The sequence below is a fragment of the Anastrepha obliqua genome, chromosome 4, assembly GCF_027943255.1.
Source record: "Anastrepha obliqua isolate idAnaObli1 chromosome 4, idAnaObli1_1.0, whole genome shotgun sequence".
Taxonomy (NCBI): domain Eukaryota; kingdom Metazoa; phylum Arthropoda; class Insecta; order Diptera; family Tephritidae; genus Anastrepha; species Anastrepha obliqua.
Genome location: NC_072895.1, coordinates 31,488,574 through 31,632,752, shown reverse-complemented (window position 1 = coordinate 31,632,752; position 144,179 = coordinate 31,488,574). Strand labels below are relative to the sequence as shown.

General features: G+C 38.5%; 2 protein-coding genes across 3 annotated transcripts; one reads left to right on the top strand and one right to left on the bottom strand.

Annotated features, from left to right (window-relative positions):
* Nucleotides 1–28,287: 28,287 nt before the first annotated feature.
* LOC129245729 (5-hydroxytryptamine receptor 2B) lies at nucleotides 28,288–122,302 on the bottom strand. 2 transcript variants are annotated; one of them, XM_054884070.1, is made up of 10 exons: nucleotides 121,671–122,302; nucleotides 94,154–94,244; nucleotides 93,382–93,911; nucleotides 61,218–61,351; nucleotides 57,190–57,299; nucleotides 45,803–45,992; nucleotides 45,522–45,662; nucleotides 30,836–31,054; nucleotides 28,973–29,561; nucleotides 28,288–28,772 (listed from the first exon to the last, which is right to left on the bottom strand). In XM_054884070.1, exons 3-9 carry the CDS (start codon nucleotides 93,905–93,907, stop codon nucleotides 29,040–29,042), a joined length of 1,842 nt encoding a protein of 613 aa, XP_054740045.1. In that variant the 5' UTR covers nucleotides 93,908–93,911; nucleotides 94,154–94,244; nucleotides 121,671–122,302; the 3' UTR covers nucleotides 28,288–28,772; nucleotides 28,973–29,039. The 2 variants fall into 2 exon arrangements, with proteins under 2 accessions (XP_054740045.1, XP_054740046.1); XM_054884071.1 differs by lacking the exons at nucleotides 94,154–94,244; nucleotides 121,671–122,302 and having other exon boundaries at nucleotides 93,382–94,048.
* On the top strand, nucleotides 95,404–98,417 carry LOC129244071 (uncharacterized). The gene is made up of 2 exons (XM_054881686.1): nucleotides 95,404–97,469; nucleotides 97,529–98,417. Exons 1-2 carry the CDS (start codon nucleotides 95,404–95,406, stop codon nucleotides 97,530–97,532), a joined length of 2,070 nt encoding a protein of 689 aa, XP_054737661.1. The 3' UTR covers nucleotides 97,533–98,417.
* Nucleotides 122,303–144,179: the final 21,877 nt, after the last annotated feature.

The window sequence follows — 144,179 nt, the reverse complement described above, 5'->3', positions numbered from 1 at the left end:
AAACCTTCGAAGGCGCTGAATTGGAGACATGGCTCAATGAGGATCCGTGTCAAACGCAAGAAGAGCTTGCTTCAGTACTAGGAGTTACCCGCGAATCCATTTCCAAGCGTTTGCTTGCTTTGGGAATGTTTCGGAAAGAGGGGACATGGGGTCCTTATGAGTTAAAACCAAGGGGTGTTGAACGTCGGTTTTTCGACGTTTCGCCTATGAACAGCTGCTCCAGCGGCAAAAAAGGAATCTTCAGCGCATCGTGACGGGTGATGAACAATGGATTTGTTACAGCAATCCAAAGAAAAAAAAGTCATGAGGACTGCCTGGTCATGCTTCTATGTTGGCGCCTCGGCCGAATACTCACGCTGCGAAGGTCATGCTATGTATTTGGTGGGACCAAGTTGGTGTTATTTATTATGAACTATTAAAACCAAGCGAAACCGTCACTGGGGATTGGTATCGACTTCAATTGATGCGATTGAGCCGAGCACCGCGCAAGAAGCGGCTGCAATACGCGGAGAGGCATGAAAAAGTGATTCTAAAAATAATAAATCCCGGGATTCTTGATAAATAATCTTTGAATTTGCGGAATTTTAAAATACTGAAGTCTCGAGATCGCGGGATTGACATACCTGATATGTATGCCGAATGCGCTTTTTTGCTATAAAAGGAGATTTTTCTAACTCCGCATCTTAAATTAAAAATCCCGAAATTTTAAATCCCGGATTGTAGGCAAGTACTGCCGGATTTTTCGAAAATGTTCATCTATTTTCCGAAAATCCGAAGTTCTTTGTAAGTAGTCCCGAAATTTTATATATCGCACCCTAAATACAAAAGGGTCACAACTCAAAATTTTCCACACTCGAGCTTGACTTGTTTACAGTAGCACAGAAAACAAACTATGTAACATATCACGCTGAAATTTGTCATGTAAGCTTATAACAGTCCTACCAAAAAATAAAAAATTTATTTTTGCCATATGTCATCCGCGGACCGTTTTATTGATAACGTCTCCTTCATATTTGAGCAGAAGTACATTTTGAGTTGTGACACTTTTGTATTTAGGGTGCGATATATTTATTTATTTTATTTTATTATTATTAAATAAAAAAAAATCACAAGAAAAAAATGACTGTATGGCTAATTTTAGTCGGAAAAATTTTGCCAAGCCCGTGCAATCAAAAAAAAAACAAACAAAAAAAATTTCGATAATTTTTGTATCGCCCTTTAAGTTACGATTACAAAATAACCGTTAAGTAAAAAAATGTTTGTTCAAAGATCTTAAAACTGGAAGTTTAAGGCTTCAAATTACGTTTTATCCGAACTCCGTGCGACCATTTTTCACCGAGATACAGCTTTTCAAAAATCACTAAGAATTCCTACTGGAAATTTTCCTGTTTCCTTAATTTCTGTGAGAAGTGTAGGTATTTATATACTCGACTAGAATTACACTGAGGCATGCCGAAGAATCAGTAAGGCCCGAATTAGGCAGGCACGCCTCACTGTTACCTTACCAGGCCCACGTTAGGCAAGGCACAGATTGGCATGCCAGAACAATACCAAATTTCGTTGTGGTTACGAAAATCTGTGGCAGTGTCTCACTTAGGCATAAAATGGAATCCCTAACTGATTTGTAGAAGGGCATCCAAAGTATTACCGAAGTTCGGTTTTTCGAACCTGCGTCTAATGAGGCAAATATGTGGCGATACCTTTCGGGACTTGGGCCTAGTTTGGCTGCCTTATGATGCGCAAATTTGGAATGCGGTCTGCCTTATTTGCGCCTAATCACCGCCTAACCAAAATTTCTAGTCGGGTGAATGGCGCTTACACTCTTTCTGGGTGTTCGGCCGAACTCCTCCTCCTATCTGTGGCGTACGTGTGTCTTGATGTTGTTCCACAAATGGGGGGACCTACAATTTCAAGCCGACTCCGAACGGCAGATATTTTTTATGAGCAACTTTTCATTGCCTGCCGAGGGGCCACCGCTATTAGAAAAAAACTTTTTCTTCATTTTGGTCTTTCACCGAGATTCGAAGCTACGTTCTCTCTGTGAATTCCGAATGCTAGTCATGTACCAACCCACTCGGCTACGGCGGCCGCCCGAAATTTTAGCGAATTAATATATATTGCATTCTCGAGATTTCGGTATTGACATCCCTAATATGTACAATCCCTTAACAGTATTCCCGCGTACTTAGTTGAACGTTGTCTCTTCCTGTTGGCAGTTGCCAGTTGTTGCCACTCCAAGTGGTGCCTCTAATGCAATTATGTTATTTTGTATTTACTCAATGTGCTTGCAATAGTCCTCAAACAATATCACCGTAATATTATTACGGTTGCAATATTATTGCTGCTGTTGTGTAAAGTAGTTATCATCACTTTAAGACAATAATCGTTGTTTGTCCGCTTATGTTTGTTTTTGCTGTTTTTGATGCTGTTGCTGACGCTATTGCGCCTGTTGTGCATCAACTAGAATTTGAAACGTGCCAAGTGGAAGTCATTAAGTTGACAGTTACACTCGCACTCATACATGCATACATACATACAACGAAATACAGGTAAATATGAGGATTACACCCGCATCTGTGCACCACGACCACCACCACTACGTACAAACCCATTGGTAAACACACTTAGCATTGCCATTAACACTTTCACACTCACTCTCACTCTCTCACACATTCTCACACTTTCACTAGCGCGCAAACAGTTGTTCACTGTTTAACAGCCATAAGCACCTAAGCAGGCATTATTAAGCAAAGTTTGTATTCTAGTGAGGACAAACGAATGTGCATGCGTAGGTGTGTATGAATGTATGTATGTGTGTAAGCATTTATATTTGTTTGCCTGTATGTCTGTTTGTTTGTTTGTTTGTTTGTTTGTTTGTTTGTTTGTACGGTGCGTGTCGTATCTCTGCGCAGTTTTGTCACAATAAGTAGCCTCATCAACCCATGTAACGCATATTAAACGGATTATCTCGAGCTACGAGTTGGTCGACTTGTATTGTTGAACTTTCAACTTTGCACGCAGCCATGCCATGTCATGCCATCGAGAGTGAACACTTTCGGGTGGAGTATTTATTTAATTTGTACTCACTTTTCTGTTCGCTTTTTTTGAACTTTCTCATTGTTTGCAACTTACTTCAACTTTCGTACTTTTTTTTTAAATGCATTACAAGTGAAATGTTCGCCCGCCAAAGAGTCGAGACACAGGATTTTCCTAAGTAATTAATTCATTTGACCGCTTTCGGGGCAACAAACTAAGAACTTTCTTTAATTTTGTTATAAATGTGTCGTTCTTTAAAATTAGTAATTGTTTTTGGGGTGGCATAATTAAATTGTTATAAATGACATCTGTTTTGCAAATGGATTTACAGAAGTTAGAAATGAATTGTAATTGAAAAGTGTACGTCTGGTGGGTGTAAAGGTATTAAGTTGAGCGAAGAAAAAACTGCTGAATTACATTGACGTGCTTTTAAAATCAAAGGATAGTGTGCGAAATGTGATATGGTGTAGACTGGCTGCTTCGGCCAAGGATGGGTTAGATTCGGTTGAAGCGGTTGTACACTGTGGGACACACTCCAGCTCATAGCCGATTGTGATGCCACTTGTGGGAAACTTGCCTTATCTCGCCTAAAAGCAATGTGCGCTTTAAAATTTGCTAGAAAATAACTGATTTTCACAGAACTGAAATCTTTCAAACCCTTAAAAAATTGTCCACCTGAAATAGTAAGCTGCCAGGTCGTCTCTTCCTCTTTCTCATCTAGTCATCTTGGGAGAGGTCAAGTGTTTGCACACCCATCCTCTCGACTTCCTTTCCCAATAAGCAGTGCCCCGCTGTGATGCGTCCTAACACTGCGCTTATTTGGGCTTAGCAGAGATTCTGTGCGGAGGATGGTTCTATATTTAGAAGTCCACGCAAGTGGGGAAAGTTACTGATCGCCATTCACTTGGGAGTGGCCAGGACGATTCTTCTGCTTATGGTTCAAGCAGCTTACAACGCCCGGGATTAGCTTCGGAACACCCGTGAAAGGTGAAAATTCTACCAGAAAGTTCGGCGGCTTACAGAAGGTTTTAAGACCGGGGCATTTTCCTGTAAGAACAAAGACAGCGATCTGGTGACTGACATCTAGGGCATTCTTAAATTATGGGGGGAACGCTTCTCGAACCAATTAAATAGTGACAGCTGCGCATGTCACAGAGAATGTGAAGATCCCGATACCCCAATCGTTGACGACGGAATTGTCGCTTAAGCGGTTATCGCGCCAATTAAGAAGAAGATGAAGAGATTCTGTGCATTTTGAGACACTCACCTAGTAATATACTATCAACTTCATACGGGGCATGTGCTCAATGAGCACTAAGTGGGAGGCGTTTCGAGCGTTTGCTGGAAAAATAATGCTACGCCTTCAATTCATCGGATGGGAGCACAAGGCCTAGCAGCAGCAGTACAAGTAAAGCCATGAAAAATCTCTTCATAAAAATATCTGCATTAAAACTGTAGGTCACTGTGGAACAACATCAAGACGCACACCACATATAGAAGGGGGAGCTCGGCCAAACACTCAAAGAGGGTGTCCGCGTCAATTATTGTGCATATACGAGGTGTGTTCAAAAAGTATCGCGAATTTCGCAAATTACGTATATTCGAATCGATATGTTGAACTCATGTCTCTCACTCATCTCGACGAGTTTGGCCGCTTTGAATATTCAGTTAATTGTTGACAGCTGCTTTTCTTGCACGTTTTCGGCTCGTCCTCGATTTTTACCTGTTAAAAAAGATGGATCAAAGAACCTGTATAAAATTTTGTGTGAAACACGAAATTAAGTGCGCGGATGCATTGCGAATGTTGTCATACGGAGAAGCTGCGCTACTTTGAACCAAAGCAACGTTTATCGGCGGTACAAAATGTTCTCAGAAGGCCGAGAAGATGTGAACGACGAAAAGCGTGCCGGACGCCCGAGCACTTCACCGTTAGAGAAGTTGCTAAGTACCTAGACATATCCATTGGCTCGTGCCATTCGATTTTTGGCAATGATTTGGGCATGAGACGGGTCATCGCATAATTCGTACCAAAACTGCTCAATTTCGACCAAAAGCAGCATCGCATGAACATTGCTAATGAGATGTTGGACTCTGTCCGCGACAACCCAAATTTGCTCCAAAGGGTCATAACTGGTGACGAATCGTAATTTTAGGGTTATGACGTGGAAACCAAAGCTCAATCATCTCAATGGAAGCTGCCGCACGAACCAAGCCCGAAAAAAGCGCGCCAAGTTCGGTCGAATGTAAAAGTTTTGCATCATGAGTTCTTGCCACAAGGTAAAACGGTCAATAAGGAAATGCGAAATTTGCATGAAGCAATCCGCCAGAAACGCCGGGACTTGTGCAAGAACAGAAATTTGCTCTTGCATCACGATAGCCCCCTGCTCACACATCGTTACTTGTGCGTGGCCGAAAACAACACACTAATGATGCCACAGCCTCCGTATTCTCCAGATCTGACCACCTGCGATTCTTTCTTACTCCCTAAACTGAAGAGGCCCATGAAAGGATGACGCTACGCTACGATTGACGAGATAAAGACGGCATCGAAGGAGGAGCTGAATAAGATAAAAAAAAGATTTTGTGAAGTGCTTCGAAGATTGAAAAAAACGTTGGCACAAATGATCATCTCTGCGTACCTGGGTAAATGGGAGCTGCAGGCTCAGCAATTCCATATTCTTAATGATATCACTTTTTCTTTACCGGAACCTTCCGTAGTAATCATGTTTGCTGGATGACTATCTTGTCGCTCATTACACAAATGGAAGAAGTACTTGAAACCAACAAACTCTGTAATAGTCAACACCTACTAAGACTGCTTTCTTGTTACCGGTGGTACCATTTCCTTTGCACACCGAATCTGGCACATATCTGTGGCGTACTTTTGAATGGTGTTGCCTTTGGCGGTGTAGGTACTCGCTACTTTACTATACGATTTTATTGATCAATTCGCAATTTCAATTTGAAATTTTAGCCTGAATTAATATTTACTAAACACATTAACGTTCATATCAAAAACAATTTTTAGTATTATTCTTATAAAGGGAAAATAAAATCTTGAAGCTGGCTATACAATTTAAAGGAAACTAAATTTCGTAGTTGTATTAGTTCTAAGCGAAGGCTACTAACAAATGCCGCAATAAAATGATTGATGCCAAAGCTATTAACCATAGAAATGTCAGAATCGTTTGCAATTCTTTTGCACGGTAATCGAGCTGAGATTTCTCCATAAACATTGATGACTTCTGCTTTATGGAATTTTTGGTTTTGATTACCTGAATACCCATAAAGCCAAAGGTTTATGTTGTTGACCTTTATGTTAGCTGGTTGGCTATAAATCAAAAGCAGCAAAAAACATAAAGGGAACAACAGAAAATTGTGACCAGACGGCAACAAAACAATCAAATGCAGACAAATGGAAATATTTACAATACCTATGCGAGAAGGTTATCGCGAGCGCCGTCTGGCCTTTGTCCAAATACCTGACATACAAATACCAATGCATACATACACACGCATGTAAATGCATTTTAGTGCGATAATCGGTAATTTTGTTTATTTTGCGAGCAATTTAATGTGAGAATTTAGCCAGCTTTAGCCATCATAAAGCGCATAAAATACGAATAATGCGAATAGAATCGTGATTCGCCACCTGCCGCGATCTTATAGAACATTTTTGAACACATTTGAGAATCTAAAATTTAAAGCTAAACCGACCGACAAGATGAACAAGAACAACAAATTTTTGTTTCCTCAATTATAAATCTAAAGAGCGATCAATTTAGAGGTAACGCATATTAAACTGAAATAAAACAAGGAAAATTCAAGCTCAAGTTGTATAATCTTTAATATTTTTGTGCAGAACCATTCATGGCATTTGTTTTTTAAAGATAATCTCTTTGAAATATTGGTCGCAACTGCGCCGTAATTCGGTCGGTATCCCGTGAGAAGCTTTAGTAATGCTGGCTTTCAATGCCTTTCAAGACTTTACAGACCCCCACAAACCTGGTCCGAGATGAGAGATAAATTGCGACGACGTAGTAAATCCATTTATTCACGGGCTGGAATACATACCGTCAGAAAAATGTCGGCCACCGTTCATTTTCAAAGGACGCGTTACACATATGGCTAAATTCTTTTGCTGCAGTGTTGGTACAACTGTCCTCTATAGTGTCGCAGAGTTTGAGCGTGATCTGTCAATTAGCTTGTTTTTGGAATTGAATTATATCAGTCAACAGCAGGTGTGCCCTTCGATTTTACCTATAGATAAATAAATTTAAAATATTGAAATAAATTTTGTGTTTTGAACGGCATTTCGCGTGCCGAATCGTTGAAAATATTTCGTTTATCACCACAAACACGGGTGTACGAGCGGTATAAGGCTTTTGCAGAGGGCCGAGAAGTCGTGTTCGATTTGCCCCGATCTGTTCGCCGATCCACGTCTTCAACGAATGAAAACGTCGACAAAGTCAAGGAAATAGTGTTGGAAACCGATCATTCAAGTTTGAGGGAGATAGCTCGTGACCTTAACGTGTCTCACGAATCAATTTGCAACATTTCACACCATCAATTAGGCATGAAACACGTGGCTTCTCGGCTCGTACCAAAATACTTGAATTTCTTTAAAAAAATTCATCGGAAAAAGGTGGCTGTAGACATGTCGAAAGACAGAGCAAGTGAATTTGGACCCAACGTTTATCCAGCGCATCATAACAGGTGATGAGACATGGCCGTATAAGTTTGATATGCAAACGTTTGAGAGAGAATGTACGTAGGAAACGGCTCAATTTGTGGAAAGAAAACTCATGGATCTTGCACTATGATAACGCACCGTCTCACAAGACTCACTTTGTGAACGCTTTTGGACCAAAAACTCGGCAAATGTCATCGAACAGCCACCGTTTTCACCGGATTTAGCCCTCTGTGACTTTCTCCTTTTCCCAAAAACTTAAATATACACTCCGCGGGCGCTTGTTTGAGTTGATAGAGACCATTAAGGAGAATTCACTGAAGGAACTGAAGAAGATCTCTTCAAACGCGTTTAAAAGGTGCTTTGGTGACTGGACTAATCGTTGGCATATGTGTTTTGCCTCGAATGGAGCATATTTTGAAGGCGGTAAAATAAATTTTGAAGATTAAACAACTATTTTGCGTTTTATTGAACAATTCCCGGTACTTTTTTGACAGAATATACGCTTCTAGATCACCGCAATGCACTCCAGGCTGAGGTTTTCGCAGTTGGAAAAACAGCAGAGATTGCGATACTACTGGGACCAACTGCAATGTTATATATACCTATAATTGGCGCGTACACCCTTTTTCGATGTTTGGCCAAGCTTCTACTCCTATTTGTGGCGTGCGTCTTGATGTTGTTCCACAAATGAAGGGACCTACAGTTTCAAGCCGACTCCGAACGGCAGATATTTTTATGAGGAGCTTTTTCATGGCAGAAATACACTCGGAGGTTTGCCATTGCCTGCCGAGGGGCGACCGCTATTAAAAACATCTTTTTCTTAATTTTGGTGTTTCTTCGAGCTTCGAACCTACGTTCACTCTGAATTCTGAGTGGTAGGCACGCACCGACTCACTCCTCTACGGTGAGTTTATTTATTTAAAATAGTCCCCTCTGGTCTCGATACACTGCTTTGCGCGGTCTAAAAGCTTTCCATAAGACTGTTTCAGGTCATTGACCGGAATGTCTTTCAGGATGACCGTGCAAACCTTTTGGATGGCCTCTACGGATGCAAAACGTTTTCCTTTCATGGCCAAGAGCAAATTTTCCGAATAGGAATAGGTTTGACCCATTGGCACGAACTCCTTGTGGACAATTCCCTTGGAATCATAAAAAGAAATGAGCATCGACTTGATTTTTGACTTCTCCAAGCGCAATTTTTTGGGTGGTGGCTCGTCTGGAACATTCCATTCGGCACTTTAACGCTTAACTTCGGATTCATATTGAAAACGCCACATTTTGACACCAGTTACAAGGTTGTAAAGGAAGTACTCGTATTTTCGCGCCCCTATAAGGAGGCTTTTCGAATGTTGAATTTTAAGCAATTTTTGGTCCTCAGTTAACTTGTGCGGAGTGAAACGTGGACAGACCTTTCGTAAGCCCAAAAGATCAATTAAAATGCCATAAATCCATATGTTGGAGATATTCAACTTCGATTTCTTGGAATTTCAAAGATGATTTCGGTTCATTTTTGATAAATTTTCGAACAATTTCGATGGAGTTTTTGGTGATTACTGATTTTGGACGGCCCGTATGTTCATTGTCATTTATAGCCTCACAACCAACTCTGAAACGTGCAAAGGACTCATGAACTCTGGCACGAGATAGACAATCATCGCTATCATTTTTTATCATCAATTGAAATGTTTCGGTAAACGTTTTACGGATTTTGAAACAAACGAAACTCATTTTTGTAGCGATGCCAAAAACATACTAAGACTGTAGACGCATTAACTTCGCTTCCACTAAACCGAATATCACCAAACTCTTACTGGAAGTCAGAAATGTAACTTTTAACGCAGCAACTCATTAAAAAGATGGCGCCGTCAAAAACATTTTTATGACGCCAGTCTTGTTTATTTTGGACTTCACCTTGTAGGTGTCGCTGCTGTTACTATTTTAGTCTTCGCTCTAGTAATACACTGGTGATTTCAAGTGAGGTCTCGATCGCAGTAGTTGACATTCGCTTAAAGCGTAAATATCCTTTTTTATCGAACGTCAAAAATGTCTACATTCGTCCCGAAAAAACAGCATTTGCCGGGAGTTATGTTTCATTAATTCCCTTAAAGAAAAGTGCAGTTGAAACGTGTCGTATATTGATCACCATTTACGGTAATCACGCTCCATCAAATACAACGTGTAAAGAGTGGTTTCGACGCTTCCAAGTGACAATTTCGGCGTGAGTGATAAAAATCGCGAAGTGGCATTAAAAAAATTCGAAGATACTCAACTCCAACAATTATTGGATGAAGACGCATGTCGAACCTTTGATGATGAGTCTAAAGAGTTGGATGTTGACAGATCAACCATCAGAAAACGTTTGAACGCGATAGGAATGGTCCAGGAAGCAGGTAACTGGGTGCCACATCAATTGAAGGAGAGGAATATCAAGAGACGTTTGGTGACGTGTGGGATGCTCCTTGAACGGCAGAGGGGAAAAGGTTTTCTGCCTCGCATCGTCACTGGCGATGAAGAATGGTTCTATTATGACAACCCTAAGCGTCGAAAATGTTGTAGCCCGCCAGATGAACCAAGTGAACTAAGTCTATTGACAGCGAAAAAAATATTCCTGCTTCAAAGGTTATTTTGTGTATCTGGTCGGATCAGAAGGGTGTCATGTATTACGAACTTCTTAAACCATTTGAAACCATCACTGGCGATCCTTACCGACTGCAGCTAATGCGTTTGAATCGAGCTCTGAAGGAAAAACGGCCGGAACGGGATGGTAGTCGTAACAAACTGATATTACTGCATGATAACGCCAGGCCACACGTTGCTAAATCGGTCTGGAAATATTTCGAGGGACTGAATTGGAAAACCTTGCCCACTCGCTGTATTCCACAGACATTACACCTTCGGATTATGATCTGTTCCGATCAATTCAGTCAGCCCTTATTAGAGAGCGCTTCGGCTCTTACGAGAGCATCGCAAACTGGGTCAATGAGGGGATCAAGTCAAAAGAACTCGAATTTTTCGTCAAAGGAATCCGTATGCTGCCTGAAAGATGGAGCAAAGTTGTTGCTTCCAATGGCACATACTTCATATAATTTCATGTATTATTTAATTGTTTAAATAGTTCGTAACTTTGGCTAAAAGGACGAACACTTATTCTTCTTATTAATCGGATACAAAACAGCAGAGTTTTCCTAGAAACACTTATTAAGTGTCTGAAATTATGAAAATTTGGTGAATTTTTTAAAACTTTGTACTTAGTTTGAAACTTTGCTTTGATTTTTAATAATTTGTTTTTTTTTTTTTGAAAGTGTTATGCATTTTTTTCCATATGACGAATGAACCAAATTTTTTTTATGTAGAGAAAGCTCCCAAAATTACCGTCAAAAAAATTATCAAAAATCAACGCGATTTTTGAGTCATTTTAAACTTGTACTTTGTTGGACTAAAATTCTGTGGGATAAAAAAATGCATGCCTCGAATTTTTCCAAAGACTCTTATTACAAAGTCTGATACTTCTATAAAGAATCTTACAAAATTTTGTGAGAAATTTGAAACTTTAAGTTTATTTTTATAAAAAAGTAAGTAAATACTCCAACCTGTGCCGTATTTCGTGCTGCTACTGCTGCTAACACAAGTGAACAACTGCATATCTACAATGCGCACTAATAAAATACAGCTTTTCTTTTACTCAACGCGTTCTTAAATTCCTTAAATACTACACACACACATCAATACATACATACATACACATCCATGGGCATGCACTTATTCCAAGCACTCCAATATTCTACGCTCATTTAACGACGGCGAGCATTGAAACTAAGTGCATCTTCGTATGTATGTAGTAGGTGGCAGTAGTCTGTAGCAGTGTTTGTTGCACGCAGGTATGTAGGTATGTGTGCGTTGCTGGTTGAAAAATAGAAAATCAACAAAATCGCCGCTGTTGATGCTTTTTGAGCCAGCTCAATTTACTTCTGCGAATTTTTTTGCTGCCCGACTTTGCCAATGCCAAACTTTACACTTTTATTACGAGTGCAAACGATCAGCGAAGCACATCTTGTTTACTTCACGTAAAACGAGTTCTTTTTTTCTGGACTCTGTTTTGAGAGTACCAGTTTGCTACATCATCGTTGGAACGTCTTACCAAATTTTTAGATACGCACAATTCAATTTGACATTTGAGCTTTTCGAGGAAGAAAATAGGAAGCATATTTGAAGAGCTCATTTCAGTTAGTAAACCAAAGAAAGCTACACTAACAACATACTTACTTTTAAGCAGCAGGAAATACACACACACACACGCCGCTGCGTTTTTCCGCTAAGCATTTGGTAGCGCCTTAAAAACTTGATATCTTCATCGCCTTTTCTGCCGCGTCACTGAGAGCCTGTGGCTGTCTTTAAAGCTGCTTGTGCTAGCACTTGCTTGAGTTGTAGAACAAAATAACTAAGCATGGCAACACTTACGCCCAGAAAACATGCGAGATAAAACAAAAAGTGCAACGTAACTCGTATGCAAGGGGCACATTTGCTTACCGGATTTGCATGTACAGGAGCTGTGGCACTAATTGCGAAGTGCTGCGTTTTGTATTCTAAAATAGTATTTTTTTTCTTTTCATTTAAGAAATAAAAAAAAAATATCTGCGCAGGAATTCTATTCTGGAAAAATTGTCGATAAACAGGGACTTTTGTAGCTTATCCGCCGAAACAAAGTTGCCACATTACTGCAGTGATTGGAAGAGAAATGTTGGTTGAAATATAGGAAAGTTCTTGAATGAACAATCAGTTCAGACAATGAGACGAGACAAATAATTATGGGGGAAAAATTAAAAAAAAAATTTAAAAAAATATTGCTTTGGGGAAGAAGCTCATAGCGTTTTTAAATTTTCTTTTATTTTACAACGATTTGTTTGCTCTTTGGCAAAGTGGAGATATTCATTCGATAGAACTCTTTCTGCTCTTAAAAACCGTTATAATTGTATTTTTGAAATATTTAATGTTTTATTAGTTTCGAGGCTTAGAAATGGAAGCAAAATCAACATTTTCGGCACCTGCTCTTCTTTCGATACCTGCTTTTTATCGAGGTCAAAAAGCCACCGAAGCAGCCCGGGACATTTGCGACGTGTATGGAAAAAGTGTCATAGGCGAGTCTGCAAAATGGATATGGAAATGGAAAGTTCAAAAACAGCGACTCTGACGTCGATGAAACGTCCCGCAGCGGAAGGTCTTCTGAATTCGATGAAGAACGTCTCAAATCATTTTGAAAGGGAACGATCGCCAAAACAGTCATGAATTTATGGAAAAAATGGACTGCGATCATAAAGTGATTCTCAGTCAACTTAATTCAATGGGATTTACCGAAAAATTGGGAGCCTGGTTGCCTCACGAGCTCAACGAAAAAGCCAAAGAAAGTCGCCTTCAAATTGCTTCTCAGCATCTCGCTCACCATCGAGCAACACTCGGTCATAAATAGCGCTTTTTGTAACGAATCGTCACAGGAGATGGGAAGATGAGAAATGGTATCTATACGTCAAAGCTGAGAGTCGACCCGGATATTTATCCAAAGAAGATCATGATGTGTGTTTGGTGAGACTGGGAGGGCATGGTGCACTGAGAAATGCTCGAAAAGAGTGCCACGGTCAACAAGGAGCTCCAAGTTACCCCGCTACACCGCGTGAGTGAGGCTATTCGATTGAAAATACCTGATGGACATGGTCAAACAATGCAACTGTTAGCTCAAGCCGTCAAAACCGTACTCCAAGAGCTCAAATTGATGTCGTTCAGCATCCGCCGTATTCTCCGGACCTTGCATCGATCGATTATCATCTCGTCCACTCCCTGTCAAACCATATGAAGGGCGTTACCTTCGATAATAAAGAGGTCCTTACTTCAACGGTGAATTAGTTAAGAGGGTAGGGGTAATCAGAGGCCCGAAATAATGATTTTCAATAATTTTTTTGTTGCTAGTCAATTGCTTTATTTTACAAGAATAAAAACAAAGCATTAATACATCATTCTTCGACTTGACTTTAGCAAAATTTCAAAACAAAAAATTAATAATTGTAAAATTTATCGCTGTTTGTGTGGAGCCCGTTTCTCCAGAAGGCCCTTGCGGTGATCATCACAAGTCCTTGGAGATTCATCTAAAATCAAACGGACGAGAGAAATTAGTTTTATTAATACATAATCTTCAGCCTGATCAAAGCTCTTTTCATTTCAAAATTAACAATATGGCGGCCTCAGGAAATATTTTGCAGATTTTCGAGAAAAAAACCGACAATTAATTGTTAAAACAAATTGAAATTTTTGACAAAAAGTCCTTCAAACAGGCACGAGTTTATATGTTTTTCAAAAGCAGTATGCATTTTATTGAAATCTACCAAGCGGTTTTTAATTTACAGTGATCACCAGTTCAAAAAACATAGTTTTGAGAAAAATGCATTTAAAGTTTTGCTATCGATTTACGTAGAGTTCCAAAACCACCTCTCTCAAGACAGGAGGAGCGAAATTGCCTCCTGAAAAATTTTTGTCCCGGGGGGTAGTCTCTAATAGGAGTAATGCATCGGAATCGATGCGGAAGGCAGTAACCAAGGGAGACACCGAGGGAAAGTCGGAACCGAGTTCCAGTACTAATCCGGGGGTAAAGGGTGGGAATTCACCTTTGATAGGTAGTGGAGTACAGACGGAACCGTCTGCGATTCATAGAGTAGGGGCGCTGGATGGGAAAGCCAGCACCAGCAAGGGACTTTCCCCTAGTTTTCCGGGGACTTCGTGGGTATCTCTCCGGGGACCCTCCACTAGGCCTAAACGGCAGCAAGGGCAGAGCAAACGGTCCTTCTCTGATCTTCTTATGGCTACCAAGCTCCTGGAGCGCTACGGTGGGCAGAATTACTCTCAGTTATCTGAGAAGCATTCCTAGACGCTCGAGTGGGCCAGGAAGGGCATCAGAGGAGCAGAGGAGGGCAGCGAAAGGGAGTTAAAAGGCAACGCTGCCAGGAAGAGGAGTTGGTGGCCTGCCAAAATCATTAACGAAGTCGCTAAACAGGCGGGCCCGATCATTCTCGGAGTGATGGACAGCGGTAAGGAAGACGGCGCTATCTCTAGGGAGGAATGGAAGCGGGTTGCGTCTGCCATCTCCGCAGTCTTTATGAGGGTAGTGAGGGAAACGCTGGGAAAGGTATAGTTACGTTGAATTCAAACTTTAGACGCGTTTTTCTCAAAACTATATTTTTTGAATTGGCGTACACGATAACTCGAAAAGTTATTGACCGATCTCCCTGAAATTTTGCACTCATCGTTTTTATGATATTACTTTTTATGTGAATTTACCATTCGAAAATTTTTCGAAAAAATAATTTTTTCGAAGCAAAAGTAGTAGGAAAATTCGCCCGAAAATTCATTTTTTGTTTGAAGCATTTTATTCCGCGAATTTTTATTTTCATTTGTAATAATTCATATAGAAAGTATGGCAATAATAAACAAAAAAACGTTTGATTTTTTGTATTCAGGTCACTGACACCGTTCCTACAAGCCCGCCAATTGAGAAGCCCCGCTGCGACCTTCCTGGAAGAACTGAGTGTGCATCCGCCATTTTAAATGATAAAAAAAAAAATAAAAAAACTTATATTATTTTAATGTATAAAGAAACTGTATCTCAATTTTGAAAAAAATATACTGACTTCTTCATTTTAAATAATTTTAATGAAAATCAGGGAAAATATGGCCGTTTACAGGTATCTGTCTCTCCCTTTAAGAAAATTAAAAAAAAAATCCAATTTTTTGAAAATTCTGACTACTCCTAACCCCTGAACTGATTGATATAATTATAGGCTTTTTTGTTTAAATAAAAGGCTTCGTTAAAAACGCTACGAACTTATTCCTTAAGGGGGTATTCTAGTCTAGGAATTTAAAAGTATCGAATTTTGTTTTTCAAAATTCGATAGCTTAAGTATTCAAAAATATCTCCCTAAAAGGATTTTTCAAAATTCGAATTATTTTCGAAGTCACAACTATTTTAGTGACGCGACAGCTAGAGGCTAGCTGGGTTTGAGCGGATGGCGAACTTCAAACGTGTTTTTCTCGAAACTACTTCTTTCGATACGGTCGGCACGATATCTCTAGTTCTAATCAACCGATTTGCTTGAAGCTTATCACGAATATTCGTTAAATACTACTGTGGGCAAAAAGTAAGGTGAATTTATTTGTCAAACTTCGCGGGATTAAAATTTCGCTCTAGTTATTTTTTCATGGCTTGGCAGCACTGTTAATAACATCTGTGCCAACTTTCATGTGAATGTCATTATCAGTAATATATTTACGCTTGTGTTTACCAAACGACCAAGAGTGCATTTTTCGATTTTTACAATGTCTGATTTGATTGAGCAGAGAAGTGCCATCAGATTTTGTTTGCGGAATGAAATTTCGGCTGCGGAAACGTTTAGCATGTTACAGAAGGCATTGGGTGATTCGACCATGTCGCAGAAAAATGTATATAAGTGGTACAAAGACTTCAAAGAGGGTCGAGAACGTGTTGATGACTTGGAGCGCTCCGGACGACCATCGACGTCAACAGATGACCAACACGTCAATAAAGTGAAGGAGTTAGTGCTCAAAAATCGTCGGTTGACTGTTAAAGGTCTTACTGATATGATCGGAATATCAGAAGGATCTATGAAAACCATTTTTAAAGACCATTTGGGCCTACGAAAAGTCAAATCTCGTTTGGTACCGAAAACTCTCAATTTCTTGGAAAAAAGTCGTCGCGTTGATGTGTGTGAAACAATGCTTTCAGACTATCAGGACAAACTCAAATGCATCATTATGGGAGATGAGACTTGGATTTATGCTTACGACCCTGAAACAACTGACCAATCAAGCGAATATCGTGCTAAAGGCGAGGCCAGACCGAAAAGAGCACATTAAAGTCGTTCAAAAATAAAGGTCATGATGACGGTTTTTTTCGATTTTCGTGGTGTGGTGCACTATGAATTCCTTCCACCTGGCCAAACTGTTAATAAGGAATATTATTTGAGCGTTATGCGTCGTTTTCGTGAAGCAATTCGTCTAAAAAGACCAGAATTATGGGCCAACCACTCTTGGTTTTTGCATCACGATAACGCACCGTCTCACACTGCACTCGTTCTTCGTGACCATTTCGCCAAAAATTCCACGCATATCGTTCCGCAACCACCGTATTCGCGTGATTTGGCTCCGTGTGACTTCTGGCTATTCCCAAAACTTAAGAGACCACTCCGGGGAACACGTTTCGAGTCGATTGAGGAGATAAAAACTAAATCGAAGAAGGTGCTGATGGCTATATCGGAAATGGACTATTTGGCATGTTTCGGGGATTGGAAAAATCGTTGGCATAAGTGTATTTGATCGAGAGGGGATTATTTTGAAGGGGCTACATTTGATTTACAAGAATAAATAAGGATTTCTCATTTTACAACCAAATTCACCTTACTTTTTGCCCATAGTAGTATATGTCTATCGGTTGGCCCACGAAAAACTGGAAATTTGAATTTTTTAATATGTGTAAACAATTCGAGAAAGCTTAAAAATTAGGGAAAAATCGAGCTCAATTTTTGAGTAGCCGCCATTTTATGAAAAAAATTGTTTCCCCTTTTTTCTGCGTCATACGATAATAACATTCATATTAATTAAGAATTTGTCATCGTTTTTTTTTTCAGATGACCACAAGGGTAGAAATCGTGACGACGAGGACACTGCCTTTTGTTTTCCCCTTCCCTTTCAAGGGCGCATAATTCCATACAATTTTTTTTTAAATTCATTTTGTGTGCTCTTGGTTGGTTGGTTGGTTTAAGGGTGACCCCGCATCGGAATGCCACATAGACCGGAAGTTGGGTCCGTTGTGTTGCCCTAGAGCTCATTATATTATATGATTTCCCCACCTAACCGAGATTTTTATTGTAGATTTTGGTCAAAGATATTAATTCATTTCGAAAATTTGATGAGAGATTCGATTTTCAGGTTCGAGAGTACTGAAAGATTGTCAATTGTGGGAGAGCCCAGAAGAGCGAGTCGACTTCTGGCTAGACCGGGACAACTGCACAGCAAATGTCTGCTCGATACTTCCTCATCTTCGTCCTCGCAGTTTTTGCACAGGTCGTTTTGAGGAACCTCGAGCCGACGTGCGTGAGTGCAGTGGCCGGTGATAAGAGATATTATATGCCTTAGTTCGTGTTTCGAAAGACTTATAAGGGTTCTTGACTGTTTCAGATTGTAGGATGGCCAGATTTGTCTGGTCGTAACGCAAGTAGTTTCCACTCGCCACCTCCGATCAGCAATGCTGTGAAATTCTCGATCGATGAGCATTTTACATGTTGAGAGCGGAATGTGGATTGTGGGTAAGTTACTAATATTTGATTGCGTAGCTCTAGCTCTTGCGAGCTCATCAGCTTTGCAGTTACCTTCGAATCCACTGTGACCCAGTATCCAGATAACTTGGACAGAATTCTGAACACTTATCTCGTTAAGAGATAAGAAACAGGATCGAACCACATCTGAGTGGGTATAAGAGGAGCTGAGTGCTCGAACGGCCGCTTGACTGTCAGTGAAAAAGCGGATATCCTCTAGTGATATTCTATTTTCTAAGAGAGTTTTCGCAGCATACCAGATAGCGTATACTTCCGCTTGGAATACGCTACAGTAGTCGGGTAATCTAAATGATAGATTGATGTGAGGGGAATTGGAAAAGATTCCAAATCCCACTTTGCCGTCTTGTTTTGAACCATCTGTATATACATATAATCAGAGGGCCATCGATTTCGGTAAGATTTGTCTTCCATTCTTCCCTAGTTGGGAGTGAACAGGAGAATAGCAAGGGTATTGATGGAAGACTTACATGATAGTCTATGTCGGAAGAGATAACAGTATTCCTGTTCAGTATGCCACTCTCTTTCCATCTAAGGAAGAGTGGAATAAGGGATTCTCATTAAACAACTTCGACACTACAGTCTATACAGATGGTTCTAAAATGGATTGTGGTGTTGGAGCTGGTATATATTCTCAGAGACTTGGAATTGAAAAATCTGTGCGTCTCCCTAACTGGCAATTGGGGAAGCTTGTAGGCTACTAATCACAGACTTCTCTTTTAAGAGCAATATCGCTATTCTCTCGGATAGCCAAGCTGCAATCCAGGCACTGGATTCAGCGACTGCAACCTCAATGGTGGTGGAACAAAGTAGGAATAGCCTTTCCACCTTGAGCGAAAAACATAATGTTACCTTAATCTGGGTTCCAGGACATCGGAATATTGAAGGTAACGAAAAAGCAGATGAACTGGCAAGAGGGGGATCTGCCATGAATAACGCTCTTGCAGAACCGGTATTCAAACCATTAGGTGCAGTCAAGAGTACAATTTCCCTAAAATACCTCCGAATGGCAGAGTGTAGATGGAGGGGCCAGACGAAATGCAAAATCAGCAGAACGTTATGGCCCACCTACAACCTTAAACAATCATCAATATTGTTAAACATGAAACGACGGGATGCCTGGAGACTAACGGCAGTCATAACTGGCTTTTGGTCTGTCGGAGAACAGGCAGCTAAAATGGGCATCCCTCACAACACATACTGTCACAGTTGCAAACAACCGGAGAAAAAGGAAACAATCTTCCATTTCCTCTGTGAATGCCCTGCCCTATGGAAGGACAGAATGTTAACCCTGGGCAAACCGCTGTTCGAGGAGCTCGAACAACTGTCCGGCTTAGATGTCAACAACCTAATAAGGTTCCTGAACCGCACAGACTGGGTATAGTCATGCCGTAAATAACAAGTTGGTAACGAGGATGTGGCAACAAAATGGTGCGGAAGCGCTAGTTGGATTCAGGATGAATCACCACTCTAACCAACCAACCAACCAACCAACCAACCATGGCCGAATGGCCAAGATACTTATTCCATTTCGATATAGCATTCATGCGTGTCGCTGCTTTCGCTGCAATCGCTTTGTCAGCCAGATCGATAGGGAGCAAGTGAAGCAACGTATTTAGAGCCTTAGTAGGTGTTGTACTTAAGCATCCTGTTATCAGGAGGCAGGCTGTTCTTTGAACTCGATCAATTGTGGCTACTCTACACCGTTTTTCGAGTGCTGTCCACCATACAACCACACCGTAGAAGAGTATCGGTTTGATGATCGAGGTATATATCCAATAAATGATCCGAGGTGAAAAACCCCAGGTTTTGCCTATAGCTTTCTTACAAGTATAGAGAGCTATGAAAGCTCTTTTACATCTGTTTTCGATGTTCAATTTCCAACTCAACTTCCTATCTAGAATAACTCCTAGATATTTAACTGAATCAGATAGGAGTAATGATTCCCCTTTTAAAGATATTGTTTGCAGTGGAGGAGATTGTTGTTTCCAGACAAGATCTGTCTTTGCTGGATTCACATTTAGTCCGCATTCGGTGCACCATTTTGACAGAATATTGATTGAGCGTTGCATGAACTCAGTGAGGGTATTCAGGTGTTTGCCTGACACGCAGAGAGCAATGTCATCTGCATAGGCTACAACGTTGCAGCCTGCTTTCTCGAGATTTTGTGTGCTCTTAATATATAAATAAAAAAATGATAAAAAAATGGATGATAAAAATATCAATAGCTTTTTTTTTTATTCACCGTCAAAAAATGCTCGAAGTTCGGGCCTCTAGACTAGAATACCCCATTAACTTAGCACTTACATACTTACCTTGCGATTACGAAGATAAGTCTTGTACGATAAATGAAACGACCAAACGCATTTCAGTTTCGTTTTACTAGTTTATTTTCAAGTCTATACATTGTCAGTGTTTTAGTTTTAGTTTTAGTTATTCTTAGACGAGTTATTTGTTAGTTTCACAGTAAAATGATGCTTAAGGGTTGCCTAAAAAATGCCTTAAGCGTACTTAAGCGTAACTTAGCTGTACATTTATATAATATTTACAAGTACAAAATTGCAGTTAACAAGGCTCAAATGCTAACCTAATCAGCGCTTGGCTAGAAATAGGAAATTAGTAGATACAAAGTGGGAAAATAAACTGCTTACAAATATATTATTTAAGTCATTTACTTTGCGTAAATTGATGATAGCAATTCCGTTTATATAAATGTATGTAAGTGTGTGCATACAACACACACACTTGCGATGTCGGAGAGAAAATATTCTAATGACCTTTAAAGCGTAATTATGAATCCATTTTAGAAAGAAAAAAATACTCAAACATTTTTACACGAATCTACTTATTTATGTATGTAATACGCAAAACCACATTTATCTATGTACATTTATAGGCTGTAACAAATTAGAGTTTGTGTTTGTAGCGAAGTTCGCTTAATGCCTAACGCCGAAATAACTGAGAGTTCAAAACTTTTTTTTGATTTTTCGCTTATGCAAATACGAGTGAGTAACTCTACATACAGACATATAAAAGCGTCTAGTTCCATTTAAATAGTTTCTTAAATTACATAAATACACACCCACTATATTCAAATATATGTGTTTTCATGATCAAGTATCAGAAGACTTTTCAAGTTCTTAAAAAATTTAGTAAATCATTCTAAAGACTATTTAAAACTTTGTTTTTGTGTCTCTTCAAAAGCGTATCGTTTACTTTTTTACTTAACTTACACAACTACAGGCTACATACATGTAAACACAGTATGAATATATATGTAAATGTATATGTGACATAGAACTCATCTATACACACATACACACATCCATGTATATGTATGTATATACACAAAGTTGTATGTGCCAGGGTACGTTTAATGACAAAAATCTTTTAATTGGCTTTTGGAAGATAGCTGGGACCTACAACTTGTGTCCAGATTGTCAGCGCGCTGTAAGTAACAGTAGAGTCCAAGATGAGACGCATCGTGAGAGTGAGTGGGAGTGGGAGAGAACGAGAAAATGAGAGATAAAGAAACGGTAACCTTATTAACAACAAAATTTTCGCAGTGTTATTTACTTTTAGGTGACTGACAGCACGTACATACACACATACACACATACACAAACATACATGCATACATACATACATGCATACACATGCACTTGCACATAAAAGTGTAAGTAGAAAATTAAATGAAATCGTATGAAAAGAGTTCGTAAGTAAGAGAACTGAAAGCTTCTGTGTGTGCGCGTAATTGTGTGAATTTGCGCAAGTGTGTGTGAGTGTCGGTTTCTCACTTTCGTGCGGACAGAAAATGCAGTTTTAATTAACTTTATATGGCACCGCCGAGGAAGCCAACTTTTTAACACTCTCGCACACCCACACACTCACACACACACACTCAACCGCAAGCATAGCCACACTGTGTTGCTCATACATATGAACATTTGAGGAAGTGAAATTGTATTGCGTGCAGCAAAAGTATCATAAATAAAGTGGCAACTGTCACTGAAACTACGTAAGCATAAACGTATGTATGCATGTATTTTTGTATGTATGTATGTGTATTTGTATATATGCATGCATGTACGTGTGTATGCATGCATAACCATATGTTGACTTCTGTACCATTTCACTTTGCTGCAAAAGTTTATTTACGATAAAGTTCGATTCTCCGTGTTTCGTAGTCCTTTTTCACAGTTCTGTTCAAAGTTCGCAGTTCGGCGAGTAGGTATGGATGTAGTTTTTTGCAAAGCTTTTTGTTGCCATTTATTTGTATGTATGTTAATTTTCATGTATGGTTTCCTAAAAGCGAGCTGGGAGAAAAGAATGAAAGTAAAGGAAGTGCCATTAAAATGTGTAAATAAATATAAAATGTGATATAAATCATTGAATTATCGTCGAAGTGAGTAGCAAGAATACAAAAAATACTGTTTTTATTTTGCTTATTAAGATTTGCGACTAGTTACAAAATATTTCAAACTAACGAGCAATTTTTATACAAAAATTAGTAAGAGCATGAAAATAATACCTATTGATTGCTTTTGGTTTTTTCAGTAATTGCTGCCAATACATATACCTACTACGATTTCTCAGAGGCTTACGCTTAGAAAGCTAAAAGGTGGTTAAATTTCAAGGGCCGATGTTGAATGTGAACCACACCTAAACGACAACGACACCGTTGGACTTCTTTCTTTGGGGTTATTTGAAAGAAAAGGTGTACGTCGATACGCCAGCAACAATTCAAAAGCTAAAGGATGCGATAATTCGGCACATTAACGACATAAAACCTCAATTATGCCTCAGCGTCATCGAAAATTTGGACTATCGAATAGAGGTGTGCCACCGAGCCCGCGGCGGTCATTTGGCCGATATTTTGTTTTATACGTAATTGAGCTATACCAATATTATCATAATGAAGAGAAATGACAATTATTTCTCAAAAAAAATGTATTTTATTCAAAGTCAACACCGGCCCTTGAAACTTAACTACCCTTTACATACCTACATGGAGGAATGAGAATTTATTTTGGAAAATGTTTAAAATAGTATACCCTTGAATGGCTTACTTTACCTTAACTACCCAGTAATGTCTCACGCACAGGATTTTGATTTCTTGCCCTTATAAAAAGGAAAGTATTATATAGAGTTTTATAAATCTTAAAAAGCATTTAAAATATTTTTGAGAAATATATTGGGTATGGAAATAAGTTTTTGCCCTCGTAAAAGGGGTGTCGCTGCTGATACTATTTTTGTGTTCGCTCTAGTAATATACTGGTGATTTGAAGGTGTATATGTAAGGTCCCGATCGCAGCAGTTGACATTCGTATGAAGCGTAAAGATTCTTTTTTATTTGACGTCATAAACGTCTATGTTCGTTCCGAAAAAACGGGAAGAAAAGAGCAGCTGAAACGTGTCGTATATAGGTCAATATTTATAATAATATAATATAATATTTTATATTTATCAACTTGTAAAGAGTTCCCACTTCGACGACGCTCCCAAAGTGGCAATTTCGACCGATCGTGAAGAGGCACCGAAGATTACTCAGCTACAACAATTATTGGCTGAAGACCCATGTCGAACCACTGATGATGTTTCTAAAGAGTTGGATGTTGACAAATCAACCGTAGGTAAACGTTTGCACGCGATGGGCATGGTCCACGAAACAGGTAACTGGGTGCCACATCAATTGAAGGAGAGGAATATCCAGAGATGTTTTGTGACGTGTGGGATGCTTCTTGAAAAGCAGAAATGTGAAGGTTTTCCGCATCGCATCGTCATTGGCGATCTGGCGATGAAAAATGGATCTATTATGATAACCCTAAGCGTCGAAAATGTTCAAAGGTTACGTTGTGCATCTGGTGGGATCAGAAGGGCGTCATCTATTATGATCTCCTTAAACCATTTGAAACTATTACCGAGTGGCCGGAACGGGATGGTAGTCGTAACAAACTGATATTACTGCATAACAACGCTAGGCCAGACATTGCTAAATCGGTTCAGAAATATTTAGAGGAACTGCATTGGGAAATCTTGCCCCATCCGCGGTATTCCTCAGACATAACACCTTCGGATTATTATCTGTTCTGGTCAATGCAGTCAGCCCTTATTGGAGAGTGGTTCAGTTCTTGCGAGAGCATCGCAAAGTGGCTCAATGAATGGATGGGGTCAAAAGAACTCGAATTTTTTGTCAGAGGAATGCCGCCTGAAAGATGGACTAAAGTTATAGCTTCCAATGGCACATACGTCACATAATATCAAAGGCTTAATTGTTTAAATAATTCGTAACTTTGACTAAGAAAGACGGAAACTTATTTATTTCCATATCCAATACCCAAAAAACCTGTAATAAAAGCTTAGTACGAATATTAAGCCCTAAATACTTTTGTTGCATTCAAAAAAAATTTGTTTGTCTTCATATGCCCTAGACTTAGGTGATGTGTCTGCTGGACCCGACTTATCCGGTAGGTTACAAAAGCTTACAGGTTTAAATTAAGAATTAAAATTAGATCAGTGAAATGATGAAAGCACCAATCATGAAGTACTCTTTTTCGTCTGTTTGCAGCAAAAAATCTTTGTTTCGTCGCACTTCATTACAACTTTGTGACCCGCGACTAACACTATTGCCGCGCGAAACAGTTGTAGGGCCAGTTGTTGTCTTTAAAAGAATTGGGTGCTTCTCCACTCATATTTATATATATTTTATTTTAACACCTAAACATAGTCTCATTGAAAAATAGTAAAAGTTTAGTTTATTAGGGATTTATGTTGAACAGGGAGCGGAAAGGGAACACGGAAAAGTGCAGATTTATCATGAAAATGGGTAAATGTGAAATAGCTGAGAAAATAAGTAGGCACAAAAATATGGTGCTTCATCATTTAATATTAGGTAGTAATTATGGAAAGAGGAAAACTTCTGGCAGAAAACCAATACTTTCGCAACGAGACTTCTGAGAAATAGGCCGGCTTGTCCTGAATAAAATGCACAGCCTCTCAGGAATTCCGCGCTTATTTAACCTCAAAGGCTCTGTGAGACGTATTCAGCGAATTCTAAGAGCAGACAATCACCTTGAGTGAGTTAATGAATGCCGAAAAATATGTACGTATGGCTGTTGGATAAGGTCCTTATGGATTTCGGAGATCAAATAACTGACTCTGAATGGATATTTCAATACGATAACGCAGCAGTTCACAGTGCGAAAAGAAGTAACACATGGGTTGAAAAGTTCCGAGACTAGCACACAGATGGCATTCGTTTTATTGCATGCACCTCTTTTTCAGTTAGTACTGACATTAGAAAGGTAGCTACTAAAATTTCATGAAATTCTATCCATTAGGTCGTGAGTTATTGCGCCAAGACTGACGCTACTTTTGTAATTTTCAAAATAATGGATCGAAAAGAATTTAATTTTGGGTGTTTTAGTTCGAAACTGCTTCTTGATGGGAAAAAATCCCGTTCAAGCGAAGCAATGGCTTGGAAAGTGTGATGGGGACTCTGCGCCCTCAGAATCAACAAACAACAATAAAATGATGGTTTGCTGACTTCATACGTGGTCGTAGACATACCGATGATGCGCACCATAGTGGGCGTCCAAATGAGGCGGTAATACCAGAAAACATCAAAAAAATCCACAAAATCCACAAAATTGTTCTGAACGATCAAAAACTGAAGTTGCGTAAGTCAGCTCACATCGTAGGGATATCGAAATAGAAAACAGAGTTGGCTGTATACTTGTATTGCATGAAAATTTGACTACGAGAAAACTCCGTTCAAAGTGCGGCACCCACTTGCTCACAGTTGATCAAAGATCAATCAAAATGTTGACAAAACTACCAGAATTGGAGTTCGAATTGTTTCACGTATTCACCAGATTTCGACTACTCGCTGTTCCCAAACCTAAAAAAAAATGCTCCCGGGTAAGAAATTTCGAGCGAGTGCAGAGTTTATCGCTGAAACTGAAGCCTATTTTGAGGGAAAAGAAAAATCGTTCTATCAAAGTGGTATTGAAATGCGGGAGCGGTGCTGAAATGATTGCGTTGTTCTTGATGGAAATTACGTTGTTCGGTAAATCAAATTTTGAACAAACAAAAAAAGCGTTTTCTGGGCACGTTGTCCGGGACTTTTCAGCCTATGTGTTAGCTGCTCAATTTGCCTTGCATGGAGGGCTTGTGTGCTCAGGTGAAAATGCAATTAAGCGACTTTCTTTCGTATAAAGAGAGCAAAGCAAAATATACTGGATACTTATTTGGTGCGCAACTAAGTTCTCGCTGTTTGTCAATAGATGCCGGCAAGAGTGTGTCCTAGTCGATTCTAACATAACCTAAACGTCATAAATCAAGTCTGGACCTATGGTTAACAAACTGCCTCGACACATTAGTGATTTTGTTTTGGTATCATTTAATTTTGGTTTTGTGACAATCGTCATTTGCGGGAAGTGTTGATTTTCCTTTTAATATAATTTGAAAAAAAAAAAAAACGGCTGAAACGGCGGCTAAAGCGCATCGAGAGCTACAAAAAGTTTATGAAGATGCTGTTCTGAGTAAAACAACGTGCCGAGATTGGTTCCGTCGCTTCAGAGACGGTGAGTTTTATGTTGATGACCGTCCGCGTGAATTAAGGCCAAAAACCTTCGAAGACGCTGAATTGGAGGCACTACTCAATGGGGATCCGTGTCAAACGCAAGAAGAGTTTGCTTCAGTGTTAGGAGTTACCAGCCAATCCATTTCCAAGCGATTGCATGCTTTGGGAATGATTCAGAAACAGGGGACTTGGGTTCCTTATGAGTTCAAACCAAGGGATGTTGAACGTCGTTTTTTCGACGTTTCGCCTGTGAACAGCTGCCCCAGCGGCAAAAAAGGAAGGGTCTTCTTCATCGCATCGTGACGGGTAGGGGTGGATTCATTACAGCAATCCAAAAGAAAAAAAAACATGCAGACTGAACGGTCATGCTTCCACGTCGTCGCCTCGGCCGAATATTCACGCTGCGAAGGTTATGTACTTTGTGGGCCCAAGTTGGTGTTATTTATTATGAACTGTTAAAAGCAAGCGAAACTATCACTGGGGATCGGTATCGACTTCAATTGATGCGATTGCGCGGAGCACCGCGCGAGAAGCGGTCGCAATATGCGGAGAGGCATGCAAAGTGATTCTATAGCATGACAACGCTCGGTTTCAGGTTGCCAAACTCGTTAAAACCTACCTGGAAACACTGAAATGGGAAATCCTACTCCACCCGCCATATTCTCCAGATATTGCGCCGTCCGATTATCCCCTGCTCTGATCGATGGCACATGGTCTAGCTGACCAGCAGTTCCATTCATATGAAGACATCAAAAAATGGCTTGATTCGTGGATAGCCTCAAGAGATGAACAGTTTTACCGCGACGGTATACGAGATCTACCAGGAAGATGGGCAAATGTAGTAGCCAACGATGGGTATATTTTCAATGATTCACTTGTTACCATTTTTTTCAGAATAAAGTTGTATTTTCATCGAAAAAACAGCGAGAACTTAGTTGCGCACCTAATAAATCCATAAATTTATTTACATTGCGTCTACTATTTAAAGCGGAAGAGGCCCAAGCTAAATGCAGACAAATTTTTTAAAGGTTTTTTGAAAAATATTTGCATCTAAAGCAAATATTTTGTTAGCTGTTTAGTGGCATTGCATAACCACGCACAGGGATGTGGCATAACCGGTTAATTTGTAAACTTTTATTGAAGTACGCGTATTTACCTAATACATTTTTAAGGCAACTCATTTTTCAAATCACTGCTCTTGGGGGTTTCTTGAAAGTGCAACCAATGCTGTGTTTTTTTTTTTTTTCAATGCTAAATCTCTGCGTTACACCCAATTACCTCTGACTTTTTGTGATGTCACTAATGTCATTTCCAACTGACTTACTGATGCCACACACGATCCCACAAGGCACTTGACATTTTATTTTATTTATTTATTTGAAATCATTAACGCTTAGGGAATGGGAAAAAAATAACCTCAGCAACCAAAAATAGCAATTACTCACCACAAAATTTTTTTTATTTACTTACCAACGAAAATTGCTGCCAAATTTCCAGGCGAGTTCACTTCCATGAGCAAACACTCGGGTGAGTGTATGGTAATGTTGCTTTGTATGCGGAAGTACGCACACACACACACATACACTCACCGCTCACATATCCATCATCCACATATAGATATGTGTATATGTCGGCATTTACATTCAAGTCACATCACATTTTCAAGTATTTGTGTATCGCATATGCTGTTCAAAGTTCCTCCTTGGCTGATATTTGCATAAGGAGGGAATTACACTCGAACTCGCTGCATTGTGTGCGTGTGTATGTCTGCGTGTGTTGGTGAGTATGCGTGGCCACAGCGCCACAACGTAGAAGCCGCACACTATAAGTTGCCATAGGCGACTGCACCACTCCTTAGCGACTTTCATCTGTCTGTTCGTTTGTTTGTTTGTTTGCTTGCGTTCGCTACTTACTTTTGTGTGTACTTCTTGTAAATCAACTGGCGAGGAAGACGTGCAACATCAATGGAATCACTGGGCGCGGGGATTAGGTGCTTGCAGGTTACTATGCAGTTGTTCTTGTTGTCATGCTTACATACTGTGTATCTCGGTACGCTCTGCTTGGTTAAAATCTGCGAACACGAATGAGCGAACAAATAAAGTTTTATGTTTTTATTTTCTTTATTTTTTTTCTTGTTTTCATTATTTTTATTTCTATGTACATAAGAATGAATTTACGTAAGAGGGCAAAGGGCCTGTAATACACGCACTTGACGCGCCACTTCATGCACCACTCTGGCGGTGGTGCAGTGAGTATTAGCACTTGACTCACCTTGTTTGCATGTGTTGTAGCGTGACGATACAAAAGTAACGACCGCGCTACTCAGCTACTCTCAGAATCATATTTTCCCACTGCGGCTGTGCAGCGTACGTTTGCGACCGCACAGAATGCGTTGAAAGGCGCGTCGAAATTCCGGATTGAAGATGGTGTAAATGATTGGATTGAGCGTTGAGTTGAAGTAGCCCAGCCACAGGAAGAGCGATGCGAGTACGGCGTTGATGTGACATTCTTTGCAGAGCGACAACAGCAGCGCCATCACGAAGAAGGGTAGCCAGCAGACGGCGAAAGCGCCCGTAATGATGGCCAGTGTTTGTGCGGCTTTGCGTTCGCGTTTTGCCTCAAGCATTTGACGGCGTTTGGTCAGCTTGTGGTAGGGGTTTGGGATGCTGGCGAGCAGCTTGTTGGTCGGTGCGGTCGGTGTCGTCTGATTGCATGCGGTGGGATAGGCTCCGCCGGCGCCGGCAGCGGCCAATTGTTGTGCTGATTTCGTTATTGTAATGGCGATGGTGTGTTGCTGGTGCGCAGTGCTGGCCACCTCCTGTGAGACTGTTGAGATTTCACCGATTGCAGATATTTGGGACTACACAGCGGTGGATGGCATGAGCAGAGTGAGCATGAGAATATGCAGATGTGATTTTAGCGTTAATTATATACTAACATTAAAGTAAGTGCAACGTTATTCTTAGCGCTAAACTATAGTGGGAGCATTTGCTTAAGAGTTAAGATTTAAATTAGCGAGTTGCAGTTAAGGCAAGAAATATTTGAACTAACTATTTAGAGTTATTGATATGCATTCATAGAAAAGGAGAACGCTTGCTTTTGGAGGTATTGAAAATACTATTGGCTTAAATTCTATCTAAAGGGTGGTTAAATTTCAAGGGCTGATGTTGAATGTGAACCACGGCTAAACGTCAACGACGCCGTTGGACTTCTGTCTTTGGGGTTATTTGAAAGAAAAGGTATACGTCGATAAACCAGCAACAATTCAAGAGCTAAAGGATGAGATAATTCGGCACATTAACGGCATATAACCTCAATTATGCCTCAGCGTCATCGAAAGTTTGGACTATCGGATGGAGGTGTGCCGCCGAGGCCATGGCTGCTATTTGGCCAATATTTTATTTTGTGCGTAATCGAGCTACACCAATTTAATCATAATAAAGAAAAATGACAAAAATTGTTTAAAACAGTTGTATTTTATTCAAAATCAACACCGGCCCTTGAAACTTAACCACCCTTTATATCCAGCCAAGAACTGTTTTTCCAGCAGCGCTCCCTTGTACATGTACGGGGAATATTTTTTTTGCTACTACAGCAACAACAACAACAATGTTTCAATGGGGTCTTCAATTGCATATGAAATTAGTTTTAATGTTAAAGTATTGGCTGCTGGTCTATTTTATTTTGGACTAGAAATGGTGTTAATAGCGTTGGATAATTAAAATAACGACAGCCTTAACCAATTTTAAGCTTATTTTTAATTTTAGAAATGCTACGTAAGCGAAAAGGAGGAAATAACGAAAAATATGTATGCAATATTTGTTGATATAACAAAAATGTCTCATTTTTTTCGACACTTTGGAGGATTCACAGATCAATCAATCGGCAAACTTCACAAAAAAAAGAACTAAAAAAAATATAATTATATAAAATATTTACGTATAAAGTTGAGACTTCCACAATGGTATTTTGTTCGCATTTTATTTTTCCCCAGATTACATAAATTTTAATCTATTATGCGTGTACTTGTATAGGTATGTATGTGTGCGTACAGGTAATGCGAGAACTGCTATAGAATCTAATACGTTTCTGGTACTTCCGTTTAAGACTTTTATGTTTCGACTTTTCACTCACCTCTTCAGCATCGCCCGATGCTGTTGTCACTTCAGTCGCATGACTTTTGCTATCGAAATTGCTCGTGCTGTACTCTGTCTCCTCGCGCATGTTGCTGATGCTAAGTGAATTGCCTACATTTGTTTCCTTTTCGGTGGTGACAGCTGCACCCTGTTCCGCCTTGCCAAAGCATATTTTGAGGCGTTTACGCTTGCGCTGCATAGAAGCGGTAGCGCTTTTCTGAATTAAAAATAATGTTACAAAAAAAAAATGTTTTTAATAAAGTTGAAATAATTTTTTTTTTTAAGTTTCAAAATGTGCGTGTGTGCTGTAAGTATAACGAAAATACACAGAGGGACTTAAAAGGTGTTTGTAGGCAGTCTTAATATCCATTTGATTTCTTCTGTGGTTGTTCCGTTTGTGGTTGTTCCTATGGCAGAAGTTGCCGAATGTTCCCGAAATAAATTTTTGCCACCAAAATGAGAAAAATTTTTAGCCACAGTTGTTGTTGTAGCACTTGAATAAATAAATCAGTTACAGACAGACGCCGTAGCCGTAAGCAATTGACCTGCGACTAGAATTGGGTTGGTCTCTAGTTCGATGTTCATACAGGCCGTGACAAAACGAGAGTACTTCAGAGTTTTGTGATCAGTTTTGACAAATTTTCTTCTTTTTTTTTGTGAATGTTCATAATTTTTTATAATACAGCTCATTGTCTAAAAAAAACCACAGAAAGTCGAGTTTTGAAGTTTATACACAAATTAGAAATATTCCACAAACTTTTCATACAAATTCCATGGGTTTTAGTCAGAATTTTTAGGAAAGTTTCGATTATGCAATTTTATGGCTTATTCAACTCTGTTATGTCTATATACATAAGTGCAAGTTTGAAGTTGTTCAACATTCCGTTAATTAAAAAACAAAGTGCTTGCAGCGTAGTACACATAACAGACGTGAAACTTTCAAGGCAGAAAAAGAAAGAGGGAGAGACCCGAGAGAGAATGAGAGAGAGAGAGAGAGAGAGAGAGGAAGAGTATATATCTAGATAAATTCACAACATTTGCAGAGAATACAAACAGACAAAATTTACAAAAAACGGAGAAGGGTCGACCGGTGTTGGTAAACGCCGGACACAAACCGTGGCAACAACGCGCACTACTCCGAGCGCTTATCACCCGCACAAACGCAGTCCTCCAGGACCGCAGCAATGGCACAAATTACCGCATGGCAATACCAATAAATCCGACGCCGGAATGGATAGCCCTTTATAGTACGCAAAAGCAATAGCCAGGAAACGGAAATAAGCGCCAAAAAGTTGACACCAAAAATATATTTCCAATAAGCTGTGAACGAAGGTTTTGCAGGTGAATAGTCCAGCATCCCCCAACCTGCCAGGTTTTCCGCCATAAGGTCAATAGGTGGCATGCTGAGTGTTATTTCCAACGCCGCCGTTGGAGTGGTTTTCATCGCTCCTGTTATGCACAGAGCAGCGAGTCGTTGAATCCTTTCCAGTGGCATTAAGTATGCCAATTTTCTTGTCGCAGTTCACCATACTAAGGCCCCATACAGCAATATTGGTCTAACTACTGCCGTGTAGCACCAATGCATTAGAGATGGTGTTATACCCCAAGTAACGCCCAGCATTCTTTTACATGCGTACAACGCGTTACTGGCCTTTTTCACCCTTTCCTCAACATTGTGCTTCCACAGCAATTTACTGTCTAGTATTACATGCAAGGTACCATGATCTTTGAGAAGTAGTTCGTTGTTGTCTAGCTTCGGGACCTTGTACTTCCTGGAAAAAAAGTACCATGCCCTTTTTTTCGGCGTTTATCCCTAGCGCTGCGCGAGATGTCCATCGTAAGCAAAAATAATTGTAAAATTTTCACTTTTTATACTAAAACTGAACACTAAATAAAGTTTTCTAAAAGTTGAAACTTTGTAAAAGCAAAAATAATCGTAAAAAATCCACGCGATTTTTGACCGACTTCAAACTTTCAGTTTTTTGCACTAGAACTGAATTCACTTGACCCAGAAGGCTATACCCAGAAGTTTTCTAAAAGTTATACATTTCATTGATAATCTTTTCAAAATTGTTAAAATTTTGTGAATTTTTACAAACGATTGGCTGGATTTGTGGCTCAATATTACCACTTTGGCAAGGTTTTGAAGGAGGGCTACAGTTACTATTATAAGCAAAAAATACAGTGAAATCAACAAAAAAAAAGTATCTCTCTCTTTTTTTAACGCTAATATGCAAAATAAGAAAATCTCACTCTCTTCTTTTCGGTATTAAAAAACTACTTTTGCTGTGTATAAGAAATAAGTACTTATTTGCATGCCTTTGTATGCTCATGAGCGCAAAGACACTTGGTTGTTTGAGTGCAGACTCGAGCCTCCTAATGCATTCCGCTGAAGTGGCATCATTACTTCACTTAATGACACACTTGCCCAAAATAAGGAAAGCATACAAAAATATGTGCATTATTAATGCCCCGTTTAGTGGTGATTTCTTTGCACGGGATGTTGGGGTTTTTTGAATGTAATCCCGGTATCAAAAACCAACGCTAAACTTGACATGCTTAGGGCATTAGAACATATGAAATTTCAGATTTTCAGAGGAAGAAAATCCACAATCGACTAGAAATTCACAATACGCCATTTCTTGGAAAACGGTCCATGAAAGGAGAATCGGCACACACCATCTTTACGTCGACTTCAAAGCTGCATTCGACAGCACGAAAAGGAATTGCCTATATGCCTTGATGCCCGATTCCCGCAAAACTAATATGGCCATGCAGAATGACGTTGCTCAATACCTACAGCGCCGCCAGAATTGGGAAGGTCCCTTCCGAATGGTTCGATACCAAACGAGGTTTCAGACAGGGAGACTCGCAGTCACCTGATGCTGGAAAAGCAAGCCGCAGAACTTAATCGATTCGGCACAATTTTTTATAAGAGCGTGAGGCGTATGCAGTTATGATCCGAGGCTTTGTTGTCGTTTTTAGTGGCGAAGGGTTTTTACGTGGCGGGTCCCAAACGCAGCGTACAACCAGATATCCTTGTATGCTGCGCCTTCTCACAGTAGATACTTGGGCGAAGCCCGGAAGTTGTGAGAAGAAGAATCGTCTTGGCCACTCCCAAGTGAATGGCAATCAGGGACTTTCCACACTTGCGTGCCTTCTACGCACTGAACCATCCTCCAACACCGATAACAATGTCAGCATTCAAATCCAACGGAGGATCTCTCTTGCCAGCAAGTGCTACTTTGGACTAAGTAGGCAATTGAGTAGTTAAGTCTTCCCTCGACAATAACACTTTATAAGGCGCTCATCATGTCCGTCCTAACGTGTGGCGCAAAAGAGTGGAGCATAACAACGAGGCGTCCCTTAGAGTGTTTGAGAGAATGATTCTGCGAAAGATTTTCGGAACTTTGCTTGTTGGTCACGGTGAGTTTCGTTGGCGATATAACAGTGAGCTGCATGAGCTTTACGATGACATAGATATTGCGCAACGAATATAGATCCAGCTTCGTAGGCTGGGTCATGTCGTCCGAATGGATACAAACGCTCCGACTCTGAAAATATTCGATGCGGTACCAGCTGGTGGTAGCAGAGGAAGAGGAAGACCGCCTCTGTGTTGAAAAGATCCTTTTGCAACTGATCTTTCCAATACAGAGGACTTGGCTTCACTTGGTGTGTCCAACTGGCGGCGGTTAGCACGAGAAAGAAACGATTGGCGCGCTTTATTAAACTTGACCAAAATCGCTGAAGCGATTATCGCGCCAATCAAAAAGAAAAAGTTGCAAGCAACCGAAGAAAAAGGAAACTATCTTCGACTTCCTCTTTGAATGCTCTGCCCTGCCCCTCCTCTGCGCGATTTTGAACTCTTGCCAAAACGCCTTTTGAAAACAGCGAAGAGTTGGCTGGTATAGACGTAAACAACCTTATAAGGTTTCCCAATGGCACAGGCTGGATATAGGTGTGCAGGAATAGGTTAGGTTGGTATGGTTGCCCAAGGAAAAAGCACACTTCGACGAGGAAAAACGGTTTCGTCCTTTGCGGTGCCATTAAGAAGGAGGTGAGGTGAAAGAGGAAGACCGATGGGATGCAGGGAGAGGCTGGGAGTGGTGGTGCTGGAATGGTTAGGAGGGTGAGTTTAGAGTGTGTGGATTACGAACGATGACTGTGCAGCGTTTGCCTCACCCGCTTAGGGTTGGTGATGAAACTCATCAGATTTTTAATGTCAACGCCGGCTATATCAGCAGGCGTAGGAAAGAAGTAAGAGCCAAGATGCCTGGATCTTAGACCCGCCAGAGCAGGGCAGCTAAGGAGAAGGGGCTGAGATGATTCCCCCTCGTCCTCCATACATACGACGCAAAGAGGACTTGAGGTAATTCCAAGCCTCACAGCATGCATTCCTCGCGCATAGTGACTTGTGAGAAAACCCACCACATTCGAGAGGTGATATTTTGTCAACCTCAGAAGTTCGCCCGAGCGCCTCCGGTCCATACGTAGCCAGAAGGATTTCGCGACCTTAAAAGTTTGTGTACTTGCCCAACGTTCGCTGAGTTGGCGCAATGCCCATCTTTCCAGAAGCAGACCGCGGATAGTCAGGAGGATCCCCCATTCGCGGCGAGATCATCTTACATGTCCCTTGCCTGGCCAGCTCATCCGACTCACAGTTACCCGCAATGTCGCTGTGACCAGGAATCCAGATGAGGCTTATGTCAAAGAATTCGGACGCAGTCGAAAGTGAGGTCAGGCATTCCCTGACCAGTTTCGAGTGCACCGCCACCGACCCGAGAGCCCTTATTGCCGCTTGGCTATAAGAGTAAATATTTACTTTCCTAAGAGTTAGTACGCATGTGAGCAGCCAATCAGCTGTCTCCTTGATTGCGGCTACCTCTGCCTGGAACACACTGCAGTGGTCCGGTAACCTGAATTTGAGTCTAATGTGGAGCTCCTCGCAAAAAACTTTTCCGCCAACCTTTCCTTTCAACTTCGATCCATCCGTGAACAAGTTTACCGGACCCTGTCCGCTAGTATAGCCCCTCGTCCACTCCACCCTTGATGGAATACGCGTGGAGAAGGTTCCGGTTGGACTAAGCGAGGATATACACTGATCCGTTGACAGGGGGATGAACTCGAAGTTTCTAAGGATGCGTGAGTGCCCATAAGTGAGGTTGAGCTTATAGCCCGAGCCCCTCAAACTGATAGCGTTACGTGTAGCGGCAATTCTGCCTGCTGTGACTACGAGTACCACATTTAACATTGCGTTGAGCACCAGAGTAGGAGTCGTTCGAAGCGCCCCACTGATTCCAATGAGTGCCGACCTCTGAACTCTCTCCAGGTTCTTCACCAATGCCGTCCTCTCTAGTGAGTTCCACCAGACTATGACTCCAAGATAGGCTTGAAATAGTGTTATATAGCCAAAAAACAACTCTAGGCGAAAGGCCCCATCGTTTGCCAATTGCGCCCTTGCACCCATACAAGGCGATTGTTGCCTTGCTCACTCATTCCTCCACATTGTGCTTCCATGCAAGCTTGCTGTCAAGGATAATACCTAGGTACCTTGGTACCTTGTCAGAAAGCAACAGAGGAGCGCCCCCTAGTGAGGAACGTTGAGCTCTGGGTATTTTATCTTTCCTCGTAAATGGGACGAGCTCCGTCTTAAGAGGATTCACCGAGAGGCCGCAATCCGTTGTCCATCTAACAACTGCATTCAGATATCCCTGCATCAAGTTGTACAGCGTATTCACAAATTCTCCTCTAACAATTAATGCCACGTCATCCGCGTAGGCAACTACAAGGAAACCCCCTTTCACCAGCTTCTCCAGCAGGTCGCTTACAACAACAACCCAGGGGAATGGTGAAAGAACACCACCTTGCGGAGTGCCTTTACTCACCTGCCGGTGGATAGAGATGCCGTCCCACTCAGCCGCGACATTTCTGTCGCTAAGCATTTTGTAGATAGATAAATCTTATAAGATCGGTTCCGACCCCCAGTTTACCTAAAGACGTGGTAATTGCCTGCGGGAGGACGTTGTTAAAAGCCACCTAAATGTCGAGGAAGGCGCCCACCGCAAACTCCTTCTGAAAAAGAGACTCCTCAATCTCTTTCACAATTGTGTGCAGTGCAGAAGGAATAATTCATATGAGTTGTTTCTTATGAGCATCAGAAATACACTCGGAAGCTTGCCACTGCCTGCTGAGAGGCGAGCGCTATTACTTTTTTCTTTGTTTTCCTTTATTTGATGTTCATGAGCAAGGAGACGAATCTACGCACTTCCGCGCACTAGTAGGCGCGCACCAAGCCATTCGACGACCGAAAATGGATTACTCTATGAAAATTACAAAGTTTATTTTGTGGAATACGAAAATAATTTTGGCTGCCCTTGTATGCGAGGTATTCAGGATTTTGACGACCATCCAATTCGTTAATCAAGTCAACCCATTAAGTCAAAATTAGAAAATTTGTCGATTCGTGCTTCTGTGAGAATAATTGATATATTTTGCCTCTTTGTTGACTTCAAACAGGCATTTGACAGTATAAATAGAAAACAAATATAATACTGCTTTTAGAAAATTGGAATACCTTTCAAGTTAATTAATTTTATTCTCTGTACATTGTCGAACACAACAAGTAAAGTACTGGTGTAAGGAAGCCTATCAGACCCATTCGAAATCATATCCGGAGTAAAACAAAGAGACGCATTGTCGTGTTTAGTATTCTGTTTAATGCTACACACGACTGTTCAAGAAATAAACACGAATGGAACATTATTTAATAATGATTTTCAGATATGTGCCTACGATGATGATATTCTTATTATGGCTAAAGACAGAAACACTCTTACACGCGTCTTTAAATTTATTGATAAAAATGCAAAATCTCTGGGTCTACATGTAAATACCGAGAAAACCAAATACATGATTCGGTCAGCCAACAACACGACACGCGATGACTTAAGTATAACAACTTTGTTTTCGAAAATATCACTGAATTTGAATACTTGGGTTTTAAACTATCAGCAGATAAAGATTCGGGGGTAGCTATTAACGACAAGCTGCAAATAACGCCTATGATGTTAACATAAAACTATTTAAATCAAAAGATTTGTCCAGAGCACAGGAAATAAGAATGTACAAAGCACTGATACGACCCGTCCTTACATATGGCGCAGAAATATGGACGCTGAAAACAAATGATATTCATCAGCTGATGTGCTTCGAAAGGCGCATCATAAGGAAAATATATGGTCCGGTTGCAACAATAGATGGCAGCTACCGCATTCGCTACAACAATGAAATCGAAGAAATCGTTCAAAGACAAAATGTAATACGTTTTATCAAAACCCAACGAATTAGATGGATTGGCCATGCCGAAAGAGCGAAATGCTAGGAAAGCTATTATTTTAACACCCATTGGATGAAGAAAAAGAGGACGCCCACGAAAGTGATGGTTAGATGACGTCGAATCAGACCATAAGCAAATGAACGTACATAACTGGAGAAATGTAGCCATGGATAGAATAAAGTGGAGAAAAATTGTTGATGAAGCTATGGTTCACCACGGATTGTGAAGCTAAGAATAAGAAGAAGCTTCTGTGAGAATATGGACGGTTTGTGCTGAAATTGCAAACTCTCAACACCTAATTTTGTTTTTTACTGCTAAAAGCGACGTGCTTTCGATAGCATTTTATTCCAAATATTTCCTACATTTTATTACGGGATTTTTTATACCTTCATTGAAATTTTTATTTTTTTTTATGACGGGATGCCGGGATGCCATCTCTATTGCATTAGATGTATATTAAAAATTCAACAAGAAATAAAAAGAGAAAAGAAAAAAAGCATCCATACAATCACATATGCCCACTAACACACACCCACCCACCAGCGACGAAGAAAAGCGATAAAAAGCATCATTGAGCGCAAAACTGCACAAACAATAACCAGACAATTGTCTGCTGCTGTAGCGTAGCCCATCTGGAGATTGCTGGAAAAATGTTAAAAAATCGCTTTCGCTTTCGCCTTCTTTTCTTTGCTTCACTTTAACGGTAGCGTTTTTCTTTTTCGCATTTTCGGCTGGTGTTTTTTGGTTTTTGTTTTGTTTTGTGTTTTTTTTCGTTTCACGTTTTGGCAACGTGTCTGTACAGATGCTGAGTGCACTCTTACTAATTTATGAGATCTGTTTGCACTTTGCATGTGAATAGGCTTGTAAAGCATGCAAAATAACTTGTAGGAATAACAAAGGAAAAAATGCAAGGCGCCTCCTTGAACACTTTCGCAAATTTGGACAAGTGTGTGGAGACACTTGGGGAGGTCACAAAAACTGGAAAAAAAACAAAGAAAAAAAAACACAAAATAGAAGAAACACTATGTGGCAGATGGTGGCAAAGTACTATCACAGTTTCGAATTTCCTTATTCTATTCATTCTGGCTGCATTGTCAATCTTCCGATGTTGCCAAGTGTCTATTGTTTATATTTTGATTTTCATTCTTTTTAGTTTTTAACTTAGCAGCTGCTATAACGTTTTTTGTGCCGCTTGTCTATTTTCATGTATGCACATATATGTGGCACATGCAATCTTACTATGCCGGCCTACATAGAAGCTGAGTGATTTTTCGGTAAGCCTTCTTGCAATGATTGAAATGAATATGGAATGAGTAGGTGAAAACGAATTATTGACATCAAGTAGCATTAAGTGAAAGCAATTTTGAAGCAAATGATATAGAGACAAAAGAAATTCTGATTAAGTTTGATAAAGTTGGCTTTGGTGTCCACTGTAGGAAGCCAAAGGTAAGCCTTTCGGCTCGTCTCGTATTTCAGGTTGAAATTCTAGCCTTAATGAGGTTGCTGTTTGGTTAGGGAAAAATGTGACTACCTTTCGAGAAGTATATAAAGGGTTTTCCAATAAGAGGTGTTATTCCCGTAAAAGGTCAATGGTTTCGTTGCTTTTGTGGCACGTAGCGCCGTCTTGTTGAAAATAAACGTTGTCCAGATCAATACCATCCAATCCGGCCATAAAAAATTGTTAATCATCTCTCGATAGCGCAATCCATTCACCGTAACTGTTGCTCCAGCTTCATTTTCGACAAAGTAAGGTCTAATGACTCTACTGGACCATAAAACGCACCAAACAGTCACACGTTGAGGATAGAAAGACTTTTCAACAATAACTCTTAGATTTTCTGAGCCCCAGATCCGACAATTTTGCTTGTTGACGAAGCCTTCGAGGTGGAAATGGGCCTCATCACTCAAGATGATTTTTCGATGGAATTCCGGATAATTTTCATGCATTTCAACGACCTAATCAGGAAAGACGCGACGTTGTTGATGATCGGCCGACTTGAGTTCTTATGTTAACTGGACTTTATAAGCCTTAAGACCCAAATTTTTGTGCAAAATACGGTGTAATGACGTTTGTGGAAATGCCTAATTCCAAAGAACGACGAGGAGTGGACAAACCTGGGTTTTCTTCAACACTTTCGGCTACAACAGCAATATTTTCGACTGTTCTTGAGCGAGTTCAGTTTTTTCACCAATTTCTGTATTGCGGTCCGACAAGGTGCTTCACGATGATCCAAAAATGTTCGAGTTTTACAAACTGTCTCTGCCAAATTTTTACCATTGCTATAGTGAATTTTAAATACGCAAATTTTTTTCACAATTCAGTTTAAAAGGTGTGAACATTTTTTTATTTTTCTTATTTGCATTAAATTTAAGTCTCGGATTTATATAGTTTTTATAGCGAAATCAACTATATTTTTTCCAAAATAAACAAATAAAAATAATTTAAATTCAATAAGAAAGAATAAAGTAGTTATTAAACGCAGTGCATTGACTCGTCTTGCCTAATGACATCCCAATTTAAAGGCTACGATTGACACATTTGTGTGCTGGATAATTTTGTGGCCAGCAAATCATCTGGCCAAAGTAGCATTGCATTAGCGAAGCAATTATCGCACAAATCATCGGACGCCAGTAGACAGACAGAGCTAATTGGCTGCAGTGGCTGACCATCAATGCGCTGGGTTTGTGCGATGTGGGGCGCGTGTTGCTATGCGCTTATATGTACACTTATGTAAGTAAATGTTCGAGGAAATAACAAAATAGGTCAAAGACGAGTTCGCACTTTGGTGATGAGAAACATATGCAACTATATTAGCTCACTTCAATACATACATATATATATATATATATATATGTAGAGAACGGGTGTTTCAAGTTGACCTTCGAATTCAAAAGGCCAAATGTTTCCTTTTCAAGGTGATGCTATGGCGAATTACACGATCGAACCAAGCTGCTATAAAAATGTATTATTTTGGGGAAAAAGAAATCCATTATTTTCGCGTACAATTTTTGCGCAAATGACTTAAAACTATTTTATGGCCGATTTTTAGATACTGTGCGATAATACGACTACTAACATGCCGGTCAATTTCGAATTTTATCGATGATCTTATCGACATTATCGAGATTTCGTTTAACGTCAAAAATTCCTGAATGGAATCGATGAAATCAAAATTGCATGATTCACAATTCATTCATTCAGCGGCCTGACTTGCATTTTCGTTTTTATAAAAGAAAATCTGATAAAATGTACCGAATTTTCTCTATGTTGACTTCCATTGTGAATAGCCTGTAACTCACAACTGAAAGGAACAATCGAATTTAATACCGAAAGAAATTTTGAAGTTAAACTTCTTAGACGTCGATGGTCGAGCGAGAGTGGGGAGTAAAATTTCAAGGCCATGCAACGTTTTGGACATTTCCGTTCCGCGAGAGAGAAGAAAGATATAACGAAGAGGAAGAGGAGAGAGAGAACTATACCTTATATATATCTAAAATACACTGGATATTCTGGTGAGAAATAACACTGCCTACTTTTTGGCGCTTGTTTGTTGGTGCAAACTTGCAGGAAATATATTTTTGGTTCCTATGTTTTGGCGTTATATTTCCTTGGACCCTACTATTTGAGGTGCTTTTTGGTCCCAATTTCATAGTTAGTGTTTTTTGAGTGCATGGCATCGTTGGATTTGAAAAAGTCGGCAAAAAGGTTGACGGAGTCAGCCAAACTTTCTGAAAAAGTGGCATCAAATTTCACTCTGGTTGGAATATTAGAACATCCCTTTATCGAATTGATGTATTTCCAGCAAAGTTTTGGGTTGCCCTTAAATTCTACTTTACGCCGAGAAATGTTGAAGTGGGCCATAAAACCAATATATTTATCATTAAAGGCAATATTAGTAGTTTCCAGATTAAGGCACTTATTACTTGTGATAACATCGTCAATCACACACTTCAATCTGTTGAAGAACTCAAAGATCTAGGCATTTGTTGATGCGCGTTTTACATCTCTACGCCATATCGACTTTATTCCATCAAATGCTTACTCTGCCCTTGGCCTTTCAAGCTCGAACTAGCTGGAGCTTAACTGACCCTTTAGTAGCGATTTACTGCTTTTCTCCGATCTACATTAGAATATGTCGCCCGCAGATTTGAATTATTGATAAGAAAGTATATGAAGTATAAAAAAGATCGATGCTGAGCAAATATTGACAATCAAAAATTATTTGTTGGGCATGAAAGTCCACTCGTGAAACACTAAGTTGAATTTCCAGACATCGTTTTTGATCTTTTGCATTTCACACTGCATATTTTTCCACTAATCTTATCAAAGTATTTGAATGCAAATACCAAAGCCACTCGCTCTTATTACAACTCGGAGTTCTTCGCGTTTACAAACGATGAAAATATAAAGCTGTTCACGCCAACCTCCTATGGTGTTAAAAAAGCGAGCTAAGCTCGATCATCTGGAGTTTTTAAGTGTGTGGGCAACCCTTTGTATATTCTGCTTTTCTATGGATCACATCTGTGCTTAAAAATTATATGAACTAAAAATTATGGACTACATCGTAAAAGAACTCTTTCCAAGTCACGAATCAAGCGAAAGTATTGAGTGTCAAATAAACGTGACAGAAGAGCCTCCAATATGTACTAGTGAGGAACTCCAGTTAGCTGCCAGCAAGCTGAAAAGAAACAAGGCACCAGCACCGGATGGCGTAGCCTCGACTGGCCGCAGGCATAGATAACGCCGGAGGACTATCAGCAGGACAGCACGGCTTTGGCCGCGGAGTGTCTACAATAGGGACAATGTGAAACTGTCATAAATAGCGTAGGAGCAGCGCAATAGGGCAGGATACAATCCAGAAGTATAGATCACTTTAGATGTAAGGAACGCCCAATGGCGTAAGATGGGCGGACATATTGGCCGCCTCAGAGCTAATCATCAAAACTACGGCATACCAACAGCGCATAATGAGGAATTACTTACGTTACTTGTCAATCAAACATCAGAGAGTTCTCGTTGTATAGACGACACATCCGGGACGGCAGAAGGGTCAATTCACGGTCTCGATTTTTGGAACATTAGTTATGTCGAGATATTTAATATAGTGCCTTTCTAATCGAATACGCAGAGGATATCGCAGCAGTCATCACATCACGAAATCTTGAAGAAGTTCGTGGAACACTTAACCAAGTCAAATTACCCACATCAAGAAACACATCCCCTTAGAAATTAGCATGCATTTGATCAAATATGCAAACCACAAAAAAGGATAAGACTGGACTCAAGACTAACCTTCTAAGTCCAAATAAGCACAGAAGCAGAGACAGCCGCTAAGATGGCATCCCTACTCAGTAGACTGATGGCAAACATAGGCGGTCCAACCCAAAGGAAACAGAAAATAATTATGTCTACCAGGCTCTTCGTTCTCTTATACGAAGCTGAACTGGGAGAAAAGGTGCTAAAGGTAAAGCACCGATGCAAGCTTTCAGCATCGGCACAATGAACGGAAGCCCTGAGAGTTGTGTCCGCCTAACGCACAGTATAAGGCCAGCTGTAATAAGCGGCGTTTCAATATCGATACATTTACTAGCTTTTGAGAGGAAAAAGTTGTGGGCTTCAAAGAATGAGGGAATGGAAGAAAGGGTTAGCAAACCTGTAGCGCGCGAAATAAGGGATGAAACGCTAAGGCTATGTCAAGACCGCTGGATTAACGAAACATGTTTCAGATGGACGGCTAGGCTTATAAAAGACGCCGCCACATGGAACAGCAGGGACTTCGGCGAAGTCAGTTTTTATACAACCGAAATGCTTTCGCCGCACGGGTATTTCAAGAAATACCTGTTCAAAATAGGTAATGGCGAACACCTCACATGCATATACGGGGATGCCGCCGAAACGGACGCTGAACACACATTCTTCCGATGCATGCGTTGGGAATAGGAACGTCGAACGCTGGAAAAAACAGACGGCCACATAAACACTGAAAATGTAACCTACAAGATGCGAAGTAGCGAGGAAAGGTGGGAGATCATCAATGGTTTCGCCGAGAGAATTCTCCGTATACAAAAGCGGGACCTGGACGCAGGCACATCATCCTATGTAATGAGAAAGATGGAACGCCACTCTGATGTAATGCGCGAAAGCGGTTCCAGAGTGGGCTACGGTTCCAAATGAGGGGAGTTTCTTAGTCCTCGGACATGCATTAGGCATTTTCAACCCTCTATCCGAAAAAAATCAAAAATACCACAAAGGCCTTCAAAAGTATTTTTCAGTTTTGCTTTTTTGCTGTTAAAGCCGAGTTTTCTGTCTGCATTTCATATGGTTCGTAAGAAATTACGAGTTCCATAAACCTCGGGATCATTTTTCAACAATCCCGGAATTTCGGGACGAAAAGCAAGGAACTTCTCAGCTCTGCATTTCTGCTGTCAAAGCGGACTTTTCTGTCTGCATTTCATAAGAAACTACAAATCCCGACAAATTCGGGATCATTGCCCGACAATCCCGGAATTTCGGAACTAAAAATAAAGTGCTTTTCAGTTTTACTGTTAAAGCAGTCTTTTCTGTCTTTATTTCATATATTTCGTAAGAAATTGCGGATCCCGAAAATCCCGGCAGCATTTTCCTACAACGCCGATATTTCAGGAATATTTTCAGTTTTGCATTTTTGCTATAAAAGCGGACTTTTCTGTCTTTACTTCATATGTTTCGTAAGAAACTACAAATCCCGAAAATCACGGCAACATTTCACAACAATCCCGTAATTTCGGAAATAAAAAAAATTAATATCCCTTCTAGCCATTTGTATGGTGCAACATTGCTCCATTTGCCTAGAGTTCCATTCCTGCCTAGCACTACGTGTACATAATTTACATACGCCCGCTTACTCTCACACACGCGCCATTGAGCTGTAATAGCAACGATACATTTCGACAGTTGAACGCTTTCAATTTGCAGAAAATGGGTAAAATGAGTCAATGAGACTGGGTCACGGGTGATTTCATCACCGGCGAGTAGATCGAATGATGAATAGCTGTAGGCGCCGTCAATTGCTAAATGTACGAGTAGGTGTAGGTGGTCGCATTTGCTGCGCAACTCAATTGCGAACCATCCTCGAGGCTAATGATGTGGCACATGAATAGCAGCAGAAGCAGCGGTAGGGGCAGTGGCAATGACAGTGGCAACTTGTTTGTATGCTTGCAACATCATTAAAAGCTCTAAAACGATTGCATATTGACCACGATTCAACCGAGTGCCCCAAGCAACAAGCAACAGTATAGTTGTAGTAAAAAAAGTGCGACTGCTTGCAAAGGTGGCGGGGGATATTGGCCGTTGGCCAGAAGCACTTACTTGATTGTTATTAGGCGCCATTGAAAGTGGCCGTTGTTGGATGCGGCGTTGAATGCGTTTGCGTGCAATTTTATAAATTTTCCAGTAGAGAGCCAATATAACCAAAAGTGGCAGGTAAAATGTGCAACACGTTGCGAAAATCTGCAGAGAATAAAAAAAAACAAAGAAAAAAATTGAAATATAAAAAAATTGTTTAGCATAAAATAGCCATATTTTTTCTTTTTTTCACAAATTATTGTCTTTCGCATATGCGAGATGGTCTATTTTGCATTCACTCCTACCTGATATGCCACATCCTGTGAAACCATGCATTTTTGTTCTTCGATGCGCTGCATATACTCGGGATCCTTCCAGCCGAATTGTGGCGCCAACGAAATGATGAGCGCCGTAAACCAAACGCAAAAAATCATGCAGAAGACACGACTAGGCGTGCGCACATTGCTATAGTCAATGTTGGTGACGGTCCAGTATCTGAAAAGGAAATTCCGAGGGGATGTTATAGACACGTAATCAATATAAGCACAAACTATGTAGGTAAGTATTGCCAACAAACATTATGAAAATGCTGAGGAGGTTTTGTTTTATATGTTAGTGCACTTTGTTTAAAGAAAGAAATGTCTTTATATATAACGGGTGATTTTATAGCTAATATCTTTTTAAACAGTTGGTTTAAACAGCTGACGCACATTTCGTGTTTTGTTTCACTGTCAAACATCTTCTGTTTATATATATATATTATATAATTGGCACGTACACCCGTTTTGGGTGTTTGGCCGAGCTCCTCCTCGTATTTGTGGTGTGCGTCTTGATGTTGTTCCACAAATGGAGGGACCTACAGTTTCAAGCCGACTACGAACGGCAGATATTTTTATGAGGAACTTTTTCATGGCAGAAATACACTCGGAGGTTTGCCATTGCCTGCCGAGGGGCGACCGCTATTAGAAAACACTTTTTTTTCATTTAGGTGTTTCACCAAGATTCGATCCTACGTTCTCTCTGTGAATTCCGAATGGTAGTCACGCACCAACCCATTCGGCCACGGTGGTCGGCGAAGGAAGAAATGCCTTTGCAGAAACTAAATACAATTTCGGACGATGCTTCCTTCATTATTGCAGGTCTAGTCCCCGTAGACATTTTGACGAAAGAATGGCAGAGAGTGTATTCAAGGCTATCCAAGTCCGACGGTAGAGCAAGTCGTAAAAATATTGCAGAAGAAGAAAGGCGTCGTTCGATTGCCCACTGGCAAGACCGGTGGAACAGATCACCGAAAGGCAGATGAACGCATGGGCTAATACCTATTCTTACGACGTGGTTAGAAAGGAACCATGGGAAAACAAAATTCCATCTAACCCAATTCCTTTCAGGGCACGTGGCGTTTCGAAAATACCTTCATAGATTCGGCCATGATAGTTCACCAAACTACCCAATCTGCAAGGAGAGGGACTGATCACGTCTTGTTTCAATGCCCACGCTATGCTCCCGAAACCCGTAGCATATTGAGCGGAGAGAACATCATAGATTTTATGCTAAAATCGAATGCTAACTGGAAGCGCATCTGTGCGCATGTAAAACATATCCACACTGATTTAAGACGCGTGGAGGTTCGTAGACCAAATATTTAGCAGCCTATGAGCTAACCAGCCCGGTGAGATAATTCCTTTTTTGGACTGTTCCGCGGGGAGAGTGGTAGATACTGGAGAGGTGTTTAGTACGTAGGTGTAGCTGTAAGGCTACAAGTCGTGAATACTGCTATGCCGGTATAGCAGTACTCATAAGAGTTCTCTCTTCACGGGCGTCATCCCGGAAGAAAAAAAACAGCTTTTAATAAGCACACGTGAGGAGTTGTTAGATCTCCCATTGGGCGCGCCCCAGGTGGTGGATAGGAAAGCCCTGGCATCACACGAGTGGCCTTCCTTGATGGGGAAGATATTAAAAAAAATCTAAATTTTTCTCATCTACTCCATTTGTGTGTTTTAACCAAAAACTTAGATTTCTTTCTTTCGCAACCCAAGGTGTCGAAGGTCTCGAATAGCTTAAATACCGCTTCTGAACTTGTCATCAAGATGGAATGGCTCATTATTTAGATAACCTCATTTTGGCGTGCAATTTTTAAATTCAAGTAAATAAGTTCATGCATTTTCTACACATACAAACTGCTTTTGTGGTAATTGGATTTCATCTGCTGTTTCCTCTGAGCAAAATGTAACGTGAAATCACATTAGCGCAAAAATAAAGTGAAATAAATGTTCAATACTAAATGGGGAAATTACGCCTAATGCACAATTATTAATAATAAACACATTTAGCTACCTTTGCTCGTCAAACACATCCACCACCTATGCGTATTTATGACTACTTCAATGGCTATTTACAAACACAATTCGACTGCAGTGCAACAGAGGTGCGAGGAACATTTATTTGTTTATTTATGGATGCACAGCCGCTCGCTGATTACTAGCAATAAATCTATTTTGATTCCAATTTACCTTTTGGCTTTGCCAAATCAATGCCAAAAAACAATAAATCATAGCGCGCCTTGCCACTGACACAAAAACAATCCAATATTTACCTATCAAATCAGAATTATGGAATTAAAAAATATTGATTTATAGACAGGAATACTTTGCATGTGTATGTGTGTTTATTATAATACGCTGGTGAATTGGTGGTTTTATTTTGTTAGGAAATTTCTAAATTTCGGAAGAGAAATTTAGCAAATGGGCAAATCTGGCGATGCCTCAAACGAAAAACAAAGCCATGCTTTGCTTGGTTAGAGAAATTTGCCCTTAAGAACTTCAGCATTACTGACTGTTGAATTTCTTTTTATTAACACAATGTCGGTGGCTTCGGGTATATACATATATATATGTATGTATATTGTATTATATAAATTATTAGGTATTAGGCCGATCTCCACCTTTTATTTGTGGTGTGCGTCTTGATATTGTTCCACAAATGATGGGATCTACAGTTTTAAGCCGACACCGAATGGCGAAGGTTTTTCCTGTAGAGCTTTTCATTGTTCTTTTTGAAGTTTTCCACAGTTGAGGAACCTACAATTCTATGGCACTCCCGAATGGAGGATAGATTTGTATGAGAAGTTTTTCCGTAGCACAAATATTTACATGCATTCGGATGTTTGCCATTGCTTGCCGAAAGGCTGCCGATTTTTATACAAAAAAAAAATAAATTCTATCGTTTGGTGTTTCACGCCAAGTGTTTGCAACCTGTGCACGGTCGAATGATAGTCATGCACAAACCCACAAATCGACTATGGCTGCTGATATAAAATATATTGGGTATGGGAATATGTTTCCGCCCTCGTAAAAGAGGTGTCGCTGCTGATACTATTTTTGTCTCCGCTCTGGTAATATACAGGTGATTTAAAGGTGTATATGTGAGGCCTAAATCGCAGTAGGTGACATTCGTTTGAAGCGTAAAGATCCCTTTTTATCTGATGTGAAAAATGTCTACGTTCATCCCAAAAAAACAGCATTTGTGGGAAGTCATGCTTCATTATTACTTTTTAAAGAAAAGTGCAGCTGTAACGTGTTGTATATTGATCAATATTTATGGTAATCGTGCTCTATCAAATACAACTCGTAAAGAGTGGTTTGGACGCTTTCAAAGTGGCAATTTCGACGTGAGCGATAAAGATCCCGAAGGGACACAGAAAAAAATCCAAGATACTCAACCACAACAATTATGGGATAAATACGAATGTCCAACCCTTGATGATATGTCCAAAGAGTTGGATGTTGACAGATCAACCGTCGGTAAACGTTTGCATGCGATGGGAATGGTCTGGAAAGTTACCTGCCACATCAATTGAACAAGACGGATTTCGAGAGACGTTTGGTGACGTGTGAGAGGTTTCTTGAACGGCAGAAAAGAAAAGGTTTTCTGCATCGCATCGTCACTGGCGACGAAAAATAGACCTGTGCATATAATCTAAAGCGCTGAAAATGTTATAGCCTGCCAGGTGCACCAAGGAAACCAGGTTCATCGACAGCGAAAGGAAATGTCCCTGCTTCAAAGATTATGTTGTGCTTCTAGTGGGATAAGAAGGGTGTCATCTGTTATAAACTCCTTAAACCATCTGAAACCAACTGAAATCATCACTGGCGATCCTTACCGACTGCAGCTAATGCGTTTAAATCGAGCTCTCAAAGAAAAGTGGCCGGAACGGGATGGTAGTCGTAACAAACTGATATTACTGCATAACAACGCTAGGCCAGACATTGCTAAATCGGTTCAGAAATATTTAGAGGAACTACATTGGGAAATCTTGCCCCATCCGCGGTATTCCTCAGACATAACACCTTCGGATTATTATCTGTTCCGATCAATGCAGTCAGCCCTTATTGGAGAGTGGTTCAGTTCTTACGAGAGCATCGCAAAGTGGCTCAATGAATGGATGGGGTCAAAAGAACTCGAATTTTTCGTCAGAGAAATGCCGCCTGAAAGATGGACTAAAGTTATAACTTCCAATGGCACATACGTTACATAATTTCACATATTTTTTAATTGTTTAAATAATTCGTAACTTTGGCTAAGAAAGGACGGAAACTTTATCCCCTACACAATAATATTTAACTGAAATAAATTTAATGTATTTATACAGATAAATAAATGACATTACTTCCTTCTTTTTTTGTAAAATTTTTTTTCGAAATGTTTTTTTCGCCATTCTTCGTTTTCTAATTATTAGATTTTCCGACAGTTTCTGTTCGGTGTTTTTAGTTTCGACGTTTTGAATATCGACATACGTTCAAGAGCCCGTTTTTTACATTGCCCTGGCGTCTAAACTAATTACATTAAGCAGTAAAAGCAGGAGTATCACATTTGCCTATTGAAGAGTTTGAGGGAGAATACTGATCGAAAGATACCAGAATTGAGGATGAAAAAATCTGGGTTTCTGCATCACTTCACACATTTCTTCCCGTGCGGGACAAGTGGTTCAAAAAAAAAAAATGTTAACAATATTCCAAAAGCTCGGTACTCATTTGAGATGGCGTAGTGTGACTTTTTTCTATTGCCACGACTAAATTTATTAAGTAGCGCGAAACGCGCCGTGATGATTGAGGCGTTAAAAAAGAATTCTCAAAAGAAGATAATGGAGATTCCAATGTCGGACAAAGAAATTGTTTTGAAAAATTGGAAGAATAGTTCGAGTATATGCAGTGGCGAACATAATTGAGTGAAGTATGATTTTTTTTTTTGTAATATTTACAATGTTTTTGGAGTTAGAATTTTTTTTTTATTATTATTAATTATACTTATTTTATGATTATCATTTTTTTTAATATTGCTCACTCTTTAAGTTCAATACATTTTCGTCTAAATTTTTAAATTACTAATACGATTTTTTAGAAAAATTTGAAGCATGCAATTTTATAGCCCAATAAATTTTAATATAACAAAGTGCAAGTTTTAAGTGGCGATTCGATTTGAAAGAAATATTTTCTCATGACGTCTCTTGGGCGATTTATAAAATGCAGCAGATAGTAAATGCTCTGCAGTGTGCTCATTTTCACGACCAAATAGACATAGATTGGGTCGTCAATGATCCCCGTGGTAGCCATATGCTGACCACAATCGTTGCACCCTGTACTCTTAGGACTTTCCTGCCAAGTTTTACGAGAATGTTCGCTAATTTCTTGTTTGGTTCTGTCACAACGAATTGCCGAGTAGCCGCAGGAATCCAACTCAGACCGACGTCTTCTATGGTAAGATCTCGTGAAGTTGTCGACTCATAGTTGAATAGATGCAGAATTGACACCTGGCGAGGGTTTAAGGCCTATGATATACTTGCATAGCTTTCATTAGGCAGTCTATCAGTCAACTTGTTCCTTGTAATACTCTCTGTAAAAAAATAGAGCTGGTTCTACAAAAAAAAAAAAACAAAAAAAAAAATTAAAAATTAAAAATAATCAAAATAGAGTTGGCTCGTTTTAATTTGTTTTGCGCATTTTTTCCACAAAAAGTATATTTTTATGAGGAAAAAAATGCAAAAAAGGTCGGGACAATTTTAATAGCTTTAACTGGCATTTAATTTACGAAACTTTCATGTGCCAAAAAATTTTCTAAAGATTCGTTTCAAAAATTCAAAATTTTGTTGAAAATTTGTTTTTACTGTAATACTCTAGCACTGTAAAAAATAGCGTTGGTGCTACAAAAAACAAAAAAAAAAACAAAAACTAAAAATAATCAAAATAGATTTGGCTTGTTTTAATTTCTTTTGCGAGTTTTTTCCACAAAAAATATTTTTTTATATGGGGAAAATGCTAAAAGATGTCCGGAAAATTTTTAATCTCATAAAACTGGCATTTAGCTTACTAAACTTTCATGAGCCCAAAAATTTTCTAAAGATTCAGTTTCAAAAACTCAAAATTTTGTTGAAAATTTGTTGATTTTTACCTAATTTCGTATAAAGTTTCAATGTTAGATTTATGATGCGCTGGTTAGAAAAAACATAAAAATACTTTAAGTCGAAAAATATTGTAAATAATAAAAAAAAAAAATCATGCGCGCAGCTGTGCGCGCCCCTGTATGTTGGCTACCTTGCAGACTACTTTGAAGGGAATCAAATAAATATCATTGAATAATTTAACCATAATTTAAGCATTTCCATTTTATAAACAAATTCTGTGCACTTTTTGAACAGACTACACATACCTAAATATGTTGTATTTGCAGCGACTTTGTTTTTGTTGTTCTCGCCAAAATCACAGGTGAGTGACTTTGACATTGACTTTGAAATTACCCATAAGCGCCTTTTATTTATTATTATGCATCAGCGGAAAATTGTAAAAATTAAAAATAAATATCAAGTTTTAATTTACATTAAAGGCTATGCGTGGCTATGTGTGGCTATGTGTGTCTATGTGTGCCTAACGTAAAACTAATATTTGCCTTTACTCGCATATTGTTTTCCCAAAAATATGTTATTTCTGCTACACGCTGTTGCTGCCCGTGCGCTCTAGCGGGGGCGCCAACAATGGAGAGCAGCTGTGCATGCCTCTGGAAGCTATAAATATGCGCGCACGCTTTTATCTGTATGTATGAATGTATGAATGTATGTATGTATGCATGCATAAATGTATGTATGTATATGGAGTAGTAGTAAATTAAATTTGTACAGTAAACATCCTCAACTAAGCTGGCAATGACATGGCATAGTGACGCTTGTGCTTTGCACTCGAAACAGCAAACAATACGCGTACATACGCACAGGCACACACACACATCCATACAGCATACAACACACACTTATAATTAATTGCAAACCATTTTCGCATTGCTGCAAATGTCATTTAATTACTTTTCATTTGAATTACGAATAGCGAAAAACAACAAAATTATAGAAAGCAGATTTCATGCTCCAGTTCGTGGGATTAAATATTTTGGCAAGATTTGGTGGCAGCAAACAAAATACGCAAGAAATGCAAATTATTTCGGCAGCGAGTAGAATGTAATTATAAATCAGCTACAATTATAACTTCAGTGCGCGCTGCTGATTGGCATTAATTATTTCCGCCTTTAGCGAATGACGAGCAACTGATTGAGACGTTCAACTTTTAGAGACTTCGTTCTGTAATTATTTATAATTCGAGTGAAATAGGCAAAACAAAAACAAAAAAACAGGGAGAACAATTGGAAATTGTAATTTGTAGGATTTCATATTTATTAAGCTCCAACTGTGAAGAAGATGTGATTTATGTTCGCATCTTGTGAAATATTATATTAATGAATCATTAAAAGCTCGCAGCTGCCGCGTGGTGTATGGGCAAACTGACTCCATTAGAGAAAATCAATATTGCCAATGGGAAAAGAGCGTATATGTCACACTTGGCTGTCAGCCGACGTGATACCAATTTCCAAACTGAATAAGCCAACAAATCGCCTCGATAGCTGCGGACCCATATCACTTCTTTCTTGCTTAGGAAAAACATTTGAAAAAATGATAGCAAAACGGCTTATGTCAACAAAAAATGGGTTTGTGAGTCCTAGTTAAGTTGCCTTTAAAAAACACCACAGCACCATGGAAGGTCTTCCACAGGATGGATGTCCTCAAATACAAATTAATCATCAAAATACAAATATAGCTGAAGCCAATGCGCTGAAGATACTTGGTATTGTATTCGACAACAAATACACGTTTATAGAACATTGTCTGTACCTCAGGAATAGTCTTACTAGCCGACTTAGCATCATCAAATACCTTTCATCTAAGCACCTTCATATCCACACAAACACCCTCATTAACATAACTAGAGCTTATTGACAAATATACTATTTTTTGTTTTTTTTTTGTTTTTGTTTTGTTGGTGCCTTCGCACCATATAGTAACCGTCGCTACTACGTGTGTGGTGATTCCACTAAAAATATCCCTCCTCTTCCCTGTATTTTTCCCTCCACCCCGGGATTGCTTCCGCATTGCTTCGAGGTATAGGGCCAAGACGGCGTCTTAAAAAGGACACTTACTTACTCACCCTGCGTCCCGGGGTCGCCTGTTTTGGGAAACCTATGCTCAATGCTCTTCAGCATAACTTTCCATTTCACGCTTTTTTTTCGGATAATATCCTCAACATAATTTGCGACGGCATTCCATTTGTCTTCGTCTATCATCATTTTCTCGATAATTTCTTCAGGTGCAAATACACCAATAGCTCGTTGCAGACCTGTTATCTCCATGTTCCACCTCTCGCATTTAAAGAAGGTGTGCTCCGCAGCATCATACTCAGTATCTCCATATACTTGCGAAAGGACCCATGTCCGGACAAAAACTGTGTGAGGTAATAGTTAACCTCACCGTTATTTCTTACTACCCACTTCTTTACATCGGGTGTTAGTCTCGCTTTCCATCTACCGTACCGTTCAGAGTTCTATCTTGCCTGCCAAAGTGTGAGCGTTTGAACTCTTATATCGGAGAAGCGTGGAACTGGGATTCCTGTGTTTTTTGCCTCCCATCTCCGTTTGCGCTCTTGTGCAAGAATATCTATAGGGATGGTTCCGCTGATAACTAACACCGCTGCTTTAGATACTGTTCTGCATGACGAAGCCACTCTGAGAGCACAGGTGCGTTGCACAGATTGCAGAGTTTTCCGCCGGCATTGCACCCTTAGCGAATCTGCCCATATTTCGCATCCGTATAAGAGAATCGAGTTCGTCGTGTCCATTAAAAGTTTTCGCTTGTTCTGCGTTGGACCTCCAAGGTTTGCCATGAGCTTACTTAACAGCTCTTGTGGTAGCATGGTTTATGTGTGTGTCTAATTGCACTCCTAGGTACTTGACCACTCTTTTTGTCGATAAAGTGGCATCGTGTACTTGTATGTCTACTTCTAATGGGATACGTCTGTTCGTTAGAAGGATTAGCTCTGTCTTCTCTTTGGCCAGCTTTAATCCATGGTCTTCTAGCCATGTCTGAACTCGGATCATCATCTGATTTAACTTCCTTATTCGGGATCTTGAATTTTACATTTAAGGCTTCAATTACGTCGTCCTAACTTAAGCTGTTGAAAGCATTTCTAATATCCAGTGTGGCTAGTAATACTAAGCGTTTGGAGTATCGATTACCTGCCTGGGCATGTTCTACGCTAGCTATTATATCTTGGATGGCTCCTAAGGTAGATCTGCCACTTCTAAAACCATGCTGCCTGTCGGAGAGGCCGCCGCTGTTCTCTACGGCTTCGCTAGGCCTATGCTTTATCAGTTTCTCAAAGAGTTTTCCTGCGCAATCTCGAACATAAAATCACTAAACAAGGCTTACCATACCGCAGTTCGTAGAAGCCTTAACGCCTTTCCAACATCTCCTACTAAGTGCATACTTTCCGAGGCTGGCCTCTATCTATCACTGATAGATACAGAAGTCGCAATTTCAGGCTAATCGCGAAACTTTTGACCACCACCAAAGGACTTCTTTTTAATACCTTGAAGACTGCTTCCAAACACAAACGAACATACAAGATAAAGTTCGCTAAACGAGAGTGCATTTCATCACTGTATAACCTGGGATTTCAAATCCCAAAACCATCGCTTAAATTGTGTTAACAGTCACTCTGGACCTTCTCCCCCACCTCAATAAACTCTGACCTCCCCAAGTTCTATAAATATAACACTAGCTCCGAACTATTCAAAAACACCTCCTCGAACTAGTCAACAGAGTCAACTCTTCGGCGAACTAGGTAACTCACATATTTACAGACGGCGATAGCACAACTTTCGCTGTAGTACACAACAATGATGCCCTGATAACAGGAGGCTTGTTACCAAGTTATAGCTCAATATCTTCATCCGAAGCAACCGCTATCCCTAAAAGCAGTGGAATTTGCGTTGAAATCTGATAGCTTTTCGGTAATACAATTGCTATCCAACATTTACGGTAGTAGTCAAACTCTCTCCCAAACACGGGATTACTTAATAAAAGATGGAAACAAAATACGTATCGTCTGGATACCAAGTCACGAAGGCATTCTGGGAAATTAATCGGCAGATCTAGCGGCCAAAAACATGCACCAATCCCCAGGCTTTCTATCTGCTCTACTTGCCTCTAAAGACATTCAAGCTTACATAAACATCTATTTCCTTCGACAAAAATAAGAGGTCTGAGAGGTCTTTTCCAAGTCTGACGGCGCTGCAAGTATTGAGCAACGTCAAAATGCATAGCCGTATTAGTTTTGCTAGGATACCAAATCCATCGCCGTCGACGAAAAGATGGTGTGTATCAATTTTCCTTTCATGGGTCCTTTCCAAGATTTGGCGTATTGTGAATATCCGTTGGGTGGTGTACTTTCCAGGTCTACAGCCACAATGATAAAGTCGAATCAGTTGGTTGATGGTGGGCTTCAACCATTCACATAATGCGTTCGCTAGAACCTTACAGGTGATATTTAGAAGAATAATCCCGCGATAATTGGCTCACATTGCAATCACATTTCTTGTGGATTGGGCAGAGTACACTTAAGTTCCAATCGACAGGTATGCCGACCATATTTTGCGTAGGAGCTGATCCATAAGGCAACCACCTTACCAGCTCCTCGTCGCCATATCTGAATAGCTCAGCCGGCAGTCCGTCGGCACCCGCGGCTTTCTTGTTAACGCTATTCTCAACTCGTCATGCTCGGATAGTAGAACGACAGTGCCGTCATCAACGAGTCAAGTATCGGGCTTTTCGCATTCTCTGTAACATGGGCAGCTGTCACTATCTAACAGGTTCTAGAAGTATTCTCTCCATAAGTTAAACACGCCCTGGATGTCAGTCATCAGACCGCCGTCTTTGTGCGAAATAATTAATAACTTGGCCTTTAAAATCATATGAAAGACTTAAATTTCCATCTACTCCACGAATTTTCGGAACCGACCAAAAACTAAAATAAGAAGTCACTCAAAGATATCTTAAAAGACGAGGAGGAACTACTACAGAGTCTCAACAACACCGTTTCATTAAGCTAGAATCCAAAATATGCAATTAAAATTTAAATTATACTTACAGAGTAGATGTCTTTCTTAAATTTAAATAATGCCTTTACGCTTTCGCAATATGTTGTGGGAAAGAAGCACTTATGTGTGTGGGTTGCTGTTTTCATAAATTGTATCCCCTCACATATTTTATTTCATTTTTATTTTATTTAAGTACATGAAATAAGAGATGGGTATGACATCTCACCTGTCAGCTGCAATCGCCACGAGATGCAATATGGACGCTGTACAGCAGAGCACATCGCACGATGTCCAAATATCGCACAGCTCCGGGCCGAGTATCCAACCCTCGCTGATCTGCATGGGAAAAAATAAAATTGTAAATATTTAAAAGAGTAATATTTATTTCAAACAAAAAAAAAAAAGTGCAAATTTGCCAATCGCGTTAAAATACAGAGGATACATTTTTTTAAGCGGGTACATTTTTTTAAGCGCTAGTTACGAAAAACAATCTGTTTTTACAGGCACGTTTCCCCTTTCTAATTTTGCAATGAAATTTATTGCGCGACATTTTAAAGTAAAAATATTTGTATGAATGAAAAAGGGGAAAATAAAGACTGCTGCAGATATCTGTTTTTTTTCCTTTTTTATTTTCATATTACAAAATTACATAATAATTTACTGCTCTGCTACTAATATTTCACTTTATTGGGTAGTCCGAAAAGTTCCTTAGCAACTTTCAACAAATTTGAACTATTTTTGTTGTACGGTCCGTTTTGACCGATGATCTTCTGTGGTTTTTCGTGTGCCGCAATATTTCTGCTGTGTAGCCTTTGTGAGATTTCTGAGCGAAAACCTGATTTAAGAAAAAAAACTTTTCTCAATTTAATAATAAAATTTACTGGCAAAGACTGAATAAAGGAAAGTTTGTGGTAGTCAAACCAATATTTCATAAATATTTCTGCTGCTTAAATACTTCTCAGCCAACTTCGCCTTTTTCTGTCATAAATTTGAAATGAATTGGCATAGCCGTTTTTTTCGGCGATAAATTCGCTTCAATTAAACTCCTCATTTGTATCTAATCAACATTCGCTTAGCCAGGCGAGGCGATACTATTGTCTTCGGATTTCAACAATCACACAGCGCAACTTTGCTCAATCCCGTCTTTGAGAAGCCCCTTATATTTTGAGAAGCTTTAATTTATTATGATATTTTTATATATGTAAGAATCACAAGAAAATGGTGCGACTTCACTGAGTTTTATCACCTTTTCTTTTCTACTTGTGTACCATTAAATTTTTCATTCTTAAGTGTTACAAGGCGCTCGCCGTAGCCGAATGCGTTGGTACGTGACTACCATTCGGAATTCAGAAAAAACGTAGGTTCGAATCTCAGTGAAACACCATAGTGAAGAAAAAGGTTTTTCTAAAGCGGTCCTCCCTCGGCAGACAATGGCAAACCTTCGAGTGTATTTCTGCCTTGAAAAAAACTCCTCATAAAAAATATCTGCCGTTCGGTGGCGGCTTAAAACTGTAGGTCCCTCCAACATCAAGACGCACTCCACAAATAAGAGGAGCTTAAGAGCTTGGCCAAACACCCAAAAAGGCTGTACGCGCCAATTATATATAAAAGGTTCTCCAAGAGATGTTATTTTGATATTCAAAAAAAAAAAAATGCTAATATATGTTTCAACATAAATGACCGGATGTTTATTTCATTATAAAGAGGAAGGTATGCCTTTAATAGTGGAAAATAACATCAGGTAAATGACCACCACGACCACGCTTGCAGGACAATATCCTTTTCGTGAAATTTTCCATAACCGCAAAAGTGCAAAATGGCTGCCCTATGTCCTCGATTGCCTCACGAATTCCATCTTTGAGGTCTTGAATCGACCCTGGGCTGTTGGCGTAGACCTTCTCTTTCACGTGGCTTCAAAGAAAAAAGTCACAAGGTGTTAAATCACAAGATCTCGGTGGCCAATTGTGATCACCTCTTCGAGAGATAACGCGGTCCGGAAACTTTTCCCGTAAAATATCAATGGTTTTGTTGCTTGTGTGGCACGTAGCGCCGTCTTGTTGAAAATAAACGTTGTCCAGATCAATGCCATCCAATTCCGGCCGTAAAAAATCGTTAATCATCTCTCGATAGCGCAATCCATACATTCATAACATCTGTTATTGGAAAACCCTTTATATAAGTGTTTTATGAGTGAATTATATACATATGGAACTTATTTTTGCATACACTTTGTTTGAACTTAACTGGACTTAGCTTAGCTTGACTTAATTTAACTGAAATTAATTTAGCTAAGCTTAGCTTAACTGATTTAAATTATCTCAACTTAATTTGACTTTATTAAGTTTAGTGTGACTCATTAATTATAAATAAATGTGAATATGAAATTAACTTACGACTTGAGTTGAAAAATTGTGCTTAACTTAACTTAGTTGAACTCAACTTAACTTAATTTCAGTATGAACTGAATTAACAGTTAGTCAAGTAGACGGGCATGCCAAATAAACAACTTAATTTAATGTAGATTTAGTCAACTTAACTTAACTTAACTTAACTTAACTTAACTTAACTTAACTTAACTTAACTTAACTTAACTTAACTTAACTTAACTTAACTTAACTTATTATAACTTAACTTAACTTAACTTAACTTAACTTAACTTATCTTAACTTAACTTAACTTAACTTAACTTAACTTAACTTAACTTAACTTAACTTAACTTAACTTAACTTAACTTAACTTAACTTAACTTAACTTAACTTAACTTAACTTAACTTAACTTAACTTAACTTAACTTAACTTAACTTAACTTAACTTAACTTAACTTAACTTAACTTAACTTAACTTAACTTAACTTAACTTAACTTAACTTAACTTAACTTAACTTAACTTAACTTAACTTAACTTAACTTAACTTAACTTAACTTAACTTAACTTAACTTAACTTAACTTAACTTAACTTAACTTAACTGAAATTAACTTAATTATAATACGAAATACTGGGCTAAAAATTAATACAGAAAGAACGAAGTTTATGGTCCGATTCAGCTCCGGTTTAAGGCATGATGTGTTGCTGATCGGAGCCTATGCATTCGAGAGTGTACAAGAATTTACCTATCTGGGTATCTAAATGTCAGCCAATAAGGAGACATCATTGACAATGAATGATAAAGTTTAAGCAGCAAATAAGTCTTACTTTTCGAATTTGAAGCTGCTTAGGTCTAAATTATTATCACGCGATCAGAATTTAAGGATACAAACAATACAGGATGGACGAAAAAACTACTGGCATAAATCAACTAATGTCATTTGAAAGTGAAATATTGCGAAAAATATATGGACCTCTGAGACTGCAAGACGGTACCTATCGAATTAGATATACTCGTAATCATGAGCTGGAACTACATATTAGCAAAAATGAAATGATAAAATTCATAAAATCTCAGAGGATAAGATGGCTCGGATACGTGCTTAGAGTGCCCAACGAGAGAAAAACTCGAAAGGCAGTTGAATTACACCCTGTTGTAGGCCGAAGTAGAGGACGCCCCAGAAAAAGATGGCTCGAAGACGTGGAAGTTGGCCTTGTAAAGCTAAACGTGCGGCGGTGGAAGGAGGTGGCCTTAGATAGATACATATGGTGCAAGGTTGTGAATGAAGCAATGAATCACCAAGGACTGAAATGCTAAGAAGAAGAATATGAACATAAATATTTAAAGTACATATTTGGATTTTTATTCTGTTATCTTATAAGACAATCTAGAATGTGTAGAACTAATACATACTGCATAACAAGAAGACATACCATATGCATACATACATATCATATAAGTGGTCATTCAAAATTATCTTTATCTTTATTTTGACTAAACCCAAGAAATTTCTTCTTATCTGTCTGCCACTTTTTTGTTCTGCTAATTACTTAATGATTCTCTCGCCGCTCTCAAACTACTTGGGACAGTAATCAAGGAATCTTAAATCAACAACTCTCACTTTTTTCACTAAAACCTCAGTTCGGAATATTTTTTTTACATACTTTCCATATAGCAGATTGGCTTTTATTTAAATCTAGACCAGCGCGACGCTTAGCGCGATGTAACCATTAGCCTCTATATTGCACTTTTTAGACTACCCAATACTTTCATATTGCGCTAACCGGCTCTTATAAAGCCTGAAAATAATTTTGTAAAGTTTTATTTAGTATTTTCTGAGCTTGCCACAATATGACACCAATTTGCGTTAACTTTTTGCAGCACTTACCTCGTAAACCGCTCCTAGCGGCATCACCAAACATGCCACCAATAAATCAGCCAGCGCCAGTGATACCACCAAATAATTAGCTACATTCTGCAGGTTGCGCTCGAGTATAATTGCCGCAATTACAAAAACGTTGCCTGTTGCAAGAAGTTTTTTAGTTTTACATTGTTTTTGTTTTTTAGTTTTTTTATTCGTAGTTGTCAACACGCGCACCGAAAGTTTATCATTTGCATTTACATTTTTTGTTAGCATGATTTGCATTTGTTGTATTTATTGTTTTTGTATTTGTAATGAAACAAGTTTTTTCGTTTATTTAATTCGGATTAACGTTGCGTGTTGATATTTATTGTTTTACATTTTTTGTGAATTTTAATTTCGTTTGTGGTAATTTTAGCAGTAACAGGAGCAATAAAAATGCGGTCATCGTTTTTTGTAGGAAAGTTGATTTAATTTTGTTTTTTTTTTGGTGTTGATTGTTTTGAAGAGTACAGTGAAGTTAAATTACGCATATCATTGGAATAAGAAGGGAAGGAAAATGAGAAAAATATTATTTTAAATATGAGTATGACTGTCATTTTTTGTATACTCGTACATAAATGTTATATAATATAAAAAATATATAAATATTTACATTATATTCAAGCATTTGGAAGACATGTATTTTTTTACACTCTCTGTATATTTCATATTCATTCATTCATTGAAATTAAATTAAAACGATACGTTGGATATTTGGCATCAAAAAACAGAATTTAAAATTCCAGCATCAAAAGTAGCTGATGCTTCCATTAAAATTTTACGAGTTTAGCATTTGCCAATTAGAAACTAAAAAACTTATTAAATCGCTATTATTTGGGTTTTCAAATTTCGTTGCATTTCAGATTCATGAATTTATTCGGGTTACGAGGTATAGCTACTAAATAAAGGACATTGCAAACAAATTATTTATATAATATTATCACCAAAGTCATTCTTCTTTTTCCTGTAAGAACACAGACGGCAATCTGGTGACTGACATCCAGAGCATATTTAAATAATGGAGCAAACACTTCTCGAACTTGTGAAATAGTGACAGCTGCGCATGTTACAGAGAATGCGAAAATCCCGATTGACTCGTTGACGACGGCACTGTCGTTCCGCCAGCCGACCATGACGAGGTGAGAATGGTGGAAACGCGTCTAAAGAACAAGAAAGCCGCAGGAGCCGACGGACTGCGGGCTAAGCTATTCCGATCTGGCGACGAGGAGCTGGTAAGGTGCATACTCTTAGGCATCCGCTCCTATCCAGAATATTGTCGAGCGAAAGCATACCTGACGATTGCAGTTTAAGTGCGCTCTGCCCAATCCACAAGAAAGTTGATTGCGATATGTGCCAATTATCGGGGGAGTAGTCTTCTAAATATCACCTGTAAGGTTCTAGCGAACGTATTGTGTGAAAGATTGAAGCCCACCATGAATCAACTGGTTCGACCTTATCATTGTGGCTTTAGATCTGGAAAATCCAGCATGCAACAGATATTCACAATATGCGAAGTCTAGGAAAATTCTCATGAAAGGAGAATCGATCTTCTTCGTCTTCTTCATCTTTTCGTCAACTTCAAAGCTGCATTAAACTGTACCAAAAATGAGTTATCATACCTACAGGTCACAATGTCTGAATTTGATAGCCCCGCAAAGCTACAATGGCTATGCAAATGACGTTGCTCAATACCAGCAGCGCCACCAGAATTGGGAAGGACCTCTCCGATCTGTTTGATACCAAACGAGGTTTCGAATAGTGTGACTCGCTGTCGTGTGACTTCTTTACCTGACGCTGGATTCTTTTCGTGCGAGTTGTTGAACTTAATCGCTCAGGTCCAATTTTTTGTAAAAGTGTACAATTGTTGGCGTATGATAATGATATCGATATCATCGGCCTTAACAGCCGCGCTCTTCCAAACTAAGTAGGCAATTGAGTAGTTAAGTCCTCTCTAGACGTAAAAAACTAACACTCTACAAGGCGCTCATCATGCCCGTCCTAACATATGGCGCAGAAGAGGGGAGGATAACAACAACCGATGAGGCGTACCTTGGAGTGTTTGAGAGAATGATTCTGCGCAAGATTTTTGGACCTTTGCACTGGTGATGGCGATGGAACAATTAGCTGTGTGAGCTCTTAGACGACATAGACTTAGCGTAGCGAATAAAGATCCAACGGCTACCTTGGCTCGGTCATATCGTCCGAATGGATACGAACGTTGCGGCTCTGAAAATATTGGATGTGGTACCAGCTAGTGTAAGCAAATGAAGAGGAAGACCTCTTCTGTATTGGACAGTTCAGGGGGAAAAGGACTTAGCTTCACTTGATGTATCCAACTGGCGTCGGTTTGTACGAGAAAGAAACGACTGGCGCGCTTTGTTAAACTCGGCCAAAGTTGCGTAAGTGGTTATAGCGCAAATCAAGAGGAAAAAGATGACGAAGAAGAAGGAGAATAAGAAGAAAAAGAAACCAGAAAGCATCTCAAACCAACAGCTAAGCAGTATAAGCTAACCTACAGCTTATTAAATTTTGTTAATTAAGTTGAGTAAATTGAGCAGAAATCAGCTGAGCTCTAGCGGACGCTGTTGCTGCATGGGTTGCAGCCTGACTACCATACAGTAATGTCTGGATTCGAAAGTTCATGGAACTCCAAATAATATAATGTAGGGTGGGCCATGTAAAATTTGCTTTTTGAATCGGCTATAAAAAAAACCTAATTAATATTTTTTGAAACTTTTTTTTTATTTTGAAGATTGAACATTGTCATTTATGAATAAAAAATAATATCGTTCAAATGACTGCTACGACTGGCTTTACAGGAGGTCATTCGATCAACCCAATTTTTAAACACATTTTCGATTGTTTGGGCTTCAATTTCATGAATGGCAACTTCGATTTCGTGTTTGAAAGCATCAATCGTCTCCGGGTGATTCGCATAGCATTTGTCCTTAACGGCTTCCCACAAAAAATGGTCCAACGGGCTTAAATCATAGCTCCAAGGCGGCCAATTGATATTGAAATTCAAAAACGGTAGCCAAAAGTTCGAGTGTAACTTTGGCAGTGTGACCAGTTGCACCGTCCTGTTGAAACCAAATGTCGTCCATATCATCCTCTTCAATTTTTGGAAACAACTCGTTGAGCATTTCACGGTAACGCTCGCCATTTACTGTAACCGCGGCTCCTCGCTCATTTTCGAAAAAAATGGCCCGATGATGCCGCCAGACCAAAAACCGCACCAAACAGTGACTCGTTGTGAATGTATTTGCTTCTCTACAGTAACGTGTGGATTTTCTTAGCCCCAAATCCGACAATTTTGCTTATTGACGTAGCCAACGATGTGAAAATCAGAAAAGAAGAAGAAGACTCATCACTTTGGAAATAGGTTTTAAATATTTCCCAATTTTGTTCAAGCGTAGGTATAGAGTCCCATTTCGTAAATGTCAAACCTTTAAGTAAATTATGAACACATTTGACATGTCATTTGTGTTACCATTCTCAGAAAAATAGGTGGTTCAAAAAGCAAACGCTATATGGCCCACCCTGTAAAAGAAAACTTTTGTAGAAGCGGACGCTCCTCAATGAAAAGGCTTTTCATAAAAAACTGCCATAAAACTGTAAGTTTCTACATTAATACAATCATATCAAGACGCATAGCACAAATTGGAGAAAGCGCTCGTCCAAACACCCAACAAAGATTGTAAGCACCAATTATTAACTTATTTAATTTTTAGATGTATAAGAGGTCTAATCATCTGGTGGCTAAATGTTTCTAGGTGCTGCTTACTTTTTGACACAGAAATTTAGTTTTTTATTTTTATTTCTAAAAGGTGAGGGCCTAAAAACCAATTCTCTCATGTTAGTACGACTGAAGAGAGTATGAAAAAATGTACATGGAGCATCGTAGAGATCTTCTAAGTGGCGGAGGAATCAAAACAAATTTCAGCGGCAATACTTTAAAAAAGAGATATGCACCTGTAATGTAGTTTGCGCTCATAATATGCATCCCTCATACCCAACACACACACACGCATTCGTATGCATCTAAAGCTTAGATTCTAAACATATTGAGTACTCAGTGCACACCACCGTTTGCGAAAATCTTCAAATTGCGGTGAGACTCATGTTACGATCAATATTCGCCGCGTAAGCAGTGCGAAGGTGGCACGTGGTCGAGCTCTTATTTCGGAGCGAGAGTTTACGTGAGTGTAAAAAACTGCATATATACACACATACATATACGAGTACACCTGTAAGGCGAACAGCATGTAATTTGCACGAAAGCAGTAGGAATAATTGGAGACTTTTGCAAACTTACTATGTTGAACTGAGAACTGAATTGCAGCGCGAGGTCTGCCATCAGCGTTACGTTGCAAAGCAACTGAAGGATCAAATGTTGTTATGGGATGGAAGGAAAACTTTTATTAGACAACAAATTTACCATAGTCCTTAGATTGCTTATCTTATGACGCAAAATCGAGCACTAATCACATTTAGCTGTAGGTGAATATATTTGGTGTATCGAACCAGCAGTGCCAGCCTGAGTTGGAATCTACTAAAGGCATGGAAATAGTAGAAAAAGTTTTCTTCAAATGCGGTTGAGCTTCCGCAGGCAATTGAAAGCATCAGAATGCATTTTTACACGCAGAAAGCTTCTCATAAAACTTATCTGTCTTTAGATGGGTATACAAGTACTTAGGGCTCATATTAGATAGGAATCTCTCATGGAAACCTAATATTGAGAAAAGAGTAAAGAAGGCCAACGTTGCATTATATACTTGCAAAAAAGCGGTCGGTAGTAAATGGGGATTAACAACTCGTGTTACACATTGGCTCTATACTTTTGTAGTTAGACCAAAGTTAATATTTGGAATACTTGTATGGTGGCCATCTGCTCGAAAGGCGAGTTACGCTAAAATCATGAGTAAGGTCCAAAGAACAGCTTTTTTATGCATCTCTGGTGCTTTCGGAACTACCCCAAACAAGGCGCTGGAAGTGCTAATCAATTTGCCTCCACTAAATCTCGTAGTGAGGCATGTGGCCGCCGCCTCAGTGCTTAGACTCAAAAGCATGGCGCTATGCAGAGACCGGTGGTTTGGCCTCGCCTCTATTTTGTACACGCTGAATAGTCACAAACAAGAAATAGACTATTCTATTCTCAGACTCACCTTCGACAAGCTCTTCAAGACGAGTATACCGTCAAGAAGGGCGTGGCAAACACCAACTCCATGGAGAAGGTGGGAACTAAATTTTTATACAGATGGTTCCAAGCTAGATGATAAGGTTGGCTATGGAACATTTTCGAAGGAATTAGAACTGGAACTATCCGTTCGACTACCAGAATACTGAATAAAAGAAGTGTCTAAATGTCTAAATACGCATGGCGTAACAAAAACGACGATAATTCTCGGTTAGCCAGGCGGCCATTAAATCAATGAATGCGGCAATAATAGGATCAAAAGTTGCACAGAAAAGCCGACCAGCTCTAAATGATATTAGCGTCGTATTCAAGGTCTGCCTTATTTGGGTACCGGGGCCCAGAGATATTGAGTGAAATTGTAAACCCGATGAGCTAGCCAGAAAAATTACTGTTCTGCAACTGCTCAGTGATAAAAGTATTATTGGGATACCTATGAGGAAGAGGAACAAACAGTTGAGTACTTCCTTAACAATTGTTCGACCTTAGCTAAAATTAACGCAGGTTGTCTAGGTAAATACGTTTTCAATTCTCTTACGGAGCTGTCTGGCGTGGCGATAGGACCAATCCTGCGCTTCATAAGAGCCACAAATGGTTTCACGAAGGAAAGTAAATGAGGTTCCCGTGCAGCACAGTGGTATCCCGACGGACCTGTAAGGTCGTACAGACCGATTGCCACCATAAGCTAACCTAACCTTAGACGCGTTCCAGAAATTAAGGTTTCTCTCTGACTTCTTAAGTGGCGCGCGGCTGAACAGAAAGTGTAAGTGAAAGCGAAGTGAAGTGAAAGTGAAGCGAAGTGAAAGTGAAGTGAAAGTGATGTGAAAGTGAAGTGAAAGTGAAGTGAAAGTGAAGTAAAAGTGAAGTGAAAATGAATTGAAGTTAAAGTCAAGTGAAAGTGAAGTAAAAGTTAAGTGAAAATGAGTTGAATTTAAGGTGAAGTGAAAGTGAAGTGAAAGTGAATTGAAGTTAAGGTGAAGTGCAAGTGAAGTAAAAGTGAAGTGAAAATGAATTGAAGTGAAAGTAAAGTGAAAGTGAAGTGAAGTGAAAGTGAAGTGAAAGTGAAGAGAAAGTGAAGTGAAAATGAATTGAAGTTAAGGTGAAGTAAAAGTGAAGTGAAAATGAATTGAAGTTAAAGTGAAGTGAAAGTAAAGTGAAAGTGAAAGTGAAGTGAAAGTGAAGTGAGAGTGAAAGTGAAAGTGAAAGTGAAGTGAAAGTTTTTTATGTAGGCGCCTATGATTTTCAAAACATTAATCGGCCGACGTCGCCGATTGGTGTGGTGCGTGCCCACCATTCGGTACTTTGGTTCGGACAGCGGTGTCAATATCCCTCGTGACCATTTCGAATTAAATTAAATTTTTTTTTTTATATGTACATAGATAAATAAAACTAACTTCATTAAAAAAAGTGTTATAATTTCACATCTAAAGGGTGGTTAATTTTAAGGGCCGATGTTGAATGTGAACCACACCTAAACGTCAAGCTCTTTTCTGCATTTAATTTGAAAGTTTTCAATTTCAGATTAGCTCAATTTGAACAATGGAAAGATACACAATCGAGCAACACGTTAAAGTAATTCAGGCTTATTATGAAAACGAGCGTTCAAATCAAAATGCATATCGCGCACTTCGTGATTTTTCATCTTCAGTGATGAGGCACATTTTCACCTCAGTGGATTCGTCAATAAGCAGAATTGCTGCATTTGGGCGAATGATAATCCAAGAGTGATTGCCGAAAAACCAATGCACCCACAAAAGTGACTGTTTGGTGCGGTTTATGGACCGTGAATAGTGAATAGTGTTCGCTATCGTGAGATGATAACGAACTTTTTATGGCCCGAATTGGAAGATATGGATGTGGACGATATGCGGTTTTAACAGGACGGTGCCTCTTGTCACACAGCTAACGGCGCAATGGCTCTTTTACGCGAAAAATTTGATGGCCGAATAATCTCACGTCGCGGCGATGTCAATTGGCCGTCAAGATCATGTGATTTAACACCGTTGGACTTCTTTCTTTGGGTTTATTTCAAAGAAAAGGTGTACGTCAATAAGCCAGCAACAATTCAAGAGCTAAAGGATGAGATAATTCGGCATATTAACGGCATAGAACCTCAATTATGCCTCAGCGTCATCGAAAATTTGGACCATCGGATGGAGGTGTGCCGCCGGGGCAGCGGGCCGCCAATATTTGTTCCATACGTAGTTGAGCTACACCAATATTATCATAATAAAGAAAAATTATGAAAATTTCTTAAAAAAATTCTATTTTATTCAAAATCAATACCGGCCCTTGAAACTTAACCACCCTTTAGATAAGGAACTATTTGCATTTGGTGGTCTTTGGAGGTGTGGCGCCGAGGCCGCGGCGGCCATTTCGCAGATATTTTATTCCATACGTAATTGAGTTACCCCAGTATTATCAGAATAAGGAGAAATGACAATAGTTTCCTAAAAAAATTCAACTTTATTCAAAATCATCCACCATTTATAATGGACTTATCTTGTAGCGGAACTTATGGCAGGTCTAATTAAATTGGTTTCAAAACTCCTTATAATATTTCTAATGATCAATTTTGCACAAACTGTATTTCTCGGCTCGATATTAATAGAATAATAATGTTTTTTTTAAGTATGCGCAATTTCTCACAAGATGTGCTTGCATCAAGGACAAGCAAAATTGTATTAAATTCCGGAAATGCACGCTTAGACGACTGACACCCACCGGCATTAAGAGAAAATGGATAAAAATTTGCATATCTCCATTCAACATTTTTCGGTGCTTGCAGTATTTGTAATTTATATTTCCATAATATGAATTTTGTATCACAATCTGAATTTCATGAATTCCAAAAGCAGCTCACTCGTTTCCAACGCTACTAGCACTTAAGCTTAGGCCAGGGTCAGTAAACACTTTTATTTCAAACAACCGTGAACTCTGCCATGGCTGCCGTCTAAGGAAATTGATTGTAAATGTCATTGCTTATATGAGTCTGTATGTATGCGCGTGTGTATGTATGTCTAACTGACACTGTAAATAAGTAATAAATGTTACCAAAAATCTTCCAAATGGATTTGTGCATATCCAACAGTAAAAGTTAAGGTGGCAATGACATCCCCGTTCTTCATACTTTCCATAGCCAGCTGATACGGGGGCATTGCAGCAGAAAGCAGAAGCTTACATTCACAGATTTACAATTGCTTTGTTGTGTAGTACACACATGCATGTATGATACTTACTCATATATACACATGCATGTGCGCTTGAGTGTAGATCAAAGACAAATAGTTGCTTGTCTATGCTTATGCACTTAAAGTATACCTTGGTGCACTTAATGACTTTTCGTTCAACTCAAGTCAACGCCATGCAACAGTCGGCATTACACATACGCAGAACATATGTAGCATGTCACATGCCACATGCCACATTCCACATACCTCATGTCGCCATTGCAGGTGTACGTACGTACATAAATGATCCCAAATGTCTATTTATTGCAGCCTGCAGCTGGTGTTGTTGCTGGAGACCACACACGTGCAATCTCAAAAGCGATTTGCTGTCAACGCCTTTTCACTTGCTTACAGAAACACACGCACACACATACATACGCTTACGAACACATAATAGACGCGCTTATGGAAAACAAAACCTTAGAGCTCATATGCAAATGACACTTCTGTGTGAATCATGCATGTATTTGTATGGAATGGTGTGACGCTGAGTAAACTTTCGTTTTCATTTAGTTGATGGAAGTTTAACCTTGCCAACAACAAAATACAAACGCCAACAGGGTGTGTTCTGAGAAATTACCAAACTCCTGGAGTGTCTGAGTTTCGCAAAACTTTTGATGGAAATTACTCTCAATCAGGGGTGCGCAACAAATTAAACACAAAATAATTATTTCAATAATTTTATACTTTACTTTATACTTTTACTTTATATGCACTATACTTTTCGCCTTTTAACCCAAGTTAGAGTACGTACAGCTTCTTGAATAGTCCGGGCAAATTAGGAATAAACGTAAGGGTGAAGCTCCATCCACCCATCTTCAGCTTGTTATAAATTTTAGTAGCTTCGAATGTCTAAAGGGACCGGACTATGAAGAAGGTTAAGGTTGTTATGGGGGCCTCAACCCTGCGTCACAGGGTTGGAAGGCCAATTCTTCTGAGATGTGACGAATTGACGGTATGCAACAGCGACCGAGCCAATGGATTTGGGTGGTGTCTCAGTAGTTTTGTGCGATTACTGCTATTTCTGCTGCCACTAATGGAATATTGGCGGCCGCCGTAGCCGAATGGGTTGCTGCGTGACTACCATTCGGAATTCACAGAGCGAACGTAGGTTCAAATCTCGGTGAAACACCAAAATTAAGAAAAACATTTTTCTATGTAATAGCGGTCGCCCCTCGGCAGGCAATGGCAAACCTCCGAGTGCATTTCTGCCATGAAAAAGCTCCTCATAAAAATATCTGCCGTTCGGAGTCGGCTTGAAACTGTAGGTCCCTCCATTTGTGGAACAACATCAAGACGCACACCACAAATGGGAGGAGGAGCTCGGTCAAGAACCCAAAAAGGGTGTACGCGCCAATTATATATATACATATATGTACCACGGCGCTCCAGTAACCATTCTTAATATTTTAGATTACCTTCGTTGTATACTTGCAATATTGCTGGCACTTGCACTACCCCACACTTATGACGCATACGTTTAGATGGGCTTGATGAAGGACTAGAAGGACTCTGTGATCAAGGTTAAGCTTTGATTAGACAATGAAAATCTTTCATTTTTAGCTTTATCTGTCCACTTTTGTATAAATGTGGTACCTCTATGCATTGCAGGAAAAGCTGCGTTTACACGCGCCGCAATCAAACGGAGAGTCTTAAGCTACAAGCTTCATCTCAACTACGAACACTCAAGTATGCTTAGAAACTTTGGGTTCTTCGTTATTGGAATTGGACAGTATGTGGAGAAGAGGATGAGACAACGGATGACTTTGACAACGGATGACCCGGCCTTCGCTCGAAGCAGGCTTGAGGTCTTTGGCACTGATGTGCTAGGAAGGTACCATCTTGGCCCCCTGGTACCACAAGATCTATTGAGATTTCTACAGAGGTCGGGTTGATTTAAAGAAAATTAAAAAGAGAATCCGAGAGCAGTACAATGGACTTTTAGATTAAATTAGATTTGTGGGGGGTTAGATAAGTCCAAGCACTCATTCAGGAGCCCATTTTACTACACCCGGATAGATTCCGGTAGAAATAATAGGGATAGGAAAGATAAGAAGTGGATGATAAAACGGACAAATTAGTTTGAGGTCACTTTTCCGCAAATCTCTTGGATTCCTTGACGAATTTTAAGAGATTCGGAAGAGGAAGAGTGTGAGCTTTGTCGATACTCAGTATATCGCAACCCAATATCTTAAGTCTGATGCTGGAAAACGTCGGACAGCTACCGAGAAAATGCTCTGCAGTGTCGTCATCCTCAAGACGGAACAGCCATATGCTGACCACAGACGTTGTGCCCTGTGATTACATCCACCAGTACTCTCAGGTCCTTTCTGCTGAGTTTTAGGAGAAAGGTCGCTATTTTCCTGTTTGGTTCTTTCACAAAGCTCTGCTGGCTACTCCGCCCGAGTTCAACTCAGACCAACGTCATCTATGAGTAGACCTCATAAAGCGGTCAATCCATAGTTGAATCGATGCGGAATTGACACCTAGAAAGGATTCAGGGCCTGGTATACTTGCAGAGCCTTCATTTGCCAATTTATCAGCTAACTCGTTAACACCACAATGTCCAGGCTCCCAAATAAGACTAACTTTGTTGTGTTTTACAACACTGTTCCGTTTTGTCTTACATTCACCGACTAACTTCGAAGAGCAGCGGTTCCCTGGTTCGCTCATATGCATCTTTGATTTAGAATCCAATTTATGCCTCTCATTCAAATCGAATTGAAAAGGTAGAGTGAAGTTTTATCCGATTCACTCTGCAAACTCTTTATTCCTCTGACCCACTTCCATCTTAAGTGCTCGGTGCATGCTAATAAATCTGAGGTCCCTTGGCCATAGACTTACCCTTCAATGCTTCATGTTTGTTTTCGATGCTATTTGTGGTTCTGTTTATTGTCCGGAAGTTTTTGAACAGATTGACTTTAATGTTCCTCACAAAACTTTACGATTTTACTATCCACTTAACGTCAAAACAGGAGGTAAAGGTCCACATTTTCGACACCTGCTTTTTTTGCTTTTCATCGAGGTCAAAAAGCTGCTGAAGCAGCCCGGAATATTTACGACGTGTATGGAGAAGGTGTCTTAGGCGAGTCTACAGTACGGAAGTGGTTTGAAAAGTTCAAAAATAGCGACTTTGCCGTCAATGACACATCGAACGTCTCAAATCACTTTTGAAGGAGCGGAGGAATGGTCGCCAAACCAGTCGTAAATTGCTGAAATCATTTTGTAAAACGATTCTGATTCACTTTCATTCATTGGGATTTACAGACAAATTAGGGTCCTGGGTGCCTCACGAGCTCAACGAAGAAAAAAACAAAGAAATTCGCCTTCAAATTGCGTCTCAGCATCTCGCCCGTCATTGAGCAACACTCAGTCATAAACAGCGCTTTTTTTTACCGAATCGTCACGGAAGATGAGGAATCTTGCCTATACATCAATATGAAGTGAAGAAAGGTGTGGGTGGTCAATAAGGAGTTCTACATTGCCGGCAAGTGAAATGAGGCTATTCGACTGAAAATATCTAATGGACCATACTCCAACGCCAGGCCCCATGTTGCACAAGTCGTCAAAACCACACTCCAAGAGCTTGAATGGGAGGTCCTTCAGCATCCGTTGTATTCTCCTGACCTTGCATCGACCGATTTCCATCTTTTCTGATCTCCACCAGAAAATATAAAAGGCGTTACCTTCGCTAGCTAGGATGTCTTTAAAAACTCAAAAACTTCTTTGATACCAGACCAGACGATTTTCCGCGGAACGGCATCAGCCAATTGGTCGAGAGGTTGTAAACAGCAACATAGATGCAATAAAATGAAACACCCTGTATATGTACATATATATTATACATAAAATTGCAATGCCTGATATTTTAAACACGTATGTGTGTGTAAGTGTGCACTTGTTTATGCTTGACATAGAAAATTTTAACTTGCAATTTCATTTTACTGATACACACACATGGGTATATGTATTTGTGTGTATGTCTGTACGGGTATCGTTTACATGGTAGTCTCTTAGAAAAATACATTGTTGCTGAATTTAGACCTTTTCTATTTCTGTCTTTGTCACATTTCCTATGGCTTTGCTTGCAGCCTTTTTTCTTCTCGTTTGTTTCCTGTTGCATACATTTTTATAATAAAAGCCATCAACTGGTGTACAAGTTTGAGTGAGGGTGACACCGAATCGCACGCAAAATCTAGACTGGTCCTTTGGTTTTTCCGTTATATGTATATATTCGTATATGATTTAATAAAAAAGTAGTGAGAATTATAAGGTCAAACTTTATTTTAGCTCTCGTTTAGCTAGAGCCTTAAGGCTCTTCAAATTATTATTGTTAAAATTTGATTTGAAGGCTTTATATTTATATTTCCTTGAAAGCCTGGCAAAGAACTATGAATTGCGAGACGGCTCAACTCGGGCTAAGCTGGAAGTAGGTGAAGGCGTTACTCAGTATCTGGATGAGATGGTGCGTAGGTGTTGTTGGTGCCTTACGTCCCGCCAGGGAATCAAGGAAGCAATGTTGATGACAGATTCCAGATTCACGAGTCCTGGTATATACAGGGTGGCTGATGAAAGCCGCTACCAAAAAAAAAATTGAATAACTTTTTTTCTGTTTAAGTTATCTGTTCCATTTTTGTTTTAATTTGCAGATTGATCTTTAAAATTTATTAAAATGGATAACTGGGACACGCAAACAAGAATTTGGATAGTCCGCCGCTATCACGCACTGGAGTCCGTAGTTTTGGTACAGAGAGAGTACAGGCGGATGTTTGGCGGCGATCCCCCGAGCAGATGGACCATAATGAGACTGGTGAATAATTTTGCTGAGCAGGGAACAGTCGCAAGAAGGCCTTATCATCGAAACCCACCAGTTCGGACGGAGGAAACGATCGCTGCTGTAGCTGCAGCTATACAAAGCAATCCAAGGGTTTCAACAAGAAGCTTATCTGCTCAACTTGGTGTCAGCCGACAGTCTTTGCAAACAATAATGCAGAAAGATTTAGACTTATTTCCCTACAAAATTCAAATGGTTAACAAACTGAATGCAGCAGACTTGCCGATTCGCTTGGAATTTTGCCAGAGAAGACCAAAACATGTTAAACTGCCTTTTCATGTCTGATGAGGCCCATTTCGATTTAAACGGCAATGTGAACAAACAAAATTGTCGAATATGGAGTACTTCTAACCCACAGATACTCCACGAGACGGAATTGCATTCTCTTCGCGTGACAGTGTGGTGTGCGGTTTCTTCACGCTGTATTGTCGGGCCTTATTTTTTTGAAGAAAATGGTCACACCGTTACGGTTACTGGAGACCGTTATTTGAAAATGCTGAAAGAATTTTTCTATCCAGAACTACGCCGAAAGAGAATTCCTTTCAACTCTGTGTGGTTTCAACAAGATGGGGCAACGTCTCACATAGCCCAGACTGTTGTGACAGAGTTGCGACGAAAATTTCCCTATAAACTGATTTCAAGAAACTCCGAATTTCGTTGGCCCCCCAGGTCGCCTGACCTTACTGCACCTGACTTTTTCTTGTGGGGTTTATGTAAACAAGAAGTTTATAAAACAAAGCCAACAAATTTGGATGAACTAAAACAATCCATTCGGGCAAGAATTGCGGCTATTCCTGTCGCAACTCTCAAAGCAGCAATGAACAACTTTTTACTAAGATGCCGCACTTGTGTCAACGAGCATGGGGGGCATTTAAATTCAATTATTTTTAAAACTAGTTAAGCTACATTTAATAAAATTTAATGACCTTCAACTTGAAAAAAAAATATATTAAATGAATTCCATACACTAAAAAAAAAGTTATTTGAGTTTCTTAATGTAGCAAAATTCATCAGCCACCCTGTATATCCTTACAGGCGGGGTGAAATCGGTCAGAAAATTACGCGGAAAATCAGCATCAGCAAATAGCCGTAGCCGAATGGGTTGATGCGTAATTACCATTCGGAATTCACAGAGAGAACGTTGATTCGAATCTCCGTGAAACCAAAATTAATAAAAAAAAACATCTTTCTAATAGCGGTCGCCAATCGGCAGGCAATGGCAAAACTTCTCATACAAATCATTCGCCGTTCGAAGTTGGCTTAAAACTGTAGGCCCCTCCATTTGTGGAACAACATCAAGACGCACACCACAAATAGGAGGAGGAGCTCGGCCAAACACCCAAAAAGGGTGTATGCGCCAATTATATATATATATAAATAGGGCATTGAGTGAGGACTCTGCAGGCTCTATGGAATTCCTTCCGCTTTCCTACCTAAATAATTGATTAAATAAGTTGGGCTGTATCTAAATTCTCGGCGCAAGAAATTCATAGTACCGATTTCATATTTCTTAAGAATATTTATGACCATAGCTGATAACCCATAGGAAATCACTTTAAGTAAAAAATATGTACGCTTCTGCAAAGCAAAAATTTCAAAAGAAACTGATATTAGAAGCTCGAGTGAGTTACAAAAACAATAAAAACTATTTTCGTCAGATAGTCCATTAAATGCTCAAACCACTCTGTTGGCATCCTAGTGCCTCATCTAAGTACATATATATTACTACCATATTTTTGCTGGCATATGAAGCTATGTCTTAGCATTCACTCTGGCTAAAAACACAGTACCAGCGACAAAACGAAAATAAAAACTTTAAACAATAAACAGGAACATAATAAAGTAAACAATTGCGAAGAATAGTAGAAGACAATGTGAATGGAAGTGCGTGTAGGTGCACTCAGATGTGCAGATGAAAGTAGACGTGTACTCACATGTTGCAAGAAGGCTAGTAACTAGCAATGAAGGCAATGGTGACGACAGTGCAACTGATAAAAACACGTAGTTTTGCGTGGAATGTCACAAAACCCTTTTTTTAAAACTGCATAATCCACTTCAAAAACTCGTAGAAAGAAATGTGTGAAAGAAAGAAAGTTTGTGCAGCAGTTTTGTGGTAGCGGAATATTCGTCACTATTTTTATTAAATTTTTTTTATTTCTTATGTTTTTTATATGCAATTTTTTTGTTACTTTTCGGGGCTTCATAGAAATAAAAATTAAACTTTAAATATCATTACCAATAGCCGGTTATCTTTTACAGTCTTTCAAGTCGAGATTAATGACATAGAAATTTGTAGTAGAAAATGTCTCAGAAGAGCTGCAACTCGAAGCGTAACTGCATTTTGTCAGACACTCAAGCGGCCGCATTTGCGCATCCAAACTTTGTGAAATTTTTTTTAAATCTGCACAACGATTGAAACTTGGATTTATATGGTTTTTGTATAGGAGCTTGCTTTTCAAGAGCTTGAGAACTTAAAATGATAATACAAAGCAGAAATATTGTTGGAGTAATATTTTTATTACATATAATCTGGTAGCTCATTTCATGGCAGTTATTGGATTGGAGATTAAGTTCATAGTATTTTTTTATTTTTTTAGTTTACAACGATTTCTTTGCTCCTTGGCAAAAGGTAAGTATTTATTCCACAGAACTCTTTCGGCTCTGTAAAACTATGTTAATGGTATTTTTGAGTTATTTAATGATTTATTAGTTTTGAGGCTTAGAAATTGAATACCCAGGAGGCAGAAATCAATATTTTCGATACCCGCTCTTCTTTGCTGTTCATCGAGATTAAAAAGCTGCCAAAGCAAATGGTTTGCAAAGTTCAAAAATGACAACTTTGACGTCGACGACACGTCCCGCAGCGAAATGCCTTCTGATTTCGTTGAAGAACATCTACAGTCTATTACATAAGAGCGTGGTCACTATTACGCGTAGATAAAAAATCAGAGCGTCCTGTTTCTTTCTCTATGACATAGAGGGCACCTCAGTCCTTCATGCTTTTTGTAAAAAGTCAGCCGTCTGTCAAATTAAGTGTTCGATTTAGTGGTTTTTCGAAATGAGTGCTGTTCACGCCTCTCGCTTTGAGGCAATTTTTCTATGTTTGCATGAAAAAGGACCCAAATTAACGCAAACTGCTGCTGCGCTATAAAAAGGTCGGTAACGTTGATGATTTTTCTGATTGCGGAAGTTCAAGCAAAGTCTTCAAAGAAGACGAAAAAAAGATTGTCGCATTGTTCTCGAAAGGTCCAACTTTGACTTTACGTAGAACTGTTGTGAATTGAAAGCAAAAGGTGTTGACATATCTTACGGAATGATTCGCCCTTGCTTGCCAATAAACTGAAATATCGCAGTACTTTGGAAAAACCAATGTAGAGTGCAAAACACGTTGAAAAACGAGTGGAATGGGTGAAAGAAAACTTGGACCGCAATTGGAGCAGCGTAATTTTTTCCGATGAATCCTTCTTCTGGGCATTTCCGAGCATCAAACACACCTGGACAACTTCCACCAGTAGGATGCTTCAACGGACTGTTAAACACCCCGTCAATGTCCATGTTTGGGGGGGCTTCTCAAACAAAGGTTTCGGTACTTTGTTCTTATTTACCGAGAATTTAAATGCGGAAAAAGGAATGAAATATATCAAAAGGCTTTGTTACCATCTGCTAAGCAATGGCATATCAAGAAAAATGAAAGCTGGATCCTTCAAGAGGACAACGATTCGAAGCATCGGAGTCGAGCGTGTAGCGAGTGGAAGGCGCAAAACGGAGTTGTCACTTTAGATTGGCCATCTCAGTCACCGGATGCAAATCCTATAGAAAATGTGTGGGCTCTGATGACAATGCAGCTTCGCAGACGCAAGACATGTAATTTAGATCAACTTTCTCGACAAATTCGGAAAATTTGGAGGTCTTTTTCGGTAGAATATGCAGAAAAACTAGTGCAAAGTATGCCACGACGGTGCCAGGCTATAACTGACAATGCAGGAGATTGGACTTGCTACTGAGGTATTTGCATTGAGTATTGACAACCAAATTATCAATAAATTTGCGAATTTTCGAAAAATCAATTGTTGGTATTATTTAACAGTGACCACGCTCTTATGTAACAGACTGTAAAATCACTTTTGAACGAACGGAGGAACGGTGGCCAAATCAGTCGTGAATTGGTGGAAAAAATGAACTGAGATCATAAAACGATTCTCAGTCACCTTCATTCAATGGGATTTACCGAAAAATTGGGAGTCTGGGTACCTCACGAGCTCAACGAAGAAAAAACAAAGCATTGCTTCTCAGCATTTCGCCCGTCATTGAGCAACACTCGGCAATAAACGGCGGTTTTTGTACCGAATCGTCACCGGAGATGAGAAGTGGTGCCTATACACCAATATGGAGCCAAGAAAAGAGTGGGTGGCTCCAGCAGATACGCCAAAGCCAAGAGTCAAGCCGGATCTTCATCCAAGTGATATGTGTTTGGTGAGACTAGAAGGGTATGGTGTACTGGGAAATGCTCGAAAAGAATGCCACAGTCAACAACGAGGCTATTCGACTGAAAAGAACTGATCCACATGGTCAAACCATACTCCTTCAAAACAACAAAAGTCTTCGGTAAAAACGCTACTAACTTATTCCCCAATCTAATATTTGAAATTTTGCACTCATTGTATATTTCAGTCGTTAACGGTTAAGCTTGTATCATATTTACGTAAGCCTTTCTTTTTCTAACTATCTCTACTTCGTTTTGCTAGCATTGATTTTCAACCCGTAATTCTTACTGCAGAGTGCAACATTGCTGGTCAGAGCTGTTAGAAGGGTAGTGTCGCCAGCATATCTGATATTGTTAATATAAATATCGTTTACTTCAATACCGACATCCGAATTATGTAACGCTTCCTGAAATATTCCAACAGATTAGATGTTAAATAGTAAAGGTGAGAGAATACACCCTTGCCTGACTTTTCTTTGAATAGGAATTACGGTTTGCTGCCAGTAGAGGTTCTTTATGAATTGAATATACTTAGTATCTGTATCCATTTTTTTAGAATATCGATAAGTTTATCGTGCTGCACAATCTCGAATGGCTTTTTATAATCAATGAAACACATAAATACATTTTTTTTGAAAATCTCTGCAATTTTTCAACCAGAACGTCTATACAGAACAGAACTTGCCGTGTTGGGATAGGCATAGCTTTGAAACCGAATTGCTTTTCTCTCATTCTGCCGGTCTAATTCACAATTTTTATATATTCTGTTATGAATAACTTTTAAAAATATTTTGAATTAGTATCTTATTAGACTTTTTAAGCTGTAATCACAGCACTTCTTTGCAGAAATTCTTTTTTGGAAGCGCAATGAAAGTAGATTTAGCCAATCTTGGGGATATTTTCCCGTATCGTAAATATAATTGAATATTATTTGAAGAATTTCTATATTTGCATTATCAATAAGCTTTAATATTTCAGACGGCAATTCATCGGGTCCTGTCACTTTGTTGTCCGTAGACATTTTGATGGCATTTCTGATTTCTTTCCTTGTTATAAGGGGTGGTTAAATTTCAAGGGCCGATGTTGAATGTGAACCACACCTAAACGTCAACGACACCGTTAGTCTTCTTCCTTTGGGGTTATTTGACAGAAAAGATGTACGTCGATAAGCCAGCAACAATTTAAGAGCTAAAGGATGAGATAATTCGGCACATTAACGGCATAGAACCTCAATTATGCCTCAGGGTCATAGAAAATTTGGACCATCGGATGGAGGTGTGCCGCCGAGGCCGCGGCGACCATTAAGCCGATATTTTGTTCTATACGTAAATGAGCTATACCAATATTATCATAATAACGAAAAATTACAATAATTTTCTAAAAAAATTGTATTTTATTCAAAATCAACACCGGCCTTTGAAACCAAACCACCCTTTAGCTGGTCCCTTCAACGTCTCAATTGACTGTGGCCACTACATCGATCTATGGTTGTCCGAAAAGAGGGAATAGATGTATTTTTGGCAGTTTTTATTATTTTCGTTGAACTCGAAAATAATTTCATTCTCCTCATTTATAAGATTGGTCGGCATTGTTTTGCGGTAAACACCGGCCACCTTTTTAAGCTTCTTGTGAAGGCGTCGTGTAACCTCTGCAATCTGTCAATTTCCTTACATTGATCGTTCACCCATTAGTTTTTTGTAGAGCAATTTTTCATCACATTTCCAACAAATTTGAGTACCTCAATCAAGGAAAAGTAAGTTAAAAGGTTTTCCAATAAGAGGTGTTATTTTGATATTAAAAAAAATACCAGTCTAATGGTTAGACGCGATAGAAGTGAAACCTTACGTAAAACAAAATGAGAGAGAATGAGACGAAAGCAGCATTAGGAGCGGGATAATTATAGGTTCATTATAATATTGCTACAAAGTTCATATTTTATTTTCTTTATTTTATTATTATTCATCCTCAATGTTTTCAATTTCAACAAATGATACGAGTAGCTTATGAAAGCTAAAATATGATACAAATGCTTTGGTTTCGATGTTGTCAACATATCTTTGAAATACCGCGTCAATTGTTGTTTTTGCTCGTGTTGTCGATTCAGTTCGATTGTTACACATTTTTAAATTGAATGTTGTATTGAGAAAGTCAATTAAAGGAACCGCTGTGTCCAATGCAAAATTTACGTTAAAATCGCCACTTAAAATCATTGGAACTTTATCGTAATCTTTTCTAAGTATCCGCGATACTTCTGGTGTATACTTTCCTAAATTTTCGTGAATGAATTCCGTGATGCTATTTATTGATTGATTCGGTGAAATATAAATTGCCACAATTAAAACTGTTTTTCCATTGCTTAATCTGGTTTTTAGTTTTATTTTCTTTTTGTTTTTTTTTTTCTGTCGATATTCACGACACTTTTCTGCATTATTTTTCGGCATAATTGCGGTAAATATTTAAAAATGAAAATATTTACGAATATAAAAATACGGACGCAATACAGCACACGCGGTTGCTATTATGAGCGTCGTAACGCGTATATTACACAGACGTACTAACATACACACAAACATTCGTAGGACGCTTGCTCTCAGCAAGTGTTAGGTCGTGTAGTATAGGTATTCATAATGCCTTCTCGCTCACCGTGGCTCCGTAATATGCAGGCCCGCACACGTACGTACTAGCATACATACAAACACACATACGTATGACGCTTGAACTAAACACCAAAGTAAGTAATAGGCAGTGTAGTATACATACTACAATACTCACTATACTAGCGTGGCTCAGCAGTACGCAGCCACACACATATACGTAGATATATCAACATATAACGCTTCGTAGCCAAGAGTGTCGCTTTTTCGTTTCATCAACGTGGCTCTAAAGGAAAACAGTCACAAGGTGTTAGATCACAAGATCTCGGTGGCCAATTGTGATCACCTCTTCGAGAGATAACATGGTTCGGAAACTTTTCCAGTAAAAGATCAATGGTTTCGTTGCTTTTGTGGCACGTAGCGCCGCCTTGTTGAAAACAAACGTTGTCCAGATCAATACCATCCAATTCCGGCTATAAAAAATCGTTAATCATCTCTCGATGGCACAATCCTATTCAAAATATGACAAAGAAGTTGTAGACTTATAGCCAAGACAGACGGTGACGTTTATCGGGATTACCCACGCAGTTAATTCTGATTAAAATTGTTGTGTGACAGCCGGTTGTTACGCGGCTTAGTAAACGGCTGATTTGCTTATTGGACAGTTTTGGCTGTAAAACTGGATTGCAGCCGATAAATACGGGTATCAGCTGCGCTGGTAGCAAAAATAATTATTTTCTAAAGAAAATCTTACGTTGCTATTTCTCAAACTGCTCCGCAATATCAAATAATTAATGATTATTCCAAAATTTCAATGCTGTAGTGATTGTTTTCAGGCTTTCTTGTCCTTTTATTTAAAAGGTCCATAATTTTTCACTCACAATAGATATTAACTGTCATTTTTCGCCAATGTTGCCATTGAAAATTCCCCTAATCCACTAAAAGTATGAGGATTAGGTCTAGTTTTCACTCCGCATTAGTTGCACTTATTTCCTAAGATAATTCCGAACTAAGTTATTATTTCCGATTAACGCCGCCTTCGGTCTGATCTATTAGATGACATTATTGCACTTAGCTCTTGAGAGAGTAATGATGATTCCCGAAGTAGTTCGTTGACAATTTTATACAGTCACTAGTGAAATGACTTCATCTGGGACTTATTGGTACTGCAGTCTTGCAGTAAGAAGTGTTTCAATTTTGATAAGTTACGAGAAAACCATTGGTTATGGAATTGCTTACCTCCGAGCTTGGACGAGAAGGTAAAAATGCTTCACTAAGAACAATCAGCAAAAAGTAGTGTGCAACAAATGAGAAAGAATATGTTGAACTACTATTCACATAAATTCATGGGCGGATCTAGAAAATGGCATTTGGTCGCATTTGTTTGGCAGATGTTCAAGATAGAACATTTTATTGTTGAGATAGTCGTTTTTCCTTCTACTATTTTCTTTTCCTTTTTTCCTTAAAAAAAAAACTGTCTGCTTTATGTTTAGTAGTAAAATTAATTCTGTGAGCGTAGAAGAATGTTAAAAAGAGATTCAGAGCATATTAAAAAATTTAATTGATATACTCGTATGTAGGCGTGCATAGCGGATGTATTGCGGCATAAATTGTGGGACATCACAAAATTATAGTCACACAGTACATACCTTGAAAAATATGTGAAATAAATATTTTGTGTACACAAAAAAAGGGTGAAAAAAGCTTGAAAATATTATAATTTCTCTTAAAAAAATATTGTTATTTCTCTCAATAAAACATTATTGGCATTTATGTCAATTCGGTCAGATTAGGTGAGTCAGGTTGCTTGTCTAACACAAGATACTCAGTGGCCCTAAGGCCCATTGGGATACCGGCATTTGGTTTTCATCCCCTAAATAAGTTGCTTAAACCATTTGGAGCTTTTTAAGATGGAAACTAGTCCGTTCAGGGCGACATTTTTAAATAGTCGCCAAGATAAAGGGTTTTCCAATAATAGGTGTTATTTTGAATTTGATTGCGCTATCGAGAGATGATTAACGATTTTTGATGGCCAGAATTGGATGGTATTAACTTGACAACATTTATTTTCAGCAAGACGGGCCTATGTGCCACACAAGCAACGAAAGCATTGATCTTTTACGGGAAAAGTTTCGGATCGTGTTATCTCTCGAAGAGGTGATCACAATTGGCCAGCGAGATCTTGTGATTTAACACCTTGTGACTTTTTTCTTTGGGGTCACGTGAGAGAGAAGGGCTACGCCAACAGCCCAGGGCCGATTCAAGACCTCAAAGATCGAATTCGTAGGGTTACCGAGGACAGTCACTAATAATATCTAAATAACACCTCTTATTGGAAAACCCCTTTGTTTGGCGTGCAGGACATTCACAGAGGAAGTGTTGTACTGACTCAACTTCTTCATCATCTTCGCAACTTCTGCAGACGTCATTGTGAGGCACACCAATTCTACTTGTTAGCGTGCCATTAGTGCACTGACCCGTTACAACACCTGTGGAGACGCTGGTAGTTAATCTGCTGAAGAGCCCACTTTCTATGTATTAGTTTCCGCGATTAAGGTCACATCAAATATGACTCTGGTCTGTCAATCCTTTCTGTCGGGTATTCGTATTTTATAGTCTTTGCTCAGATCTATCTTTGGAACCAGATGCGTCTTGTGTTCCCCAGTTTTATGTATAAAACTTTTGTAAGATCTGCACAAAAATTATATGAAATTATTAATTAGCAGTAACCAAATTAGTTTAATATTTTGTTGAACCTCCTTACTAAAACGATACTAAGAGGTTGAGGGGCTCTTATTAGGTGAGTAACTATTTCTGATAAATTATTTACTAAACAATTAATAAAATGTCTGAAATAGTTTGTCAGTATGAGAGTCTCGAGAGTGTATTGGACACTCCCATACTATTTTGGTACTATGACAGTGCACAGGATCGTCATGAAAGGTAAAGTAATTTGTCAATCGATGGAATTAAACTTTCTAAGTACTGGTTCCTTCAACTTATGTTCGACATACTTTTGAAGTCAGAAAGTTTCAATAACATATTGGGGCTAAAGTCACTTTTTTGGCGCCTCTTTCTTCTGTGAACCGCATGAGCTGTTGATGATTTAGGAAACAAATCTTGTCATTCTTTGCTGGTCATTCTGAGTCAGCAATTCTTTTCAAATTTATTAACAAATATATAATAAATATATAATCTTGACTCATTACTGTGTCTTGTTTGTTAAGCAAACACATTTTTCTAGGAGTTATACTTAACTCCAACCTCCATTGGAAGCTCCACATTGAAAATCGGGTAAAGAAGACCAGCACAGTTTTCTACTCCCGTAAACCTATATTCGGCAAAAAATGGGACTCAAGTCACAGATCGCGCTGTGAATGTACAGCGTAGTGGTTTGCCAATTTTAACGTACGGATGTTTGGTTTAGTGGAAAGCTCGTCCGAAGGGCTATAATATCACTAAACTTGGGGACTGCTTTTATGCCATTTTGCACTTACTACCCATGGATTTTTACGTTATTTCCAACGCTGCTCAAAGTGTCATCAGGTTAAAGGAGTTTGGCCTCGGGAGGCAATCTCGCAAGGGACAGGGTATGATTTTTAGGTAGTGAACACTGTATTTTTTTGAACTTCGGACATATCTCTCTATCCCTAAACTGGAGGTTGAGAGTCGTGCCAGGGCAACCTTTCCAAGTAGACATTATTAGAACGAGGAGAAAATCTGTACCGAGATCGCTATCTCTGCCGACGGCTCCAAGATGGAATCGGCAATCGGAGCAAGGATTTTCTCTAAATCAGCCAATTTACCTATATCCCTAAAACAGCTGAATACTGCCAGTGTTTTTTATACAGAAGACTTTGCGATCCTGCAGACATGCAAAATGCTTAGGGAACGAGGGAGGTATAAACATGTTTTCTATAGTCAAGCCGCGATTAAGGCTCTGTAAGGAGAGGATCAATTCTGTTGGGTGTGCAGGTAACATTTCTCTGATCTGGGTATTGATTACCAGGAAAGGATCTATTGAATTGCCAGGAAAGGGTCGATTGAATTGGTCTCAGATACCTCCTTCATGGTTATCGGCATCCCCTGACTGTTGTTGAAGGCGAATCGCACAACTTATTTCTCAGGAAAGCGCAGAAAAGATGGAGCTGAATTCCTTCGTGTGCTATATTATTTAGATAACTTTTTGGTCCCAGTATAATCGACACAGGCCGCAGATAGTCCTAGGAGCTCGAAGCCATTCAATTTTTAATCTCGTAGCTGTGTTTATCGGTTATTGGACGTACGACACACACACGGAAAATCTTGGTTTTCCATTCAGCCCCCATTGCAGAAGCTGTACGCATCTTTCATGTTGTTTACATTATATCTAAATGTCCGGGCTTGGCAGCTGGACGACTAAGGTCACTGGGTGCTCCTTCCTTCGACAGCCTGGGTCCCATCCCTAAATCCCATCAGCCTTATCTGTTACATCTATAGCTCTGGTTGGCTGTAGTGGAATGTAGAGGTCTTGACGTGAAATGTAACAAATGAGATAATTCATTGACAACTTTCACTGTCACACCCTGGAATACCGACGCGGCGTACCAAAACTCACACGAAACACTGAATTTTTGCAGTGAAGAACCGTCTGGTGACTATCATTTCCATGTTTGTTGCTCCGAAATTTATATATAAAATTTTTAGTCTAAATCCATCAATTTTTCTTATTTACAACGCTACTTAAGCCAAAATGTGCCTCATTACTGAAAATGATTTCCTTTCCGAAGCTTGGGTGAAGGTATGGCTTACAGAGCACTGACAGTTTTAATACTAAATTTTAAATATTTCAACAACGTCAACTGTTAACGGCAAGATTAAATAAAATCTCAACAAATTTGGTTGCTGTATCTGTACCAAGATGGCCGCTAGACACTGGCAAAGATCGAAGGCAGCTACTGAAAATCATCAACGTACATGCGAAGCGGGTAATATACTTTAGCGTGCGACATGAACTAAAAAAAGTTACTTTTTAATACCTTAAATACTTAACATCAAAATCATACCAAATCGAATAGAATTCTCTATGCTTCAATACCTAAGGTATTGCAGTAAATTTTAGTTTGAGGTGAAAAAAAGGTATAAGAATCGATTAAGGGCTCTTAAATATATTTATTTTACGTACTTGCATCGTTACTCTTGTGTACTTAAGTAGGGTCGACAGAAGAGTCGCCAAATTTATTGGCAGTAGTCCAAACCACGCCTGGGACATTAAACAGTTCTAGAGCAAACACTTTTTATGAGAAGGTGGAATTATACTGTGGTATTTGATTGAAATTGAAATGCTTTTTATGCTTATACTTGCAATATTTTATTCTTACTCACTTACTTACTGCGTACTTACTACCATGCAGGGAAAACCCAAACTGGCTAAATAAAGTACTAGTCCAGAACTGGTATGATTTTTTCGATTGCCGCTGCGTCATTCGTGCAGCAAGTAGCCACCTCCGTCTGCGTAGTGTTACGTAAAAGGTTTCCTAGTACATTGCGGCTGTGCTATCGGCTTCTGGTACAAGAAAATGTTGTTTCAGTCTAGATGAAGGCGATGTGTTTTTTCGAATTTACCAGAATTTTTTGATTTCAAAAAGTGATCTCTCCAGTCGAGCTGAAGACGGTGTTTTTTCGAATATACCAAAAAACAAACCTAGAAAATTTTTGAGTTCAAAAAGATATGTTTTCGGCCGAGCTGAAGATGGTTTGTTTTTTCTCGAATTTACCAAAAACAAAAAAAATAGTGGAACATTTTTGATTTCAAAAAGTGTTGTTTCGAGTCGAGCTGAAGACGATGTGTTTTTTCCAGTTTACCAGAAAAAAATATAAGAAAATTTTTTGATTTCAAAAAGTGATGTCTCCAATCGAGCAAACAACAAACTTAAAAAATTTTTGAGTTCAAAAAGTAATGTTTCCGGTCGAGCTGAAGACGTTGTTTTTTTCGAATTTGTCAAAAAAAAATATTAGAAGAATTCTTGATTTCAAAAAGTGATGTCTCCAGTCGAGCTGAAGACGAGGGTTTTCGAATCTACCAGAAAAAAAAATTAGAACATTTTTCAGTTCAAAAGGTGATATTTCGAGGCGGGCTGAAGACGGTGTTTTGTTCGAATTTACGAAAAAAATAGTACAAAATTTTTGATTTCAAAACGTGTTGTTTCGAGTCGAGTTGAAGGCGGTGTTTTTTCTTCCAATTTGCCAGAAAAAAAATTTGAATATTTTTTGATTTCAAAACGTTTGTTTCGAGTTGAGCTGAAGAGGGGGTTTTTTCGAATTTACCCGAAAAAAATATTAGAAAATGTTTTGAGTTTCAAAAAGTGATGTTTCAAGTCGAGCTGAAGACGATATGTTTTTTTTTTTCGAATTTACAATTAAAAAAATATCAGAAATTTCTTGATTAAAAAATATAATCCACAACCGCTTGAAGATATTATATATCACTCCACTCCATTGAGTATTGTGCGGCAGCAGTATGCGCTAGACCACTATTTTTTGTTACCCCACAAATATGTTATATTTGTTGTATTTACCACTAATAAAAAGTTCAGATTCATCCGAAACAGGACGCGGATAAGCATCATTGATTTTTGCTTCAATATTTCTATGGTCCTTAATTCACTAGAAAGCTAACCAGTTCGGTGCTAAAAGATTTCTCTGCAGCTGTTCATGTGCTTACACTTGCATACATACCCTGACACTTGCATACATACACTGACACTTACATACATATATATACATAAATATTTCACAGCATCCACAATGCCCTTGTGGCAAATGTTCGCTTTCGTGTGGAATGGGATTTGACGGAAAATCAATATCTTGTAATTTTCAGCACAAATAATTCATAGTTAGTGGATAAGTTTTTGCTTAAACATTTACAAATGTCTCATGAAAAGAAACTAATGCCTGTGGGACTAAAAAATGTGGCGCATTAAGTTTCATCATAAGTGCTGATGGCTGAGCGAAGAAGGAATGTAAATAAATACTATTTAATGGATAATAAATACTATTTAGTATGAAGTCTTGACTATTTATATAGTTTTAAAGAAATTAATATATTATATTTTTTTATAAGATATGTACTTTATATATTTATTACAAAATCCATACAAGTTTAAGTTTCAACGTTAGCAAAAAAAAAAAAAAAAATCATCCAGTCGCAGTTAATTTAAATTTTAAACAGAATCTTCTTCTTCTGCTTTGTTTTTTCTTGAATGTTTTTAATGTTTTTTTTTTACAAAAGTATAGCCCTATGTCTAATAAATACAGGGTGGCTGATGAAAGCCGCTACCAAAAAAAAATTGAATAACTTTTTTTCTGTTTAAGTTATCTGTTCCATTTTTGTTTTAATTTGCAGATTGATCTTTAAAATTTATTAAAATGGATAACTGGGACACGCAAACAAGAATTTGGATAGTCCGCCGCTATCACGCACTGGAGTCCGTAGTTTTGGTACAGAGAGAGTACAGGCGGATGTTTGGCGGCGATCCCCCGAGCAGATGGACCATAATGAGACTGGTGAATAATTTTGCTGAGCAGGGAACAGTCGCAAGAAGGCCTTATCATCGAAACCCACCAGTTCGGACGGAGGAAACGATCGCTGCTGTAGCTGCAGCTATACAAAGCAATCCAAGGGTTTCAACAAGAAGCTTATCTGCTCAACTTGGTGTCAGCCGACAGTCTTTGCAAACAATAATGCACAAAGATTTAGACTTATTTCCCTACAAAATTCAAATGGTTAACAAACTGAATGCAGCAGACTTGCCGATTCGCTTGGAATTTTGCCAGAAGATCCTGCAAATGGTGGAAGAAGACCAAAACATGTTAAACTGCCTTTTCATGTCTGATGAGGGCCATTTCGATTTAAACGGCAATGTGAACAAACAAAATTGTCGAATATGGAGTACTTCTAACCCCCAGATACTCCACGAGACGGAATTGCATCCTCTTCGCGTGACAGTGTGGTGTGCGGTTTCTTCACGCTGTATTGTCGGGCCTTATTTTTTTTGAAGAAAATGGTCACACCGTTACGGTTACTGGAGACCGTTATTTGAAAATGCTGAAAGAATGTTTCTATCCAGAACTACGCCGAAAGAGAATTCCTTTCAACTCTGTGTGGTTTCAACAAGATGGGGCAACGTCTCACATAGCCCGGACTGTTATGGCAGAGTTGCGACGAAAATTTCCCAATAAACTGATTTCAAGAAACTCCGAATTTCGTTGGCCCCCCAGGTCGCCTGACCTTACTGCACCTGACTTTTTCTTGTGGGGTTTATGTAAACAAGAAGTTTATAAAACAAAGCCAACAAATTTGGATGAACTAAAACAATCCATTCGGGCAACAATTGCGGCTATTCCTGTCGCAACTCTCAAAGCAGCAATGAACAACTTTTTACTAAGATGCCGCACTTGTGTCAACGAGCATGGGGGGCATTTAAATTCAATTATTTTTAAAACTAGTTAAGCTACATTTAATAAAATTTAATGACCTTCAACTTGAAAAAAAAATAAACGAATTCCATACACTAAAAAAAAGTTATTTGAGTTTCTTAATGTAGCAAAATTCATCAGCCACCCTGTACTACTTGTGTATAAATCCAGGTTTAAAACTTTATAAAAATTAGAGCAAATCCTTAAACTTTTCAGCGCAATTCCTCTACTTTTTTAAAAAAGAATTCCTAAAAAATTTGGGTACACAGTTTTTTAGACTACTTCGTTTCATTTCGTTTTTATTTTTTTTCTCTTTATTTCATTTTATTTTAGTTAATATAATTTCAATTAATCTAATTTAACTTAACTTCATTAAATTTTATTTCATTTTACTTTCTTTCATTTTGTCTTTATTTTATAATCCTGGTTTGAAACTTTGTAAAACATAAAAAAAAATCCTGAAACTTTTCATTGCAATTCCATTGGGTTTTAATTATAATTAACACAATTTTTTTTTTTTTGGTAATCAATCACGCTTTTAAATTCTGGTATAAAAAGTGTAAACCAGAAAATGTCAAAAAACCCATAGACTTTTCATAATTTTTTTCCTCGCCTGTGTTTTGGTTTCTCTCCACATAACAAATGCACGGTAATGCCAGCCATTTTGAATTTTCTATTTTTAATTTGTTTTTGACAGATACAAAAGCTGGACGTGCTTTAGCATGCTTGGCGATATTTTTGCTATTAACGAAAAGGTAATGAAAGAATCTGTACTGCGTGGCCTAAAGCAACGCCGCAGTCAAAGGCATGAAAACTGCATCACCTGTGAGCAAAAATGAATGCAGATGATAAAAGAAAGTCTCCTAGATGGGAAAAATTCCGGCTGCAAAATCACTTTGAATAATTCTTTTAACATCTTAGAAGCAGCAGAAGAATTAGGCATGAAATACCAACATTTTTTTAAAAGGGATAAACAAAAAAAAAATTTTTTTAACAATATATTTTATATTAATATTTGATTCTAAAAAATGAAAGGAAAACTTATAAAGATGGCAAAAAGCATTGAAGATATCTCACTTTTAAAAACTCTATACTAATATTTGTAACATTAAATAAATATCAGAATCACAAAATGACGACATTTTCTTATTGTTTTCCTTCCCTACTTCTAATTACATCCGAGCCATATTTGCAGAAACAGTTTTATGTTTATGTTTAAATGTAGATGATGTAAGGCAGGAATATTTAAACCATAAGGACGGCTAATTTAACATCTTAGGATAATTTTCGATGACTGCAGAGCTCTGATAGAGCAGAGTCCTTAGCTTTTAGCAGCAGCTTCTTTGAGTGCGCTGCACCCAAAAATTTCGTCTTGACATAGCAAACAAAACAAAAAAAAACAACTTAATCGGCATGTGGAATGTGCAAAGGATAAAAAAGAACCTAAAAAATAAAACAATAAAAAATAAACAAAAACAAGTAAAACAAGGCAAATCCCTGGTCCGCCTCTTCTGAGTCTATTTGACAATATAAATTTCAAATTTAAAAGAGTAAATGAGTTGCTAATAAAGGGTCCACACATAAAGGGTTGGAAAATATGTATCAACACTTTCAAAGGCTTTTAAAGAAACAAAAAATCTAAGGAAAATATTCAAACTCTCACTGAAAGGCAAATATGATAGATCTGAGGATAATCTTTGCTGTTTGTTTTTCTCTGTTCTTCGCTGAAATTTGTTTCCAACAGAAAAAATTTATAGAGCCATTTATGTTTTACTTTGAACAGTTTCAAAGACAGGCTCCTCAAATATCTGTTTCACACATTGTTCAATAAATCTGATTTATATTGAAAAATAAAATATTTCTCTCACCTGGTGACGAAAAAATTTATTGTGCATGTTAAGCTCAGGCAAGTCAAGTCAAGTCAAGTCAAGTCAAGTCAAGTCAAGTCAAGTCAAGTCAAGTCAAGTCAAGTCAAGTCAAGTCAAGTCAAGTCAAGTCAAGTCAAGTCAAGTCAAGTCAAGTCAAGTCAAGTCAAGTCAAGTCAAGTCAAGTCAAGTCAAGTCAAGTCAAGTCAAGTCAAGTCAAGTCAAGTCAAGTCAAGTCAAGTCAAGTCAAGTCAAGTCAAGTCAAGTCAAGTCAAGTCAAGTCAAGTCAAGTCAAGTCAAGTCAAGTCAAGTCAAGTCAAGTCAAGTCAAGTCAAGTCAAGTCAAGTCAAGTCAAGTCAAGTCAAGTCAAGTCAAGTCAAGTCAAGTCAAGTCAAGTCAAGTCAAGTCAAGTCAAGTCAAGTCAAGTCAAGTCAAGTCAAGTCAAGTCAAGTCAAGTCAAGTCAAGTCAAGTCAAGTCAAGTCAAGTCAAGTCAAGTCAAGTCAAGTCAAGTCAAGTCAAGTCAAGTCAAGTCAAGTCAAGTCAAGTCAAGTCAAGTCAAGTCAAGTCAGGTAAAGTTAAGTTAAGTTATGTTAAGTTAAGTTAAGTTAAGTTGAAATAAGTCAAGTTAAATAAGCTAACTTACGTTAAGTTGATTTAAATTAAGAAAAATTATGGTTATTTTAGTCTAAAAATAAAAAGTCTTGATCGCTCAATACATAAAATTGAAGAAAGTCATAACTTTTTTTCAGGTATTGGCAACGTTAGTAATAAAATATTTGCTCTATTACCGAAAACTGCTACCAAAACTGCTTATAGACTTATGGTTTTCCCCCAATAACATTCAACGCTGTGCTCTTATACCTAACGCCTGAAGCAAAATTGCTGTGGGTAGCGGCAAACGGTTTGACGGGTGGTGAACAACTGCTCTACTCCCGTCTGAAAATTCGTTCCTTTCAACACAATTGCGGCCGCCGTAGCCGAAAGGGTTGGTGCGTGACTACCATTCGGAAATGTACGGGTTTGAGTCTCATTGCACAAAACAAAAAAATGATAGAACACGTTTTTCCTAAAGCGGTCGCCCCACGGCAGGCAATGCCAAACCTCCGAGTGCATTTCTGCCATGAAAAAGATTCTCATAAAAAACTATTTGCCGTTCGGATGCGGCATAAAAGTGTAGGCCCCTCCATTTGTGAGAAACCACGTCACAAAAAGGAGGAGGCGCTTGGCAAAACCTCTAACAAAGGCTATAAGCGCCAATTATATATGTTTATATATAATATAAATTGAATTACTTAAATTTATTAAAATGCAAATGCGACACACAACACAATTCGAAAATCCTTTCCATCTTCCATCGTTACTAGAACCAACAACTTACTGCACTAGGTCAGGCTTTTCATGTACGGAAAAAAAACTACTAAACTAAAAATATTATAAGACTCAACCACAAGCACACACACACACGCTCGCATTTTGTCACTGACTACTCACCCATTATGGTTATAAATATGAGCAAACCCAACACGATAGACATCACAATCATTTTCGCGAACGCCACCATCGGATCCTTTGTGCCGCCGCCGCCGCCAATGATATCATCCAGAACTCGTTGCTGGTCATCAAACTCATTATGTTCGCTTATAAAAAGATCGACGATATTGTTGTTGCCACTCGGCACACCGCTGGTGCTGTTGAATGTGATGAAACCACTGCTGATACCCTCATCGCCAATGCCTAGTAAGACGTTCGTGCTGTTGTTGTTGTTGCTGATGTTACCGCTTGTGCCATTCAATACAATTTGATATGCGCTCGTTTCATTGACGTCGAACAACATTGTTGTAGCATTACTGTATGCTGTATTGTACGTGTTGTAGGTAGGTAGAAGTGGTGCATTCAGGTCGGAGACGCCACCATGCACCAAAGACATGTCAACATCCAGGTCAGTGTAAAAGTTTTGCGCTGTACTCCAAGTGGCGATTGACGGTGAAATTATATCACCCAACATATTGTTGTACATCTAACTTTATGGGGAGGTAGTATTGGTGTTCTTGATGGGAATGGTGATGGTAATGGTGGTGGTGTTAGTGCCACTGATGTATTTGATGGTACTGATTGAATTAGGGCTAGTATTTTGCTTGTATTTGATGTTTGCTTGTAGTGCTGTTGGTGGTGTCGTGGTGTATGCTTGGTGTTTTTATTCTCAATTATATAGTTGGTGTTGGTGCGCCTGCTGCATTTTACATCAGCTGCTTATGTTATCTACCAGTTTATTGCTATTGAATTATTATCTCTCTTGGCTTCGTCTCGTTTGCCTTGTCAAGTTTTGCCGTTGGCTGATTTTCAATGGACATCATCTGTAAATGTACGACAAGGAAGGTGATGTAAGTAACGGATTTTCTTACAGTAAATGTATCGATATTTTATAATATGCGGCAAAGGATGACTATAATGTGAATGAGGGAAGGTGATTTTTTAGTTAAATTTAATAGGCACTCAAAATGTTCTGGGTAAGAAAGAAAATATAACCATCAATCACCCTGTTGCTTATATTTTTAAGTTTAAGAAAAACATAGTTGCTGATTTCACATCAAATAATTAAATCTAAAATAAAATAAAAACAAAATGAAATGAAATAAAATAAACAAAATAAAATAAAATAAAATAAAATAAAATAAAATAAAATAAAATAAAATAAAATAAAATAAAATAAAATAAAATATAATAAAATATAATAAAATAAAATAAAATAAAATAAAATAAAATAAAATAAAATAAAATAAAATAAAATAAAATAAAATAAAATAAAATAAAATAAAATAAAATAAAATAAAATAAAATAAAATAAAATAAAATAAAATAAAATAAAATAAAATAAAATAAAATAAAATAAAATAAAATAAAATAAAATAAAATAAAATAAAATAAAATAAAATAAAATAAAATAAAATAAAATAAAATAAAATAAAATAAAATAAAATAAAATAAAATAAAATAAAATAAAATAAAATAAAATAAAATAAAATAAAATAAAATAAAATAAAATAAAATAAAATAAAATTACAGTAAACGTTTTTCTTGTTAGTAAATTTGTTAACTATTTTGTATAATATTTATATATATATTTAATTGTAATATTTTGTACCTGTTATTGTATAAATTATTGGCTTGCAGCAAAGCTGTCGCCAATTAATGTAAAACACTCCTTCTTTGGGATGCAATATAAAAAAAAAAAAAAAAAAAAAAAAAAAAATAAAATAAAATAAAATAAAATAAAATAGAGTTTTCAATCCGTTCTCCCATCGGACGCGTCCCCGGGTGGCGGATAGGGGAACGCTCTGTAGATATACAGGGTAGGCGGGAAATAAAATACCGCTCGCGGACCAAAAACTGGAAATCTAAACCCGGCAGCGACTGAACCAGATTGGGCGGCTCTCCGGTCGGCGTCTGTACTTCAGGTAAGAAGCGGCTGTTAACGCACCTGTCAGCAGGTATAAAATGGAACCATTATAAAAAATGAGAAGAATAAATGAAGCCTCGGATAACCTTAATCTTAATTCTAATCATACACTTCTGGAATGTGGTCCAGCTCGGCCCCAGACTGATCATACTCCAGATACAAACAACTACTCTGGGGATAATAGACAAGACCTTTTGCAGCCGGGAACTGATTCGCAAGCATCGCATGCAGCGACCAGCCCAGTTGTAGCAACTAGACAGCGTAAAAAATGGACATCAGAAATTAACGAATTCTTATTACGCACATACCTACAGATCACTAAATTAGAAACACACAGAACCCTTTTCCGAAAACGTTTACGTGAAAAGTTTGTAGAAAAATATCCGCAAATGAACGTGTCAGAGCAAAACTTGTCTGATCAATTAAGAGCGATACGCAGACATGATTACATCACAGAAGCAAGAAGAGAAGAAATTACCCAGGAAGTGGCGAGAGAGCTCGGTAGCAACTCTGGAGCCCCAGCAAGCCCTGAGCAAACAAACAACACACCACAGGATGGTAGTATGGATGCAGAGAACGAAGGGAATGTCCCTTTAATTATTGAGCCCGTCAACGACAATGCAGAGTCAATAGATTTTGAAAGTGCATATAATAGTTTTCAAGAAAATTATGCGAAATATAGGGGAATGCCTGTGATGAGTCTGCCGCACTTGCCGAAACTAAACACCTCTAGAAAACTCGGAAAATTAGTTGACTATTACAACGCTGTTGTATTACCGGAAACACTGAACGAAGAGATTAGTCTCGAAGAACTTATAATAGTCATATACTGCGTTGCTAAAACTATATCTGAAATAATCACTAACAAACATTTTGAGAACAATCAACACAATCAGAAGCCAAAACACTCCAAATCAACTGACAAGAGTAATAAACCGAAGTGGTTGATAAGACTCGATAAGAACATTGAAGAGCACCGCCGAAAAATAGGAAAAATAACAGCATTGGTAGGTGGAAACACCTCCGGACGATTGAAACGCCAAGTCCTCAAAATATGTAAAAACTTTAATACTCACTCGAAGTTCGAAAATAATGAAGAAATGCCCAAGCGTACGCTCGATACGCTCAAGCAAAAATTAAGAACGCTAACCACCAGAAGAGAAAAATATAGCATGTCTATGAAACGCAAGCAACATAATCGTATGTTTGAAAGCAATCAAAAGCTATTTTTACGACAATTAAAACAAACCACGAACGTAGAAAGGCAGACGCGACAGGCATCAATGGATGAATTTAGATCATACTGGTCGGCTATTTGGTCCAAACCTCAGAAATACAACACCTCGGCAAGCTGGTTAGCAGAAGTGAGAGAAAAGTACTCTAGTATCCCAATACTTGGTTTCTCAGCCGTAACACCTGAAGAGGTTGCGAAAGTTGCTCGAAGGCTCCACAATTGGAAAACTCCAGGCTGCGACAACTTGCATGCTTACTGGTTCAAAAAGCTTACATGTATACACGACAAACTTGCAGCCCTCTTCACCAAGATAATAACCGGCGAAGAAGAATTGCCAAATTTTGCAACGCTTGGTACGACATATATGATTCCAAAATGTGATGAAATCAATGACCCTTCAAAATTCAGGCCCATCACCTGTCTGCCAGTTATTTACAAAATACTTACGTCGTGCATAACTAACATCTTTTATGAGCATATCGAAACACATAATCTGATTGCAGAAGAGCAGAAAGGATGTATACGTGCATCACAAGGTTGTAAAGAGCAACTGATTATAGATCAAGTTGTCCTTGGGCAATCTAAACAGAAGAACAGAAACCTCTATGCAGCTTATATTGACTGGATGAAAGCATTCGATTCGGTTCCACACTCCTGGCTTATTGAAGTACTTCGTATTTACAACTTCAATTCCAATATCATACTCTTTCTAGAAAAAGTTATGCAACGCTGGAGGACAAGAATAAAAATACCTGGCCCGGAAAGCTCTCAATACACAACCGAAATAAACATTCGAAATGGTATCTTTCAAGGTGACTCGTTGAGTCCGCTCTGGTTTGTTCTCAGCATGAACCCCTTAAGTCACATCCTGAATGAGACGGGACATGGGTTTGTATTAAAACACGGACAGTCTGAAAGATTCCGACTGAGCCATCTTTTTTACGTAGATGATTTGAAACTCTACGCCAGCAATTCCAAACATCTAGATAAGCTTTTGAGATGTGTCGAAACCTTCTCCAATGACATTAAAATGCCTATTGGACTTGATAAATGCCGAAAGATCACAATAGTTAAAGGTAAAGTGGTTTCTCGACATGTAACCGCGGAAAGTAGCGGACTCGACATAGCAGAAATGGAGGCAGGAGAGGTATACAAGTACCTTGGAGTTATGCAAAGCAGCAGTATAAATACGATGCAAATGAGGAAAAAACTGATAGCAGAATTTAAAAGGCGCCTTCACGCTATCTGTAAAACCCAACTTAATGGGAAAAACCAAATCCACGCCATTAATTCATTTGTCGTCCCGGTGGTATCGTATAGCTTCGGAATTGTAAAATGGTCATCTACTGAAATAGAAAATCTACAACGAATAATACGCACAATTATGACTAAATACAAGTCACGTCACCCAAAAAGCTCTGTCGTTCGAATGATGCTACCTAGAAAAGCGGGAGGCAGAGGACAGATTGATGTTGGAGCACTGCATGACAAACTTATCTTGAACATAAGAGCATATTTCCAACATAAGTGTTCCCAATCCGAGCTCCACAAGGCTGCAAGTGCTGCGGATGATAATTATACCCCACTTCGGATGAATCAACCCTACGAAATCAAGAACACAACCACAATAGATGAAAAAATCCAAAGATGGTCTGAAATGGCTATCCACGGCGTATATCGAAAAGACTTGCTGAGCCCACATGTCGACCAAAAATTGTCGCACTTATGGCTTACCAACAGGTCGATATTTGCCGAAACGGAGGGTACCATTTTCGCCATACAAGATGGTGTGATTCCAACGAGAAATTACATTAAATACGTAATGCGAGATCCAAATGCCGCTGCAGACAGATACCGAAGATGCAATAGTCGAAGTGAGACATTAGACCACGTGCTAGCGGGATGCACCACACTGGCAAACTCAATGTACCTGAAGCGACATAATGACATCGCGAAAATAATCCATCTAAAACTGACGCAGATGTACAACTTCAATCCAAGCAAAATACCGTACTTCAGATACACCCCAGAACCTGTTCAAGAAGACTCCAACTACCTTCTATATTACGACCGAACAATTTTAACAAATGCCACAAGAGACCACAATAGACCAGATATTTTCCTTATTGATAAATCTCAAGCGACTGGTTATATAGTTGATATTGCTGTTCCTGTAAACAGAAACATGCAAAAAACATATGCAGAAAAAATATCCAAATATTCTGACTTAGGCATTGATGTCAAACGCCAGTGGAAGCTAAGGAAGGTGCACATACTACCAATTATCATCTCAGCCCACGGACTAGTGCATAAAAACTTAGCAGACAACGTGAAAACTCTCCAAAAAAAAAAAAATAAAAAATAAAATAATATAAAATAAAACAAAATGAAATAAAATAAAATAAAATAAAATAAAATAAAATAAAATAAAATAAAATAAAATAAAATAAAATAAAATAAAATAAAATAAAATAAAATAAAATAAAATAAAATAAAATAAAATAAAATAAAATAAAATAAAATAATAATAATTGCTAGATGTAACGTACTTGCCTCTGTGAATATGTCATGAGACATAACAATATAACAAAGATCCTCCACCCACAACTTGCGATAAAACACGGTCTCTTACAGGCAGAAGTCTTGTATTTTAAATATGAACCAAAGGCAATATTGGAAAATGTAAATTTTAAACTGCACTGGGACAGATTTATTTCTACAGATCAAACTGCAGCTGCCAACAAACCTGACATCATCTTGTTCGACAAGATAAACAAAACAATCGAAGTAATCGATATAGCGGTGCCCCTTAATTGCAACATCCAAAGCACATACTCCACCAAAGTATCGAAGTATGCAGCTTTGGCCATAGAACTTAAACGGATGTACAAAGCGAGGGAAGTGAATAAAATTCCAATAATTATATCGTCCACTGGATTAGTGCCTAAGCATTTAATAAAAAACTTGAAGAAGTATGACTGCCAACACCTCTTAGAAAACATGTAGAAGTCGACCATACTGGACACATGTGCAATAGTTCGTAGATTTTTAAATATTTAAGTAATAGTAATCACATGGGCATAGGACTTGGACTACGCTCCACCAGAGCACAATCCCTTGAAAATTTTATCCGGGATGTGTAACCTCCGGCAATAGCCGAGATGGATTAAGCTCCAATAAATAAAAAAAAAAAAATAAAAATAAAAAACAAAAATAAATAAATAAAATGAAAATAAAATTAAATTAAACAAAATAAATTAAACCAAAATTAAATTAAAAGAATATAAAACAAAATAAAATAATTTAATATTAAATAAAAACAATATGAAATGAGTTAAAATAAAATAAAATTATACTAAATTAAGTAAATCCGTGTGGAGTTGCCTGTCTCCCATCGCGCGTCTTCCCGGGTGGCGTATGGGGGAATGCTCGACAGATATGTAGGGTAGGTGGGAAATAAAATACCACCCGTAGACCAAAACAGGCAAATATCAACTCGATTGCTTGTTTGTCATGGAGTTGCAAAAAATAAAATAAGTTCATTCATCTTACAATAAGCGGTTGTTGGTCAGCGTCTGACTCAGAATGCGCGGCTGTACATTGAAGAAGAAAAACTCTAAACCCTTTAGAAGGCAACGGGAAACCATTAAAGTAACCTCCCACGAAAATTAAACAATAGTGACTTACAAACTCAAGAAACACTCAATATTGGAACTTGAAACGTTCGCAGTTTATACGAAGCTGGTAAGCTTAAAAATGCAATAATAGAAATGGAAATATTGAAGATAGACATACTATTTGCTAGCGAAACATTGTGGGCGGATAGTGGTGAATTCATAGCAAATGATATGCAAATTTAATATTCTACCAATCAAGAAGGAAATCACAGGAGGGGTTTTGCTATTATTATGAAAAAGTCGATAGGGCCCAGCGTAGTGGGCTTTGTCCTTAAATCCGATAGATCAATTTTGATAAAATTAGACGCAAACCCATTGAATATCAAAATCTTAAAAGGTTATGCGCCAACATCTGACAAAACCAGAAACGGACTCGAGGTCTTCTATACTGAAATAGAAGAATGAACCCTACGAAATCACTATAATCCTATGTGATTTTAACGCTAAAATAGGCTCCTTATATGTTGATGGAATAGCAGGAGACTTCGGACTCAGCACCAGAATACACTAGTCCATGAGGAGCACGAAGGAGAAGGGAAGGCAAACTTGTATACCTAAAAGGGGGCGGAAAGGCCATATATTGGGCCCACCCCAGTTTTCTGCTTTAACAAGAAAAAACCTAAAACATGAAACTTAAAAATGGATCGTAATAAAAATCAAGGAATACTGAACGGCACAGACGGCTTTTACTACGCCAAATATTTTTTGAATTTTAATGCCAACAATCTGCTCTAACTCTAAAAAAAACGGTCTCAGACTACACTGTGGGATACTTACAAGCCACATTGACTGCAGTAAACATTTCAGCACAATTGGATTATCCAGCACTAGTTTATGCAGGTTCTGCTGTGCTGAAGATGAGTCTATGCAACACTTAATCACCGATTGCGAAGAGGTCACAGGAGACACAGAATCCTGGGCTCGTACCTACTGAAGGATGAATACATACAAACGACCGCTCCTAAGGAGTTGGTTCGATTCCTGGCAATACTTAATGACTAAAATTAAGCACTTAGGAGCGCACAATAGATCAGTCTGGTCGCAGTGCATAAAGGCCTTGGCCTAACCAGTGCAACCATTACCATTCCGCAAACTAATATTTCGATTTCGATCTCCGACTATGTGCTTTATATGGAAGAAAATTCACAACAAAGTGAACAAAAAAAAAAAAATATTTAAAAATTCAAGACGATGATTGAGCCACTTCAAACTTGCACTTTAGTATATCAAAATCGAATCGCATACCCCAAAGTTTTCTACAGATTCTGTTTGCGAAGTTGAGAATCTTCATGAATATTTTTTGAAATTTATACTTCCTCGTGAATTTCATACAACCTTTGTTTTAGAAGGTTTTTGTTATATAATGAAGCATATTAAAAAAAGTAATAATGAAAAAAAATTTCCATAATAAGTATTGCAAAAATCGTAAACAGATAAAGTGACTTAATTACGCGAGCAAAAGCGTGGCAAACTTCCCGTGACCACCATTCACTTACACCTCTATGATTTCTTTTCATATGCGACCCGTTGTAGAAATAAAAAAAATGCAACTATTTTCCTCCTGAACAAATATAATTCATACCCTACAAAGCCAAATTTCAAACTTTGTAAACAATTTTTCAAAATTTCATCTAAACATTCAACTTTTAAACCAGAAGTTTAAGGACTTTTTAGAGAGTGCAGGTTTATAGCCCGTGAAATGTTAGTATAGAAAGGTGCAAGTTTCAAGAGACTACAAAATACCGCTGAGATTTGGTAATGCTTTTATTTCACGGTGCTAAGGTGATAAAGCTTCTTTGCCGAAGTTGCACGTAGTTGTATGTAAAATTCGTTGACTTTTTGCCCTGAAAGGTGTAAATTTTTAATACTTTTAGCTGAATGATGTTTTTGCTCAAATTAATCAACCGATTTTAGTGAACATACATTGAACTTTGCATTCAGTGTATTTAGTGAGCTATTTCCAAATATTTGTGTATTGAAAAGTTCCATATGCCCTAAAATATGTTTATAAGCTTTATTGCGGTGCAAATGGAAAATGGAATTGTGAATATTTCAAGCATTTCTGAAGCTACAAATTTGAAATGAATGGATGCTTGAAAAGGTAAATAATGCAGATAGACATATTTCTTTGGCAAGTCTTGAAAAATTGTATTAAATTATCCATTGACTTACGGGCATTGTACAAATGTATAGATGCAAACCTGTTCATTTGATTGTGCTTAGTATTAACTGCACAAAAGTTACGCAATGCTGGAGAATGTATGACGCGCCAGCTCGTTCTGTTGGCTAGTAAGTGAAGCTGACTGCGTTGATTCGAAATGACTCTAACACATCGGTCAATAAGTCCCGGGCCTGACCTTTAGATGGCGCTGCTAATACCATATCGATTTTTTATTATTTAATAGCGCTAAGCTTTAAAGGTATACTGTCAAAATTTCAAGACTTTCGGTTTATTATTTACAAAGTTACAGAGCTTTAAGTGACGCTACTTCTGCTATTTTTAATAACAATGGATTCAAAGCAATTTCGTGTGTTGATTTATCATTGTTTTCCTATGAAAAAAAAAAAATACCGTTGAGGCAAAGCAATTGCTCGATAAACGTTCTACGGACTCTATTCCATCGGAAACAATGATCAAGCGATGGTATGCTGACTTTTAACGTGGCCGTACATACACCGATGATGCTGAACGTCCTGGTCGTCCAAATGAGGCAGTTGCTCCAGAAAATATTTAAAATCCCTCAAAATCATCATGAACAATCAAAATCATCAAACCAACAAAGTAAAGTTGTAAGAGATAGCTGACATCCTGAAGATATCAATAGGCAGTGCGTTCACTGTTTTGCACGAACATTTGGGTATGAAAAAACTGTTGTCGAAATGGGTCCCGGTTTTGCTCACGCCGGAACAAAAACAACAATGACTTGATGATTCAAATCGCTGTTTGGACATTATTAAGCAGGATAAGTCTGAGTTTTTTCGTGGAAACATGGATCCACCGCTACACACCAGAGTCGAAACGGCAGTCATCTGAGTGGACTAGACCAGGTGAAAGCCGTCCAAAGCGACCAAAGACGCAACCGTCAGCTGGAAAGGTTATAGCGTCGGTATTTTGGGATACCATGCAAATTTTCATTAGCCCATAGAGAAATAGCAGACAAATCACTGTTTATTTTGAAACATAAATCTTCAACGAGACCAATACGACTGGACAAGTACACTTGTACATATATCATCAGCATACGCATGGACATTCCCGTACTGACAAAAGGTAAAAATATCATTGATAAAAAGACTAAATTGAAGTGGACCAAGGATAGACCCTTGGGGATCACCAGTGTGTACATATCTAGGCTGAGATGTTAATTTTCTAGTCTTCACCTTCTGCCTTCTGCCACCAAGGTAGCTGGCCATGAGCTTCACCGCACTGTTTTTGAAGCCGAAATAGTGTTTAAGCTTTATCTCCTCAATTTTTTGCTCATTTTCATTAATTTGATTTAGCTTTGTTTTATTTCAATTCATTTGGTTTTATTTTATTTTATTTAATTTTCTTCTAACTTCTCCGAACTTTTAACACACTTTCTAATTCTTGTATTTTATTAGAAATCAGGAACTATTTTTTTTTTTAAAAAAATGTAAGCAAAAGTGTGATTGCAAAAGTATTTGTTAACCAAGAGTGTAGAGGAAATTCATGAGCCGATAAACTGCCAACATGAGAAATTATCCGAAGAAAGTAAATGTGAAATATTATAAAAATAATCGTTAAAAGAAAGCTGTACATACATATAATACACACACACATACATACATATACATCCTTTAACTCAGTTGCTTCAGACTGACTGCTCAATATGGCTCACATATGTTTGTGTTTGTGTATGAGTAACCACATGGCTGAATGTGGTACGTGGATTTGTCTTTTGTGTCTTGCCGCTTTGCGCCGCTGGGTGACATTTTAATATCTCGAGTGCATATTGCGTGCGCTTTTTATGTGAAACACACTTACCAAGGATCAACCGCCAGCGCTGGAGCGGCGCTGCAATAAAAGCAACAACAGCACCCTGTCTGACAACAGGCAGATTAACAGTAATGCTGTGGCGGTATGCAGTCGTTCACAGTGAGTAAAAAAGGTGAACTTCTCAATGAACGTCTAACTGTATCAAATTACAAAATTTACATTTTATGAAAATAAGTGAAAGCGGTGTGGTAAAGCATTCGGTTCGGTTAAAGGACCTTTTTCTTTTGAGAGCAAAATTATAAAATAATTTTGTAAAAAAGAGAAATGGATTGGAATTAGAAGTAGCTAAGAAATGTTTTGGAGGAAATTAAAGTGGATATAAATGGGGGAGGCACATGAAAGTCATTTATGCGTTACGAATGTAGACTAATTTAAAAATAGACGCCCTGAACTACAGACTAATTTAAAGATAGTTGCCCACAGTTTGTATGAAGACATAAGGTAAGGTATCACCACCGTTGGACTGAAATTATTTTTTACAAACCAAGCTAAACCGTAAAACATGTGAAACTGTCAAAACTTTTTAGTCGAATGCTCACTTCTATCAAAATAAAATTAATATTTTTGGAAGAGATCAGTAAACTTATTTAAGGTTGATTTGTTTTATTATTACTAATTTCAATATAAAGGATAATCAGATTGGAGGTACTTTTTACAAAGACTTACGCCTCAACAACCTATACAAATCGTACAATTCTATTTTTTTGTTGAAGAGCAACCCGAAGTTATTCAAGAACAGCCACTACATCCATTGAAAACAACAAACATCCGTTTGGTGCGGCCTATGGGCTGAAGGAATCATCGGCCCATATATTTTTTAAAGACGAGGCTGGTGCCAATGTAACAGTGAATGGCGAACGCTATCGCGCCATGATAAACGACTTTTTGTTGCCGGATGCCGGAAATGGAAGCCCATGGGCTCCACAACATTTGGTTCCAAAAACGCAGGACGAAGCTCATTGCCACACAACCCACGAAGCAATGAATGTTCTGCATCATCGTTTCGGTGAGCAATTTATCTCTCGTCTCGGACCAGTCGATTAGCCACCAAGATCGTGTGATGTTACACCTTTTGACTCTTATTTGTGGGGATGTAAAATCTAAATACTTTGTGGATAAACCAGCTTTGATTGAGGCATTGGAAGCCAACATTACTAAAGTTGTTCACGAGACACCGCCTGCAGTCCTCCCTCGAGACATTCATAATTGGTATTTGCGGTTAGTTGCGGCCTCCATTTAAAAGGTGCACTAAAAAGTACGCGTAGAGTGTACACATAACAGAAGTGAAACTTTCAAGGCAGATAAAGAAAGAGGGAGAGACCCGAGAGAGAATGAGAGAGAGAGAGAGAGAAAGAATATATATCTAAATAAATTCACAACATTTGCAGAGAATACAAACAGACAAAATTTACAAAAAAAGTCTTGCTCATATGGGAAGAACATGAATGCAAAGCAGAGTTCTAGTATGTGCGTAGTTCACGCTTTCAATTTACCATTTCATAAGCCTTTTGAAAGGGATGGAGATTTTGAAGACAGTCACTTTTCTTTTAAGTCTGTCAGCTTGCCAGTCCATCAATTAATTAGCTTCATTGGCTTAATTAGTCCATTAATTCAAAGCAAACTGAAATCTCCCAAAGCGGTAATCGCAGCAGAGTAACTTTTTCTACTTGCGATTTCATTACCATTCTTCTCGGTTATAGATTTTACGCATAAATATGGAAGTAGTTCGAGTAAGCCCACCGAGGCACTTTGGGCTGTAGATCCAAAATATTATATTTACCGAGGTTTCAAACTTCACCAGTTGAAACAATTGGAAATCATAAAATCTGTACAAGAGCTTCATTACAAAATTTTTCAATGAAAAACATCCAACAACATTCAGGGCTACGAGTTCAGTGAGTGCTTTGAGTCTACGGTCATTATGCGGAACCGGATACAAAGCACTCCAAAGCGCTCACACGTAAACCACTTCAGATATACTTGACTTATAAAAACGCACACACACTCACATAAATCCGACAAACCTAATAATCATAGCTCCAGCATTCAGATTTGGACTCACAAATACCGAACAAAAACCAACAACATCCACTAATTCGTCTAACTACGCGTCTAGTTTGTCACTCAAACGTAACGCGAGGTATAAATAAAAAATATATATAAGGTATAGCTCTCTTTTTCCTTTTCCTCTGCGTTATATCTTTTTTCTTTCTCGCAGAACGAAAATGCCCAAAACGTTGCATGGCCTTGAAATTTTACTCTACATTCTCGCTCGTCCATCGACGCCTAAGAAGTTTCACTTCAAAAACAGATGTCATGAGTAGTTCTACACAGAACTAGTAAAGACCGCCAAATCAATTTGAATTTTCCTTGTTTTATTTCAATTTAAAATCCGATACCTTTAAATTGATCACCTTTTATATAAAAAATACGATCTTGTACTATTTAGGAAAGAAAGTGTGCGCCGCCTCAGCGAGAAAAGTGAGCTTTAAAACTGCTACCAGATCCACAGTCCATCGATTTGTGTGTGTGATTTTTTTATATGCACATTTATGACTCTACACCGCAACTACAGTGCAACGCATAAATTAACTTTAATATTCGTATGAGTAGTTTCGTTGTTCTGATTGTGTGTTCTCATTACAGTTACTTGCCAGAGTTACAAGAAGTACCTACAGCCGGAAGGCTTTGCATGTGACGTGTCTTTCATGTAACCAAGCCGTCGGCATCGTACTCTGCTGAACCAGTCAAGCCATGCCAGATCTCGTTAAATTTGGAAATGCTTACAAGCCAGGATTCGTATTTTTCCGAACTTCGTACCAAGTTCTTCTAAAAGCTGCAGCATATGGCAATGTTAATGGTAGTGGTTGCATTATTTTCTTTAAAATTAAAAAAATAAATAATAATTTATGCTTCCTTCTAATATAAAATTTTTACTAATATTTAAAAAAAAAACAGAATCCCTTTTAATAGCAGACTCGCTCCACATGGCATCTTTTTCAATTTATTAATATGTTTCTCATGCCTATACATATGTATACATGTACTTGTGTGCTTGTATAAAAATGCGTTGGTGTTCTTTTCAGCAATGCACTGAAGGAGAAATCCACTGTGGCACTTTAACCTTTTGCTCGCTGTGTCGCAGCATGCAATTTTGATTGGCTCCACATCTTACGCGCACAAGTGAATTTGCAATGAGGGCTTTGTAATCATTTATAGTTATTACACACAGGCATGTTGCTGGAATGCATTTGCTCATATTTATTTAATATGAAGAGAAAAAATCACTGCGCACACAGTACTGTGAGCGTCAAAAGTGAGTCAACAGCCATGAAGTTGTGGCTTCTGTTGAGAATATAGGAAGTTTCTAAGTGCGTCAGGCTACTTCAATATTAACAAAGTAAAAGCAAACAGCAACAACAACTCTGCAGTGTAAATACTTACACTTGAACGAATGTTTCGCATGCCGAAAGTGACTAAAAAATCGAAGTACAAAAAGACTACCTGATGATGACTTATGCGCTGCGTTAGTCACTGTAGCACTTGATTTATTCACAAATTTTAACGATTTCTTTCTTTCTTAATTAATTTTAATAATTTTGTGCGAAAAAACAGTTTGTACTACTAAATAAACCATATAAATTCAAGTCTCGAACTTCGCACAAATTAAAAAAAAATCAACAAAAAATCAACAAAAAATCAACAAATTTTCTACACATTTTCACATTTTTTTTTAAACTATTAAACAAAACTTTTTTTAATTTATTATAAAACTAAAATTAGGTAATCAGTTCTATTGCCCACTAAATTTAGTGGAATAAATTGCAAGTCTCTAGCGGCTCAAAAGTCGCATTGATTTTTCACAATTTTTGTTTTTTTGCTGATGGTGTTGGCTGTTCTCTTCCATATAGCGAATGCCCAACTTTTCCATGTTGACAATAAACATTTTTAATTCTTAAGGGATTAATTGTGAACGCATTAAGTTTTTCTGTGTAAAGACCCATCATGAAGTCTTCCAGGGAATACATTTTTAGCACCTTTTACGCTTCAAGTACTTTCGCTCTCAGAGTACATTTTCACAACATTACCTTTCCTGTCAAAAATGCTTGAGCGGTTATTGCATTCCCAGATAAACTCTTTCCTGAGGCGAAATGCTTTGGTGAGTCCATAATAAGCTGGTTTTCGATCAACCAGGAGCTGCACTATGGCGCTTATTAACCCTTTACTGCATGAATTAATAAAGCGTTGAAGAAAAATGTTGCTTTATTTAATAAAAAATAAAAAAATCGAAAGAACTCTTCAAGTGATATAGTGCACGTTTTAGGTCAAGACTAGTACAAAACAAAACTTGTGCTTAGAAAATTCAAAACACCCTCAAATTTTTTATTTATTGTTAAAAACCCGATTTATGGTGTTTTTGATGAAGTAAAATTACATAACTAACCCATTTTTCAACCGATTTTTTTATTTCAATATGGTCTTGGAAAGGGAGTGTATGTGCGTTATGAATGTATATTAGGGCGGGTCGATTTAAAAATCGCTCATTGCTCTGTAAAAATCGTATTCTAGGGATCAAAATAAGAAACTTTGCCGAAGGAACCATACCTCTAAAACGAATTCTGATGTCCCTCAATTTGGGTCGAACGAAAAATCCCACTTTGACCCATTTAGAGTGCTCCAATCGAGTCCACATGTATGACCGACCCCCACTAGCTTTGGACGGCCGATCCACCCATGCCAGTGGCACACCCCCTGGAACTCCCCAGGGGGGTTCCCCATACAATCATTTCAAAATATCACCATTTTTGGCCTTTACATGAGAAAAGAAACTAAAAAGTTCAACTCAAATTGGGGGACATCAGAATTCGTTTTAGAGGTATGGTTCCTTCGGCAAAGTTTCTTATTTTGATCCCTAGAATATGATTTTCATAGAGTAATGGGCGATTTTTTTGCCTCCCCACAAATCGACCCGGCCTAATGTATATAATTCTAAGACTGAACGATTCTCGTTCAAAAGAAATTTTCAATAACAAACTCTGATTTGTGCTATTTTTCCCCTTTTTTTCAATGTGATTTGACCACTTTTCTCCAACGGGCACCACACATATAGGGTTATTCAATAGGTGCGCTTCAACTTTTTTCCGATAGCGAGGGCGAACGACGCAATATTTTTTATTTTTCGCTTGTCATTTGTAAACTTCATTAGTAGTATTGGGGTTATGTGAAGTCATTGGTCTACAGTAACAAGCCGGCGACGATTTGTGAGCTCAGAGCCAATATTGAACGCGAAATTGCTGGAATTTCGGCCGATTTATGCAAAAGAGTGGTCGAAAATTGGGTTCAACGATTCGACTTCGTAAAACGTGCACGCGGTGGTCGTGCAAAAGAAATCGAATTTCATACTTAAATGTATATGTTCAAACTCGATAATAAAAAAAAAATTAGTTAGAAGAGTCAATCCGTTTGTGTTTTATTCAAAAAAGTTCAAAAGTTGAAGCGCTTTTCCTCGAAATAAGCTATTTTTCATCTTCATACATGGAAACCTGTAAAACTAACGATTTTTTTTTTAAATTGTTTTTCCACAGTTTTAAAAATCCAGCTGAACTGTGCCAGCGAGAGAATACCGCATGACCGACAATGCTTTACTGCTCATTGTGGCTAATTTCGAAAGACAGCAATAAGTTTACATAACTATGAATGCATCTCAAATATCAAAACTCATTATAACCCAAGCTTACCTAATCCAAACTGACCAACCGAAGCTTGCATGACACAGCAGAACCGTTTGCAATTTCCTGGTAAACATGTACAATTTAAGAGTTTGAAAAATCATTACTCTTGAATGATCAAGACCTATTAAAACTTAGCATAAGTGCACCTAACCTAACCTAAACTAACCTTAGCTTCAATAAGTCATACCTATGAACGATAAATAATCCAAAGGTTTTATACTGGGTTGGCGAATAAATTCAAAGCGTTTTATATTTTCTTTTAGTTTACAATGATTTATTTGTTGCTTGTCAAAGTGTAAATATTCATTCGATAAACTCTTTTTGCTCTGCAAAACCATTTTAATGCATTTTTGAGTTATTTAATTTTTGATTAGTTTTGAGGCTCAAAAATGGAATAATCAGAAGGCAGAAATCAACATTTTTGACACCTGCTCTTGTTTGTCTTTTCAGCGAGGTCAAAAAGCAGCTAAGTCCGGGACATTTATGACGTGTATGGAGAAGGTGTCATAGGTGAGTCTACAGCACGAAAATGGAAATGCAAAGTTCAAAAACGATGACTTTGAGGTCGAAGACATGTTCCATAGCGGAAGGTCTTCTGAATTCCATGAAGAACGTCTCAAATTACTTTTTAAAGAACAGAGGAACGGTCGCGAAACCAGTTGTAGACGGAAAAAATGAACTGCGATCATAAGACGATTCTCACTCATCTGCCTTCAATGGGATTTTCCGAAAAATGGGGAACCTGGGAGCCTGAATACGTCACGAGCTCAACGAAAAAAAAAACAAAGAAAGTCGCGTTCAAATTGCTTCTAAGCATCACGCCCGCCATCAAACTACAGGCGATTACAAACAGCGTTTTTTGTACCGCATCATCACGGAAAATGAGAAGTGGTGTCTATACATCAATGTGAAGCAAAGAAAGGAATGGGTGGCTCCAAAGCCGAGAGTCAAACCGGACCTTTATCCAAAGCAGATCATGATATGTGTTTGGTGGGACTGGGAGGGCATGGTGTACTGTGGAATGCTCTAAAAGAATGCCACGGTCAACAAGGAGCTCTACATTACCCAGTTATACTGCGTAAATGAGGCTCTTCTTCTTCTTGATTGGCGTGATAATCGCTTACGCGATTTTGGCCGAGTCTAACAAAGCGCGCCAATCGTTTCTTTCTCGTGCTAACTGGCGCCAGTTGGTTACACCAAGTGAAGCCAAGTTCTTCTCCCCCTGATCTTTCCAACGCAAAGGAGGCCTTCCTTTTCCTCTGCCACCACCAGCTGGTCCGGCATCGAATACTTTACGAGCCGGAGCGTTTGTATCGTTTCGAACGACATGATCCAGCCAACGTAGTCGCTGGATCTTTATTCGCTGCGCTATGTCTATGTCGTCGTAAATGAGGCTATTCGACTGAAAAGACCTGATCGACATGGTCAAACCATACTTCTTCACGACAACGCTAGGCCCCATGTAGCGTAAGTCATTCAAGCTGCACTCCAGGAGCTCGAATGGGAAGTCCTGCAGCATCCGCTGTGTTCTCCGGACCTTACACCGATCGATTACCAAATTTTTCGCTCTCTGTCAAACCATATGAAGGGCGTTACCTTCGATAACAAAGAGGTACTTAAAAACTGAAAACTGGCTTACTAATTTCTTGACACAAGACCGGAAGATTTTGCGATTTTTAGTGGAAAGGCATCAACAAATTGGTCGAGAGGTAGGAAGATGAAAAGATCACAGTTTGGTGCAGTTTATGGGCTGGAGGTATCGTTGGACCGTACTTCTTCAAAGATACTGCGAGTCGTAACGTAACTGTGAATGGTGAGCGCTACCGTGAAATGATATCCAACTTTGTTTTGCCCAAAATACAAGAGCTTGACTGGCATGACATCTGGTTTCAGCAAGGCGGTGCCACATGCCACACAGCACGCGTAACAATGGACTTGTTGAGAGGCGAGTTCGGTGAACATTTTATTTTACGTTCGGGACCTGTCAATTGGCCACCCAGATCGTGCGCTTTACCGCCTTTAGATTATTTTTTGTGGGGCTATGCTACAGCTCAGGTCTATTCAGACAAGCCTGCTGCAATTAACGCATTGGCAGACAACATTAAAGCATTTATATGTGAGATACCGGCCGAAACATTGGGAAGAGTATGCCAAAATTGGATTAAGCGGATGGACCATTTGAAGCGCAGTCGCGCTCAACATTTGCATGAAATAATCTTTAAACATTAAATTGTATGGACTGTACTCGTACTATGGATTTAAATAAAAATTGCATGCATTTTTATGAATTTTACGAGTGTTTTTTTTGAAAAACTTTCCTATAGCTCTTAAAAAACCACCCTTTAGAAAATGTGACATTTTATAAAATATTTTTAAAATGTTCACACAACCAAAGACTTGCATTTGCTTAGTTTGTAGTATTAAAGGAGGCATAAATAAATTGCCAACAAGTCCTTGTATCACAAATTATTTAACGCAGTGTAAAATGTTTTTTGTTTTTTTTTTTTTTTGTGGCAAGGAAACTGCGTTGACAAATATTAGCCAGTGATGTGCACCAAAAAGGCGTTTAAATATCTGTAACTTATTTGCTAGTCCGCTTGTGTGTCTTCTGATTTAGTGTCGATAAATTTTAATTAACATTTCATTGCTTAGGGTAGAGTTACATAACTTTATTTGCCGCATGGGATTAAGGCAATACATTCAATGTATCCAGTCTGTGTTTCGACTATTTAGTACAAGAGTGGCATGTATGGTGTCGCAGTACGAACCTAGAGCTTGTTAGTGCGGTACATTATTCCACTAGCTTTGTGTATGAAATACATGCAGGTAAGTGTAAAAATAAATATATATAACTACATTCATAATAGTTGTAAACATCCTGCATTTTCAGTATGCACATACAGAAGGTGTTCTAAAGTTTTCTACACATATATCCCGTGTCAATAGTTTATCACTAAGCAATAAATATTGCTCTCTCTCTTTCTCTCTCTCTCCTGGCTTTGTTCCCTAAGCAGCAGGCGAGCATTTCAATAATAAAGCAAAAATATTATGCTGCTGCATAAGTAAGCCAGGTGTGATAAGGCCTTTCAACACATTCAGAAGGCAATAACGCAATAAAGATTGCGCAGTAAGTAAAACTGTTTTGTATAAATCCATTATTGCGGCATAATTCATATGCTGCCCTACTATTTTCTTTATGACATCAGACACACATCATCTCAACGGTAAACTGCAATACATACAAAATAAGGCTTTGAGACATAGACTCCACGCACGCATTTGATCGATGTTGCATAATTTAAAATGAAATTTATATATAGTAGTATTAAGAATAGGGCTCTACAGAAATATTTCAGTGATTATTTAGGTATACGCGGGCGGTTCAATAAGTACCCGTGTTTGATGACAGAGACGGGGAAGTTGGTGTGTCCATCGTGTGCTGTCATCCATCAGACGACGGTAGAACAAATTTCAGACTGATTGATAGGTTAGTTTGGAATTGGCAGTTATTTGAGTAAGACGAGTTTCGTGATTTTCGCTAGGATGAAAACAAGCACTTTTCAGTAACTCCCTTTTTGTTTCTGGATGGAAAAGCATGCGAGGAAATGAAGATACAGTTGGATGCTGTCTATGGGGACGTTTCCCATCTATGACCAAAATTAGATATTGGTTCAACGAATTTAAACGTGTGCGAACATCCCTTTTTGATGGGAAGTGACCAGGACGTCCGTCAGACGTGGCCACTGACGATATCATTCAAAAAGTCTACGACATGATTCTCAGTGATCGACGAACGAAAGTGCGCAAAGTAACAGAGGACATAAGTGTGTCGATCGGAATGGAAATTAGTAGTTTGCATGATAAGTTGGCGATGAAAAAATTGTCGGTCCGATGTGTGACGCGACCGCTCACGGTTGTGGTTGTTAGCTTCGAAGCAGTGTTTGGAGCAATTTAAGTGAGATCCGCAGAAATTTTTGCATCGATTTATCACCGTTGATGAAACCTAAATTCATCATTATAGACCAGAAACTAAGCAACAACCCAAACAATGGATTTCCCCCGTTGAATCTGCTCCAAACAGAGCGAAGACAGTCCCATCGGCCTAAAAAAGGTCATGGCAACAATTTTTGGGGAAGCGAACTGCGTTATTCTCATACATTTTTTAGAAAAAGAAAGAACGATCAATGGACTATACTGGAGTGAGTTATTGGACCGCTTTCACAAAAAATTGAAGGCGACACGGCCGCATTTGGCGAAAAAGAAGTGCTATTTTACCACGATAACCCACCAGCACATTCATCCGTGATTGGCGCCGCCAAACTGCATGAATTGTGTTATGAGCTGCTGCCAGGTGTGAGAGGCCAGCTCTTGCAATAAATAACACCCCGATTAAATACTTGAGTATGCATGCCAGCGCAGATGACACCTTCGAACAAGAAATTGCTCACCGAATTCAATGTGGATGGCACAGCTGGAGAGCAGATTCCAGTGTCTTGTGTGACAACAAAATTTGACAAAAATTAAAAGGTAAAGTCTACAAAAGCATGATCAGGCCGGCAATGACATATGCGTCTGAGTGCGAGGATGTACCACGTAAACTAGAGCTGAAACTGCACGCAGCAAAAATGCGGATGCTGAGGTGGGCCAGCGGCTGGATACACTGCTGTAAAAGATTCAAAACACCTTTATTCTTGGCAGTAATAAAGTTGCGCCTATCAGCACTAAGCACCAAGAAAACCACCCACGCTAGAGCGGTCATGTAATGAGAAGACCAGAGGATCACGCAGTAAGGCAAGTGTTGCAGATGAAGGTAGCGAAAAGAGGACCCGGTAGAGCATCGAAAACCTGAAAAAACACCATTGAAAACGATATGCGAGAAGAAAAGAAGACTCTGCTCCTCGTGGCCTGGAGATTTCGCACAAGGAGAGCCGACCTGAGTTAGAATAAGGTTGGGTTAAAGAAGAAGAAGTTGCAAGTTGCAAGTGACTACAAAATGTCGTTTATGTTGGAATTTTTTTTATTTATTTTTTTTTTGTTTTGTTAGCGGTGTTAGGCTTTTTCTTCGAAAAAAATTCAGGCATTTGCTGTGTGAGAAGGAAAAACCGTGACTCCTCAGCGAACCGCGCGAAGTCCTTTCTCTAGAGAGACTAGAGAGACGCCTTATATGAAGTTGAATTCAGAAGATTATTTTTGCCGGCATATTGAATCCACCGATTTGAATTTTGAAAAATTAACTGCAGATTCGTAACCAGAAATTTCAAAAGCACTTTTGTGCAAAATTTCTTTTTAAACCTTCCAATTTGTTGGTAATTTTCGCCACTTTTGGAGAATTTCAGGTGGTATATAAGAATAACTTTAACCCGCCGTTGGACACCTGATTTAAAACCTTCGGTTGAGCACCCGGGTCTGGCCTTTTTTCGCCTTGTTTGAGGACCTTTATTAAAAGATTATATCAATAAATTGATAGAAAATTAAGTTCTAGAAAGCTACCAGGAAGCTCAAGTTATTAGTTGTACTAGAAATATATGGAAGTGAAAAAGGCCAGACTGGCCACACCCGGCGGTCCAGAGGAGTATTAAAGTTAATTTAAATACTTGGAATGTTTAAGTGGAAATAATTATAAATTCCGTTTTAAAGTTAACGTTCCTGCAGACATACACCCCCACTCTTGGCTCCTTCCTCGTGAGAGTAACCAGATAGTTTGTGAAAAGATACAAATTTAAACAAATTTAACAGAGTTTTACTTGTCGCTAGTTGGGCTTGCACTCACAAGCTTCGGGCAAACTGCGCGCATCGTCACGCACAAGGCCACTCGTTTGTCTTTAACTAAATTAATTAATATGTTCAAGCTTAGACTCACGAGCGTACAGTTATGCTTCCTACATAGCTGCACTTGTTGTTACTTTTTATTTATTACTCTCAACTTGGGTCAGCATTTTATGCACATCAAATATTTTCAAATATTCAAAGCACTTAAGACGGTAGCACATTTATCAGAAGTGTAGTGACAACAAAAAAAAAAAAACAACAATATAAGCACACAAACCACTTTTCCAACTAAAAATGTGCTTGTATAGGTGCAGAAGTATACACAAGTACCTGGACGTTTGTGTGTACGCTGATGTCGCAGCGTCACTCGAACAACTCAGCTGAGCTGGGATGTTACGTATACGCCAGGGTGTGCAAAATATTGCATTCTTATTTGGCGGCGTGGTGTTGTAGCATTGTTGAGCGTTTCTTTCGATCCACCCAACTAATTTATATAAGTACCTAGTATTAGTATGTTTTGCTGTAAGTATAAATATTTGAAACGGCTATAGAATACTTTATTTCACATACTTTTCTGTTGCTACTTTCTGTTGTATGTATCCGGCTCATGTTTGCGTACGACTTACTATGGATTGCTTGCTTTTCTACCAACTTCTTCGCTCGCTCAGCATATTTACAGAAAGCTGGCGTACCTGTACCACACGTACAGGGTGTTCGGTGGTAGAATTAGGTTTTATATTTAAATCTTCTACCTAACTGCTAGGCGTATGAGCGAGGCGGGAAGCGCGTTAGTCTTGTTATTCTTATGAGCTATTTCTTCACAATGTCGCAATGAACGGATTAATAACGTGCATTCGCAAACGGAGCGTATTTCATAGTCATATTTTGCCAATACTCGACTCTGTAAATCGTAAAATTAATTGGATGGTGAGCACCAAACTCGAAGATCCGGAGTATGCAGTTGACGCTCGTTTGCGCTCGCATTTACATCAACAAATGCAGATGAAGTTAAACTAGCTTCAGCAAGAGTCTGCAAACGTAAGACTAAAAATTAATATTTAAAATACGGCGTCTAAGCATATCAAAACTAACAACGCCGCGTTGCTTACAATTGGAAAAAAACCAATACTGACATATACAGTTTTTGCTATTTGGGAAGCATCATCTTCATAGACGGTGGCACAAAAAGTGACATTTACAACCGAATTAATAAAGCACGTAACGCATTTGCCAAGCATCGAAGTATATGGCGCTCCAACAACACCAAAAGTAGCACAAAACTTAAAATTTTTAACGCGCGTGTCAAATCCGTGCTGAAACTTGGCTTTTGACATCGTCCACGAACGCAAACCTGCAAGCGTTTATAAACAGGTATTGGCGTAATATATTTAACACATGGCGGCCAAAAGTAATATCGAACGAGAAACTATGAAGAATTATAGGCCACAGAAGCATTCACAATAAAATAAGGAAGAGAAAATATGGTTGGGTAGGGCATACTCTGCGAAAGCCTTATGATGAAACACCGCTTGCCGCCTTGACTTGGATACGGCAAGGAACGAGGAGAAGAGGTAGAGCACTGATGATTCGGCAAAGGACTAATCGCACTGAAATCGGAAAATCGTTTAATGAGCTGGGACCTGTGACTAGAAATAAAAGTGCTTGGAAACGTTCCTAAAGAAGTATGAAATAAATGATAGTAATAATGGGAGGCCGCCGTAGCCGAATGGGTTGGTACGTGATTACCATTCGGAATTCACAGAGTGAACGTTGGTTCGAATCTCGGTGAAACATCAAAATTAAGAAAAACGTTTTTCCAATAGCGGTCGACCCTCGGCAGACAATGGCAAACCTCCGAGTGTATTTCTGCCATGAAAAGGCTCCTCATAAATGGCGACCTTTCTCCTAAAACTCAGCACAAAGGACCTGAGAGTACTGGTGGGTGTAATCACAGGGCACAACGTCTGTGATCAGCATATGGCTGCCATGGGGGTCGCAAACAGCCCGATATGCCTATTATGTCTTGAGAATGACGACACTGCAGAACATTTTCTCTGTAGCTGTTCTGCATTTTCCAGAATCAGACGTAGGATATTGGGTTGCGATACACTGAGTATGTCTAAAGTTCATACTCTTCCTCTTTCGGATCTCTTAATATCTATCAATGAATCCAAGAGATTTGTGAAAGAACGACCTCAAGACTGCACTGAAGGCCTGGAGAACGCGAAACATACCTCAAAGATTGTTCAAGAATTTAAGAAGAAGCTCAATTCTGACGCAAGACAAAATAGGCTTGTACTTATATGGGTTCCTGGACACTCCGGTGTTCAAGGAAACGAAATCCCCGATGAATTGGCCAACCGCGGATCAGCGGTTCCACCACAAGGACCAGAACCAATAATCGGAATCAGTTACACAGGAATCATGAATTGGATCAGCGATTATATAGGCAATCTACATAAAGAGCGATGGTCCGGTCCAGAATGCTGCAGAAGTGAAAAGTGTTTTGTGACAAGTCCGAACAGAAAACTGTCAAACTTTCTACTAAAACTTAGAAGGAAAGACGTTCGGTTGATGGTCGGTATCTTTATAGGACACAACCCATGGGGGCAGCATATGACCACCATTGGAATCATTGAGGACCCAGTGTGCCTGTCGTGCTTGGTGGAGGTGGATATCACTGAGCACTTTCTTTGTGAGTGTCCTGCCTTTGCTAGAGCATGTCTACGAGTTTTGAGTTCCGATGTCATTCGTTCTCTAAAACTGGAGGATATCTACAGATTTGCCAAAGAATCTGGAAAATTCCCACAGGACTAACTATCTTTATCTCTATCTCTATCTCTATCTCTATCTCTATCTCTATCTCTATCTCTATCTCTATCTCTATCTCTATCTCTATCTCTATCTCTATCTCTATCTCTATCTCTATCTCTATCTCTATCTCTATCTCTATCTCTATCTCTATCTCTATCTCTATCTCTATCTCTATCTCTATCTCTATCTCTATCTCTATCTCTATCTCTATCTCTATCTCTATCTCTATCTCTATCTCTATCTCTATCTCTATCTCTATCTCTATCTCTATCTCTATCTCTATCTCTATCTCTATCTCTATCTCTATCTCTATCTCTATCTCTATCTCTATCTCTATCTCTATCTCTATCTCTATCTCTATCTCTATCTCTATCTCTATCTCTATCTCTATCTCTATCTCTATCTCTATCTCTATCTCTATCTCTATCTCTATCTCTATCTCTATCTCTATCTCTATCTCTATCTCTATCTCTATCTCTATCTCTATCTCTATCTCTATCTCTATCTCTATCTCTATCTCTATCTCTATCTCTATCTCTATCTCTATCTCTATCTCTATCTCTATCTCTATCTCTATCTCTATCTCTATCTCTATCTCTATCTCTATCTCTATCTCTATCTCTATCTCTATCTCTATCTCTATCTCTATCTCTATCTCTATCTCTATCTCTATCTCTATCTCTATCTCTATCTCTATCTCTATCTCTATCTCTATCTCTATCTCTATCTCTATCTCTATCTCTATCTCTATCTCTATCTCTATCTCTATCTCTATCTCTATCTCTATCTCTATCTCTATCTCTATCTCTATCTCTATCTCTATCTCTAACTCTATCTCTATCTCTATCTCTATCTCTATCTCTATCTCTATCTCTATCTCTATCTCTATCTCTATCTCTATCTCTATCTCTATCTCTATCTCTATCTCTATCTCTATCTCTATCTCTATCTCTATCTCTATCTCTATCTCTACCTCTATCTCTGTCTCTATCCTTTCCTATCTCTTTCTCTGATATTTTTCTCCTTCCCTCCTTGACTATCTACCCTCTTTGCAGAGCTTTAAATACAATGGGCTTTTTAGCCTGAGTGTTTTAGCAGCCACCAAATCTCTTGGTGCTTCTTGGCTCGACCTTTTCAAATTTCAATTTCACCTCAAGACCTACATCTTACCACCCACTCTTTGCCTTTCTCATCTCTATTCTGTTTACTGAAATCTATCTAGGTGTAGTACAATGGTCTACTGACTGAGTGCTTGGACTTGCCCAACCTTCCACAAATCTAATCTAATCTAATCTACGTCTTTCGAATGGTAGTCACGCACCAACCCATTTGGCTTCGGTGGTCGCCAACACTGAAACCCAGTACTTCAGTGAAAATATTGCTTGCACTGCCCAATGAGATGCCTAGGGCTGCTACTAAATCTCTCTCAGTCATTCGACGATTTTCCGATGCGACATCCTGTAATATTTCTACGATTTCTGGTGTTGTTACTGTTTTTGGACGCCCTTGATGAACTAGAGAGTGTACCAACATAACAACAAAAAAATTGGGCTAGTAACAACGCCCTCTCTTATCAAACCGCTAAACTTATTGCATGACCTACTAAATTTTCAACACTACTAATTCTTTTTAAATTTAGTCTTCAATTCCTCATTCTGCCAGCGTGCACCCTGTACGAATATCTATTACAAGTATATTACGACTCTTCCTTTCACATTAGCTACGTTGCCTCTTTCACTTTCTACCCCATTTCGTCCCCTAACACACCTGAGATTTTCAGTGTATTGTACGTGCATTAGAATATTTTCACTAAGATTTACTACAAAATAAGATACAGAAAAATGTAGCGCCATTGTGTATTCGTGCGCTTATATTTTTTTACCTTTTTATTTCACTTTTTTTTATCATAATTTTTTTCCCATTTTAAGCTGAGAATTCTTGTTTGCGCGGAAATCTCTGAGGATTTACCTAAATATAGGAAACATAAACGCAAGGGAAATACTAAAGGAAAACATATCAGTGTTAAAATTTAAGTGTAAATGCTTGGCGTGCGTAGCGAAGGAGTAGTGCGTAAGCAATGCTTGCGTGTGTGGGCAATGCGTGAGGCGAGAGATACAGTAAGGTTACGCGCTGCTGGTAGTAATCGTACGCCATAAATGTGTGTGTGTGTGTGTATCCACCTGTGAGCGCAAACATAGAATGATTCAGTAGATGTGAATTTTCACAGTATGAAAAGCGTGCGTGTAATGCTGTATATAAACGTGAAAGTGTTTGTGTATTTAAGTTTTATTTTTTGTGTTTATGTTTTGCTTGTGCACGCGATACGGCGGTCACAAGTCACAGTTTCAATAGCTGGATTTCCACTTTCCCCTACCTACATAGCCCATACACCAAAGGCAGCGACTACCAAGTCTTTTCCCTACACGCACACACACCCACACACACGTTCGCTGTGCGCTCGCCTCGCCGCCTTGGTCACAGTCCGTGAATTCACGATTGACTTGTAGTTTATGTCTGTTGTGTCTACGCTGCCTGCTGTGCGTATTTGTGCTTGTTGTTGTTGTTGTTGTTGTTGTCGCTTATTGTGTTGGTCGCAAATCATTTTGTTTGTTTTTGTCTACCCTGTGGAATGTGTGGGTGGGTGAGTGTGCGACCTGCATACAAATTATAGTTGGAATAATAAAAGGGCTTTGACTTTGGGTATTTCTTCATATATTTTTTTTTATTTGTTTTCGTTTGCAGGTATTAGGGGGAAAGACGCGCTCCGAAGCAATTGTTTCTGGTGGAAAATACTACAGAGAAATTTTGCTGAAAAGTAGTAAAATTAAAATCAACGCAACGAAATAAAAATCGCTAGAGCATAGAGGCATAGGGAAGCTTAGGGAAGGGATGGTAGTTTGTGTTGGCTTTTTGTTTTGTTTTTCCACTGAGTGCGGAAGGAGCGAGGTTATTGGATTTCGGTATAACTCAGCATGCATGGCTGTGTGTGCGTGCATTCCATGTGTACGTTTATTTCTTGTGTTCACCGACTTTTGATTGTTGCCTATCGTAGCCTGCCGCTTTCAAGGCAAACACTCACCTGCTGAATTTTAGGTCCGTTGTCTGGCTGCCAATGTTTTTGAATTGCTTTTATTACTTTTACTAGCGCAATATTACTTAAGAGGCTTTCACTATAAATAGGATTTTCTTATAATACATTTTTGTTACAAATTTGCCTGTTGGATTTTGATTTTGCTTGTTTTTAGTTTTACTTTTTATTTTTATTTTAGTTTTTCCAATTTTCTCCATATATTAAATATATATAAATATTTGATTTTGTTTTGTTTTTGCTTAATTTTACTCAATTCCTGGACTTTAGGCTGCGGTTCGTTTGCTTGTAACCGCCAAGCGCACACACACACACACACACACACTCACGCACCCGCACAATTATCCAACACTTCAATTTGCATACGTCTGTGATTGCATTAGCCACTTAATTGCGTTAAACCGTCACTTCGTCGTACACTCGCCCGCAAAATGGATAGATTTCATCTACACTACAACTTTTTTCCAGTTTTCACACATTTTGCATTTTTTGTTTTCTTCTTTTTTGTTACGTGTAACCAAAGCTCGCAAAACACAACCGAAAAGTGCATGAAATGAAATGGAAATGCCACCAAATACTATGAAAACACAATAAATATACTTGTTTTTGTGTGCGACCGAGCGAGCAAGCGTCCATCCAAGCGACCGTAGATATGATTTGGCTTGCGGCAAATTTTCTTAGCGATTTATTCACCTCAACTCGCGCCGAACGTCAGACCAACTGTTCGACTACTCAATTCAACAGTGCGTCTGTGCTGTTGGTGTTGTCGTTGCCATTGTCCATGTTGATGTTGCCATTGTTGAGCAAGTTATAGGCAGGCAGTATGGCCAAAATGACAGCTAGTGACACACACGAACACACACGAACACACCTACATCTGTGCTTTATTGATATCAGCTGTTTTCGGCTGTGTGTAGAGTTTCACTTATGGCGCAGTCGCACACTAGCGTCAAATTCTCTTTAACTCCAATCAGCGGATAGCGCGTTTTCAAGAGATTTTCACACCAAATTCGAAATTTCAAAAATTTACTCTTACTTCACTTCGAATAGGCTCTCACGCAAGTCTCCAAATATATGTATGTATGTAGGCACATAAATAAACGCACAATTTCGAAATCGACTCTTCATGTTCGCGGCACATTTGTTGCTCGCCTAGCCGCTTGGCGAAACTTTTCATTTCAGTGCTTACTATCGACAAGTAATTATCGTTTGCAGCAGGGGCTTTTAGCGTGGCTGATATGACCGAGTGATTGCTAAAACACATGCACACAATTCCCACACATATAAGCACACATGCACATGCAATGTGTGTTAGTAGTTTGTTTATCTTCGTTGCCACAGCTGCCAGCATTTTTTTGCGCTTAAATCATCGGCTGTGCTGGGGTACCTGCGCTCACTTCTTTTTGGTTTGTTGTATTCTTCGTGTTTATTGTCACTTGTAATCAGCAATTGTTAGTGTTATTAGGTTTGGCGCGTGTCCCGCTGTGAGATAATTATTAACTATGATCGAATTATGAACACATTGCGCGATGTATGGGTGCCCAACCTCAAAAACGGGGATATATATTTTTCGAAATTTTGCCGGTGAATATTCCATGTCTGACCTTGAACTGACCTTCAATTTTAATTTAATTGATTGTACTTATTTTTTTAAATTTTTCCGATGAATATTCTAGATTTACCCATGAAAAAAATTACTTTCTAACTCTTCACGTGTTGTTTTCCTTGTTCACTCCGACAATACTTAGTCTTGCTTTGGTTTCGTTAATCTATTTGATTTCTGGCAGGGTAGGCCTGCCTTTATGTATATATATATATATTGTATAATTGGCGCGTACATCCTTTTTAAATGTTTGGCCGAGCTCCTCGTCCTATTTGTGTGGCGCGTCTTGATGTTGTTCCACAAATGGAGGGACCTACAGTTTCAAGCCGACTCCGAACGGCAGATATTTTTATGAGGAACTTTTTCATGGCAGAAATACACTCGGAGGTTTGCCATTGCCTGCCAAGGGGCGACCGCTATTAGAAACATGTTCTTCTTAGTTTTTGTGTTTCACCGAGATTCGAACCTACGTTCTCTCTGTGAATTAAAAATGGCAATCACGCGCCAACCCATTCGGCTACGGCAGCCGCCTTTATGTAGTTATAGAATAATTTCCCACCTTAAGAGGGGTTGCACATTTGCGTACTTGCTCTGATGTATTACCGTTGGTTAGAACTGGAATAAAAAAAGCTATTCTGAAGCCCATTTGGACCTACGGAATACAGCTATGGGGAACTGCTAGCAACTCCAATGTGGAGATCTTGCAACGTTACCAATCAAAAACATTACGAAGCCTTGTTAATGCCCCTTGGTTTATTACCAATGAATATATTCATAACGACTTAGGTATTCCTTTTGTAAAGAATGAAATTCGAAAATATAGTACTAGATATCTGAAACGATTATCTAATCACATAAATCCAGCTGCTATTTGTTTATTAGACACAACCAATGCAACTATACGGTTAAAACGCAATCATATCTTAGACTTGCCATTCCTCTAGTATGAATCTACTCAACCTATAAACTTTAAGGTAAAATTAAGTAAGTTAATCTTAAGTGATAATATTAACAAACAATGAATTTAAGCAATCTTGAAGTACTAATGCATTTTAGTAATTTAAGAATGAATTGTACAAGTTAACAAACTGTTGTAATTTCTATGTAGATTTGCACAAAAGCAAAACTACCGCTGCCATTATCTTATAAGATCTTATTTGCTGAATGTCTTATAGTAGATAGATTGCAAATAAAGTAAGTTATAAAAAACAAAAAAAAAATTTTTTAGATAGAGAATTTGTGACATAATAATTGCTGTGAATAGTTTTTTATTAATTGTTGAAACAATAATTTTTAACAATAATTTTTTATAAACAATCACAAATTCTCTATCCAAAAATGCATTTGATTTCAAAATCGGGAATTTGATGGAAAATTCGGGGCCGGTTTGACGTGGTGTGACTAATTTATAATTATTTGTTTTTTAAATTTTTCTGAATATTTCATATTCCTTAACCCATCATATTCAATATTCCTATTCAAAGGTTTGTTTTGGTTGAATAATAAAAAAAAACATTTTAAAATGCATACGTAGACGATCTTTTTCAATGAGCATTAAAAAAGAAAAACTATTAAATTCGGTTGAAAATTGCATGCTGTAGGCAGTTTGGCCGAAAAATCCCCACCAGTGCGGCGTAACCAAATTCGTTGGTGCGGGACTACCATTCGGAAGAAGAAATGAGGAGAAGATGGAAGTGCTGAAAAATGATGGACAAGTTTTTTTTATAGCGGCCGGTTCCCGGCAAGGATTGGCGCATCCCCGAGTGTGTTTCTGCCATCAAAAAACTTCCCAGAAAAAACTAATTGCCATTCGGAGGTGGTGTAGAGCCGCACGTCCCGCAATTTGTCGAAAACATCAAGACGCAAAGAGCAAATGTGAGAAGAACCTCGGTCAAACACCCAATAAAGGCAACCCAAGTCCGTGCCAATTATATATGTACGCATGGCAGAAAAAGTCTGCGTTCAACCTTTGTATTAAAACATTAAATTATAAAAATATAGGGTTTTCCAATAAGAGGTCTTATTTTGATATTCAAAGAAAAATACTATTTTTTAACATAAATGATCGGATGTTTATTTCATTATAAAGAGGAAGGTATGCCGTTATTAGTGGAAAATAACATCAGGCAAACGACCATCACGACCACGCTTACAGGACAATACCCTTTTCATGAAATTTTCCATAACCGAATTGCAAAGTGGCTGCCCTATGTCCTCGATAGCCTCACGAATTCCATCTTTGAGATCTTGAATCGTTCCCGGGCTGTTGGCGTAGACCTTCTCTTTCACGTGGCCTCACAAGGTGTTAAATCACAAGATCTCGATAGCCAATTGTGATCACCTCTTCGAGTGATAACACGGTCCGGAAACTTTTCCCATAAAAGATCAATGGTTTCGTTGCTTGTGTGGCACGTAGTGCCGTCTTGTTGAAAATAAATGTTGTCCTGATCAATACCATCTAATTCCGGCCATAAAAAATAGTTATTGATCTGTCGATGAAGTATAATGAAAGGAATGCGAATAATATTATAGGAATTCAGAAATTCAATATCGGGTCGGATAGCCCTGTCTTTTTGTAACCTCTAGTAGGGAATTTTTCAGTGACCCAAATAGTTTGCAGTTATTTCTGGATTTATTGCTTCCCATTCTCCCTTGAGGGGGTCTGCTGGTCTAGAAATTTGAAAAAATCGATTTTTTTGCATATTTTTTAAGTTTAGACATTCAAAAACATGCTCTTCAACGGATTTTTCAAAATTCGAATTATTTTCTAAGATACAGCGGATTTTGTGACGTGACGTCTAAGCCGGCCGAGTGGAGCGAATCGCACAATGAATGGCAGTTGTTACCGGACGACTTGAGGGTTCGTTCTTTTCAGAAGATCTTTTGTATCCCACACAACCTTTATTTATTCTATACATATATGTATATATACTTTATACTTTTACAATATATACCTGGCAATATATCACTGATTAATCTAGAGTGAGTAGTAAATATTACGATCTAAGTTATTCTATGGAATTGTTGCTAAACTTCAAACGCGATTTTCTCAAGACTACTTTTTTTGAGATGGTCGTCATGATATCTGAAGTTCTACTTAACCGATCGCTTTAAAGTTTGATAAGAATTGTTTATTATACATCTTCCTATCGCGCCTGCCTCAGATTTTGAAAAACTTAAGTTTAAAGTATTTTTAAAAAATTTGAAAAGGTAAAAACAGAGGGTCAAATTTTTTTTTTTTCAAGTTGACGCCATTTTGTGGATTTTTTTTCTTTGATTTGGCGTAATCCGATAGCGACATCCTAACTAATGAATAATTGTTTTAATTTGTTTGTTTTAGATCTCTACAAGGGTTGGAATCATGTCAACCATGGAGCGCTGTTTTTCCACGAATAAAATTTTTTTTTTTTTTCAATGTTTTTTATACTTTTCCAATATTAATAAAAACGATAAAAAAATGGATAGTATTTTTACTGTTGTTGTTTTTTCAACTTAATTTTAAAAATACCTAAAATTAAGGCGGCTAGACCAGAATAGCCAGTTGGCATCCGAGTCTGGTCAGACCTTTCCGACTTTAGATGTGAATTAACCATATTTCTATTATAGCTAAAACTAATTTCCTGTTGATTTATTGATATAATCTTTTAAAAAGGATCCAAGAATAGGGTAAAAAAAGGGATTTAAATTTATTTGCAAGATAGTTGAAAAGGGGCTCAGATAAAGTGATGCGAGGTGGAATTTTTTGACGACTTTATCGAACAAATTGGTTCCTGCAAGCATCGAAAATCGTATGAATAATCCAGCCGTTATCTCTCAGTTCACTACCCGCTAGGCTATGGAATGATTGTTCAGCAAATAAATTACTATTTGTCGGAATATTGCAGTCACCCAACCAACCGGAGACGGTACAGCCGTAGCGAAGCGAGATTGTCGTCTTTGTCTACAAGGAGGCGAAAAACTTCGTCGAAGTTTCTATTGGATTGTGTGCAATAATCCGGGATGTCAACAGCTCTCAAAAATCTCTTATGCATACTTTGCTTGCCTTCCACCGACTCCATAATAATGATCATTTCATAGTGGACCATACATTTCTTTGTAATCAACTTTATTTTCTTCAAACTTCTTCGATTTGAGTAAAAATAAAGAGCAAAACAAAAAAAAACAAAGTGCGTGTGGCGTAGTACACATAACAGAAGTGACAGAGAGAGAGAGAGAGAGAGAGAAAGAATATATATCTAAATAAATTCAGATTTGCAGAGAATACAAATAGACAAAATTTACAAAAAATGGAGAAGGGTCGACCGGTGTAGGTAAACACTGGTCACAAACCGTGGCAACAACGCGCACTACTCCAAGCGTTCATCACCCGCACAAACGCAGTGATTCCAGGATCGCAGCAACGGCACAAATTACCGCAAGGCAATACCAATAAATCCAACGCCGGAATGGATAGCACTTTATAGTACACATAAGCGGAAATAAGCGCCAAAAAGTAGGCACCAAAAAAAAACAATGCTAAAAAAATTGGGACCAAAAAGCGCTCCAAGCAGTAGCACCAACAAACAAGCGTCAAAAAGTAGGCAGTGTTATTTCTCACTAGCAACCACAAGGAAAAATAGCCTGAAGTGTATCTAAGATATATATAAGGTACAGCAATCTCTCTCCTTTTCCTCTACGTTATATCTTTTTTCTCTCTCGCGGAACGAAAATGCTCAAAACGTTGCATGGCCTTGAAATTTTACTCTCCATTCTCGCTCGTCCATCGATGCCTAAGAAGTTTCACTTCAAAAATCGATTTTTTCACAAAGAAATTAAAAATATATACCTGCGATACTTAAAAATTAATTATAAATGTGGGGCATTTGTCACATATACCCATACATGCATATATATACATAGAAGTCTGACCAGACCCGGGCACTTAACCGGGGGTTTTAAAAAAGGTGTCTAAAAGGTCAAGGAAATCTTCGAGTATTTTTTTGCTGGTTAATAACCAGTGGTTATAGTACGCTGCCGGATTCTCTTCTCGAGTACGTCCGATGAGTGCTCTATGGGGTTTAGGTTTGGTGTTTTGAGGATGAACGTAATTGTTTTGGAACATTTTAGAGCAGCCAGAGTATAACAATCCAGGTCGTGTGCTTTGGGTCGTTGTCGTGTTGGAAAAAAAATCTTTCACCCAGACCAGGTTTACTTGCACTTTCTCGTAAGTTTGTTTTTCAAATATCAAAATAAACGTATTTGTTGATTATGGGTTCAATAAACTGCATTTTACTAACGAGCGAGCTTGCCATACACCTCTACATCATCACAGCTCCACCATCGTACTTTACCATAGGCGGCAAGTTCTGATTATCGAATGCTGTTCCCGGTTTTCAGCACACAGTTTTGTGGTTCCTTAAACCACGTGACGCAAAATTAATCTTTCAATTACGTTTTTGAATAACTTTTTTACTAAACAAAAAGGAATTGTCTTGAGTAATGGAAATCGTTTTACTGACTTTTACACACTCCATGGCTTTGTTTCTGTAGCTGTCTGGTTTACAAGTGAGAAATATGATTGACGTACGATGCCATTTGCAAAGGTAATAAATCTTCCTATAGGGTGAATAATTTTACGCCCCCTTGTATAAGGCAAACGTATTTCTGATTTTAATGATGATCTGAATGAAGCTTTGAACAAATCTCATATTTCAAACATGGAGTGCATTAAAGAAGGCATATCAATGAGATACATCAAAATTATGCCAGACAGCAATACACCAGTGCATAGTTGGATATCAACTGGATTCAGTGCATGAAATTGAATTGCGCATCGAATAACAAATATCATTGCTTCCTAGTTATCAATTAATTGCGTGCTGCTCTACCTGTATGACACTCACTGATCCACAGATGCTGATTATAGACAATAGCTCCCACACCGTCATGAAGCCACTTCATTTCAATTTTAGTAAAGTGGCCTTAATGACGCTCTTCTAATAGTGAATGGGTATTGACATCTGAAGATCTTCAACTGTGGTAATTTGGTTTGTGTTGATGTGTTGCATTTAAATTTATTGATTTTGACGTAGCAACGTAGCTAAATATGAAGTTGGTAGCAGTGCGAATTAAATTATGCTAATTTGCTCTACCGCACTGATGGTAAAATTTAACAGTAGCAGCTAAATGCCTACATACTTGCATGCCTCTGGGTTCACATGCACATGAAAGTGTATGTCATAAAACATTTGCAAGACTTAACCCAGTTATGCTTAGATGCATGTATTTGAGGCATATGAGCCGGGCGGTTCAATTGAACTGCAGTCAATTAAGCTCGACTCTACTTCTCTGAGAATTAACAAAAGAGCTGTCATCCTTTTTCTCAAAAAGCTGATATATTTGAGAAGAAAGCCTAATGTAGGTAGTTTGCACTTAATTTTCCCTGGTTCGCTATAAGCATTTGAATATATAATATATAAAGTTAAAGAAATCGCACTATGAAACTTCTAGGGAGTACTGAGCATAGTCTCAACTTTTTATGAAAAATATATGAAAACATCGAAGTAAGAGCGTTTTTCCAAAATGGCAAAAAAAAAAATGTTTCTCAAAACATTTCAACAAAAAAAATTAAGTTTTAAAGAAGAATTTGAGTTCGATAACAAAAAAAAAAATTATATAAAAAAAAAACGAATTTGAATAACAAAATTATTTATAAAAAAAAAAAAAAATTATTTTTCAAATAAAAACAATATTTTTGAAAAAAAATTATTTCTGAAAAAAAAACATTTTAAAAAATATTTTTTTTTTCAGAGTAAATATACTTGATTTTTTTTTTAATGTAGAAAAATTTCAAAACTAAAAAGTCTTTCTGCTAGGGTGATTAATTTTGTGCCACCTTGTGCAAAATTTTTTTTAGGAAAATTAAAAAAAAAAATGCTTCCCAAAATTTTTCAAGAAAAAAAATTAAATTTTGGAAAAAAATTGTATACCAAAATCCTAAACATTGAATAATTCTCAAAATTAAAAATTTGTCCAATAGGATGAATAACTTTGCGCCACCTTGTGCAAAAAAATTCTTTAAGAAAATGTTAAAAAATATTTCCCAAAATTTTGAAGGAAAAAAATTAGGTTCTGAAAAAAAAACTATTTGTGCAAAAAATTTAGTTCTACAAAAAAAAAAAATAGTTTTTGAAAAAAATTTATATTATATAAAAAAAAATTGTTTTCTAAAAAATTATATATGAAAAAAAAATGTTTATTTGGAAAAAAACAATTATCTTGAAAAAAATTATTTTAAAATCTATTTTGAAAACAAAAAGTTCTTTTTTAGGAGAAAATATACTTAACATTGTTTTTTTTAAGTTAGAAAAGTCCGAAAATTGAATTCTCAATTCTCTTTGAATAAATCTCAAAATTAAAAATTTTCCCGATAGGGTGATTAAATTTGCCACACTTTGTGTATTACCCTTTTGCTCCTTAAGAAAATGTAAAAAAAAAAAATTCCCAAAATTTTTCAACAAAAAAAATTTAGATTTTGAAAACAAAGTATTTTTGAAAAAAATTTAATTATACAAAAAGAAAGTTTTTTTTTGAAAAAATTTAAATACACAAAAAAATTTGAAAAATATTTTAAATATAGTAAACAATTTTTTTTTAATTATTTATGAGAAAAAAATATTATTTAAAAAATACATTTATTTGGAAAAAAAAACAATTACTTGAAAAAAAAAATATTAAAAATCTAGTTTGAACACAAAAAGTTCTTTTTAGGAGAAAATATAATGAATATTTTTTTTTATGGTAATTCGAAAATTGAAATCGCAATTCTCATTGAACAAATCCCAAAATTAAAATTTTCTTCCGATAGGGTGATACAATTTGCGACACTTTGATACCCATTTGCTCCCAAATAGGAGACTTTATCTCCAAAAATCTTGAAAGGAGAACGCCACTGTGGGGGGTCAAAAAATAGTCGATTTTTGGGCATTTTGTTTTGTGAGTAGAAATGATTATTCAAGGATCGGACAAAAGGCAATTTTCTATATATGTATTAAACTATGTTCATGTAAATTTTTATTAAAAAATATTGAAAATCGACAAATTTATGTAAATAAACGTAACGAGTTAAAAAAAAAATCACGTCATCTGGTGGCAGCGATACAGCAATGAATAATCATCTGAAATCAAAAAACCACAAATTTTATTAATCTACACAATAGTGGCTATCGTTGACAATTGAATAACAATTTGAATTTCGATGTGTGTTTTTCACCATTTTTTTGATTTTCAACAGGCCCAAAAAAATATAATAATATAGTTATTTTCAAAATTTGGAAAATCAGTAGGCAATGCGATAACAAAAATTTTGAAAAAAAGAAAATTAAAATCGTTTCATTAGTCTTCGAGAAATCGTTGCCACCGTATCAAAAAAAGTCGCTTCGAGAAAAACACGTTTGAAGTAAAGCATCGTATCGTAAGCGCTACGGAGCCGAACCGGGAAATAGTCGGGAATAAAGCGAATTTCGCTTTAAAATTTTTACCATATTTTCTTGAGTAGTTATGCTAACAATTTATGCAAATAATATTATTAAAATAATAGATTTTTTAAATTTTCACAGTGGCGTTTCCCCTTAAAGTTTAGACATCACGAATAAAATTTGTTTGCAAAACTTTTCAAAAAAAAAAAAAAAAAATTTTTGATTATTAAGAAAACAAAATTTATTTGTGAAAAAAATTTAATTATACAAAAAAAGCAAAAATTAAAAACAAAATCTTTTATGAAAAACAAAATTTAAAAAACCATTACCTTGGAAATGCTGTTTTTTCGTCGGAAAATTTTTGACGTCAAATAAAAGAGGATATTTACGCTTCAAACGAATGCCAACTACTGCGATCGAGACCTCACATATACATCTTCAAATCACGAGTATATTACTAGAACGAAGTCAAAAATAGTATCAGCAGTGACACCTCTTTTACGAGGGCGGAAACTTATTCCCAAAGCACAGAGATTTATGAACAAGTTTTTAGAATTTATTTATATATAATTGGGGCTTACACTCTTTAATGGGTATTTGGCCGAGCTGCTCCTCCTATTTGTGACGTGCGACTTGGTGCTGTTCCACAAATGGAGGGACCAACAGCTTCAAGCCAACTCCGAACGGCAGATATTTTTTATGAGGAGCTTTTCCATGGCAGAAATACACTCGTAGGCTTGCTGTTGCTTGTCGAGGGGCGACCGCTATTAGAAAAAACTTGTTCTTCATTTCGATTGTAGTCACGCACCAACCCACTCAGCTGCGGCGACCGTACATACACTTCATCATACCAAAAATTCAGTGGGCCTTAATTGTGCATACTTGGAATTTTTCTTATCACTGTGATTAAAATAGTGAAATTTTAATCAGAATGTACTGAATTGTTTTGTTTTAAATTTTATTGAAATTTGGTTGAATTTTTTTCTAAATTTACACAAAGCTTGGAACTTTCCTTTATATGAGTTTTGTGGGGGAATGAGCTAAATTTGCATAGACAACTACTAGAACTAAATAAGAAACAAAAAAATAGTCAAAACTTGTCAATAAGTTGCTGCACTATGGTTAGTTAAGGCTGTATAAATGTAAGTGCTGCGAGAAAGTTGCTAATGATTTTCAAAATATTCTACAACTTCAGTACAAGTTAAGAAATAAGGGTTGAGAAAATGGCTAAAAGCAAATGATAAGGAATGAACGTCTGCCATTTTGAAAAAATTTATTTTATTTAAAGATCGTAATTCACACGATAACGACCTTCATACTGAACAATAACATTATTCCTTTTTGATTTCAGACACCTGTGAGTCTCGGAATTGGTGTCGCCAGCGGCATACCTTTTTGTGAAAGAGCATTTTTTGAAGGCTCACAACTTTTTGGATGAACCTCGGATGGCCAAAAAAAATTTATATTTTTTAAAAATAGATCAAAAAATAAAATACTGGAAACAAAAATAAAAATTTTTTTTTCGTTTCCGTTTTACACGCTTTTAAAAAAAACCCCAAAAAATACCATTTCAAATGAAGCGAGGGCTTTAAAAAACGTTGGATCATATTTCTTCTTTCCTTTGCTGGGGAAGTTAATTGTGTACTACGTCTTTCACAATGCCTAAATTTTACTCAACATAGACAAAAGCTGCCAGCAGCAATGAGTTTGCAACTAGCAAATTTCAGATTGCACGAGCATCTACACAGCCTCGCATGCATTTGGCTACAACACCTAACATCCATCAGCAGCGCCATCAACCGCATGTGACACCAAATATACGTACATACATGCATAAATAGGTAAATTCGTTAATGTCTTCTGTAAATTTTGCAAGAAAATGATTTGCATACAAGTCTTGTAAGCCGATATCGATTCGAGTTGTTTGCGAAATGATGCACTGGAGCCGACATTAAATGATTGATGAGGGGCAGTCAGCAAGCCATTGGGCTAATAAATCAAATATTAATAATTAAGTACACTCACAAGCAGAACAAGTAAATAATTGGAAATGTAAACTCTAAAAACTCATAATTACTCCTGCAAAGTTTGTTTTAGAAGGTGCGGCATGACGCTGGAAATTTGTTGGCTAATTTTTTGATGATGAGATGAAAATTGGTTTCATATTTATATAAGTAGCAGCCATTCGTATAGGCGCAAAGTTTGAAAATGCATTAACGACTTTAAAAGCTTTTATTTAATTACTTTATGATATTGAAAGAAATTATATTATTTGCACCATGTGCTTGGTTTTATTTCCTTTCGCACATAATTCATTTCGGTGCGCGTAAGATGATGCTGATGGGCCTACGAGTTGGAAAAGTTAAAAGTTATTAAATATTTTTTTTAATAGCGGTCGCCCTTCGGCAGGCAATGGCAAACCTCCAAGTATTATTCTGGCATGAAAAAGTTCCTTATAAAAAAAAAAATATATAAAAAATATCTGCCGTTCGGAGTCGGCCTGAAACTGAAGATCCCTCCATTTGTGTAACGACACCAAGACGCACACCACAAATAGGAGGAGGAGTTCGACCAAACACCCAAAAAGGGAGTACGCGCCAATTATATTTATATATTATTATATTTCCAAGGTCATAAGTAAATATGTGTACACATAAACTTAAGCGGGTAAATTTCTTTCGGCAGTTTCGGATGCTATTGTAAATAGAGTTGCAAGAAAAATATATAGTGGGTTAGGTGAGGTTAGGTTAAAGCGGCTGTCCATTGTAGGACACACTCAGGCTCATGGCCCATTGTGATGCCATGATCAGTATGTTAAGACTATGTTAATCTCGTCTTAGTGGAAGTTCTGTGAGTTTAGCATTGAGAGTCAGCCACATCTGTCGGGCTGTTTTGCAAGTGACTTCGTTACGCCGTCTTTCATTCGCTACTCTTACAATATCCTCGCGGATACGTAGTCTACATACTTGTTTGCAAGGGTATACATATATCATTGTCTATATACTCATCAGTAAATTTGGTACTGATTTTCGCTAGTTCATCGGCTCTGCAGTTCCCCTCAATGTCGCAATGGCCAGGAACCCATGCTATCATTAGGTGAATTGACTAAGCCATCTCGTTAAGAGATGCGCGGCTTTTCATTGCTACCTTGGAGGTTGTCGCTTGTTTTGTGAGGGCTTTTATCGCCGCCTGGCTATCAGTGAAAACGTAGATATCATCTCCAGGTATCGTATGACACTGTACCAATGTTACGGCTTTCATTATTGCCATCAGTTTGGCCTGATAGATCCCCAGATGCTCGGAAAATACACCTCCGCCCACCCTGCCATCGAGCTTTGAGCCATCTGTGTATACATGGATAGACTCGCCCTGTCTTACGACGTCTCGTTCGCATTCTTCCCTCGAGGGTAAGAGGGTCACGAACGTTGTAGTGGCAAGTATAGACGGAACTGTATAGTCCACCTGCCTGGGAAGCCCCAACGTGCCATCCAGGATTTTACCGTGGCCATAGTCTGTGTTTGACCACTTACTTAAAGTGCTCAGCCTTATTGCTGCACTGCGCGCAGTGTACTTTGCCTGCAGGTCTACCGGAAGGAAATTGAATATTACATATAGTGTGGTTGACATTGCATGGGTTATGAGAACAGGTGCAAGTCTTTGGACCCTGTCAACTCTTGTAATGTTCACGCCCTCCTCCAGGGCATTACACTATATTGCTATACCGTAGCAAAGAATTGGTCTAATTACTGCTGTATACAACCAGTGCATCATTCTGGGTTTCAAACCCCATTTTTGCCCAATGAGCCTTCCGAAGGAGTATAGCGCTGTCGTAGCTTTGCGTACTCTATCTGCGACTGTGCGCCCCCAATTTAGCTTCCTGCCTAGTACAAGCCCTAGATATTTACTGTTTTCTGTTACCTTAAGGGGTTTTCTCCCTAAAAGTATTTGTTGAAGCGCAGGCATTTTATGTTTTCTGCTGAACAGAATCAGTTCCGTTTTTTCCGGATTTACTTCTAGTCCACGAGTTTTGCCCCAACAAGAATAGTCAATGCTTTTACCGACAGGAAATATTTTCAACTTCAGCTTGAGCAATTAGATAAATATAGCTATGGCACTATTAGCGAACAGCTCGATGACGCAGTGCTTCATTTTACATAGCAACTTCAGTTGGCAGCATGGAACTGTACACCACACCAAAATGTTCACCAACTCTCTCTCTGAAACTTAGTAGCAGAAAATGGAAACGCTGGCAGCAAACCAGATCTCCGGAGATTAAAACGAAATTGAACTTAAAATGTGATGAAGCGATCAGCGATCAAGACATTTAAAACTGATGCACTCAATCGATTTCTGTATAGACTCGCAGCTGATAAAAGCACAAAGTATTCTTTGTGGAAAGCGATTACATTTTTTAGTAGACTAATCAACACAATGCTCTTGTTAAAATCAACAAGAGAAACTGGACTAAGACAAGCGAGCAAAAAGGTGAATCTATTTGCTGAGCATTTGGAAAAAACCGTTAGCCCTAATGAAGGCACTGATGAAGTAAAACCTATTGGAAATTAGCTTGCATACGATGAATTTATTGTCCAGTTACACCAGAAGAAATTCGTAAGGAAATAAACAAAATAAAGTGTAAAATGCCTCCTGAACTTGATTTTATTACGGCTGAAGTCCTTGGTAGTCTGCCAAAAAATTTCATTGTCTATTTGCCCAGTTTATTTAACAAGTGCCGTAGCTATAGGTACGCATCGATATATTGGAAATTCGCCGATATCGTCACGATGATATCTAAGCCTTGGAAATCACCCAGCGAAGTGCCCTCTTATTACTCAATATTTCTATTACCAGTGATGTCGAAGCATTCTGAAAAAAATACTTTTGAAACGTCTAAAGGCACTTATTGAAAATAAACGTCTGATTGACCAAGTTGGCTTCAGAGAGCATCAGTCAACACTTGATCAAATACACAGGCGAGGCGCTCTCGTCATATCTTAATGATGGGTAAACCATACAAATGCAGATTCGTGTCTAAAAAATATAAACGCAGGCATTCTGCATGGACGAATTTTGAGACCTCTGCTATACAAGTACATCCTCGATACCCACGACTTACCATCGGTAAATCAAGCAAGCACCTGCAACATGTGTGGATGACACTGCCATACTTGCATGACACTTGGATGACACTATCGAAAACGCAACGAATAAGTTACGCTGCAACATCAGGAAAGGTAGTTCTCATCCGAGGCCTTGTATATCCTAATCGCTCAGGCACAATATTTTATAAGAACGTAAAATTGTTGGCGTATACCGATGATATTGACATCATCGCTGTTAGTTTTGCCTGCTCCAAACTGGATAAAGAGCCAAAGCGAATGGGTCTGGTGGTGAACGAGAACAAAACGAAGTGCCTCCTGTCATCAAACAAACAGTTGGCGCAATCACGTATCGGCACCACCATCACTGTTTTAGGCGACAGTTATGATTTGAAGGTTGTAAGAAACTTCTGTTATTTAGGAACCAGCATTAACACCGATAACAATGTCAGCCTTGAAGTCCAACGTAGAATCTCTCTTGCCAACAAGTGCTACTTTGGACTAAGTAGGCAACTCAGCAGTAAAGTCCTCTCTCGACACACAAAACTAACACTTTATAAGACTCTCATCATGCCCGTCCTATCGTATGGCGCAGAAGCTTGGACGATGACAATATCCGATGAAGCGACGCTTGGAGTGTTTGAGAGAAAGATTCTGCGTAAGATTTTTGGACCTTTGCACGTTGGCAACGGCAAATATCGCAGGGGACAAGGTGCAGCGAATAAAGATCCGGTACCAGCTGGTGGTAGCGGAGGAAGGGGAAGGCCTCCTTTGCGTTGGAAGGATCGGGTGGAGAAGGACTTGACTTCACTTAGTGTTTCCAACTGGCGCCGGTTAGGACGAGAAAGAAACGACTGGCGCGCTTTGTTAAACTCGGCCAAAATCGCGTAAGCGCTTATCGCGCTAATTAGGAAGAGAAGAAGACGCTCAACCATATCAATAACGGAAATGGTTTGCAAAGTTCAAAAATGACGATTTTGACACGAGTGACACGTCTCGCAGCAGAAGACCTTCTGAATTTGATAAAGAACAAATAATCACTTCTGAAGGAAACGGTCGTCAAATATGTCGTGAAGTGGCGGAAAAAATGAACTGCGATCATAAAACGACTCTCAATCTCCTTCCTTCAATGGGTTTTACCGAAAGATTGGGAGCCTGAGGGCACCACGAGTTCAGCGAAGAAAAAAATAAAGTAAGTCGCCTTGAAATTGCTTCTAAGCATCACGCCCGCCATCGAACTACAGGCGATTATGAACAACGCTTTTTGTACCTAATCGTCACGGGAGATGAGAAATGGTGCCTATACATCAATATGAAGCAAAGAGAGGAGTGGGTGACTCCAGGAGATACTCAGAGGCCGAGAGTCAAATCGGATCTTCAACCGAGGAAGATCATGGTATGTGTTTGGTGGGACTGGGAGGACATGGTGTACTGGAAAATGATCGAAAAGAATGCAACGGTCAACAAGGAGCTCTACTTTGCCCAGTTACACCGTGTGAATGAGGCTATTCGACTGAAGAGACCTGATCGACATGGGTAAACCCTACTCCATCACGTCAACTCCAGGCCGAAGGTTGCACAAGTCGTCAAAGCCGTATTCCAAGAGCTCGAATGGAAAGTCCTTCAGTATTTGCCTTATTCTCCGGACCTTGCACCGTCCGATTACCATATTTTCCGCTCCCCATCAAACCATATGAAGGGCGTTACCATTGGTATTAAAGAGGTCCTAAAAACCTTAAAACTGACTCAACAACTTATTTGACACCAGACAGGCGGTTTGTTTCTGAACGGCATCCACAAATTGGTCGAGAGGTGGGAAGAGGTTGTAACAGCAACGGACGCTATATAATTGAATAACTTATTGATATAATTATTGTTTTTTGTTTAAATAAAAATTTTCGATAAAAACGCTACGAACTTATTCCCCAACCTAATAAATATATTTCACAAAATTTCCTAAGAGGCTTGCAAATCTTTAGCTGCTTACGTTTATATGTAAATTCTACTTAATTGTATTTTGCTTGGCACTTATTCTGGCCCTTCCACGCCTTCGAAATATCTACCATTTTTGTGCATTTTGGAACAGGTCACAATGAATAAAATGTGTAAGGTTAAAAATGCGAATTTTGATTAATCGTATTCTACAAAATGTAATTTTTCCGCTCTTCAAATTTGCACTCCCCATTTATATAAGACCACAATACATTTATCTGTTTGGGTTTTGTTTTTTTGCAGCCACAAAAGCTAGCCATCCCCTGTCACTTCAGCAGCATTCCTCGGATATACATGGGGAATTTTTATACTGCCACAACAACAAAAATAGCATCCACATATGTATTAGCGAATTGAATATTTCGTGCAACATTTTGAGCGCGTTCCATATAACGAATTCAATTACAAAGACAGGTGAGTAAAATGAAATTACATACAGCAAAATTTACAGGTATTTTCCCAGCTAAATATTTCCGTTCGCCGATGGGTATTGTCTGACACAAGCACGGGCTGACACCAAATTTCAATCTATGTAAATATTTTATATATTGCTTGTAACGGGTAGTTTTTTAGAGGTATACAAATGTATTTAAAATTACAATTATTATTATTATGGGAGTTAGTTCTATTTCTCCCACTGCTTTGAGTTTTCACCGGGGCAGGAATAGAAGAAGGTGTATGTGGGAAATTGTAGACGATTGCTTACTCGGCTTGAAAAAAAAATTTGTTTTAAAATAATTTACTATTATGTTAAAAGAAGAGCATATAAAAGTCAGTAAAACACGGCTTTGAACTCTCTCAGACTTTTTATTTATATGATTGCCCGTGAAAGTCCACTCGAACGAAAAATCAAATTCGTCCATTCTGACACCATTGCAGCGGTAAAAGAGGAAAAATATCAGTAAAGAGAAGATAAGCTGTAGAAAGGGATGGTTAAAAATAATGCAGATCGAACGGTGTCTTATGAGGGTTATGTTAATCGTTTCAAGTTAGTGATGACTGACCTATCGTATCCGTAGGCGTAACGAAGAAGTGGGAGTGAATATGACTAAATCTTAGCCGCGCGTGTGCAAGATAACAAAGAAGAAGATGCTAAGATGATACCACCTCATCTACTAAGCAACAGACGCAAAAAGAACTCAACGAACGGCCTTGTATGCTTCGCGTAAAATTTGTAAGCTAAGGATATGCTAATCTCAGAAGCTTCCTCGAGCTCCCTTTAACCACTCATGACCACTACCATCTCGCGACTTTACAAGTTGGTGTACTTGCCCAGCGCGAGTTGACGTGAAGCCCGGGAGCAGATCAACGGTCGCCAAAGAGATGCCCATTCTGTCAAATCGCGAAGAATTCACTTCACGGCGCACGCGACTACGGGCTTATATGCCCAGTAGTTTCACGCAATACACCTGTTATTAGGTACCCAGACGAGCCCCATATCAAAGAATTCGGATGCGGTCGAAAGGGAAGCCGCGGATTAATTTTGAGCGTACCAAAAATGAGCCATGAGGCTTAAATAGTGGGCGCTGGGCTGTTCGATTGCATGCTTAATTACTTGCCAGCTGTTATAGCAATCAGCCCTTCAGCTGTTTTTTTGCAAACTGGGAACCTACTCTGGTGGTCGAGTAGCCAGAGCTTGGGTCTGATGTAAATGTGAATTGAGAGAAATCACTTATTGGAGCCAAGAGTCTGTAGATTGGCCTAGTCAGATATTCGTAAGTTCTTTTATATTATTTGGAGGAAACGAATTAAAATCTCTGAATCTATTTAAAGTTTTATTATATAAATAACTTTTGGAATTTTCCCAACTGCGTACACAATATTGCTTAAAGAATTGCTTCATAAGCAAACATTGGTAGTGTCTCATTGTTCTGCACAAAAGAGAAAGATGACTGATGAATTAATTCATTAAGTGATTTCATTAGGAGAGAAGCCATCTCGAAAACGGAGAAGAAGAAGTCATTTTTAGTAACACCAACAGTAGCCAGCACTTCCGAAATGGAAGAAAATCTTGCCAAAACCCCGCACTAGAATAAATTAAGTTGGAGCGGTTGTCCACTCAGGCCCATAGTCTATTGCGATGCTGCGTGGGGAACTTGTTCTTATCTCTCCTAAAACCAGTGAGTACATATCAAAAATTTTAGAACATGTAGTGAGATGTTCCAATTCATGAAATAATTGACTACCTAAAATGGTAAATCTACGTCTGACAATGGGATAGAAGGTGCGAGATCTTATCTTCCTCTTCCTCATTTAGAAAGGTTGCCATCCTCTGGACGTGGCATACTACGAATGAAATCAGTGTCCTAAGACGGTGCTTATTTTGGCTTACCGAAGATTCTGTACATTTAGCATTTGAGTCGGCCACAATTGCTAGGTAGTTTCATTCCGCCATCTTTAATTCGCTGCTCTAACAATTGCCTCAAAGATAAGTAGGTCAGTAGTGCCATTGCCTATATACTCAGCCAACTGGGTTCCCAGTCTCGCTAGTTCATCGGCTCTGCAGTTACTCTCAACGTGACAATGGCCATGAACCCATGTAACTATTAAGTGAAATGACTCAGCCAGCTCGTAGCCATAGAGGTTGTCGACAGCTTTGTTAGAGATTTTATTGCCACCTGGCTATCAGTGAAAATACAGAAATCATCTCCTGCTACAACACCGCACTGTATCAGTGTTTCGGCTTTCATTATTGCTTTCAATTCAGCGTGAAAGACGCGACAGTAGTTGGGAAGCTGAAAACTAAAGGAGATTCCCAGATGCTCGGAAAATACACCTCCGCCCACCCGACCTTCGAGCTTTGAGCCATCTGTGTATATATGTATATATGCCTTGTTTTACATCGTCGCTTTCACAGTATTCCCTTGAGGGTAGGGAGGTCGTGAACTTTGTAATGGCAAGTGCAGGCTGGAGTGCGCAGTCTATCAGTTTGGGAAGCCCGTGCTTGGCCACTAATTTCAACTGTTCAACCTAATTGTCGCTATGCGCGCTATATTTTTTGCCTGCAGATATACCAGAAGGAGGTTCTGCAGGTCGCCTGTAATGCTTTCGATGGTGTGCTTAGCATTGCACTAATTAGAGGAACAGATGAAAGGCTTGGAACCTTGTCAACTCTTTTAATGTTCACACCGTTCTCAAGGGCATTCTACCAGAGTACAATACCATAGTGGAGAATCGGTCTAATTACTGCTGTGTAGAGCCAGCGTATCATTCTTTTCTCCAACAACCATTTTTTCCCAATAGTATTCTTCAGGATTGCGACGCCGTCATAGCTTTGCGTACTCTATCAGCCCCCAATTTAGCTTCCTATCTAGTACAATGCCTGGATATTTAGCTCTTTCTGTTACTCTAAGCGGTTTGCACCCCAAGAGATATTTGTTTAAGAGCAACAGTTTTATGTATCCAGCAAAAAGTATCAGAACCGTTTTTTCCGGATTTATTTCTATTCCTCGACTTTTATCCCAAGGTGAGAGTGTGTTGAGAAATATTTGCTGAAAGATTAGTCCTATCTTATGCTGTCTTGTGCTACATTTAGATCGAAACATAACAACTCACAAAATAATAATTATTTCGGAGCAAAAAAATTACACTAAAAAATGTGTTTTATTTAAAAAAAAAAAAAAACTCGATATGTTATTAAATTTTCTGAACAATACTATTTGTTTATTTTTTCCTTTTTTTTTGAGGTGGGCCTTTCCACTTATAACCAGCATCGTCCCCTGCGTTCAGTGATACGGGCACTGAAACAATCCCTCCTCTCTTTCTGGGGGAACTCCCTTCCCGGAACTACTTTCTGCATTATTTTGGGAGGGCCAAGAACAACGTCCATAAACAATTCCATTCCCCCACGTCTGGGTCCAACATGCTTGTAGCCAGCTTCATGCAGTTGGCTCGTCTTCTTATGTCTCTGCCAGTGAGGCTACGCTTTGTTGAACTGCCTCGAGGTCTGTCTTTTATCGTATGTTTTAAGTGCATTCCAGTTACCCTCGCGTTCGAGCATTTTGCTGATTATGATGCTCGGCACGATGTCACCAATCTGCTCCTTCAGAGCATTTCTTTCCACGAGCCATCTGTCACAACTAAAAAATGTGTGTTCGGCGTCATCGTTCAGCATTTCGCAGTATATACACTTGTAATTGCTTACCTTGCCCATGCGGTATAGGTACCTTCGGAAGTATCCGTGGCTCGAGAGGAACTGAATTAACAAGTAGTTCACTTCCTCAAAGTTCCTTTGAATCCATTCAACTATTGTAGGAATGAGCTTTGCCATCCATCTGCCACTCGGTTCAGTCCCCCATCGGCTTTGCCACCGCAGCATGGTTTGGCATCTCCGTTCCGCGGCATTAGTGGTAGCGCATTTTTTCCCAGAGCTTAGAACTTTGTTATTGTTATTAATCTGAAATGATTGCATCACTAGAGTTGCTTTCAATTTAAAAATTCCGTTCGAACTCCATTGGCTCTTGCACGGCCTTAAATTTCTGCATTACAGGAATCTTAAAATCCTTCTTCGAAACCACAGGCCTATGCAACAAGCAGAGGTTGCGTCCAAAACAGCATTTGATCTACAAATTTGCATCTATGACTTCATCAATACGCACGGTACGAGCGCCAATTATGGTTGTGGGAACCTTTCTAAGTTAGCTAAAGAATTGGATATGCAAAGGTTGTCTCGGTGTTTGGTAGGTAGGTAGGTATAGTGGTTGTCGGTTGACACACCGAGGCCTGCTGTAGGCCCATTGTGATACCACCGCGACTGTCCCCTCTCCTCACTCTACATTGTCGTCATTGAACCAACCTGTGGCTTTAATATATTTAACAAGACTTTTTATTTTTATATTGGCTACTTCTGCCAAGTTATTCAGGGAACTTTTTCCTAAAATATGGAACCTTTTTCTATCCAGAGCCATGCACCCGCATAGCAAGTGTTCTGTTGTCTCTTCTTCTTCAATGTCGTTTCAGCTTCTGCAATAGTCGTTATAGGGCGCTCCCAGTCTGCTGGCATGCCTGCCAATCAGACAATGCCCTGTTAGAGCCCAGAGAAGATTTCTCATGTTTTTCCTGTTTAGTTTCAACAGTCGGTTTGTGCGGCCCATGTTCCATTCCGACCACGTCATTCTACTAGTTGCACAGGTCAGGGACTGAGACCATAGCCTGCTGGCAGCACTGCATAAGCATCTTGCAAGTTGCTAAAGGTATATGTATGTTCGCTTTATCTGGTTAGATCGGTAATGTGATACCCAATCTCGCCAGTTCATCTGCTTTGCAGTTGCCTTCTATGTCTCTATGACTCGGCACCCAGAGCAGGTTTATTACAAAGTACTGTGATAGTTCTGTCAAAACGCCGATACAT

Excerpts from the sequence above, each read along its gene's own strand:
- LOC129245729 (XM_054884070.1), bottom strand. The coding sequence starts at position 93,907 with ATGTACAACAATATGTTGGGTGATATAATTTCACCGTCAATCGCCACT. Across the intron at positions 57,300-61,217 it reads CGCTAGGAGCGGTTTACGAG|ATCAGCGAGGGTTGGATACT; the intron begins GTAAGTGCTGCA and ends TTTCCCATGCAG. Across the intron at positions 29,562-30,835 it reads CATCGGGCGATGCTGAAGAG|TCCCAAATATCTGCAATCGG; the intron begins GTGAGTGAAAAG and ends ACCGCTGTGTAG.
- LOC129244071 (XM_054881686.1), top strand. The coding sequence starts at position 95,404 with ATGAGAAGAATAAATGAAGCCTCGGATAACCTTAATCTTAATTCTAAT.